This window comes from Polypterus senegalus, chromosome 14 (genome assembly GCF_016835505.1).
Source record: "Polypterus senegalus isolate Bchr_013 chromosome 14, ASM1683550v1, whole genome shotgun sequence".
NCBI lineage: Eukaryota > Metazoa > Chordata > Cladistia > Polypteriformes > Polypteridae > Polypterus > Polypterus senegalus.
The window spans coordinates 58,961,162-59,105,340 of NC_053167.1; the positions used below are offsets into that span (position 1 = coordinate 58,961,162).

At 38.9% G+C, this 144,179-nt stretch overlaps 1 long non-coding RNA gene across 1 annotated transcript; it reads left to right on the plus strand.

Annotated features, from left to right (window-relative positions):
- The first annotated feature begins 7,724 nt into the window (after positions 1-7,724).
- Positions 7,725-109,333, plus strand: LOC120515205. The gene is made up of 3 exons (XR_005630616.1): positions 7,725-7,830; positions 42,312-42,408; positions 109,217-109,333. It is a non-coding gene; the product is annotated as an uncharacterized LOC120515205 (long non-coding RNA).
- Positions 109,334-144,179: the final 34,846 nt, after the last annotated feature.

The following is a 144,179-nucleotide window of genomic DNA, read 5'->3' on the forward strand; positions in this document are numbered from 1 at the left end:
CCTTTTCAGTAATTGTTGCTTGTGTTTTATTACTGGATGGCGTCATAGATGATAAACTCTCAGAAAAACATTTTTGTTTATTTCACTTTGCACTTTATTTTGTCTTTATGTAATATTCACTTCTTACTGTTTATATATTTTCTCATTGTTTTAGCTACTTTACCACCTCTGTTCTACTTATTTGTGTATATATGAGATTAATTACTCCATTTTGGAAGTATTGGGCACATTATGTTGCTAGGCTCATGATGTGCTCATTGTGTGATATGTGACAAGTGCAATAAACAAGGCTGAAATTTTAAACTTAATGACTCAACAGAAAAATTCAATATGAATAAAAAAAATCAGGTTTTTATCTTGAATTTGTTTTCATTTTACATTTTCTAAGCTCTTATAAAATGATCACATCTTAAATACCAACAATTAGCTTTTTTTCAATGCTCTTTAAGAATATCCTGAATGTATTAATAAGAAAATCAATCTCTATCATTATGTTTTCTGTTTGAAAAGATTTTGGTCCTGACAACATAAAACATGCAATGCAGCTGATGCTTAGGTGGAATCTGAAAGATATGGGTACAAACAGGGAGAAGTAGACAGCTGTGACCAGTAGTAGTAGCAGCACCCCAAACCACTGAACACAGCTACACAACACAGTTCAAACAGAAGATACTTTTTTATTTTACAGTACCTCCTGGTCCTTTCCACAATAGCACAATAGAAAATCATCATATCTCCTTCCACTAATACAAAGCTTTTAGTCTCCTTCCATACATCCCACATTGTCTTATCCATTTTCCTCCTGACTACCCATACAGGAAACTGTGCTTCTTTAATGCCAGACCTGAGAGTACTTCCAGGAAGCACTTCTGGGTCAGGGGAAAGTTCTTTAAAGTGGGGACAATCTGTTCCTACAGTTGCACTTGGTGGCACCAATGGACCACTACTGGGCTGTTTCACGGGGCTGCAATTCCCAGCCTGCCCTGCATGAAGGCACCATAGTCCAGGATGGCTGCCACTTATTGTATTGGAAGATCAAATATTCTATGTGATTAGTCTCCCCCTATCATTCCGTTAAACTGATCTCCTGGCCGGGAAAGAAACTTGAGCCATCCTGGCTGGAATGTCAACCCATGCCTGGTGTCCATGACATTACATGTTATCTAAATTAACGTAGTTCAAGGCCTGGCACACTTTGCAGACAAGTCTGAGAAAGTGTCGTTATTGGTGTGTTGTGTTAAGTAGCTGCTTACGCTGAAGGAGATGAAATAAAAGGTTATGTATTCAAACTTAAGCAGATATCCATTGCTATATGAGCAGCCTAAACAAAAATGGCCATCCTCTGTCTGGAAACATAGCTCAAAAATAATGAACTCTTAGTGTTCACAGATATGTACTTCACCAAAGAGATAGAAAAGTCATTAATCACCCTCAGTAAACAAACAAAGTTCACAAAAACCACTGAGAAAAGCATGTCTAAATTAGTGGAATTGGGAAAACGTTTCAAGACTGCCAGCTGAAAATGAAACAAAAAATAAACAAAAGAGAACAAAATTTTGCCACACTTAAATTTTTTTTTTCTACTTTCTCGTGCCCAGTTCAGAGTAAACACCTGTATTCCCATACCAGTGTCAATGGGAGCTGACTTAAACCTTTGATGCAAGGTATATAATGTTAATGCTATGGGGGGCATGGGCATTGGTGGTCAAGGACTCAAATAACTGCAATACTATAGTTACATAAATACAATAGAGGTGACTTAAATCATCACTTCAAGATACACAGTAAAAGTGTATGTTGGTTGAAATAGCTTAAAAGAATTTTCCACAAAAAAATTTTTATTATTCACAACACATTTTTGTAGGAAAAAAATATCATGTCTTCATGGAAAAATGGAGAAAAAATGGCAACCAGATTTTAATGACAGCAAGCAATATCAAAATATCAAACATAATGTAAATGTAATTTTTTGCTAAAATATTGTTAAATTATCAATTTCCACAAAATTGTCTCATGCACGACAGCAAAGCATGTTGTGTTTTTGAATTGAGGCCCCACCTCCATATCATTCAATGGAGTCAAAATCTGAAACTCATTGTATCTGGAATTTTGTTACTGTATCTGTATAACATGACATTTTCTTGGTCAACATTTCAAAAAATTTGAGATGATCAACAGATTTAAAAATTATAAATTTTTGGGTGTAATAGTTCTTTAACCTCCTTGGCCTTAACCACAAGCATCTCTCAGGCTTCAGTTTCTATGTAAAAAGCAGTTGACTATGAGTTATTATATGATGTACGTTGTTAAGACTGAATGATGCTCAGGACCGTATTTTGCTGTTGTCCATTGGGTAACATAACACCATGCTGCAAAAAAATCATGAATATTTCTATGTGTTTTTCCACTCTATGGTAACTCATTGATATTCATGAGTGGGGTGAAGCTATCAACCAAAACAATACTATGGCATGTAAACAAAAAGTTGTTTATCCAGTTTTAGAACAAACTGAAACTGGACCATTAGTGATATGATAATTATGATAATATGAATTGTCATCAGATATTAACACAGATAGTGAAACTGATGCATATGGCACTGAATTTGTGAACTGTTGTGATTTGCCTGGTGAATTAAGTCGTTTGAAGCTTCAGTGTAGAAAGAAGGCAAAATGATTACAATCAAGTGGAAAAACAAGTAGGATGTTGGCCTCCTAATTACTGCTCACAATGCAGCAACTGTCAACGCTCGTGGCATGGGAAATTTGGAAGCCAAAAATTCTTGCACTGCAACAGCCTACCTTAACCCAATGCAGCATCAATCATGCATATCAGGCACATTCTACCCTTTCATGTTCAAGAAACTGAAAAAATATTATAAGAAAACTGTGCTAATAGACTGCTGCACCGCAACGCAACTCTTCTTGGCACCATAAGTAAAATGGGATTGCCACCTGCAGCTAAAGTTACTTCAGTACGTGAGCAATTCGCCATGCTAGAGTTTAGGTCTGAATGTGCCATGCTGACGGTGTATGTGCCCAAAAAGAAGAAGCCTTTGATTTCAGTCTGTAACAGCTGGTGTAAAGTTTTACTGCCTGTAAAAGATATCGTTGAAGGGGTATAAGTAGGCACACAAACGCTGGTGAATCATGTCTGCTTGGTATCTTGTTGTCACTTTTTTGTTACTCAGTTTTACTCTTGAATAAAAGAACAATTGTTCCATTACATCTTTGTGAAAGTGCTTATTTTATATTCTGGTAACCACTTGAATTTAAATCAAATCTGTCTCTGCCTCTCTCGTGCATGCACACACAAATTCATACATGAAAACGTCACAATTTGAAAATGCTATGCCATTTGAACATGAGTTGTCATTTGAACATGCCTGGCACTGTCAGATCTAAACACTAGAGTGTCGAATTGCTCGATTACTAAAGTGACTTTAGCTGCAGGTGGAAGTCCCAGTTTACATATGGTGCCAAGCAGAGTTGTGTTGCAGTGCAGCAGTCTATTAGCCAGCGAAAACACTGTGAAAAAGCTGTCCGTTGTTACCGTTCTGCCTCTGTCCAGTCTGATAGCAGTCACGGAACATCATATCTTTGATTGCCGGTAAAACAAATAATTCTGGGCAGGTATCAAAAACAGTACCAACTGTGGTCATCGCTGCTCTTGTGTTAAAAGAATGGAGATAAACAACATCAAATCAGAAAGGGAGAGGCGAGTTCGTTGTAACATGAGAACGTCACTGAGAGAATAAAACTGAATAATAAAAAAAAAGCTGTAACTTTTACAAGTAGCCAAAATTTACACCGGGTGTTACAGACTCAAATCAAATCTATGTTTTTATTATTTTATAGTAATAATAATAATAGGAACTCACTACTCAAAACACGAAGTGCTGGGTCTCAAACCGGCAACCTTTTGGTTATAAGGCAGCAGTTCTTATCTCTGCACCATCCAAAAATACGTATTGGTTTTCTGTCGATTGACATTTGAGCTTGGGTTTGTAATTTATTGACAACAACATGTAAATTGAATGATTTTTTTTTTTTTTAAATTTGACTAATAAAAGCTCACGGGTTTATTTGATATTTAGATTAAAGTCTTCGCACATTATATACTTCATATCATTATTAGTATAACATGGAAAAAGTTTCTGCTTTAGGTATGTGTTCAGCATTTCTTGCCTCACATTTTCACCTTTCATTCTACACTTACCCAGATCTCTGTAGACATGGAACACACATGAAATGCATGTATTCCAAATAACTATATACTGTATTATTTACCCTATACAACTGCAGGCACCTCACAAGCAGATAAGGAGCCTTGGCTTAAGCTGGGAGAACTTTTTGCCCAGGTTGAGCTCCATCAAGGTGGGGATGAGATAGCAGGCTGCTTGTTGCTTGTGCTGACTGACACATTTACAAAACAAAATACGCTGATGGAGAGGTGCGAAGGAAGGTGGGCTGGGATTACGAGATTTTTCTTAGGATTAAGGGATTCTAGTGTTAAGTGAATTTTTAAATTAAAAAGATTTGCTGCTGTCATTGCAGATAGAGGCCCGAGTGGTCAGACTATATCAACTACTTTTTGGACAAGCTGGGAACTTAAAAGTTATCACAGCATGAATGAAAACGTTTGGAATTATCTGATGGTTATGTATGTCTGCAATATCAGAGAATGTAGGAAACTCAGTGCCCCTGCTCAGCTGGTAGCTCTGTGATTACCGCTGCCTGTTGCACCCCTCACAGAAGTAGCTCATCCAAACATGGAAAGAATACAGAGCAAGTATAAAGGTAGGTGGAAAGGACTCAATAAATATGGAATGTTTGATGGATTTTCAATTAGTTGGATATACTTTTACGTGTTATGGCAAGTCAAGAGATGCTCCTGGTACTGTTGCATTTGTTAATTGCGGAGAACTCAAATTAAAAGTGTTTTGAATGCTATTTAATGCAGGACAGCTTTCATCTGATATGATCAGGCAGAGAGGTAAAAGCAAGAGAGGGTCCTGAGGCTTATGAAGGAAATGCGAGCACATTACATTTAAAACAGATAAGGTGTCCAGGTTTCCCTGTTACTGCTAGGAAGGGTTGAGTATCCTAATGATTTTTATTTTTAAACTTAGCTACTGTACAATGAGTAATTCTAAACCAACGTCTAAAGAAATGTCTCTTTTTTGGACAGAACAAGCTGGACCTGCTTTATTCAAATGTTAACATCTTCAAATGAACATCTGTACAGGTCCGACCATCTTACTGCCAGCTATATCTCTGTTATTAATTTCAGAAGTCCTCCAGTATCCAAGCCAGAAGCTCTTTGTGTGTTTAGGGGGTTGTTGTTTGTTTTATTATTTATTATTATTTATGTATTTCTCTTTCTCTCTCTCAAGCCTCTGTAAAGTTCTAATTTCTCCTTGGGGACAAATAAAGTACAGCTAATCAAATCTGTTTGGGGCAAGACATCTTAAAATGCTTTTGTGGACAATAGCCATAGGTATTAAGGAGGCAAACTAAACTGACATATGCAACTAACACAAAAGGTGACTTTACAATTGAATGCAAAACCAAAAAAACTGGCTGTATTTGGAGTCAAACATCTCCCTTACAATATTCTCATTCTAAAGTTCTTACTAATCACATCACTATGATATACATATTTCAAATCAACTATCTAATCTGATCAAGAAGTATGCCTTATAACAACAAATATTTAACACATTTCCTCCGATTAAAAAAATTCTTTAATGGGCACCGCATTTGTGTTTTGAAGTTTCCACTTTTGTTCAGCTTGCCAACAATACCCAAGGTGCCTGTAATAATTTTGTTTCTTGTGGTCTCACTGAATGTACAATGTCTATTTTGTTAATATGCGATTAGGGAAAGGTAGAACGAAACGAGAGAAATAAAAAGGATTGCTTAGTGATTTTTGTTTACCTTTGTTGTTTAACTTTACAACATCAAGCCAATTTTTTAAAACATTGACTTGTTCTCGTATAAAGAGTGATTCATCTTCACAGTAAAGTGAAATCTTTAGATGTTTCAGTGGTAAAGCTTTCCCTTTTGTAAAAAATCAATAAGTCAAATCATATCCTACATTGTTTTTTTCTCCCTCGTGGGTTATTCCTCAATCTTCAGAAGTAGCTCATTGGTTTAGTTTAGTATGATGGACAGCCTGATGTCAAGCAGTGCTTGGTAACCTTTTAAAGCTTAACTGGTGAGTATTTTTTGACTTTACTCACTTTGAATTGTCAGCTGAATTTTCTTACAGGCCATCTCTTTCCCATGCTGTGCGTCAGGGCAATAAGGGATTTTATTGTTGTGCTTATTTAATTATTCATAGAAATGCACCAGGAGGAAAAAAAAAACATCCCTCCCAAAAAATTGTTTGTAGCCCCCTGTTAATGATTAAAAAGTACATACAATTATAATATCTGTTTTTTGGGAAATTCACATTTAAATCTTTATGTTTCAGTGTTTGAATATGTTAAATAAAAAATATTTTTTTGCTTTTAAATTGAAAAACAGCAAAATGTGAAGTTAACCATCAAAACAGAGTCAGATAGATTCTTTAGAGCGTAAGCACATGAGCTAATGGATGGGGTGTCTCTTAGTTTCAGAAGCTACAGTACATAGGGAGGGTGAAACAGAGGTTATGGAATCTCTTCAATATTTTACTTTGAACCTCCTCCTAGGCCTTAATTAGACAGATTACCTGTTATGCATGGTCCGGTGTGCAGAACAGTCTTAAACTGGTCTGTCCTCAAGGCAAATGGAAGGGAAAGTCAAAAAGAATTACACGCTACACTAGTAACAGTGAATGTTCTATTAATGGACTTGGTAAAAGTGAAACCTTCCCCGGCTGTGCTCCATTTAATTTTTAACTTGATTGAGTACAAAAGGGTTGGTTAAATATTTAGTGGCCTTATGACTGTCAGTAGTATTTACATGTTTGGTGCCCTCTTCAAAAAAGTACAGTTAGTGAAAATGTATGAATATGCCATATCAACAAAACAGTGAAGATTACTGCTATGCTTAACAATAACAACATTTTGTGAGTTTTTTTTTACTGTCAAACATGGTACTATATTTTATGATTTTTTTTTTAATTTATTAAAAGTTTGCTGATTTACTATACTTGATTGAAAGAAACATTCATTAACCTCTCAAATGTTCACATACTAATATTGTAGCCAAAATCTAGCCAGATACTGGTTAGTCCCTGAATACCTTCTCCTTTTTGTTATAGACAGCCTGACAGTACCACTGTATGCAGTTCACAATTTATTCTCTCACCCTTTATAACGCTGTTTTCACAGTCATATGACCATGGAAAATTCTCATCACCATCCATTTGGATGGCAAAGCTGGTTTAAATCTTTCCACAAACTCATTGATCAGTATGTACTGTATGTATTTATAATATTTTTTTGTAAAAAGCCAAATTTCTCCCTGAGGACAAATAAAGTTATATCTAATCTAATATGAAGCAATACCCAACACCAAAACTGACATATCCCTGCATACACCTTAGATCAAAAGTCCCCTCCTAAACTGTGCATTTCCTCTGCAACCACCGGCATTCACTGAAGTTTCTGATTTGGTAGGGTCTATCCCTCTAGCAGTTTAATAAATGAATCTACTGCAACTATGATAATCAAATTCTATATTTCCATCTTCACTACAGCATCCCACTGCAAGATGGTGAAGACCTCCAAAGAGTTTACAAGAGTATCCTGTGTTGAATGGCTCCCAGCAGCTTTTCAGTGAAACATGGTACCAATCGTTGGATTTTCACTTCATTTTACTGATGAGCAGCCCCTACAAGGTAACACCCTTAATTTGACCTTGCTGGGTGAATAAAAATAAAAAATAAAACAGTTAATCATTTATGTCAGTTGCATTGCTGATGTTATTCTTGGAGCAGTGGGTAGCACTGCTGCCTCGCAGTTAGGAGACCCGGGTTTACTTCCCAGGTCCTCTCTGCGTGGAGTTTGCATGTTCTCCCTGTGTCTGCATGGGGTTTCCTCCTGTTTCCTCCCACAGTCCAAAGACATGCAGGTTAGGTGCATTGGTGATTCTAAATTGTCTCTAGTGTGTGCTTGGTGTGTGGGTGTGTGTGTGTGTGCGCCCTGCGTTGGGTTGGCACCCTGCCTGGGGTTTGTTTCCTGCCTTACACCCTGTGTTGGCTCTGATTGGCTCCAGCAGACCCCCATGACCCTGTAGTTAGAATATAGCGGGTTGGATAATGGATGAATGGATGTTATTCTTGAGTGATAAATGGAGGCCGGAAATTGGATTAAGTAAATCTTTTTTTGTACAGGAGGGTCAGATGCAGGAAGTCAAAAAACAGCACAAAATTAAAAATCTACCACAGTCATTCATTGATGAAACAAGAGAGGCTCCATCATTTAGCCAGATATCAGACATGACAGAAAGAGGACCTCCTGTATACAGGTTGGATTGACTGGCTGTGTTAGTGGTATAAGACAGGTTTGTTCATTCTCTGCCTGCACAATCAGAAAGAAATAAGACACTTGGCACCTGCGAATGAACTGGTCAAATAAGCACATACAATTGAAACAAGTTAACTAACATGTAGTACACTCAGTCATTAAATGAATGACAAGCTAGTTGCCATCAAGTTCACGTATTGACTGCCTGAACAGAAAAAAGGCAGAAACAGAAACACTACAGTCTAAGAAGTTAATAGGCTAGCCAAGCAATAGCCCATGATTCCATCAGTAGATGAGCAACTGGTCAGAAAAAAACAGGTTTTAGGGGGTTCTCAAATGGATATTACAGGTAGAAAATAATGAGTTCCTCCCAGTGCCTTAAAAGATAGCTGGCTGGCTTAAAGAGGATAAAAAACAACTATAGTTTTGAGACACAGAAAGATTTGCTGTGTGTAGACATCTGACACATACTAAGATGCCACCATTATTTTTTTGGTATTTTACATTTACTTTGAAACTTTGGTTACTTCTGCTCTATGATTTATTTGTACATATGCAGCATTCCACATCATGGGGGCAATATATGGAGCGGTGCAGTGATAGCATTTCTGCCTTCCAGTAAGGAGATCAGAGCTCAAGTGCTGGGTCCTTCCTGCATTGAGTTTGGATATTCTTCTTGTTATTGTCTGTGTTTCCTTTTGGGTGATTTGGATTCCTCTACCAGTCCAAAAACATGCAGGATAGGTTCACCCTAGTGTGTGTATGTGGTGTGCCTTTTCACCTCGCAATGGACTGACAACCTGTCCAGGAATTTTTCCTGATTTGTGCCATATACTTGCTGGGATAGGCTCCAGCTTCCCTGTGATCCTGCTCAGGATAAAGTGGGTTTAGAAAATGGATGGAAGGATGATGTTATAATCCCATGTTATTAAAAACAGCTGGTAAGCCCAGTACTTAAGCTAGTACTTTGTTTTATGAAAAACAAAGGCCTTTGCTTTAGAGTGGTTTTTCTTAAATTATGGATTGTGTGATGTCGTGCTAAGTCATGAATCACAATAGTACTGAATGGGAAAGGTTTCCAAATAGCTTATAGTATACCTTGCAATGGGCCACCGTAGTCAAGGGGAAACCTAATGGGATGATGATCTGCAGTGATTCTGCAATGGGGATCCCCTGGATGCAACTCCACAGCAAAAAGACAAAATTGGATTTCAAGAAAAGAAGTTTAAGAACCACTGCTTTAGGGGAAGAAGAAACAAATAACCTCTGTTGTGGATTGTTTTTAGCTTAGGATCTTGAACACTAGACTGAGTAGAACACCCATAATTTTTTTTTGAAAATGATCTATTTACCTGAGTAATGGCCATTTGCCTAGTGGCTGTTTTATCTTGTTTGGTGGCTGCAACCTTTTTATCCATAGTGGTGGTCATCAGCTCACTAGGCTGCCTGTGTTTACTGAATGGTGTTTGTATTTGTTACTTTGTTTCAGTTCACTTCCTGTTCTGACAGTCCTCTTGTGTTTTAGTTGACACACAAAAATTCTAGATGACAGTACCTCTGTCTTTATGAGCAAAAATTTAAATTACGTTCATTCTGTAGCATCATTTTGTCTGTCTTGTTGGCACAGCAACCCAATCCTCAACTTCAGCAACATTCCTTTTGCCTGTTTTAATGCGGAACTGTCAGGCAAATACTGTAAGCCTCCTCTTTGTAGTGTCTTTTGTTTCTGAGCAGACTGCTAATTTAGTCTAGTGGCAGCTTTATTTTCCTTCTGAAAGTTGTCAAATGCCCCATCCATCGTGAGAGGTGGTCATTGCTATTTTCACACATGTCTTCTGCTTAAGATTTGTCAACCTTTTTTGCCTCAGATTTATTACTTTTTTGGTTTATATCCCTGCTTGACTGTGACATAAAGTTCTGGTTCTCATATAATGAATATATATATATATCTATATATATATCTATATATATATATATATATATATATATATATATATATATATATATATATATCTATACTAATAAAAGGCAAAGCCCTCACTCACTCACTCTCACTGACTCACTCACTCTCACTGACTCACTCACTCACTCACTCACTCACTCACTGACTCATCACTAATTCTCCAACTTCCCGTGTGGGTGGAAGGCTGAAATTTGGCAGGTTGATTCCTTACAGCTTCCTTACAAAAGTTGGACAGGTTTTATATCGAAATTCTACGCGTAATGGTCATAACTGGAAGCAGTTTTTCTCCATTTACTGTAATGGAGATGAGCTTCAACGCCGTGGGGCGGAGTTTCGTGTGACATCATCACGCCTCCCACTTAATCACGCAGTACATAGAAAACCAGGAAGACCTCAAAAAGCGCTGAAGAAAACATGCATTATATAATTGAGAAGGCAGCGAAACAATAAGAAGCGAGTTCTGCTACTTCGGAAACAAAGCACGATGTAAACCTACACTTTAAATTAAGTTCATAGACAGGCTGCCACTGGCGTTTGTAATTTAGTGCCTGCCCATATAAGGCCATCCGTCAGCGGCAATCCAATAGCAAACTGCCACGGGTAAATATTCACGGGTGAAGGACTGTGCTTATGGAGAGGAAGATGAGATGGTCAGGGTGGTGTTTGACACAAACTCAGCGAAACTGCCAGAGAAAGTTTTAAGTGCCAGGACTAAGGTAACATTAAATACAGCTATGGACATAGCACGAGATGGCACCAGCACAGCTGGGAACCTTCGATGCAAGTACACCGAGTGGCTCACGTGAACTGATGCAGTGCACAGATAAAAGCAACAGTTCCAAAGAGCGCTGAACAAAAACCGAATTACACAATTGAAAAGGCAGCAAAAAATATGAAGCGTCTGATAAGCATATTCATAAATGCAGCTACTGTGGAAACAAAGCACACGGTGGAAAAAGTCAATGTCCCGCTAAAGGAAGACAGTGTAAAAAAAACCTGTGCATGCAGTTTGTCACATCACAGATAAAAAGGAAGACGAGCTGTTTATTGATGCAGTAAGGAACTAATCGATGAATGAAACCTCTTATCTTTACAACGATTGACAAACACGGAATGTAACTTGAACACATCGTACAAATACGAGCCTGATTGAAAGAAATAATGATAATCAAATCCTTGATGACAGCAACATTCAATAACACTCACAAAACAATTACTGTATATTGACAATCATGTTACGTTATTTTTAAAATGTTCCCTTTTCTTTTTCATAACTTCTACTTCTCCACTGCGATACACGGGTATATATATAAATGTATATCTATAGCCCGATCTACAATACATACTTTAGCATAGACAAGCGGTGGCGCAATTGTAGAGTCTTCGCCTCTAACGCCGACATTCGAGGTTCGATTCCTGAGAGGGGATGTACTGACTATGTACGCGCTACCGATTCATTTTACCTTCCTATCTCCTTGGTTTGGGACGTATGAAAAAATATTAGGTTAACGCAGAATCATGTTACGTTATTTTTAAAATTTTCCCTTTCTTAGCACAAGCACAGTTGAGAAGCTTCGATGCATGTACTCACGCATTTAATCACACTTTCAATTCCAAGCAAACGGGAACTTTTGTCAATGCATGATTTCCTGGTACATCCATTACACTGATGCACACATCACAGCTACAAAAATGTTAGAGTCGGAATAAAGCGCTTCCTACGACTGATCATTTCGACTACCCGAGCGAAGCCTTGATAAAAGCATGGTTTTGTGCACACTGAAAAGCAAGCAAAATTAGATGCATTACAGAAAGCGGACTTTGTGGCTCTTACTGGGGATCATTGGACTTCCGTGACCGTTAGTAATTCTAAATACATCTAATTACAAAATGTTCAATGATCACACTGTTTTAGCCTAATGTACAAAATAATTTTGGCTAATGTTACTCAGAGTTTAAAGAGTAAGCTGGTCAAATTACCTTTTATGTTTCTGACTTATTTTTTTAAGAAGAAAACTGCACTTTATGTTGAAATTTTGGTTATTATTATTTAAAGACAATACTATTCTGAAAATGTACTTAAAGTACTTAAACTACCACTTTATTTTTAAGTCTGCCCAATTTTAACCAGGGATGATATTTTTGTTTCTGTTTTGAATTCAAATGCAGTTTAAAAGCTTTTTTCAGAAATTAAAACAGCTTCAGTTTACAATATTCATGTCCATGTCTATTATTTGATTCTGTCGCCCACTAAAACCGTTTTAAATAAAAAAAAAACATTTGCGATTTGGGGCAAATTTACGTCGATTACATACGATTAATCAAGATTAATTCTTACACAGCCTCTAATTAATTGGATTAATTTTTTAATCGAGTCCCCCCTAATATATATATGTAGATATATATATGTAGATTTGTATATATATGTGTATATACAGTATATATGTAGATATGTATATGTTGTATATACAGTATGTATATATGTGTGTGTGTGTATATATATATATATATATATATATATATATATATATGCCAGCAACACTCATGACAATTACAAAACAATTACATTGTCAATCATGTTACGTTATTATTAAAATGTTTCCTTTTCTTTTTACTTCTCGCTGCCAATCGCTATTTTGCTATTTATATATATATATATATATATATATATATATATATATATATATATAAATATATAGATATGACAACAACACTCATATCAATGACAAAACAATTACATTAACAATCATCTTACGTTATTTTTAAAATGTTTGCTTTTCTTTTCATAACTTCTTTAACACACTACTTCTCCGCTGCGAAGCGCGGGTATTCTGCTAGTATATATATATATATATATATATATGGTTTGTTTTCTGATTTTGTCCGGCACTTAGGTACATGACTTCTGCCACTCATATACAGTTGTGCTTGAAAGTTTGTGACTCTTTAGAATTTCTGTATTTCTGCATAAATATGACCTAAAACATCATCAGATTTTTCACTCAAGTCCTAAAAGTAGGTAAAGAGAAACCAGTTAAACAAATGAGACAAAAATATTATACTTGGTCATTTATTTATTGAGAAAAATTATCGAATATTACATATTTGTGAGTGGCAAAAGTACGTGAACCTCTAGGATTAGCAGTTAGTTTGAAGGTGAAATTAGAGTCAGGTGTTTTCAATCAATGGGATGACAATCAGGTGTGAGTGGGCACCCTGTGTTATTTAAAGAACAGGGATCTATCAAAGTCTGCTCTTCACAACACATGTTTGTGGAAGTGTATCATGGCATGAACAAAGGAGATTTCTGAGGACCTCAGAAAAAGAGTTGTTGATGCTCATCAGGCTGGAAAAGGTTACAAAACCATCTCTAAAGAGTTTGGACTCCATCAATCCACAGTCAGACAGACTGTGTACAAATTGAGGAAATTCAAGACCATTGTTACCCTCCCCAGGAGTGGTCGACCACAAAGATCACTCCATGAGCAGGGCGTGTAATAGTCGGTGAGGTCACAAAGGACCCCAGGGTAACTTCTAAGCGACTGAAAACCTCTGTCACATTGGCTAATGTTCATGTTCATGAGTCCACCATCAGGAGAACACTGAACAACAAAGGTGTGCATGGCAGGGTTGCAAGGAGAAAGTCACTGCTCTCCAAAAAAAACATTGCTGCTCGTCTGCAGTTTGCTAAAGATCACGTGGACAAACCAGAAGACTATTGGAAGAATATTTTGTGGACGCATGAGACCAAAATAGAACTTTCTGGCTTAAATGAAAAGCATTATGTTTGGAGAAAGGAAAACACTGCATTCCAGAAGTGTAATATATGTAATATTCGATCATTTTCCTCAATAAATAAATGACCAAGCATAATATTTTTGTCTCATTTGTTTAACTGGTTTCTCTTTATCTACTTTTCGGACTTGAGTGAAAATCTGATGATGTTTTAGGTCATATTTATGCAGAAATATAGAAAATTTTAAAGGGTTCACAAACTTTCAAGCACAACTGTATAATGTCAATTATTCAATAGGCATAAAAGAAAATGAGCTATATTTTTTGTTATTTTTGTTCACCTAGCCAGACTGTGACATGGCTTTTTCTTTAAATGCTGAATTACACACCTACAGAAGTAAAAATATATTTTTGCTGCATTAAAGTGAGCATGTCTTGCAGAACTATCCTCAGTCTTAATTATGGTTTAACTTGTTTAATTTTTCAGTTACTACCCTTAGCTCTTCAGCATTTCACTCATTTCTGATTTTTTTTTTCTCAATTCATTTTCTTACCAGAGCCTTTTCAGGTTATTTTATTTTATTTTCATTCCACCATATAGATGAAATATAAACTGACCTATAAGTGACCCAGTATTATTGCAGATCTATTTTAAAACTCTACTAGAGCCTAAATTGCAAGCAGCACTGTCAACAGTGCATTGCGTGATAGTTCAGTCTTGCCTCTGTATTCTGTGGGGTCATAACGTTTCCCATTGATTTTCATCTGTGCATAACAGAGATGGCATTTCAGCTTACTAAAAGGGAGTTTGGATTGCAAAACTCCAAAGTGCTAACCACTATTGTCTGTTGTCTACTAGAAAAACTCACATGCAAGTACCAATATATTTCGCTATTACAAAAAAAAATCCATACAGAAAAAATGTAAGATGTTTATATCACAATGAAAAATAACAACAAAAAAAAAACTCACAAAAAACAAATGGCTTTTTCCTGAGTAAATGGAGCTTGGCCAAGGCAGCATCTGGCAGACTGTAGGAACTAACTCTGGATGGGATGCCGGTCAACAGCATTGTTCTTGCTTACACCTCTTTGAGTTATCAGTTGACTCGAGCAAAGAATGAATGAAACGAAAATGTTAGCTTAGCTTAAGCTGACATGATTTGTAAAGCTAAATCCTTTAATGCCTCTGTTTGAGGGTTTCATTTTAGGAGTATGGTTCACTGAGTCACTGTATGTTTACAACTACATGTCTCAATATAGTATTAGTTTATAGGAATAAATGTAATAATGAACCTTAATTACTTGTCAGCACTCTAACTTAAATTCTAGTGATAGTGTGGAATTCATAGCAAGCAAGCAACCTTATCTGACATGCTGTCTTTTTATAGCAAATGCCATCCCAAGGCGCTGTATAAGTAAAGATACATAGTACAACTGTCACGTGTATTGTTAACAGATGGAGCACAGGCCATTTACATGACTGTCACACAAGAGGTTGAAGATGGAAACAAAACTCGCAGGCTTGAAGGTTAGACACCCTTTTCCCTTAGCCACTATGCCACACTGCCTGCAAAAGTGGCACAGTTTAAGATGAACAATGCCTGAAAGGCACTGCTGAGTTTCAAACTCCAGATATCCTGTTTACAAGACACACACTCTTCCCTAATAATAAGCTTTTTCATATAATGGGAAAAAAAATGATTCTTAAATTATCAAGGAAACAGAACCTACATGTTTGTGCTTTTGGTATGAGTGCAACTCATTTAACTATTAGTCACTTTATTCTAAAATGTGGATGTACATCTTTATTGAAATTACACTTTCTTTTTAACTGAAAAGCATTTCTCTGTCTCCTACAATATGGATGCCATATCCATTTAAAGATCTAAATAGACAAGAGTGGCTCCTATGCTATTATACAAGAAAGAATCCTTTTTTAGTATACAAGTGTTGAGTTCAGAGAATTTCCAAGATACACACACGCATCTTTGTTCTCATGTGTGTCTCTTTACACTACAAAGGAAAAAATTGATTGGATAGATAGGATTCAGAATTATATTAAAGCAGCCTAAGTTGCTGGATAGTTAGCTGTTTGTGTGTATACATTGCCTATATTATCACATATGATATAAAGAATAAAATTTTGACAAGATATCATGCTTTCAATAAAACAAGGTCACCCAGCTGGCTAAAATGCTTTGCAGTCATTAGATGAATTTCATGGTGGCAGTCTGCAATTGCAGGGAGATTTTTATTCCAGGGTTTATGCCAACTCAATTCACTTAAAACACAATTCTCCTCTGAACCATTTTTTCAGCTAGAATAGCTTTGACTGTAACAAGTGATGCACGAAACTATGTGATTTCTCATTGAGCCTCACTGGTTCATGGTCATGTCAAGACAAGAACTCCTGTTTGTACTGGGAGTATCATCTATTAAAGGAGTAAAACTTTCCTATAAGTGGCATAATAGACTGCAAAAAAAACTATAGCATGTTAGCTATATGCTCAACAGGTTTTTCTATGTTTATTCTATCACAAAAATGTTACGGCTTGATGAAACAATACATGACAGCATGAACAATACCAGTGTCTAGCCACCTTAAAATATGTAGTTAAACTATACTACAGTTAGTTTTATGTACATTTTACTTTTAGCGTTTATGATAACAGATACAGGCTGTATGCTACTTGTTACTCTACATGTATTTATTCTTCTGCCATATGCTTCAAAAGAATGACTGGAGATCTTTGCACTAAGGAATGCATGCAAGTGCTGTCATCTCAACTTTACTGATAGACAAGTCCTGCTTTATAATGTCAAGGCCTACCTCACTGTCTAGCCATCTGCTAGCATAGCCCCAGTGAACAGAGTTTTGCATTTTATTGTTCTGTTCTTTGGTTAATGCAACACCTACTGTATGAAAGGTATTCACTTCCTTGGTAGTTTTCACATTTGAGTATTATAAAACACTGAATCACAGTGGATTTAATTTATCTTTTTTGACGGTAATCATCAGGAATAGATTCTTTAACATGAAATCAGTTACTTTGTGCTTCATATTTGTAATTAATTGCATTAGTACTCACACCCTTTAATATTACACACCTAAATCATCACTGGTGTAACCAGTTGGTTTTAGAAACCATAATTAGTTTAATGGAGATTACCTGGCTGTATGCATTACTATGCTTCACATGAATTAAATGCGGCACTTCTTCATGGTGATCTGTCCATCATATGTGGGTATGCAAATCTCCGTGAGAGAAGCTGCACTTATACTGGTTTCTTTGCTCTCTTCCTTCATTGAACTAAAACTGCAAATGATTTTCCTGGTCCAGATCTCAGCTTTGAAACTTTAATTCCACTGATGCTTGCACAGTTATACTATATCTGGAATTAGAGGCAACTCAATCTGACACATTTTTACTCAGCACCATGAGCTCCATGTTTCACCAGCAATGCCATTGGAGCTTAGCAGATACAAAAGTGGTAGTGGAGCTGCAAAAGTAGCAGTGTTGCATATGGTTTACTTCTTGTACTGATGATTCAAATAGCATTACAGAGACTGTGGTGGACAGCTGGTTCCCTTACCTGGGATTGACACCGCTATAGTGGAAGGACTGGGGAAGGGAGCATATTCGGGGCATTACCTCCCCGGAGTGATAGATGGCAGCCCCCCTGGGTTGCAGTGGTGCCTCAGACTCCCATGGGGAGCAGCCCTGCTGGGTTCTGTGGGTGCCATCAGATGGCGCTGCAGGAACAGCTGAGCCCTTTGGTGCAGCACTTCCAACACCCCCAGAAATGCTGCCAGAAGAAGATCACGAGACACCTGGAGCACTTACGGGTGCCCTATGAAAGGAGCCAGCTGCCACTACTCAAAAGCAAGAGTTGGGAGGTGGAGGACAAAACTTGACAGGAGGAGTGTTGGCAAACTGAGAGAGAGAGAGGAAAGAAAAAGAAAGAAGTGTGTTTTTGCTGTGTTTATGCTTTAACTGTGATGTGCAGGTGGGAAACAAGGGAAGGCATTTCCCACAGGAAAAAAAAAGAAAGTTTGTGCTGAACTTGTGTTCTGTGTCTGTCTGTGTTGGGTTTGGGTGGCAGGAGTGCCCTCTGCAGGGCACAAGGCAAATAAAATGTTAGGTTTTATCATAAAAACTGTTATATATCAATCAAGGAATATTTTGCTCAGACTATATAGTGCACTAATAAGACCACAACTGGAGTACTCTGTGCAGTTCTGGTAACAACGCTACAAAAACAAAAAACATAGCAGCACTTGAAGCTGTGCGGGGGAGACAAACCAGCTGCCCCCAGGACTTAAGGATATGTTGTACTCCTATAGACTCAGAGAATGAAATCTGTTTAGTCTTGTGCAGAGGAGATGGCGTGGAGACCTAATCTAGCTGTTTAGAGTTCTCAAAAGCATGGATAAAGCAGATGCAGTCGAATTTTTTAAACTTAACAGTGAATCAAATACTTGAGGACACTAGTCGAAATTATACAGGAGTTTACGACTGCTTATAGGACTGAAGACAGAAAGCTCTTCAATTGTGGGAATCTGGAATACATTATAGAAACATGTAGTTGAATGTAAAACCTTGAAAACTGTGCTGTGCTGTATCTGGATGAGATATTGAGATAGCTTAGCTATTAGCTGAATGGTCTCCTCTTGCTTGTCAAATGTCTTTTGTTTTTGTCATCCCACTGCTGACACCAGTGCAGCACTAGCACTGAGTACCAATGGATTCTCACTCATTATATTGTTTTTTTAGGTAGCTCACAGTCTTTAGAAAGACTGCTCACTGTTGTCACACTAGCTGGAAATCATATTGTGGCTTTGGCAGTCTTGTCATTTTTAAAGGCTCTGAAGCTGTTCATTTGCATGATAGATTGCCAGTTCATACTGTTGGTAACTCAGGCCGGCCAAGGCTGATGCATCTTGACAGTGGTTTTAGAATATTTTTAACTTGTTGTATCTGAACAGATTGCATTTATTGTTTGGTATTTGTTACAGTACACTTAGCATGCAATTGCAAGCAAATTATCAAGTTTTCTGTGCTGCAGTAGTAAAATGACTGAATATCAACAATATATGTAATTGCTGCAATGTAAAATATATTACTAATTACCTTCATCACATCCATTCATGCAATACATTTTTTACCTAGGTGAATTTGAATTCAGATTACCTTTGATGTCCAGATTTAATAGGCAGCATTACAGATGGCCATTTAATACTCTTTTATCATTATCATTTAAACATGTTTTTGCATCTTAAGTAAAATATTGGATGAAGATGACAGAATGTTTTATTAAGGCACAAAGGCTGTAAATGCAGATGTAGCCCTTGGTTAACGGCCAAAATGATCAGGCAATCTTCCCTGTGTGAGCAGTGAGTTAGTCGTTGGATAAATACACAGACATGATCATACTGTGCCAATTTAGTTATACTTTCAAATGTGACACATTTTTTGGACTTATCTGTGATACATGTGTGAATGTTGAGAAATCAGGCAAAGTGAATGTTGAGCTGGGATTGCTCAAGTGATACAAATTGTCAGTGTTAATTATTGTGCCACCATTCTATATACTATAGCACTTGCAGCAGGGTCAAAATGGGTCATTACTGACATCTCTTACAGGATTATTAACACAGAGTTTTTCTACATAAACTATACATTACTTTATTTACATATGCAAGATCAATATAGCTATCTATATTTATATACATAAACATGAACTAGTGAACTCTTGTGCTCTACTCTATAGTGTAATAGCAAGATAGTACCCTCAACCGTGCTACAAACAGTAGTGGGCAGTTTGGTACTTAATGATGAAGTTGTCTTTAAGCAGGTTGAAAACTCAGCAATCCTGGCAATACCTTATTAACACTCCTGGCAAGACCAGGAGTCTCCTTTATGAAGCACAGAAGACATCAGGCCTTCTATGTTTCCTTATATCTGTGCGTCATGGGAAAAACAGCCCGTAAAGTACCAAATTTTCTGGAAGGTTGTGCCTGGACACACATTTTCTGATATTGGGTCTCCAGCAGAACCTGTGCAATGTGAAGACATACATATATGTTTCTTTATGTGTGATGCACTATGGGCAATGTCTGTATCCTCACAAATATGCATTGTGCGTGAAGGTTCAAAGGAGCAAACTCCCTAAATGGTAGTCCAAAACAGGTCCCCATGTCTACTGAAAAATGTCTTGGATTCTTCAGTTTACCAAACAATCTTTGTTTGGATGATGGGGAGTGCATCCACAGATTCCATAGTAGCTTAGGGTCTGGTAAATGTGTGGATAGTTTTTGGTTTCCATCTGTCTGGTATGAAAAATTTCAGTTGGAGTTCCTAAACAACTTGTAAATGTCCTGGTGACACCGCACAGTGCTCTAGTTGTAAGGATAGGTGCTAACCCATTTGTCCCTGGTGAATGCCTTCCAGAAGAGGTTGAAAGAAGGAGGGCGTGGAGTTTCCTGCAGTCCTCTTGGCAAAGGCTTTTACAGCCCTGTGGATGCAGTTTCAGCCAAGAAAGGCACACAGCATGCTGAGGATGTCTCACCTTTGTTGCATTCTTGGTATATGGCTGCTCAGTTTCCTAATTCTATCCTGCAGACCCAGGAAAGGCAAGACTGTGCTTTCCACTGCAGACTGCAGTGAATTGGGGCACCAAAGCCATGTAGTGCAGAATGGGAAGAATCTCATTGAGCAATATTGCCATCAACAGTGAAGTCTCTCGTTAATCTTTTATTCTATGATTTTACGGCTGTGTATCAAATGCATATGACCTTGATGGTCTGCCCAGTCACGGGAATGGTGATGACAGATGCCACTGCCTGGAAACCATTGCTTCTGGCTTTCTGCAATTGACTTTCCCCCATAAATATCATCCTTTTAAAGTAAGCATTTGGCCTCACATCTGTTTGGTCCCAGTGTTGTGATCCCTTTAATCTTTGTACTCTGCTTGATGTCCCTAACACAACGAGGAAAAAGAAAAGATAAGAAGCAGCCTTGTCTGTCCCTAAAAAGAACAGGGAAATGATCAGCTTTTCAACCATGATGACATAACAGTACTTTTAAGGCATTAACAAATGGAGTGTCTCTCCCACTCTAGCTTCTGCAGATTCCTTTTCTTGAGCTTGTGAGGCACAAAATTAAATCCTTTCACCTTGTTCACCTTGAAAAGAGCTACAAGAATGTGGCAGTCTTTGATGTATTGGACCGAGTTCCAAAAGAGAGCAAGACTGTCTGTGACCCTGCATCTTATCAGTGTGATTAACAGTTTTGGTGATATTTTTTAGGAACCTGTCATCTGAATCTTTTTTTGATGGCCTTCTGGAAATATAGGTAGCTGTAGTAGTCTTGAGCAATGTTTATCACCTCCTCCTTAACTATCCTGATAATGCCAGTGTATTCTCAGAGCTCCATCAGGAATGTATGGCTAGAGTAGAGCTTCTTTAAAAAGTAGTTGCACTTTGTACTTCTCACTACAGGTTTATCTTTTGGGACAGACAACTGCAGTTAGGATTCCACCTCAAAATGCCCTTTTAAGCGCTCTTTGGCCTCCTTCTGGTCATGTATTATGAGGCAGCCACATCGGTGAAAGTCCTACAGAGACTACAGATCTCTTGCAGACTCCCTCGGCTGCTTGTTGTCTGACTGTCATCTGTGGAGGCTGACTATTCTTTGTGTAATTATTATATTTCATTCTACATTGGTATATACATATATAAATCTGTTAGTTACTGATGAGGTCCTTCTCTGCAATGTGGCATAATTAATCTCCTAAATGGGATGTCATGTCCAAGGATTTCTGAAAAGTGGATGGTTGTGTGTTTGAGAAGATGCAGGGGACTACTGAATGCTTCCTCTGTTTTATTGCTCAAGTAGTTGAAAATGAATTCACTCCGTAAATGTGCAGTTCCATTAGGGGCTCCAAATGATCTTGTAAGGAGTGCTTACATTTTCATTTTCTTCAGCAGTCCGGATGTGTCATCCATATCTGCAAATGCTCGTCAGCTAAGCCTATCCTCTTCTGTGGGGAAGAAAATGATTCCCTGGCATACTAACCAACAGATACAATGACTGAGCATTAATATTCATTCCATAGGGACGTGACCCTCAGTAGCCTATGGAGGCACAGAAATTGCCTATAGTGCATCACACAGGAAGAAAAACCTTGTGACGATGCGGGTTTGCTGCATGCTCCCATCTTCCGTCCAGGAGCCCTTGAACCCGTCACCGTTGGTAATGTCACCGATGAGCACGGCAGTAAGGCACAACATAGCAAGGGGATGGTGTAAAAGTGCAAAGTGCTTTTATTAAAATCAAATCAAAACAACAGTGTCCAAATAAATAGTGCAGTGTTTCTCAAAGTCATTAAATAAATAATCCATAAAAACAGGAGTGAAGTGGAGGTTAAAATCCAATAAATAGAAAAAAACAATCATTTAAAATGAGGTTAAAACAATGCAGGAAGCAGACTCTTAAAAACAAGCCTGTGTCTTCTTTAATCTGCCAGCTCCCCTGCTTCTCAACAGGGGAGTCGCCCTTCCTGCAACTAACCTTACTACAGTCCGGTTCCACTGGTCTGGAGACCTCCCGATTCCTGGCTTTGGTTGCACACTCCCCAGACCGAGACTTGGCTTCCCTGGCGACCAGGACAACCACGTCAGGGAATTCACCGCCTAAGCCTCCCGACTCCCACTGCCTTCTCGGCCTTACGCGGCCAGCCGTCCTTCATCACCGGTCACTCCAGCTCCTTGTTCGCTCAGCTGGAGTGACCACTTCCTTCTGCCCCACCAAGTGTCAGCCAAACACCCTACTTTGGGGCTCACCTTCCAGCTGCCTACCTGTGAGCCTTCGCTTGCTCACTCACCCCGGCTCTCTCTACACTGCTTCCTGCCTCACTCTGCAACCTCCGTCTTTCTTTTCTTTTTCTCCCCCTCTAGCCACCTCGTGCGTCTATTTATGAAGAGGATGTGGCAGCCATAGCATTCAGCAGCTCCTGGGAACAATTACGGATGTGGACCGTTTCTCACATCTGCACTTAGGTGAGAAACGCCCACATCACGAACTCCTCAGGAACCACTTCAGCCACACAACCACCACGCCCCCTCGTTAAGCCGCGAGTGCGGTGATTATTTATTTAAAATTGGCCTCTTGATGTGAGCTGTGAACCTGTATCGTCACACACCTCTGCACATGCAATATTGGATGTTTTGGAACAAGAACTGAGAGACTGCATGCCCAGGAACAGCCTTTCATATCATGTAATATTTTATTTACTGTTTCATGGAAACTACACATACAAGGCAACCCTAGAGGCTTTACACCTCATGTGCTAAGTAAAAAGCACCCTGTCATGCCTTGTGCAAAGAAAGACCATGTTCATCCAGGACTGCTTCAGGTTCATCCAGAGTCTTGTTAGAGATCACTCCATCTTGGACAACCTTGTGGATGAGGAGTACTAAAACACCTCTCTTTCCCTTAAGGTATCAATAACATTTTGGGTCCTCACTCAACCCATCCCACCATTACTCACTCAACTGCAGCTTTCTTGTATGCATATTCAAAATATCTAGTGCACAGTGCTGCGTTGCATGTGTTGTATGTGTACTGTGATAAATTGTGCTACAATGCTGTGCACAAGATTTGATTGTTTAATGTATACTTTTATATTGTGTGTATTTAAATAAAACATTTTTAAGACTAATATTTTGGAAAGAACATGACACCCTAGGGTTAGCAAAATCACAAAAGGAGTGTTAACATTAGGACAATGCACACGCATTGTGCTACTCTCAATCTAAGGGGCAACTGCTGTCCTGTCCCCTTAAGATGGTTCATTTTCCTGGTTATTGCTCTGGCATCTTGGGAAACAGTTCTTTCTGCTTTCAGCTTCTGAAAAGTTCTAGATGCCATTACTAGAGTATACTCTATGTGAAAACAGGGAAAGAATCTTAAAATATAATTTTAAATCAGGCAACCAGGACCGATGCTCGTTGACATTTCAAACAAAAATAGAAATCATATGTGAGAGGAAGCTGGAGCCACTTGAAGAAATCCTTGTGAATGAGAGAGATTCTGTGTAGCAGTAAACAGGGCTTCACAACCAGGCTTTCTGTTTCAGTAAAGGTAACACCAAATAGTACCTAAAGTATTCTTGCTGCTTTTCTATTTACATTATAGTTTCTCAAGGCCTTGAAGTCAATTTCACTTGATAAGGTTATTTCTGAAGATTATCCTGACATCCACAAAATGAAACTGTATCATTTTTCCATAGCTGTTGCTGTGACATGGGCACAAGGAAAAGTCTTTGTAAGCTAAATTGAAACTGCAAATGATTTTTGTATGAAAACCTGTTTGCTAATTCTATACTGTAAATTAATGTTATGCATCTCTCAATAATAAGGAATAAGTACTGTACTAATGTTTTTTACTTCTTAATTCATGAAGATTTTTGCATCATTAACACTTTCTGTCATGTTTCTCATTATTTTCACTTTAATTTGTCAATTATCACCTTTTGTTTCTAACTAATGTTGGACTTTCTTAAATCCAAATCTAATGACCTTTATTTTATGGGGAGGAAAACCAAGTAATTTGGAGGCCTTAAAATCAGAATCACTGGTTTGGCTAAATATAATCAAAAGACAGCTGTTAATGGCTGTTTTGTACAGTTAAATTATAGATTAAATAAAAACATATATCAGTCAAGTGTTTATGCAGCTCTGTGTGTTTGAAAAGTGTTTCTAGTGCTGTCAGGTTTAGTAGCAAAACTCTTATACTTTACAGCACAGTTCAAATTTCCATCTCTGACATTTCACTATAGTCTGTACACATGACAATACTACTACTACTACTTCTATTATCATTACAAGTGATGAGAGAACCACACCGAGTTTGCTTTGCTGTGAGTTTGGTAAAATTCCAAACTGTTCAGGAACTTCACCGAAACGCACTGAAGTCACAGAGAAAGGAGGAAATTAAACTAGTTTTAAGTGGATTATAATGGTGCAATGTTTTTTTAAGTATCCTATGCTGGAGAAATTATCATGGCCAAAAATGTGATCTGTGATGTGAAACAGCAGTGCTCAACCCTGCTCAAACAGCAAAAAACACATAAGGAATGAATACCACAAACTAAATACAACAAATGGCCACATACTAGCATGTAAATAAAATATAAATCATTGCACACATAGAGTTCCAACCTTGGGGCACACATTGACCATGCCACGAAGTAGCAGCTTGGATCTGGTTTGTTCTACAGTTTGAAGTTTGGCCCCCAGCTAGGCTTTTCTTTGTTTTGCTTCACATGTATCTGTGTGTGGTAAAGTGAGGTCCGCAGCTGGTTGGTGTCTTTTAAATAAGTAATTCTAATTGCCGTACTCACACTGGGTGGGGGCGTGGTGGTGTGACGAGAGTTGTTCCTGTGTCGATCCGGGAATGGATGACCCGGCACATAGTGCACAGGTGTAGGACCTCCTGTGACCAATATTGGCTGCTGGAGCTGCTGATTGCCACAGCTGTATCAGAAAAGGGAGGTTAAAGGAAGAAGAGACTGGACGGAGAGCCAGAGTGTGAGTGATTAGGTGATTTGAGAGAGAGGGAACAGGCAGCCGTGAAGTTGGGGAGGGGAGTGGAGTGTGAGGTTGACTCCCACGAGCTGAAGGAGTAATCACTGTGGCTAAGCAACTCAGGGAGCCACAGTGATGCATGTTGAATGGGATGACTCACTTTGTAAGTCTGGGAAGGCAGTGGGGGTCGACAAGCCTCTGACTGGGAACCCTTATGTGAGCGTCATGTCTTTGGGGTCCCAAGCCTAGGTCCGGAGTGGGAGCCTTGTTGTAGCCATGGGATGGCAGGGACTTGGACCTGTGTTAGGTCAGCTGTTTCTTTCGGTAGGACAAATCCTGTGCTGTGAGGCTCTGTATGGAATGAGCAGAAGAGACAACAATATTGAAGGGACACATCAGGAATTGTTTTTTTAAAGACAGTTTTCTGCCTGTGTTTTATCTTTATTGTAACAGATATTCTAATTTTTGGGTTTTAACCTCCACATCACTGTCAGTTTTGTGGATTATTTATTTATTGAACATTGCACTTTACTGAACACTGTTCTGATTTCAGGATTGTTTTACTAAAAGCACTTTTGTACTTTGGCACCTACCCCTTTCAATGCGTGAGTGTCCCCCTCGGAATCATTATTAGCAGTGGTGGGTTCATGAGACTCCCAGAGTTAGCCAGTAATGTGGAGCCGAGCAGCACCGTCACACTGTGCAGATGTTTTCTTCTATCACAAAGAAAAAAATGGCATGTAAATAGTACCAAATCTTTTGTTGTTATTCTTTCACAGAGTCTTTTGTGTTTTCCGAGAAGTGGAGTGGAGGGGGAGGGCTCTTTTAAGGTTTGTTACAGCTGTGACATATCAATCAATCAATCAACATTTATTTATATAGCACATATTCATACAAAAAAAATGTAGCTCAAAGTGCTTTACAAAATGAATAGAAAAATAGAAGACACAATAAAAAATAAACATAAGTCAACATTAATTAACATAGAATAAGAGTAAGGTCCAATGACCAGGGTGGACAGAAAATATGGCTAATTATGCATACTAGCATACAGGGATCAGTGTTATATATCTGGTGGAAGTACTCTTAATATTGTCATTATGGTCAGCTAATGTTCCCCTCTAATTAAATTTTTCTTAAATGCACGCATGGTGGAAATGTAGCTAGAGTAACCTTCAGGCACTGTTCAAGCAGAGTAGCAGCAATCTTACCATACGTATGTGTGAAAGTTCTGCACATGGCTAATACAGGTCTGAGGTGTCACACTGGCCTAACAAAGCATCATGGGGAAAAATAATGTTAGGCTAAGCATGACTGTACAGTAAATGTATAGGAAAATATTCAGCAAACAAGGTCACCAGTGAACACAGTACGTACAGTATATTCACTGTGAAAAATGTTTTGGCGATTTTCACTGATGAACACTAATTTTTACTACTGCTATTATTGTTATTGCTATTACTACTACTTCTACTACTTCTTACTGGATGATTTTGGGCACATAACAAAACCTCCCTGTGGTCCAACTGTAAGAAATACATAAAAATATATTACAGGTATGTAATTGTAAATCACCTTGGCATGGCCTTTATCTATAGAAGAGAAAAAATAATGCTTGAATGTTAAGCAAATAAAATAAATCATGCAGCTTTTATAGATGTGTGTAAAGCAGACAAGCAAAATAGCTGATTTTAGGGTAGGCAATGAATATGCTCATTCAAAGAAATCAGGCATTTCAGCTTCATGCTTTATAAAAAGCATTCATTCAGGCATGACATTTGTAAGGTACAACTGCATCTTTTATTTAGTGATCAACTGATGTTTATTTTATGTATTGCCTTCCATGATGAAAAGTATTGCAAAGCAAAGGCAAAACAGTAACCAACCAACTTACCCTTTATGTCATTAGGATGTTGGGGAGAAGCCAAAAGATGCCAGAAGGTCTCTTCCAGCTGAAGATGTCTTTGAAACAATGGACTTAGACAAAACAAAACTGCCCCTTCCTTTTTTTTTCGGTTTTAACATTTCATTGGAGTTATGTGAGCAGAAGGTACAGTTCATATACCTGCTTCTGACCTTTCTGGACTAATGTGACAGTTGGGAACATCAAGTTTCCTTTGTTGTGGGTGTTTGGCACAAAACACTATTGGTATCTTTCTGAAAAGAGATCCGGACAAACACAGTGAAATTTGAACTTCTCATTTTCTGTTTTTCTTACATGTTTTAAACATGTAGACAAAGTGAGCTGTGTGACTATGGCCGCATGATGTTTATACAGTACTGTAAGTATATTTCCATACCTCCCTATCACTTTGCTCAAAGGATGTCCCAAGGAACACACATTACCATCGGAATGTTGGTGCCACTTTTTTCAAGCAGAACTTTAAAAGCAATTAACAAATTAAAGAAACAAAGTTATTCCAAAGTTTGTAATTATTTGTGATTTATTTCCTTTTTCTGTTACAAAAATGGCACATCTCTTTTTGCTCACTGACAAAGCTAATAATTAGTTATTTTTTAGCTAGTTTTTCTACAGTATGAAGGTATTACTGGAAAGTGCTCCTCTTGATTGCTTGCAAAAGGTGAAAATGCATAGACCTCCAGATTGCACTGACGCAATCCTGTCTCTAAGGTTGTCAAGCAATTCCTTTGACCTCGTGGCTTGGGTTTGCTCTGATACACATTGCCAGCTGTGTGACCTTCTATAGACAGATGTGTGCCTTTCCTAATCATATGCAATCAATTGAATTGAGCACAGGTGGTCTCCAAACAAGCTGCAGAAAAATCTCAGTGAAGATGAATAGAATGGGATGCACCTGAGCCAGATTTCAAGTGTCCTGGCTAAGGAACTCAATACTTGTGTAAATGCGATATTTCCATTTTTAATTTTTAATACATTTGTTAAAAAAAAAAAAAAAAATCAAAACCCTTTTTTCAGTTTTTCATTCTGAGGTATTCAGTGTATGTGGTGGGCTGGCGCCCTGCCCGGGGTTTGTTTCCTGCCTTGCGCCCTGTGTTGGCTGGGATTGGCTCCAGCAGACCCCCGTGACCCTGTAGTTAGAATATAGTGGGTTGGTTAATGGATGGATGGATGGTATTCAGTGTTCCTTGTTGAGAGGAAAATTATGATTTTAATGATTTTAGTATAAGGCTGCAACACAGAAAAATGAATAAAAAATGAAGGGGTCTGAATAGTTTCTGAAAGCACTTTGTTTGCAAGTAATTGCTTATACACTGTTTGTTATCTTACAATATCATTTCTTCTGACTGACTGTTCAGTAAACCTGCAATCTGTGGCTACTATACCTTCACTGCCTCATAGGACATGACCAGAAGGAGGCCAAGCAGGGCTTTAAAAGGCATTTTGTTCCTTTACAATTTGCCAGATGGAAGAAGTGAGAAAAGTAGCCGTGTAGGATGGACAATGTTTTTAATAATATTGTTTGCCTTTCTACTTTAGCGAGTGACGTATACTTAATAATAATAATACATTTTATTTATATAGCGACTTTCCCATGCTCAAGGCATAATTGATGGTCTAGCACACCCACACACAGGTTACATGAGCATCTTGACATAGAGGTAAACTGAAAGAAGGGTAATAAAGTCAGGTAGAGCTAAAAGCCTTCCTGAACAGATGAGTTTTGAGTTGTTTTTTAAAAGAATACATGGAGTCAGCTTATCTAATTCATTTCGGTAGGTCATTCCCGAGTCTGGGCGCTATACAGCTGAAGGCCCTGTCACCCATGGAGTGTAGATTAGTGTGGGGCACAACAAGTTTGCCAGAATCAGAGGATCTTAGTGGGCGAACAGGCACATAATGATGGAGAAGGTCACTGATGTAATTTGGCACAAGGTCGTTTAAGGTTTTGTAGGTTATTAGTAGGATTTTCTGTAAGACACAGGGAGTCAGTGAAGGCGAAGCAGGATGGGTATTATTTCCTGAACAGACGGCAGCTGGATGATGGTAATATTCCGTGGCACCTTCACCAGCCTCTGCAGTACTTCACATTCTTGAACTAATCACTTTCTGTACTAAATGTTATGCTGCCAGTGAAATAGTAATATATCATACATACAATTTGGAGTCTACTGTACATAAAAACACACTTCACTTTAGTGTGGCAAAAAAACTTTATTCTTCTTTGAACTGTAATATAAAGTGTGACAAATTTTGCAAAATAAATTCTAGTGTTGGGCTTATCTTAGTTTAAGAACTTTTGCTTTGTATTAATAATTACCAACGTAACGTGAAGTACCATTTTTCTCTTTTGCACTATAGTGTGCTGTGTTAGCTGAATTCTTTTACTTCCTCTAATATAACTTGACGATGCATTGTCAAGCTTCATCCCCAGGAGATAAATTAATACAGTACTGGAAACCATGTTTCAAGCCAGTTTCAGGGACCTGGTTTGCCTTAAAGTATGCCACATGGGATAAAATTGTGACAAGACAAATGAGAATGTACATTCGAGCCACATGCTAAATTATATAGCTTCTAACAGTCTAATCCTAAAAACAGGTTAAAAATGTATCACTGTATATCCTTAAGTAGAATAAAGAATTTGGTCAGCTTAAGCTTTGTAGTAACAGTAGAAAAGAACAGACTAAAGAATGAAGTAAATATTACTTAAAATGAATTACTTGGGTTTATGAAAAAGACTATTGCATAAATTAATAAGGACTTGATCTACATTATTTAATCATTATTTGTGGTGGCACAGTGACAAGTGGTTAGCACTGGTGCATAACAGCTTCAAGAAAACCAGAAGCACCATCTGTGTGAAGTCTACACAATCTCAACATGTCAGTATGCTCCAGTTTTCCTCTCACATGCCAAAGTCCCACATGCTGGTTTAATTGGTGACACTGCATTGCCTGGTTCAACAGTGGGTGTGTGAACCCTTTCCAGTAGCAATGCTTATGTTTAGCTTGATGCTGCCAAAATACACTCTGGTTTTCTTCTGCCCCTGAATTAGAATCATTAGTTAAAAACAAGTATTTTGGATTTATCTTTTAAATTGAACCAGAAAGATTGTGGGTAAAAATCCCAGTCTGAATACACTACTTTTATAGTTTTCCTCCCTTTGTCTATGTGGATTTTCACAAGGGTTTGAGTTCCGCTTAGTTGACTGGTAACTCTGAACTGGTGATATGTAAGTGACTGTGGATGTACAGATGGGCACTGCAATGGACTGGACCCCATATTTGTTACTGTTTTCTTCCCAAATTTGAGATTAAATATAAGGTAGTATTTTGATAGAACTGACATAATGAAGTAAAGGTGTAAAAGCATATGTATGTATCATGCAATTTTTACTCATATAGAAGAAATAAAAAATTATTTAATGTTAGATTAAATTATAATTCATTTATAATTCCACTGAATACAGTGGAAGAGCATGTAAACAGAAGAAAAGAAATTTTGTGGATACCACATTTTATATATCAATACTCATAAAAGGCAAAGCCCTCACTGACTGACTCACTGACACACTCATCACTAATTCTCCAACTTCCCGTGTAGGTAGAAGGCTGAAATTTGGCAGGCTCATTCCTTACAGCTTACTTACAAAAGTTAGGCATTTCGAAATTCTACGCGTAACGGTCATAACTGGAACCTACTTACGTACATATATATGGCCATAGCCTGCAGCTCGGTCACCGTGTGAGGCGGAGTTGCGTCCCTCATCATCACGCCTCCCCCGTAATCAAGTGCCTGCCCATATAAGGCCGTCCGTCAGCAGCTATCCAATAGACACGCTTCTGCTAAATATTCACGGGAGAAGGACTGTGCTTATGCAAACGAAGATGAGATGGTCAGGGATAGAGTAGTGTTTGGCACAAACTCAGTGAAAGTGCGAGAGAAACTTTTAAGTGCTGGGTCTGAGCTAACATTAAATAAAGTCGTGGGCATCGCGAGATCGCACGAGATAGCACAAGCACAGCTGAGAAGCTTCGATGCATGTACTCCGAGCGGCTCACGTGAACTGCCTTTGCAGGACTGGGAAAGGTAAACCCGTGCATGCAGTGTGTGATGACTCAGATAAAGAGGAGGACAAGGTGTTTATTGATGCAGTAAGAAAGGAACAGCCCTCTGAAGCTGAACAAGCCTTTGTAGACATATCAATAGGAAAGCAAGGTGTAAAGCTTAAGTTTAAATTAAGTTCACAGACATGCTACCACTAAATATTCGCAGGCAAATCCACAACTTAATACCGGGAATGCCAGTTAAACATCTTAGATTCACAAGTGCCGATTTGGGTAGTGAACACTTCGATGAATGAAACCTGTTATCTTTACAGCAGTTGACAAACATGAAATATAACTTGAACACAACACATCCTCCAAATACGAACCTGATTGAAAGAAATAATGATAATCATATCCTTGATGACAGCAACACTAATAACAGTGACAAAACAATTACATTGACAATCATGTTACGTTATTTTTAAAATGTTTCCTTTTCTTTTTCATAACTTTTTCAACACACTACTTCTCCACTGCAAAGCACGGGTATTTTGCTATTTGTATATAAAACACACATGCATACAGTACACTCACACAAGGAGCTGAATGAGAAAAACCGTTTACCTTTGCTATTTAAAGTCATTAATTTCTGTCCATTTTAACAGTTGCCCACCAAAGAAAGCTGTGCTATAAATGGGTTTGGCAGAACGCCCAGGAGGCAGAATCCCAGTGGTAAAAAGCAACTTTATGATTATGCTGATGATGAGAATACAGAGAAGGAATAAAGCTCACACACATATACTGGTCTGTCACTCATTTTCAGGATATGAATAGCAATACTTTAACTGTAAAAAGCACTTTGCTTTGGAATTTATGTATTGAATGAAAAAAAATTGTGACAAGTATCAAATAAAGTATTTAAAACTTTTTTAAAGTTTTATTAGATAATAGAAGCAGGCAGCTTATACACCTTTCTATATTATAAGAATGACTGAAGGCCAAATAGGGCCAAGGTGTCCTCACCCTCCACTCTCTTTGTGTGGGTTATGGTACTATGAAGATTCTTCCAGGTCACAATAAAAACTGTGCATTCTGTGATTGTCTTTTGTGTCTATTCCTGGATTATTATCAGAAGTACCATTAGTATTTATCTTGAATTGTATAGTAAAAATGCTCAAACTGTACCCAGGTTATAACCGATAGCTACTTCTGCAACAGTCAGGGTTTGCTCCTGCTTTGTGCATTCTGCTGGAGTGGGTTGTGGCTGATAGTAACTGTACATAGAATCAAACACATCTGATAATTAAAGGGCATCTTTCTTCTGCAAGAATCAAATGGAATTGTAAAGTCAATTTACAGTAGAAAATTTTAAATATAATTTTAATAATATGCAACTAATACTAACCACACTAACGTTAAAGTAGTTTGGAGCTGTAAAACAAGAACATGGAGTCCTGCTTTTGAATCCTAGCCCACAATTTCTCCTTATGTGGATATTCCATTTTGTCTCCATCATCATAAGCTTTAGCTGTTCTCCTTCAGTCTGTCCTTCCAAGCTTAGCTTTGGCTACCCGCAATCTTAAAATGAATTTGGCCAGCTATTTCCAAAAAATAAATCCTTCATCTTTTAGGCAGATTATTTGAGACGTTATGTGTGTACAACTGGATGGCTTGACATATAGATTATGCAACACAAGTAATGTGTTTTTTAGTGGATGTTTACATATTGTTTGCTGTTCTTCAATGCTGTACGCTATAAGCTTGTATTCTATCAGAAAAATTGTTTATCTCCATCTTCATTGGAGTCTGGAGACAGACAGGTGGACCCGCCTCTTGGGGAACCACACACAGAACATAAGGGAAGAAGCATGCGCACACAGAAAACAATTAACAAAATTGGTAAAAACATACATTATACCATAATAAAGGCAAACTGCAATATTAACATATAAATGGTTGTATTAAATTAATTGAAAACAAATAAGACAGAAACAGATCTTTAAACATAAACTGGGGAAAACCCTAGCTTACAAGTAACAGGCCTATTATAGGAAAGTGGATTAGTTGGTCAATTTTTGAATTTCTTGCTCTTATGCTTACTAGTGTTTCTGTTGATTTTAGTAGCGCTTTGCAGCTTTCTAATTTCAAAGTGTTTATAATATATAATATTGTTATAATAATATTATTGTTTATTATATTGCTAATCATGAGGTCTTTGTTTATTAACACATCTGTATAAAGTCTTCTGATAATATCTTTGTGAAATCAAGTTTAATACCATTGAATAGCATGTTCAAACTATTGTGAAAACTTCACAAAAAACAAGATGGTTACAGAATGGAAGTGAATTTTTAAAAAATGTCAGGAAACCGAATAGAAAGGTTACATAAATTTACCTAACAATCTGTATCAAAATAAGCTGAGAAATGCCCACAGTAAAGTTTTTTTTTTTTAATATCAAACATAGGATGCCAGAAGCTGCAAGCCATCATCTTAAATAGACAGAGAATAAAGAGAATGTAATAAGTCACATGACTTGTAAATCACATGACGCACAACAGGAATACTAATTATAAACAATATGGCCATGTTTAAGCAAGGAATATCACAAAGTGTCAGTGTCCTTACTGTCTTAAGGCCTGAAAATATTTGTAAATAATGTTAATTGTAATGTCTGATGGATGTGTGTGTTTATTTTTATGCTGAGATTGCCTGATTAGCGACAGCAACAACGTAGTGTAACTATCATAGCTGCACACATTTCACCCACAATACACAGTATCTCCAATAGATAATTGGACCCTGGTTGGATCACATTTGTGCCTCACGTGTACCACTCCAGGATTCACATTGAGACCAACAATTCTAAAAAAAAAAAAGATCTCATTCCAGTTGTTTTGATTTGCACCAGAGTATGACTGTTACGTTCATATCTACCCAAAAACTTTACTATGGGAGAAATCACTTCAGAATTCGAAACAACTGCTCCAAATGAACTGGGTGTGAAAACACCTTTTGGCACTTTTCTTCAAGAAAAAAAAAATTAAACAATCTGAATTATACTGAACACCATTTTTAAATGAAAACAGCTTCATTTTTAGTCTATGAACTTCCTATGGAAATGGAGAAATGCAGGAAATAATTGCCAGACATATTTACTTTCAGACAACAACAGATGTGACTGTTCAGTAATATTGCACTGGATACATACAGATTAAGTTAACCTTCTTGCACATTCTTATCAAATAAACACTTACTGGATTTAAACGCATTTAGATAAAACCAGCTGCTACAACCCTGCCATCAAAAAGGAATTAACTGTGGCTTTTGCTCAGGGCAGCACAAACTTTGGATACGAATGCCATTGTAAATGTCACAGAATATTTGGAAAGGGTACTCTATAAAGGTCATCCATTCCAAAAAAAAAGCAGACTCACATTCAAGTAGCAACATGTGCAAGAATCTAATTTTAAAAACAGAGGGATGTTATGGTCTAGTACATAGGAGTAAATGACTGTTCATGTAAATTTTAATTTGAACACTTAGTGTCTATGTTTTTATTTTGGAATTCCATATTTTATGTGTACAAGCAGATAGTGCGGCCACCATAGACCAATTACATATATACATCTACATTGCAACATTCATTTTATGCATTGCTCTGATTAAGTAATACATTATTAAAAAGAACAGCCATAACATTCCCACCATCTTTTTTAATTAGGTTGCCATCATACTCCAACCATGAAAGTTAATTATACTTGAAAGGAAAGGACTGTAAAGCTGTACACTCTTTCTGCATTTTAATAACAAAAATCAAGCACACCGTTGTTCTAAATCCTTCCTAATCCATTATATTTTTAGGGCATCTTCACTTTGGTAATCTCATCTATAGAAGGAAGAATTTCAACAGGAACTTCCCAGTAGTAAGCTTGATTTCAAATTAACAACTGCACTCGATAACAATTAGGGTAACACTTAAGCAGTTTTTGTAGTTTGGCAGCATGTACAGTACATCATGATACTAGCAGGCTAAAGTTCCTTGAGGGTGAAAAAATTGATCGTTACGCATTAGTGCCTTGGCATAAATTATGGCTCACTGGTGTGTGAAACTTTATGTAAAGATATGACTTGATTACACTTGAGCGGAGGGGGTTGGTAGATCCCAGAGAACAAAGGTAGAGATGGATATTTGAGGGATGCTTCCTTGCTTCCGCCATTGAGAGCAGGACAAATTTTACTCTCTTTTAAAAATGTTTTTGCCAGTCTTAATTTTCCTTAATTTTTTTTTTAGAAGTTACCTGTGTAAATGCAGAAACATAAGTAAGTATGAAGGAAACTAATTCTTTTTTTTTTTGTTTGTCGGTACTGTGGAATGTGATTTACAATGTCTTTTAAGCAATTCAAAATCTTGTTCGTTTTTTTTGATTGCTGGTGCTTTAATTGTGGCAATGAACTTTCTTTTTTGTAATCTGACTATTATACTCATTTTTGTACCTTTTGTATACATGTTTTACACTTTTTAAAATTATTATATTGCTATTCTGACAAAGCTATATTGTGATTTGTTTTTTGGATGGTTTCCAACATTTTGGATAAATCTTTTGATGGCTATGGCTATTGTCACTTCTGGTCATATGATATCATGTCCTGGCTAAACAAAGATGGTGGTGCACAGCTTCTGTCATTCGTGTATTAGATCTCTTTCCCTTCGCTGCAATCTCTTGGTGTGTTGATTCTTGTTTTGAGTATTAGGCCTTTGATGATCATTATTTTAAACCTTTGGTACATTACCCAGTCTGCTACTTTTGTGTTTCAAACTCCTGGTTGCCACTTTTCAGTTCTGTCTAAGGGCTACACTTCATAATTCCTAGTATTAGCTGTTTATTAGCTCACAACTTGATTTTCTGTGTATCTCTGTTATTGTCTAATGAATCTGACCCTGCTTGTCGGACTTCTTCTTTGGATCTTAATAATTAATAACAAGGCAGGCTCTTTCTCTCCCTCACTCTCCTTCCAAAAAGGTCTTCTTTGAGCATTACAAATCACAATCCCATGAAAAATATCATCCCATGATGAGTTAGTTTTGTTTATTTTGTTCCTGGACTACTTAGTAGTCATCAGGAGCTATTTTGGTCTTGATAAGCCAGCCATGAATTTTTAAGTGTGGTTATCCTCTCCATATTTGCAACAGGTATAGTTCAACAAAATAGCAGACCTTGGAGTTAGTATAAAATGTTTTCTCTATACTTACATTTAAATACCCTTTACTCAGGATCAGAGATATACAGAGTCTATACTTGCAGCATCAGTTGCAAGTCAAAACCAGCCCGTGCTAAATCTCGGGGTATGTTAATTCCCAAATCCACATCGCTACAAATTTGAGTTGGCAGTAGAATGTCTAAGGAAACCAAAGCACCCAGAGAAGCTGTGCAAATATGGAAAAAATCCACACAAATCTGACAGAGCCTGGAACTACATTCTGGTTCCTAGTGTTTTAAGTCACCTGATGTTACTAGAAACCATGTATTACTTAAATTATCATATGGTATGTTATATTTAACTGATAGATTCATATTTTGTTAACTGACTCCTTATTTAACAGCATGGTCATCGCCCCAGTTCCTTGAAGAGGAACACAGAAATATTATAGTAGTAATACACATAACCACACATGCCATACATACACAAATACTATAGCTTGAAATTTGCCTTGTCTGGTTCTTTTTATGGGCACTTTGGGTGACTATTCTTAACTGTAAGTCCTTGAAGTACAACCCTGCTACATTCTAAAGAGTGCATGTAGTATCTGGGCCAATTTGAATTGAGACTACAGGTTAGAGGGATACTTATTAATGCTGCAAAGAGTTGTGGGGGCATGATCCCCCAGACCTTTAGAGGACACTCCTTTCCCCATGGAGGGACTAAAGGGCCTGGCTCAGAAATCCCTGCAGATTGTATTAAAGGCTTGCTTCTGGCAGCAGCTTGTCAGAGTGTGAAGAAGGTACAGTAGTGCAGTTAGAATGTGGAGAGTCCGTTGGGAAATGAGTGAGGAAAACAGTGTAGTGCTTGAACCACTGCAGTTTAGGATGTTGGGAAAGTAGCCGAGGGCCCCCATAATTGTTAAGCACAAAGTCTTGTTTAATCATGCACTGTGAGACTGTTCCCTTTTCTACTATTTTTCTTTCTTATTTTCCTTTCTGTCTGTAATAATTTCCTCTTTGTGTTTTACATAAAAACAGCACTTTTATATTTAATTCAAATTGTATTGTCCCACACAGAGGTATTCGTCTATCACATTGCATTGTGTCAATCTTAAAAAAAAGACTTGTCTGTAAGTGGAATTAAACTATTAGCCCATGCGGCATCTGTTTTCTATAAGTCACATCTTTGTAGAATGAACAGGATTTTCTGTTGCTATTTGAAGAGAAAACATCAGCCTGATTGTTGGAGAGGTGGCCGACAGTACTCAAACAAAAGGTCATTCGTTGAAGCAAGGGCCTTCACTTCTCCTTAGAGTTTAAAGGGCTAATCCAAGCAGCACATTCTGGTGGGGCTGCAAAAAAGCTGACTCACACAATGAAGCTAACACCAGTCTTTCTCCAACCTTTTCAACTATTGACCTGTGTTTTTTAATTTATAATGTGGTGTGGTTCTATTCCCCATTCTATAAACATAACACAGTTATTATATTACTTCATCTTTTTCCTTTGCTGGACTTGATCTAAATTTTAATTGTGCCTTTGTGTTAATGTATTTTACCTTTTTTTGTGTACTATTTAGGTGGCTTTTCTTCGCTCCGCTTCCTTCCCTATTTAATTCACCCCACTGCCTACAGTCACAGGAGATCTGGAATGACATTTCCAAAATTAGAAGCATTAGATTGTTCTCCAAAACTTTTGTATTGACTTCTTACGTAAAGGTCCAACAAGCATTTCTCCATAGTTGGCCTAGGGGTAGCTTGGGAAAAATTAACTTCATTCATTTGTGAAGAAGGTTTTAATGGAATAGAGAGCGCTAACTGTTGAAAAAAGAAGTACTATAATCTTAAAAAGTCTAGAGCTTTGGGAAGACAGTTGCATATGTAAATTTTCCAGGAGGCCTTAGTTTGGCTTCTTTGGCTTTGTAATAGAACATATTACATTTTGCATCATTAAAGGTATTGTCACATTAGTCGACTTTTCCAGCAATTTTCAGTTATAGCCTTCATTTACATAATCTTAGCGAGTTGGAGACAGTCAACGGCATGCTCTCATTTAGGCCAGTTGCAAAGTCCGACACACCCAGTGACCTACTTCAACCAGTCTGCAACTCACTCTGACAAAATCAAACACTGGGTGAGCTCTTTGTGCATGAGCGCTGACAACTAATGAAAGTTCATTCCGAAGTACAATGCAAAGAATGTAGCGACAAGGAATAAGAAAGTTGGGTTTTGGGCTTTACAAACAGAAGAAAGGCTTGTTTTTCTAATGTCTCATGTTTTATGTACCATGACAGAATGGAAAAAGTATAAAAAAAAGGGCAGAGATTGTGGCTGAACTCGCCATATTTGTTAACCCTTCTTAGAATACTAAATTCATCAAGTAGTACACTATTGTCTATAGGAAAATGAGGCTGTGCTGGAAAATGATCATGCAGTTGCTAATCTTGACATGCCTAGTAATTATCAGTCATGTAAATTGACATAGTCCATCGATGAGATTAGCAACTACAGTTTGTAAGTCTGACATACCCTACGACTAGAGGTCACGTGACATCTGCTTACTTCATTCATCTGGGAACTCAACAATGTGTTGAAGGCTCCAGCAAAGACTATAAAAGAAAAATCTGATGCCCTGAAGCAAAGTAGAGCAGACTTCTAGTTGTTGAAACCAATAAGAATGGCATCCATGGAACCTTCATATTTCTTGACAACTTAGACTTAGCCTACAGGTTAGATGGTGCTTGGGGTGAACTGCTCAGGACGTAGTTTGTATAATACCTCTTACAGTAAGGCACTGCACAAATGTTACACGTTCATATAAGCATCTTTGTATAAAATAAGTATAGCATTAGTAAAAAAAATGGAGGGGTGCTGAGCTTACAGGTACATTTCTTTACTTAAATGTATAAGAAAACTGATCTGTGTTGTGTTGTATTTGTCCTGTTTATTGTAACCAGATACAATCACTAGTTATGCACTGTTAATTAGTTCATGGTTTGCAGCCAGTTAAACATTCTTATTTCAAATATGAACAGAAAGATTGTTGTCTTGAATTTGGCACAATTTTAGGCTTTATGTAAAATTTAGATATAGCCCAAAATGTTACAGAACTAAACAAATGTTACAGCGATGAACTGAGGTGCTAGGGGTTAGTCAGAGCACTCTAAATCCTCCACACTAGTAACTTCTGTGTAGGAAGTCCTTACAAAGATTCAGCAACATTATAACGACAAGGCTCTGAAAATGTCATTTGAGAACTCAATGAAAACAGAATCCATACTAATAGATATAATTTATAAAGTGTGGCATGGTTGGGGTATAGTGATAGCATTGCTGCCTTGCAAAAAGGAAACCAGGAATCATGTAACTGGTGCTCTTTGTGTGGACTTTGCATATTCTGCCAGTGTCTACATAGGATTCCTTAAGGTGCTTTGGTATATTCCCACAATCCAAAGGAATGCAAGTTAGATGAACCTGAGTCTGAGTTTGCCTTGTAGTGCTCTGCTACCCTGTACGAGCGTTGTTCATGCCTTAATTTCTAGGATAGGTTCCTGCTGCCCCGTGACCCTGCCCAGGATAAGAAGATTAGGAAAATTATTATACAGATATACATTTTATTTTAAAAAATGAGAAAACAACCCAGAGAAGAAAGAACTTGTCCTTACATTTGACAGTAAAAAACACAAGACAGCTGAAACAAATGCTCGGATTGTTGAGCCTGATATGTTATCTGTGTTCCTACTCCTGCAAACACTGCACTGTGTTTTAAACAGCTTAAAAATAATATGCTCATGTCAGGCATATACTGTATATCTAACATGGAAATTATTTTAATTTACAGTCGATGAAGGATTATATAATAAGAGACATCCTTTATTATCTACTGAGATTGATGCATTGCAAATTCAGCTGTTCTACAAAGATTCAAAAATATTCATAAATTGGGTGCATCTGTTTCACTCTAAGGATTTTCTTCCACCATACATTTGCACAACACATTTACACTCTCTTCCATAATGTATAGATCTAATGCAACTTTGATGTCATATGAATGTTGGTTTTCTAGACTCTGAGAACTGAAGCACAGGTATACTATGACAGCTTTGTTCAACAATGGCTGATAATCCTGACATACACTGGATGTTCAGATTTATAGTGTCATTTATTGATTTTAATTACTTCATTATTGTTTTAGGGGAAGGGGCATTTCATTCTGTTTTTTGTGACGATGACTTAAGTGTTACATTGTAAACAAAAATAATCCATCCATCCATTATCCAACCCGCTATATCCTAACTACAGGGTCACGGGGGTCTGCTGGAGCCAATCCCAGCCAACACAGGGCGCAAGGCAGGAAACAAACCCTGCCAGCCCACCGCAGCAAAAATAATCCATATATAATATTTTTAAAATATACAGTCAAGCACAGCCCTAGCGCATAGGTGTGGTATGAAACACGGTTGCTTGTTAAATACTCTCCTTCACACGTGGCAATTGACATCATGGACAGCATTTCAGATGGAGATGTATGATCTAAAGTAAAACTTGTGCTACATTATGTAGAAGCTAGCTTAGTGACTGGATAAGAAATGAATAGCACAATATAGTCATTTAATTATGGCTTGCCAGAGAGGAGGATTCGCCCTTCAACATTTAAACTGGATGATGGGAACAGAGATTTAAACTTACATTTAACCAAGCCTTGGTATTTTCTCTCCAGCATGTCATTTGCGGATTTCATTTTTAAAGATAAAAAGTGCTGGCAGTTACTAATACTGTCATTACAGATACTGTGTTTTCCTCCACACTAAATAAGGGTATTAGTATCTAAACTGTTCAATTATTTGTTCCCTGATAGAGATCTCTGCCCCAAACATCATTTAATGATATATTATTATCAGTGTATAAGGAGTATAGTGACAATTTTTCAAATGTGGTCTGTGTGCCGTGAGGCCAAACAATTTCTTCAGGAAACAAATGAAAATTTTGAAAATAATCACCAACACATTTGCCGTAAAGCATCAGAATTACATGACATATAATTGGGAAGTATTTGGCCAGTACAGATAAGCCAAAGGCCCTGTAAAGATGTTTAGTGACATTGAAGAAGGTCATAGGATGCCAACCACATCGAGTCACTATCTAACACTTTGACAGGAATGGATGAAACATAAGAGCAGTGAGAATCACCCTGGCTTGACAATATGCTGAAATCAATAATTGTTTGCTAGTGTTTTATCAAATCAAAACTACTGTTGATAATGGTGAGCATGCATTTTTGGATGGATTAGTTCTTGAAAGACATTGTTCAGATGACTATTTCTATTCTTTTTTAGACGTTTTGAAAAGATATGTTATTCACTGTGTCATATTTTAACTTGATTTAGGTCTGTGGTGAACATTTTTGCTCTGCACTGGCTGAATAATTTGGAGGATATGCGGTTAAAAATGCCAAGAAATCAGAACATCTCTTAATCACCTATGGTAAAATTTTAACCTTGTTAAGTTTTTAGTAAGATATTTTTTTTCTATGATTCTTTACTTCAACATTTGAAACATACTGTATATGCTGAATTTATGACTTGATATGTGATCTGTGGAAGCAAAAACAGCACTGAACCATGTAAACATTCAAGCTAACAGGGAAACATCACTAATGGTGTTAAATAACGCAGAGCGTTAGATTAAAATGACACTTCTGGACGTTGTTAATCATAAGTTTTAAATTTAAACAACACTGTTGAGCCTTATTTATGCATAGTTTTAACTTCTAACTACACTAATGAGTGTAATAACTAACACTATTTACAATGATTCTAGCACTACTCAGTGTTTAATTAGAACTCTACTCTCAGATCTGTGATCAGAGTGCCTTCATTCTCTGTGAAATGGGACACCATACTATATGTCTCCATATAGATTTGAATACATTTTTTTCAAGCATTGCTAAATTTACTATGCCTACCTACTGCATTGCCTGACTGTTTTCAATCATTTTCTGCAATAGTTCATTCAATTGATTTGTAAGCATGCTATCAAGAACTGCATGTAGTTTTTAAATACACTACATCAAGTTCATAAATCTTTCCAGATTTCATGAATATTTACAGTACAAGTCTAAAACAGAAATTACTAGGATAATACATGGCATAGGATTTTAGTACCTGCTGCTGCCTCACAGCCCTAGAGTCTCTGATTTGAATCCTGATGCAGGTGATATCTATGTGCATCTACAAATTCTTATTCTTCTCAGACCTGCCTTGTTTTTTTCTTCAGGTGCTCTGGTATTCTTACATGCCAAAGATATGCATGTCAAACTTAATGGTAACTCTAACCTAACCTAATGTACATGAATGTGCCTAGCAAGGGACTCCCTTGTTCATTCTTCATCCATGGTTGGTGTATAGCGGATTCTTTAACCTTTTCAACTGATAGATTTTGGATAAAATGCGTAAGCCAGAAATTATTGTCATGCTGAGAAGTACAGAATATTTTGGGAAAGCTGAAAGGCAAAGCAGGATTTGGAGTATTTGGGTTCATTAGGAAGTGCAGCTTTTGATTCTTGTGTGAATCAACCTTAACTTGGTGAAAATCAATTAGTAGCACTTTCCACAGTTTGAGAAAATGTCTGATCTGGTAACAAAAAGAAAGTCGGGTGTGTACGCTTAATCTAGGAAAGAAAGGGAGGAGGACAGAGAGTGCCTGTCTTTTATTATACTTTTTTCAAAAAGAGTTCTCTCAGTTTAGTTTAGCGCATTTGTCACCTGTTGCAAAAATTGAGCTTCCAGTTGATTTTCTGGCACATTTGTAAATAACTCAGCTCAGTTGTAAAAATGGACATTCACAAGGAGCCTATCAACTGAATATGGACACTTAAATGGAACTTGCTAACTGCTATTGTCTGGTTGTTGGATACTTAGAAAAGGAGCTCCCTCTCTGGCAAGAAATCTTGCATTTTGGTGTAGTGGTTAAGGCTTTGGATCTAGGCCTTCAAACTCTGTGGTTGTGAGTTCAAATCCCACTACTGACACTGCGTGATCATAAACAAATCTGATCACCTGCATGTGTTCCAATTGGAAAAATAAAAAATAAATGTAACTAAGTGTATCTCAAATATTGTTAGCCTCCTTGAAAAAAGACATCAGCCAAATAAATAAATAATAATAATGGATATAACTTATAATCTATAACCAAAGAACTGTCACCATCTGGAAAATATTATTTTGGACTGAATGAAAACTGCATGAACCCATCCTGTCTCTATAATTCTTTGTCTAGTTTATATTTGTTGTAATTGGTTATTAAGATAGTAATATAATTTTTAAGTAAAAGCTTGAAGCCAGTATCTCTCAATACTTATTACTAGCAAACCAAGAAGCTAAGATTGATCATTTCATATCTAGCTGTGGTCCCTTAAGTGCTCAAAAAGCACTTTTGGGAAGTCCTCAGTTGATGGAAAATTGGGTTGAAGTAAAACAAATAAAGTAAAGGCAGTCATAATCGACAATGCACCTTGCCATTAGAACTACCTGAGGTTAAATATGTGGGGTACAGTATGAATAGTGAAGCCTAAGAAAAAACTCGTAAAACTGGGCCACCTTAAATTCCTTTGCACCTCTCCTCATCAGCGTCTTTTATTCTGCCGGTACAACAAATAATTCTGTACAAGCATCAACCACAGTACCAACTGTGGTCATTGCTGCTCTTGTGAAAAGCATGGAGATAAATGTCATCAACTCAGAGAGGCAGAGGCAAGTTTGTTGTACCACATGAATGTCACCAAGAGAATAAAACTGAATAATAAAAAAAAATGTGTTACAGACTGAAATCAAGGGCAGCTGTTCTTACCATCCAAGAATGCATATTACATTTCTGTTGATTGACATTTGAGCTTGGGTTTGTAACTCATTGACAGCCACATGTAAATTGAATGTTTTTTTTTTTTTACTTTGGTTATATTCTTGAATAAAAGTGCACGTTAATTTATTTGGACTAAAGTCTTCACACATTATGCAGTTCACGTCATTATTAGTATAACATGGAAAAACTTTATGTTTTAGATATGTGTTCAGCATTTCTTGCTTTGTATTTTCTTTCATCCTACACTTACCCAGATCTTTGTAGACATGGAACGCACATGGAATGCATGTGTTCCAAATAACAATATACTGCATTATTTACCCTGCACAACTCCAAGCTTGTCACACGCAAATAAGGAGCCTTGATCTGGGAGAACTTTTTGCCCAAGTTGAGCTCCGTCAAGATGGTGGGGTGGTGATTGTAGGGGGGAGGGGGATAGCAGTCTACATACTGATTGTGCTAATAGACACATTTACAAAACAAAAAATGCTGATGGAGAGGTGTGAAGGAATTTAAGGCGGCCCGGGATTACAAGTTTTTTCATAGGCTTCAGGGATTCTAGTGTTAATAGTAGTATAGCTGGTTTTGACATTTTGCTCCCCACCAAGCAAAGAACATAAGAGGTTAGTTGGTACAGTTCTTGTTAGGTGCATGTCACAGATGATGCAAAAACATGATAAAATACCTGGTTCTTACTTTATGCCTAGTTGGGCTAGGATTAACCCTGACCCCTTGTGACTCTGAACTAGAAAATGGTTTTGAAATGGCAAGATGAATGGACTACCAGAATGTAATATATCTATATCTTTAAACTGTATACTGTACTGCTAGAAGCTTTTCTGCAACATTATTTTCCCAGTTTCCAAAGTGAAAGTACATGACTAAGACTCTGGTATTTTTCCTGAAACATCTATTAATATCTATGAACCAGTCAGTACATTCATTATGAATCAAAATAGTCACCAATGCTGAACAACAGGATGGTCTTCTGCAAACTGCGCCGGCACTCACACAGAGTCAATTTCGAGATGTCAAACAGCCTAGCTGGAATTCCTTTGAGATGCAGAAGAAAATGAACATGGAGAAATTTCACATGGACACAGGGAAGACCTTCAGACTCGGAAGAAGGGATCAATGTGCTATTCTTGGCTAAAACACTTTCATAAATATGGCAAGTTACATTTATTTGCATTAATATGCCATTATAAAATGACAGTAACAAAGCAGAACTTTACAATGCATGAACAAACAGTTCAAATACTGTATATATGACTACTAGTCTTAGCACAAGGTAAAAAAAATAATATGGCACAAAGGTGTTGTACATAAAGAATTTCTAGAGCCTAATAATGATCATTTAAACTGAAGGTGTTAAATAACTCTTGGTGCTGCGTTTGCATTACTTTGTACTGCATACAGTATCTAAGAAATTATTTTTAAGGCAACAACTTAAATTCTTTTTACGACTTGCCTGTTAGTGAATATATTTATAGATGTCTGACCTGTAAGCAGATGCTAAGTGAACTTTTATACAAAGCCAGGCGGTTTCAAATAAGCTTTTCTTTAATACATTCCATTGTTTAATTTAGGATATCTGTACATTAAGCCACGGAAGACTTAATTGGAGCATGAACTCAACAGAGGTAATTATTGTTAAAATGCATGTGCAAGGTGAGAGGAGATTGCAGCTCTCTTGAGGTATGGTAATTTAAGTGTATTCTTGAATAAGTTTTCTACGTGGAGATCCTACTAATTTGTTTTCACTATTTTCCTAGAACAAGCATGCTACAGTTATTCTCTGAATTTTAACTCTAACCATTCAGGAATGCACAATAATCACTGGATAGTTTAACTCTTTCAGGGCTGATGTAGACTTTTGTCAAAAGGAGGTGTTGACAATGATAATCAACTGTAAATTGTGACAAACCCAACCGTTACATTTTAGTTGGACTCTCTTTGCTAAAAGGAAAGTTAGATTCATTGGTTTGACCGAGATTTCCTGTGCTCGTGTGAGTAGCAAGGCGCAAACAACGGCAAAAATGGCACTGACATCTGGTGAGTGATGAAAGTGAATGCTTAAAGCAAAATACTCCATGGACAGCGTTTTGCCTGTTATCTCTGAACAGGACTATGACTAGTCAGACTCAGTTGTTGATACAAGTGATCGAAAACGAATGTGAGGTTTCAGCTTCAGCTGATCGGGCCCCAGCTAGTCATGGTACTGACAATGTTTGCCAGGGAGCACTGACACTTAACAATGATAAGAGGTAGAAACCAGATTGTAATGCACTGCAACCATGACAACCACTGCTGCTGTCCCAGCCACACGAAGACAGCCTGGCAGCAAACCTGCCGCACATTCTTGGCAAACTGGCAGCCACAGCATGCAGCAACAGATGTTTTATGTTGACTTCTGACTGAAACCAATGTTTTTTGGAAAAAATATTCAGCCCTCAAAGAGTTAAAGTTCTTTTTAACTGTATTCTTTAAAAAGAATAGGGATATGCATATTTTATTACCACTGTGATGGGTAGCGCCACTGCCTCGCAGTTAGGAGACCTGGGTTCACTTCCCGGGTCCTCCCTGTGTGGAGTTTGCATGTTCTCCCCGTGTCTGCGTGGGTTTCCTCCGGGTGCTCCAGTGTTCTCCCACAGTCCAAAGACATGCAGGTTAGGTGCATTGGCAATCCTAAATTATCCCTAGTGTGTGCTTGGTGTGTGGGCGTGTGTGTGTGCGCCCTGCGGTGGACTGGTGCCCTGACCAGGGTTTGTTCCCTGCCTTGTGCCCTGCGTTAGCTGGGATTGGCTCCAGCAGACCCCCGTGACCCTGTAGTTAGGATATGGTGGGTTGGATAATGGATGGCTGGATTTCTCTCACATCTTATAACTTTACTGTGTTTTAAAGCTGGTGTATGTTAGACTAGCACACTGGTGAAGAGGTTAGCACTTCTGCCACATGGGTACAGGGACCTTAATGTGATTTGGTTTAATCAGTACACCTCTCAAACTGATTGCTCCAAAAAAAGCTGTATTCAAGACTGTATTTTAAGGGTGTTTTCTGGAATATTGATTTTCTGTAATGTTTTGACTCAATTCACATCAATCTGAAAGTGGAAGGCTTCTGTTTACTGAATTCATGGCCAGGATATGTTGGATTTGAGCATAATTGCCTGAAATTTGCCCTCTCATGATCATCTGTATTGGTGCTATTTTTGCTATTATGCTCCAGCAACCCTGAGTGCATAGCAGGATGTAAGATTGATATGGGTTTTTTTTACTGATTAGCTTTTTTATGATTTGTTTTCTTTTTTGGTTAGGGGCATTGCCACTTGGGAATTGCATAGCATCACTGAGCTGTTTTCATGTTATCTTTGAGGATACTAAAAAAAGTAACCAGAATCATGGTCAGATTGTCATCTTGTCTGAGTTTTAGGAGAATCCAAACTCTTCCCATTTGATTGCTTGAATGTGTGTATTTCTTATCTGTGCAAGTGTTATTATTTTTTTTGAGGCCATTTTATTTGGGTGCTTCTGTTTGTTTTTAGATAAGTCTGAGATTGTTGGCTATTTCTAAGTGTCCATTCAGTGCAGTGTCAGAATGAGCTAAACCTTTGCGGGTTTGTCATAAGATGTCATTTCATCTTCAAGTTTTTCAGGCTACAGTTAAAGTTTCATATGGCTTACAACAGTACAATAATTTTTATTTATCTCCTTGTTGATGCCAGCATCCATATAACACAGTAACAATTTTAAGTCTACTAAATATATACAGTATATTTTTTTTACCAGCGTAGTCATGAAAAAGTTATTCTTTGATGTGGCACTAATCTATCACAGAGCATACTCATTCAGAGACAATTTAGACTCACCAATCAGTCTAACTTGTTCTTTTTTTGATTCTAGGTAAACTCAAAACTACCACTAACAATCTACAAACTCTTCATAGGACTAACATCTACTATCCTGGGCATGGTATGTTCAATACTAATGGCTGCTCCACCCAGTATCAAAAGCCATTAATTACTTAATAATGAATTAAAAAAAAAACATCAACACAGCTCTGTATGCCTGTGAACTGACTTATTAATCAAAAACATGTCACATTTATATAGAGCTCTTTGGATGTATGGTTTACTTGATAAAACTTACACTTTCACAAACTGAATTGAAAAAAAAAATCACATAAAGAACAAATCTTTCTGCTCCAAACCAACTTCTGCCAGAGTATTATACTGACATTAAAAAGGAGATGATAGGCAAAATTAAAATGATATTAGACAAAGTTAATATCTTTTTCCAGTAAGGAGTCTCTCTGCTATTATAATTTAAACAATGTTATTATTCTATGATGAAAACTTTGCAGCAGTAAACACAAAAGGAACACAGCATTTCACAATCAGGGATGTCAATCTTTGACAGGAATTTTAAATGAAACTTGAAAAGAGTGATGGAACATAGACAGCTTGCTTTTATTTACAGTACAGACGATATTAAGATCATTGATTTTTTTTTATTATGACTAAAAACATCTTAACATTTATGTGTTCTTTGATAATGTCATTGTGGATAAAAGCAAAACATGTTTATATTCTTTTTATCAGCATTGGTTTTAGACGACTTCCATGCTAGCTATTAAGCACATAACAGAAAGCTGCCAAAACTTTAGATTTTGGCACATTAAACCACTGCATTCTTTGACAACAACTTCAGTATGATTGATACTTTTAATACCTAGATAAATATATAAAATAATAAATTAATCATTTGCAATGTTAATATATTGATGTAGGTTTTTCTCCAAAACCACTAAGCACATGATACTTATCTTTTTTTAGGTTTTTGACTTTGGTCAAAAGGACAACGAGTATATTATATACTAGCATATTTTGTAAAAATCAGGAGCACACAAGAGGCAAAGTAACATAGGGAAACTGAAGCCGTCCCAAAGTATCCTTATTTTGTGTTAGTGTATTCATGTTATTTGAATTCCCAGATGCCTTGTCATGAAAACGGTTTTAAAAAGTCTAGACTGAAAAAAAAACAAATAGGACTAGCAGGAAATACTGAAACCACATTTTGTGATATATTTTCAAAATGGGCAAATTGCTGGTTTAAACCCATGACCTTTCTGCAATTTCCTCTATGTCAACATGTCTTCAATTTATGTCAAAAAATGTACATCCTTATTTTTGATAACTAGATACCAGATGGTATGGAGCCCAGAGAAAATGTCAAACATTTGTCCAGAGAAAATGTCAAACATTTACCAAGGAAGTTTTAAAACATTAATAAAATATGAATCATATATACAGTATTTTAGACTAGATACATTATGGCCACCAGAGGGCGCTAAACCCACCCAAACCCTGACACAGACAGATGCAGACACAGGTCTTGCCACACAACACAGCTTTATTATTTTGGGGAAGCGCTTTTACTTTCATTCCCCGCTGCACAGCACAGTAGGAGCACCAATAAGACAACACACAGTCATTCTTTCTTCCTTTTTCTTTCTTGTTCTGCCTCCACTTCTCCTCTGGCACGCTTCGTCCTTCTTCCTCCTGATTTTGGTTTCCCAAGTGAAGTGAGGCAGCGCCAAGAAGTCCTACATTATCCTGCATGAATCCATGGAGCCACAGCAACCCAGTGGGGCTGCTCTCTAGCACTCTCCTGTGCACATCTGCTCCCCTGTTTCTTCCGGTATATCAGCCTCCTGGTCAGGCAGGAGCCATAGCCGCCCATCATGACATATAACAGAATAATTAAAAGATATTTGCTATCTCATGACCTACATATAACTTCAGTGCCTTTCCTATGTATTTCCGTGTGTAAACATCTCTTGACCAGACCTTCCTCTCTCTCGTGTGTTTCCGTAAAGCTTGCTTCTCAGACTCTGTCATTATTTTCAAGGAACCTTTCCTGTCTGGTTTTATGCTTATGGTGTCTTTGAATGTGAATCATTTAGTGTGCCTCTTATACCTTTACTCCTTCTTGTGTATCTCACACTTGTCTTTCCTCTTTTGTCAAGTAACCAAAACTTGCTCAGAGGAACTGGACACACGGACCTAAGTATCTCATTGTACAGAAAATAATGCAAAGTTGACTGCCTGACTGACTCACTAAGTCATCAAAAAAAAACACTGTTTCCCACTAGCTAAAAAGCTATTAATCCTTTCTAAATAGATTTGTATATCCAATAGTGCTTCCATGATTCTTTGGGTTTAAGCACTTGTCTTTTTCTCTTTAAGTACAAAATGTTATTTACCAATAACGATCAGTGCCTGAGACAGACCACTTATCTTTGTGCAACTTATAAGAATATACATGCATTCATCTCTGTAAGTTATCTATTTACTGTGTAAATGTGTGTAAATAATAAATATAAATGGTGCTATAAAGAGATACATGTATTGAAGTGCTAAATGCTTCCATTATCTACAACTAAATGGTAATTCATAAAGCATTTGTATATATCCTTTATAGGTGAATGTCACAATGGCCAATGTATTAATGGTGCTGCCTCACATATCCAGAAATGCATGTTCGTTAACAGACTGGTACTTAGTTATGTTCTTTCAAATTTATACATGCTAGGTTGCCTGTCAATTTTAAATCCAAAATTTGTGATTTGTAATGGTCCAAGGCCTTTGGTATAGCCTGGGGAATGAAACTGAACTGGAAGGACAAAATCATAAACGAAAAAACATTTTTCTCCCTTATGTCTAAAGGACTATCTATTTTGTTTCTAGTTTGCTTTTCTGAGTTACAGCTGTCAAGAACCTAAGTAACTAGAAAATTGTAAATTGCAAATAAAATACTGCAGGTGTCATAGCCAGTAAAAAAACAATAAACATCATGAGTCTAATCTAAAGGAATCTGTCAAGGAAACCGAGAATCAAAAAATGGAGTGCAGCCTACAAAAAGATATGTTGTATACCTGTAACAGTAAGCAATGCAATAGTAAACTTAAAATAAACAGTGGAGGTTTAGGTGGATGTACATTTCAACAGACAAACTAAATACATGAGAAGGTGCTCATTGGTTATATGTCAGACAGCTGCATAGAAAAAAAAAACAATAATTAAAAGCAACACAGTGGTGGGAAAACTAGAAAAAAATCATTTGACAGGAAACTTGGTTGTGGCTCTTCATTCTCGGACTCAGTGCTCTCTAGCAGCTAGTTGCCAGCAATGTCATAAAACAGCAAAACCTGGCAAGGTGAGTTCCCCCATGAGAACAACAAAATGAGGTGACATAAATTCATATGATGGAACATTTCTTAAAGGTTAGATCAGTAATGAGACTGTGTCATTTCAAAAATGTAAGGCACTTTGCAATTTTGTTTACAACCATAACTTTCAATAGAGTTAAGCTTTCTCACAGTATGCTACACTTCTCAGTTTTCCTGGGCAAACCAGTGAATGAAAATGTTAGATAAGAAGAATGGATTGACTGATGTTAACCAATCAATAAATTAATCATTATTATTTTTACTTTAGCAATGCTGAAATTCCCTTCTGAAAGTAATGGTGCTTCTCAGTTTTCCCTGACTGGGCCCAGTTACTGGAAAAGAGCTTAAGTTAAGAGGAATGGACCTTACAGATAATTTAGAGTGTTCAGCTCCACAGCTTTATGGAGAGTACCTTCAAGGCCCAAGGAAAGTGGAGATTGAGGAGTTGGAGTTTGGTACAGGGGTTTGAATTTTGGGTTTTAATCCTTCCCGAAATGTATGTGATTGTCAATTCCAAATGATTGTTCATAAATGGAACTTTCATACACATACTTTCTCATCACCATATTCAATTAATTCTTGGCAACATCTCTGTAGTTCATATCTTTAATTACTGAATTTTATACAATTATTTATATACTGTATAAAAAACATAAGAACTAGTAAACAGTATTGGGCAAAGGAAGAGATGAAACATGACTCAATAAGACATTTGAACAGACTAAAAAATAAGACTTACCGGTAATATCTTTTGACATACTCGGATTAGAACCAAGATTTTTTTTTTTTTCATTTTTAACATTGTTAAATATGACAAATGTATTTATAAATTAATAAGTAAATGGATTTCACTCATTCAAATTAAAAGTTCTTGAACTTATAAAGGAAAAGCATGACCGTCATGTAGTAAAATGATAAAGGTTTCATTTTTGGGACAGTCCATGTGTTATCTAAATAAAACACTTGCCATTAATATATATATGAACTGGTTTGCAAAAATTAATCACATATACAAGATTTTATTTGTGTATGTTGATCTACAAAACATGAGACTAAACGTAGAAAGTATGTGTTGTGTGGATAACTAGAGATAACTTAACACGTATATGTGAAACTTCTCTCATTATTAACTAACTCTTCAAACTGAACATTGTAATTAGGTTTTAACTCGCATATCAAATGGATTGTCAAATCTCTGTTTTTGTGTATTATTATGAATATATTTAGAGCAAAGCTGTTTTTCTAATGTTAATCGTTTTATAATATGTATTGTGGCTATAATCATATAAAATGTGCTATAGAAAATAAATGTGAACATTTAATTTCTCCACAACTACTCTGATTTAAAAAATTACTAAAGGATATATTTGTTCTCTCCAGGATTGTATGGATTTCTCTCACTATGAAACAACAGATTTCTTTAGGTAAACTATTTTAAAGTTAACAAACACACAGACTAGGTGATTTTCATTGGATACTTTAGGTCTTGTACAGCTCAGGTTTCTCCCTGTGACCCTGAACTCTGGCAGCTTCTGAGACAGCAAACATTAACACTCAGAGCATTGGGTATTTACTGTTTTAATTTTAAGTTTCTACAGTACCTCATAAATTAAATATTTATTTGGATTATAAACACATTTATACCTTTAAAAATACCCTCTTAGCACAGCATTTAAAGGTCAGTACTGCACAAAAATATTAATGATGTAAATACTGCATGTTTCACATACTTATGTGCCATTGCATTGAAACAGACACAAAGAAATCTGATGATTTAGAGTCCACTGTAGGAAAAAACAATGATTTGTAATTTTGTTAGCAGCATTTCCAAAAAAGTGCATTCACATTTCTACATTGTTATCAACAATGACCTTCAAATTTCCAAAACGTTATGTGCACATGTGATTTTAAGATATTTTAAATAGACAGAAATTGCTCCATTTACAAGCACTTATGAACTAGATTTTCTGAGCTGTAATTTGTATGCTTATGCATTTCAAAGATAACCCTAACTTTTTCAGTCTTTAAATTTTTGGAGCACACTAATAAATACTTATCAAAATGTGTTCAAGGTCTAAGTTGAACTTGGAAGAGATTGCTTTAGCTCTATGCTAATGCATATAAAAACTACAGTACTAAAAATATAAAACAGGAGAAATAATATATAAATACACATGCTTATAAAATATGTGTGCTTACGGTATCTCAGTGTAGTGTAACTTTCCATAGATACAATGTAGTACCCCTCATCTTTAGACACTTGAGGTTTTCTGTGTTTCTTTTTTTCCAATTTTTCTATCTGCAAATAGTTTAAATCTCAAAGGCATCTTTGTGATTTGAGTTCACTGTGCAAAATGATAATAATTAAATAAATAAGTAAATAAAAAGAACAAATGCGGTACTCAAGCGTTGCTTCTCATCAATAAGTTTTTTCCCTCTAAAAGAAAATTGCAGTGGATGGTTATAGATCTTCTGGCCTTAAGATTGCCTTCCTTTCCTGGGATAAAACATTAATGGGTAAAAATTACCAACCTGGGAAATTGCTGGGTCACTCTGGTATGTTTGAATCACTGTATATTCCTGCCATGATTAACCCACAAATTCTAAGGCTCACATGTAAGGAATGGCCAATTGCATATTCCATACTTAGTTTCAACAAAGACCCTGGAAACGTACATTATTATAAGCTGATGACACAAGAAATGCAGAAAGTCCATATACCACCATAACTGAGTGTTTCACTGTCATCAGTTGTAGCAAAGAGCTCTAATTTTTGTATGGAATAACAAGCAAGGAGATCCTATTTTTTAAAAGCTAAAATAATAATGTCACAAGTCAGCCGAGAAAATGATGGAAAATATACAATGCACTTTCATTTTGCTTAGTGTATAGGGTGTTTCTGTTTGGTGGCAAGAAATAAGTGCTCAAGTACTATAAAGAACCACAGGTAAGGTCAGGTTGGGAAGCATGCACTGGTACGGCACGTTGCCGTCCCCACCCACAATCCTTGCAATTTCCCATATTTGTTACGTCCTCATATTGCTACTTATTCAGGTATCTTGACAAATACCTTAATGTAATTATTTTGTGTAGAAAGTGGTTAGTGCTACATGCAAAATATACATACAGTATTTCTATTAAAAATTGTTTATTGCTTATTTTGCTAATTGTACATCATGATATGTGTCAACACTTGTGATATACATAGAAAAAATAGTATCATTTTTAATATATTCAACAGCCAATGGCAATCTATATAGTGATATCTTTACTTTTTTTTCACCATGTATGTTTAATGTTTTTAACATGTATAAATATACAGGGTGAGCATGAATTAGAGGCAGCCGAGGAGGTTGGGGTGGGGGTCCTTTGATAGGCGATCCCTTGTAGTTTTCTGTCTGCAACATTCTTTGGTCTGGTACACACTGTGCTTTCGCTGCTGAAGTGTTCTTTAAAATAATGAATCCACCATCACTACACAACGCACCTTCCGATCACACTTCAGCATTTCTGCTAACGGTGATGTCCCAAAATGGAAAACAATTCTTCAGTGGGTTGCTAAATTTAGACAGACGGGTACAACATTGAACAGAAAATCTCCAGGCCGTCATCAGACTGTACGAATGCCCGAAAAAATCCAAGCAGAAAGGGCATCAAGTTTGCAGTTTTTGCATTTCCACCATGTCTTTTACGAGGATTTTGCCTGAAGACCTTAATTTCTATCCATACAAAATGATGGTAGTGCAGGAACTCACTGAGAGAGACTGGGAAAGCCATAGAGAGTTGTACACAAATTCTGCAAACTGTTCATCATGATGCCATCATCACGTGCAGCAATGAGGTACTGTACATTTCCATTTCAAGGGTTACGTAAATAAGCAAAACTTGCTATAGGGCTGAAACCAACACTTGTGAACTTCATCAGAGACCCCTGCACAGTAAGCGTGTTAATGTTTTGTACGCCATTGCAGAATTTGTCATTGTAGGCCTTTACTTTTTTGAGGAGGGGGAAGCAACGGTCACCATCACTTTAGAACATTACATTGAAATGCTAGAGAACTTTTTCCAGCCCCAGCTGTGGATGTGGTGGATGCCTGGTTTCAACAAGATGAAAACTAATTCAGAAAAAAATTAGAAAACTAATAAGATGCAGAGATCCATTCAAGTTTTGCGGAAGATGTTTCCAGGGATGTTCCCTGTGCAGTGATATCGGATGATCTTCACTTTCTCCTGATCCTCGTTCCATGCAATTTCTTTTTGTTGGGCTATCTCAAGTTGAAGGTATACTCACACCCATCTCAAAACCTTGAAGCCCTCAAGGACGGTATTCGCCACAAAATCGCCGCTATTCCCCTTGAAAGGGCTGAACGAGTCATGCGCAGAGTGTATCGCTGATGATGGCCACCACTTTGAAGACATCATTTTAAAACACAGTGAAAAAAATCTATTTTGTATACCCTTTCTTGTGTCGTAATAAAATGTATTTATCTTGTAGTGTTTTTGTAGAGTAAATGTTTGAAATGTGGTACTTCTTTTTGGCTCACCTTGAATTTATCACATTTTAAAGAAAAGCATGCACCTCACTGCATTTTGAAAGCAGCATAATATAGTAATCCTTAGTGTTACATTTTTACTCAATTTTATTTTTCTATTTGGCTAGAAAAATTACATTTTTATTAAATCTCATCTTTCTACTGTCAAATGTGTAAAACACAAAAAAGTACAAAGTCAGAAGGGTAGAAAGCATAATAATAATGCAAATAATAATAAAGACAAATAATAATAATAATAAATAGGGGGCTTTGCCCCTGCTTGTTTCGCTGGCCACTATAATTTTTTTGAGACTTTCGAATTTTCCTACCATTATCTGTAACCTGCTCTGCATGTGTATTGCGCCAACATTTTTGAATTCTTTATGACATTCTACTTTTGTCTTTTTCCAGCCCTGGGCATGGTAAAATCTCTTGGCACAAAGTCTAGTCTCGCGGGACATGAAAGGGTCTTTCTGAGAAGGTCACGTCTCGTCTCTCTGACCGTTTCAATTTCACTGCCTGAAGACAAAATCATTTCATAAAACTTCATGTTTTATGCGAGACGCGTCTATACCGTTGCCAGAGTGAGACTCGAGGCTAATGTTTTTAGCACTGTTTTTACAGCCTGAGCAATGTATGGGTCTAATGCTAAGGAGGTTAAAATTGAATTAGTTTTAAAATGTAAGCAAAAACATTGCAGTTTATTAAGTGAATTTTAACAAACATTTATCAAATTTCAGGTATGGGGAATATGAACATATGAGATCAACAGGTAGTTGAAAAGAATGAGTTACTGTTGCCATGTTTATATTTAATATGTTAACAACTATATTATCAACACTGAATTCTTTTTATATGTTAATAAAGCATTTGGAATCCATAATTCTTGCTTCAGAAACAGATCCTTATGTCCCAATTTAGCAGTTTGTTAGCTTGTTCCAAGCAGTCTTGATCAGAGTGGCACATTCTATGCATTTGAATGAAACCTTTACACCTAAATACCTGTCCCGCAAAGTCTTGAGTATTCCAGTCATGTCAATGTAATCACCTCAAGTGCTGTCCATGACAGAGAGAGTGGGGACTGAAAAAGACCAAGCTGTCCCATGGGATCTAAATTAATATGAATATTGTACTCTATTTATCAACAGATATATAATTATATGTACAGCTTTCAATAATACAAAAAAGCTAAATATTTTACAAATACAGTGGTACCTTGACATACAAGTTTAATTCATTCCGTGACTGAGCTCGTAAGTCAAAATGCTTGTATCTCAAATCAGTTTTCCCCATTGAAATTAATTGAAATGAGATTAATTTGTGCCAGCCCCCAAAAAACCATCCCAATTTTTTGTTAAATGTTTTCAACAAAATAAACATGTATTTAAAATGAACAAGTATCGTATACAAACAAAATAAAACCTAATACATGAAAGAGAATCTAAAGAAATAAACAGATGTTGGTGAAGCCTTTTAGCGTATTGTAATGTTTTTTTCTTTCACTTCACTTTTGCTTAACTTAATTTTCTTCTTCACTAGTTTTTTCTTTTTTGCCACGCTTTCAACACTATCATTCGCAGGGTGTTTCAATAGAAACCTGTCCAAGGAGCTTTGTTTCTTCCTCCCCTTTAGAATGTTTCTGAAATGAGTTAGGCAAATATCATTAAATAGCGCTGCTGCACGACCAGTTGCAACCTTGTCAGGGTGTTTCTTTTCAATAAAGTCCAAAACTTTTTCCCAAATTGCCAATACTTCCTTTATCTCATTTGAAGAGATAACGTCCTCCGCCTCTGGCTCCTCTGCGATACCGATCTCCTGCAGAACCTCCATATATTGCTGCGTCTGTAGTTCCGTCAACTCCTCCGTCGTCAGTTCCTTGGAATGTGTGGCGACAAGCTCTTTGATGGCTCGTATTTCGAATTTTGGCTTGCAACTCAAGGCAAAAAATTGACCTAGTGACGGCTCATATCTCAAAAAACTTGTATATTGGGGCACTTGTATCACAGGTACCACTGTACTATATTAAAGTAAACTTCCTTAAACAAATATAAAGCTTTTATGTTTTAATTTCTTTTTGTTTATATACAACAAATCTACCAGTGTGTAATATGTTTGTAATCTTTACTTTTTTTTTAAATCACTTTTGATAAATTCTTAGCGAAAAAAAAAACCTGACAAATTCTTTTTATCTAAATTTTACCTTAATGATTTGCAAACACTTTTATATTTTTATGATTTGTATTAGAAGACCTAATCTCTTATGATATTTTTGTTCTGATCATTATAAAAACTGAATTCCTTCTAGGTTGTGATGAGTCAATTCTGTGGCGTTGCTGCGGTTTGAGATTTGCGAAATCATGAAGATGTCTGGGAAATTCGCTGAACTAGGCAAAATGTGCTAAAGTCAAAGGGGAAGGATAAACAGCAGCAGTTTTGAGTGGATTATAATAGTGCAATGATCTTTTACTTTGTAATTGTCCATGAGGGTTAGGGAAGCATCTACCAACTATATTAAACAAATTATCATGGCCAAAAATGAGATCTGTGCATTAAGACAGCAGTGCTAACCACTACACCAGCAGCCATATCACCCTGTAGCCCTAGTCTGGTTGCCCACGGAAGCTAAGCAGGGTTGAGCCTGGTCAGTACCTGAATGGGAGACCTTCTGGGAAAAACTAGGTTGCTGCTGGAAGAGGTGTTAGTGAGGCCAGCAGGGGTGCTCACCCTGTGGTCTGTGTGGGTCCTAATGCCCCAGTATAGTGATGGGGACGCTATACTGTAAAAAAAGCACCGTCTTTCGGATGAGACGTTAAACCGAGGTCCTGACTCTCTGTGGTCATTAAAAATCCCAGGATGTCTTTCGGAAAGAGTAGGGTGTTACCCGGCATCCTGGCCAGATTTGCCCATTGGCCTCTGACCGTCATGGCCTCCTAATCATCCCCATACACTGATTGGCTTCATCACTCTGTCTCCTCTCCACCAGTAAGCTGGTGTGTGGTGGCGTTCTGGCGCACTATGGCTGCCGTCGCATCATCCAGGTGGATGCTGCACACTGGTGGTGGTTGAGGAGATCCCCCCCCTTGTATGTAAAGCGCTTTGAGTGTCTTGAAAAGCGCTATATAAATGTAATAATAAACTATATAAATGTAATAATAAATTACACCATCATGCCTCAAACAATAAAAGATACAGACAGAATGGATACCACAAACAACAACAACAACAACATTTATTTATATAACACATTTTCATACAAAGAGTAGCTGAAAGTGCCTTATATAATAAAGAATAGAAAAATAAAAGACACAATAAGTAAACAAAATAAGTCAACATTAATTAACATAGAATAAGAGTAAGGCCCAATGGCCAGGGGGGACAGAAAAAACAAAAAAAAAACTCCAGACGGCTGGAGAAAAAAAAAATCTGTAGGGATTCCAGACCATTAGACTGCCCGGTCCCCTCTGGGCATTCAACCTAACATAAATGAAACAGTCCTCTTTGGATTTAGGGTTCTCACGGAAGGACTTGATGATGATGGTCACGTAGACTTCTGCCTTTTAATCCATTCATCATTGTTCATCATCCAAACAAAATACAACAAATGATAACAAACTAGCAATAAGCAAAAAAATATAGATCATTTTGCCCAAAGAGTTTCAATTTGGTCACGTCACAAAACAGCGGCATGGTACTGTCTCATTCTATTGTTTAAAATCGAGGCTTTGGGAGTGATTGACACATCTTTTTTGTTTCCCATGTCTCTGTGCAGATGCTTCACACTTTTTTCTTCCATTAAGACAGAAATGCCTTGTAAATAGTAATACATTTTTATTACTATTATTATTTCATAAGGTCTCCTTTGTTTTCTGACAAGTGGAGGGGGAGGGGGCTTTTTAAGTTTGTTTTGACTCATACTTGCGGTACATAGTTAATTATGCATGCAAATTAGTCATGTGGTGCTGCACTGTGAGCACACAGAGATCAGTGTTATATATCTGGTAGCAGTACTGGTAATATTCTCATTTTGATCATCTAATGCATCCCCCAAATGAAAATACTGCAAGTTTTTTTTTAAATGCATGCAGGGTGGAAACATGACGAATGCATGAAGCAGATCGTCAAAGATCTTACATTACGCATGTGTGAAAGTTGTGCTGTTGTGTGTAGTTTCCGACAGTAAAGAAGTTTTCCTTTCCCAAAACCACTCCAATGAATTCAGAGACTTAGACTTAAACATTGATTTCTTTATCTATGCAGCACAACCTTGGGCTTCTTTAGGACTTAAAATCTGACACCTTTACCTTTCAAATAAGTAAAGAAGAAAAATCTTTCACTCTCAGTGGTGTGCTATCTACTATACACAGCTTATATAATCCATTAGGTTTTGCAGCTCCTGTTGCTATGTGAGGTAGAGCTTTACTCAGGTATGACCTCTTTTTACCCCTTAAGAAAAAGTATCTATGGATAGAGTGTAGAAATTCTTTGACAGTTTTATCCAACAGTCATGTTGGACCCTCTACAGAAGTACAAAACAAAAAGCCTTATGTATTTTCTGGTGCCTCTGTCGAACCAATAGTTGCTGTTACCCTACCTTAAAATGTCATCTTCTTCAAATTAGGTTTTTCATGGACAAAACAAAACTAGCACGACATCGTAAGCACAGTCTAACTAGACTGAAACTTTTTGCTGCAGTCTTGGCTGTGTAGTTGGCTGAGTGTATCTGTAACAGGTGTCTGGTCACACTTACAGGAAATCTAACTTACAGGTAATCTAACTTAGACAATTATCCGACTACGCCACCCAGTTTTATTAAGAGACTGGGAACTCCTGAAATTTACCAATAATAGCACACAGAGTTCTTTAAACTGGGTGGTGAGTAAACACACAATGAAAGACACAACAGTAATTTCAGGAAAAAGCAAAAGTAACTTCTATTACACCAGACAATAATAAGTACATGAAAAAGATAAATGAACATAAACAAAATCTAACAATGTCAAGAATGAATTTCCTTTTTTAAAAGGAAAACACACAGTCCACACTCTAAAAGTCCGTCTAAAACAGAATTGGGGGATACAACCTTTAGTGGTGCAGAGTCCAGTTTGTGCACTGTTACCCCAACAATCAATCGTCCAACTGTCCACCGATGCACTCTGTTCACTCGATACTTGTTTCCCAACAGGGAAGATGTGCTAACCACTACATTACACCTTGGTACTGATTTCTTGGAATAGATCACACATTACTAATTTTTGTCAATCCCAGACTAGACTCCACCTTTCCCCCACACAGACAGAAAATCATTTTAAGAACTCAAAAGATCTCTTGATCTTTGCTCAAATACTACAGCATGATGTATTTTATCAACTGAGACAGCGACCAGGCCAGTTCTAATGAGAGTGTAGTGATTATCCCACATGTCTATTAATCAGTAAGCCTGGGTTCAATTCCAATGCATGACCTTCAACCTTTTCATTAATAAAAAATGTCATTCAATATGTTTAGCTTTACTCCCTGCCACTTCTTGTGGGTTTTTCCATGATGAACATTTACCTGTATATATTTCTCCTTAATAAACCTTATTTGTACCAAAAAATACATGAAAAAAATATCAAGCATTCATTTTTTATATTGGATTCTGTTTTAGGCACCATACATTATATAATTCATTTAAATGTTTCTAAATTTGGTCAGATTTGTTTGGGGGGTCTTTGACAGTACTGTGTCAAATTGTAGATTTCCAAACATGAATTTTGCAAAAAATAATATCTTTGAGATTTTTCATTTTTTTCCCATTAAAACTAAGAAACATTTTAAGTAATGGACCACTTTTTAGGCACACAGACATAAAAATTAAATGTGAAATGTGTGGATGAGGTGGTGTGTGAAAATGCCTACAGTACTCTGACATGTCTACAGGGGTGTGGAGTAAAAGAATCACAAGCTTAGAACCTCTTAAGTCATCAAGTTCAAAATCTTATTAAAATCACTCCTTAACAGCTCTGTATGTTTATTTTATAATTAAAAGTAATTTATTTTTCCACTAATTTTTCAAAAACCTTAACCACAAGGTTTTAACAATGGTTTTTTATGATGTAAAAGTTTTTCTAAGTGGGGACCAAGACTTTGTCCCTGTTTTGCTACAAGGTCCAAGGTTGGTGAATGTAAACCATACCAGAGTCTGCATATAGATAGGTATACGAGAACAAACACAGACACGCATACCAGGGGCCAGTTTAGCAATGCTAATTCACCTAACCTGCATGTCTTTGGACTGTGGGTAGAAACTGAAGCCCCTGGAGTAAACCCACATGGACATGAATGGAGGGAGAAGCTGGGAATAATACCCCTGTCTCCTTGTTGCAAAGTTGTAGTGCTACCACCATTTCTCTCAAGCATTTATTTTTTAGAGATCATAAAATCTGATCTGCACAAATCTATCATAGACAATGAACTTCCTTATAGACTTAGAGAATTAATATTTCATGTCTTTATAGCTTAATTAACTTGATAAATAAACAGTATGACAAAATTATTAGAGTGTCTTAGTTTGAATAATTTGTTCTTTATTTGGATGAATCGTGTATTCTATACTTTTATTTTTTAACTTACAACAAAATTGATACACAGAACATCTGTATATTTAGAAGCTTTATCAAATCAGTTCTGCAGAATGAATGGTGATTCGCTTTAAAGTCAACTGTAATAATAAATGTAATGTGACTTTTGACACATGAAGCACCTTTTTCATGTTTAAGTCTTTCATTTTAAATAATGTAGAAAAAGTCAACAGTCACATTTTTTAATAAAGCTGTAATAGTTTCAAATCAAACTGACATCAAAATGCATCCCAGTATATTTGCTGTATTTGTTAAAGACAACAATGGAACCATAAGGGGCGCGCTAAACAACAATTTATTTCAGTTGCTCTATTAAACCCTGTCATTGAGAGAATGAAATGTGTTTACACTGCTCAGTGGGGACACCAAACTCATAACATGTTTTTGTCACCTTCATATTTTTATATTGATGCTATAACTGAATTGATTATAGTGAAAGCAAAGAATTTTAGCAAAAAAATATAAATCTTTGTATACACTGTTACACTTAAATATTCTATGCATATTTACTGATATGTACACATAGTAGTCATACTTTACTTAATAATTATACTGGGTTTTTGAAACTTGAGGAAAGTGCATATCTTTAGCTTTTATTATATTTGGTTTCAGTTATTAAAATACAATATACACTACTGTTAAACATGTTTTATTTGTATACCCATCATCCTGACACATGGGAAATATGACTCATAATATAATTTTTATAGTGAAATTGATACTGTCAGGCAATAACAATATTAATTTACTTTAAATACAAGTATCAGCCTCAGTGATATGTGCTAGAATCATGTGTCTCCATTTTTAAGGGCTGGGAAAAGAATATATGAACTATGAGAGTTGAACAGAGGCAAGTCCCACAGTATTTTCTTTTGAGGGGAAAAGGTAATTTGTTAAGAAACCTACTTGACAGGATGATGGAGCACACTTCTTTTGTTTTTTTTCCCATTGTGTATTGCTGTAAGAGTCGAAAGAAAGCTAGGCTTACTGTAACATGTTGACTGACAATTAGATTTAAAAACCCTAGGAAATAAGATCTCGTAATGGCACCTAATGGGATTCTGAAATACAGTCTACTGGTATCATGTTCTAGTTGGTGATAAAATTAAAAGAACAGAAACATGAAATTGAATTATTTTTTCAAATGTTCCTGGCTTTTGCAGTTTTTGTTTTCTGGGGTTATACACACATATACACTTGCAGACTTTATATGAAGTGTACCTGAAGCACTTAATTACCTCTCTCCTTCTATTTGGTTCAAAATAGAAAATACTTACTGTACCACATTAAGCAATTAATTATAAGCAAATGTTACTGTGTGTAGCATTTTAATTTGTAAATTAATTTTATATAATTACATTTGTTTGTGTAAATATAAACACATAGATAAAAGTCGGCAGTTTTGCATATCATTTAACTAGAATTTTCAGCAGAAGTCAAATTATTTATTAAATATGATAAACTACATTTTTACAATTTTATTGTAGCATTAGAAGATCCAATTTGAAAGGAACAATGATGGCAAGAGAAAATATCACTGGAAGTGCCTGAACTGTGGGATCCTATCACTTTAAATCCATCAATCTAGCATGCTTCATTACCTTAGTGCCTTTAAAGGGATGTTAAATTAATATTAATTTAATATTTTATGATAATTGTCTACATATAATGGCTAGGAGAAGAAATTTATTTATATTTTTGCCCTTGGTTTAGTAAAAAAAGAGGCATTTTAAAATAATAGACTGTTTTAAACTAGACTCTTTTGAAATAATAATAAGCACTATTCTGAAACATTTTGCAGATTTTTCCTTTACTATCCTGTTTGGATATCCTATATTCTTTAACATTACTAGTGTAGCTAATACGGTATAAGTGTAAAATATATTACTTTTCTTATATTAAACCCACATTAAAAGTTATGATGCTGCATTTGTTCTACCCTTGATCATGACCGCATTTAAGAGAACAATTAATAATTTATCTACATCAGCTAAAAAATGAGGGTGGCAGGGCAGGAAAAGACATTGAACTAATTTTGCTAAGGTGTTTTTTATAGCTTCTTGTAAAATATTTATAGAAAATATTCAAAATTATCCAGCCTGAATATAACTTATGAGTAAGCACTGCATACAGTAGTGGATACATTTTTCTAATACTATTTATCATTATGCATATACTTTACACACACACACACACATAATAAACACTCACTGAGCAAATTGGAGAAAATCCCACTTTTGTACTGTAGCTACTAAGATCTTTGGAACAACTGGCTCTGGGGAAAAAAATATTGTAAATCACCTTCAGAATGAGATTGACGTTATGTGTGGATTATACTCTGAGGGTGCACATAGGTGTTTGTTCCTCAGGCTCAAGATTTTTTTTGGACAGAAGCTATTATCATCAAGGTTGATGATGTGTCGGCAGTCTGTGGGGAGTAAGAGAGTTGGTGTAAGGCAAGGACAAAACAGCATGCTGTATGCCAGTGAGTAATTTATGTTCCTTGCTAGGACTAAACTGTTCTGATGGCAGAAATTTGTAAAACTTTCCTAAGGTTCTGAATAAGCCTTTTACTTATTTTAAATTTGCCGTAACAAGCAAAGCAGTCTAAAGTACAAAATACAAATGGAACAATGCCTGTACAGATGTATACTTCTTATTACTGGCAATACTTAATAATTTGTATTTTTTTTGGTACTGTATATGGAAAAAAATTACAAAATGGTTATGTGACTGCCCTTTGTAACAACTGCTAAAATCAGTTGTGCGATTATATTTTGAAAAGCACACATATGACCCAACTTTAAAATTATCAGTTTGGATATTCATGATTGAAGACTGTAGAGAATACCAAGATATGTTTCAGTTTTTCCATCCATCCATCCATCCATCTTCTTCCGCTTATCCGAGATCAGGTTGTAGGGGCAGCAGCTTGAGCAGAGAGGCCCAGACTTCCCTCTCCCTGGCCACTTCTTCTAGCTCTTCCGGGAGAATCCCAAGGTGTTCCCAGGCCAGCCAGGAGACATAGTCCCTCCAGCGTGTCCTGGGTCTTCCCCAGGGCCTCCTCCCGGTGAAATGTGCCCGGAACACCTCACCAGGGAGGCGTCCAGGAGGCATCCTGATCAGATGCCTGAGCCACCTCATCTGACTCCTCTCGACGCAGAGGAGGACAACATCATCTGCAAAAAAGCAGTGACCCAATCCTGAGTCCACCAAACTGGAACCCCTCAATACCCTGGCTGCGCCTCGAAATTCTGTCCATGAAAGTTATGAACAGAATTAGTGACAAAAGGCAGCCCTGGCAGAGTCCAGCTCTCACTGGAAACGGGTTAGAGAAAAAACACACTGTTCCTCCTGAATCCGAGGTTCGACTATCCGTCGGCCCTCCTCTCCAGAACCCCCGAATAGACTTTTTCAGGGAGGCTGAGGAGTGTGATCCCTCTGTAGTTGTGACACACCCTCCGGTCCCCCTTTTTAAAGAGGGGGACCACCACCCCGGTCTGCCAATCCAGAGGCACTGTCCCCGATGTCCATGTGATGTTGCAGAGACGTGTCAACCAAGACAGTCCTACAACATCCAGAGCGTTGAGGAACTCGAAGTATCTCATCCACCCCTGAGTTTTTTGACCACCTCAGTGACCTCAGTCCCAGAGATGGGGGAGCCCACCTCTGAGTCCCCAGGCTCTGCTTCCTCATTGGAAGGCATGTTGGTGGGATTGAGGAGGTCTTCAAAGTACTCCCCCCACCAACCCACAATGTCCCGAGTTGAGGTCAGCAGCGTACTATCCCCACCATATACGGTGTTGACACTGCACTGCTTCCCCCTCCTGAGACGGCGGACGGTGGACCAGAATCTCCTCAAAGCTGTCCGAAAGTTGTTCTCAATGGCCTCCCCAAACTCCTCCCATGCCCAAGTTTTTGCCTCAACAACCACCGAAGCCGCATTCTGCTTGGCCTGTCGGTACCTATTAGCTGCCTCCAGAGTCCCACAGGACAAGGGCCCGGTAGGACTCCTTCTTCAGCGGGTTCGGGGATTGCCGCCACAACAGGCACCAACCACTTTACGGCCACAGTTCCGTTCAGCCGCCTCAACAATAGAGGCACAGAACATGGCCCATTCCAACTCAATGTCCCCCACCCCACTTGGGACGTGGTTGAAGTTCTGCCTGAGGTGGGAGTTGAAGCTTCTTCTGACAGGGGACTCTGCCAGACGTTCCCAGTAGACCCTCACAACACGTTTGGGCCTACCGGGCCTGACCGGCATCCTCCTCCACCATTGAAGCCAACTCACCACCAGGTGGTGATTAGTTTACAGCTCCGCCCCTCCCATCACCCGAGTGTCCAAGACATGTGGCCGCAAGTCCGACGACACGACCACAAAGTCAATCATTGAACTGAGGCCTAATGTGTCCTGGTGCCAAGTGCACATATGAAAACCAATATGCTTGAACATGGTGTTCGTTATGGACAATCCGTGATGAGCACAGTCCAATAAAAAACACTCCTTGGGTTCAGATCGGGGGGGCCATTCCTCCCAATCACACCCTTCCAGGTCTCGCTGTCATTGCCCATGTGGGCATTGAAGTCTCCCAGCAGTATGAGGGAGTCCCTAGAAGGTATGCCCTCTAGCACCCCCTCCAGGGACTCCAAAAAGGGTGGGTACTCCAGACTGCTGTTCAGCGCATACACACAAACAACAGTTAGGACCCGTCTCCCCACCCGAAGGCAGAGGGAGGTTCCCTTCTCATCCACCGGGGTAAACCCCAATGTACAGGCTCCAAATTAGGGGGAAATAAGTATGCCCACACCCGCTTGGCGCCTCTTACCGGGGGCAACTCTAGAGTGGTAGAGAGTCCGGCCCCTCTCAAGGAGATTTGTTCCAGAGTCCAAGGTGTGCATCGAGGTGAGCCCGACTATATCTAGCCGGAACATCTCAACCTCGCGCACTAGCTCAGGCTCCTTCCCCTTCAGAGAGGTGACATTTCAAGTCCCAAGAGCCAGCTTCTGTAGCCGAGGATCGGACAGCCAAGGTCCCCGCCTTCGGCCACCACCCAACTCACACTGCACCAAGGATTCTGGGGATACAGGGATTCTTGGCTACACTAAAAAACTGTGAAATGAGAGTGGATCTTGGCAGACAACTAAAATTCCCAAAAGAGATCACCAGGACAAGCTGCTGGTGTGATCTAATCCTTTGATTATGAGCAATGAAGCAGGTGGCTCTGATGGAGTTAACAGTACCCTGGGAGGAAAGGACAGATGAGGCCCACAAGCGTAAGGTTGGGAAATAACAGTCCCTCATCCAGGAGAGCCAGCAGAGGAGATGGATATACTGGAACCTCCCAGTAGAGGTTATCTGTAGGGGTTTTCCAGCACAGCTCTGGAGAGCATTGTGGATCCTTGGGATCAGAGGTCCATGTTGAAATATGTTGATTGCATACACCTCATGGTGTGCAGAAACAGTATACAGGCAGGTGTAGCTTAAGAGGAGTGAGAGTTGGTGCAGTGACACTGGTGGAGGAGAGGAATAGCAAAGCTGAGCACCTGAAGGATAGAACGGATGGCACTGTTGTCGAACCCCGCTGAAATGTTGCAGGCTAGTTGACAAAACACTGATGGGGAGGTGATGTCCCCTTGAAAACCCTATGAAATTCCAAAGGCTTATAGGCTGCAAGGCTCTGTCCAAGAGAGAATGGCAATGGAAGGGAGGGAACAAGATATGCCAATTATGTCACACAAGGCTCAGGAGGTAGCTCCCACTAGGTGAGGTGGCAGCAATGTTTTGTTGTGTTTAAGAGGCAAGAAAGTCCAATTAGCAAATTATGCAGTATAGTGATTCTGAAGTGTACATAGTGCTGTTAAGAGTGAAAATTGTTTCAGTAAAATATATATCAAATTATTTAAATCATGCTTACAGAGAGTGTACAATGTAAGGTAAAAAAAGTTGCAAGAAATCCTGAAATCTGCCTTTTCTGTTGCATGCAGTTAGACAAGAATAAACAGCACGGAGATCATACTATAGGTTAAAAATTCCACAAAAAATCAAAAACATTTAAAACAGTTAAAAACAACTGCAATTTTTTATCAGTCTAACAATTTTTACATAGACATATTGATCACACTTATGAAGGCCATTACCCCTCTGATGGTCAGTCAGTCAACTGGCTATATCCTAACACAGGGTAAAGGGCGTCTACTGGAGCCAATCCCAGCCAACACAGGGTGCAAGGCAGGAACAAACCCTGGCAGGCACCAGCCCACCGCAGAGCACACACCAAGCACACACTAGGGACGATTTAGAATCACCAATGCACCTAACCTGCATGTCTTTGGACTGTGAGAGGAAACCAAAGCACCCGGAGGAGACCCACGCAAACACGGTAAGAACATGCAAACTCCACGCAGGGAAGACCTGGGAAGTGAACCCAGGTCTACTAACAGTGAGGCAGCAGTGCTACCAATGCGCCACCGTGCTGTCCCCCTCTGATGGTGTTTGTTAAAAAGTCATAGAGCACTAGGGACAAAACAATTTCTGAAGCAGTTTGTTTGGGTCTTTAAAGCACTATTCTCACTTGTGGAAGGTAAACACTGCATGTAATAGTTGTCTGTCCTTACCTTAGATTGTTTTTTGGCAGTGTTGCCCTTCTTATCAGCTAATCCACATCAGTTCCAATAATTCTAAAGAATGCCCAAACCACTAAACTAGGCAATGATGATATGATTTGTATGTTATTTCTCAGAATTATGAGGAAGAAAATAAACTCAACTATTATTGCTTTAGCCTTTATGAAATTCAGAGAAAGATGATTATTATTACTGCAAATTATCAAACTGTCCATGTGTTCTATCACCATGGTGCCTTCTCATAATGGAACAAAGATAACTGTTATATTTCATGTTGCTATTATCTAGTATAAATAGTAAAGGAGACAGAAAACCACCATGTTGCTGTGTTTTGATTTGTAATTTTATTTTATACTAGCAAAATATCTGCACTTCGCCGTGGAGAAGTAGTGTGTTAAAGAAGTTATGAAAAAGTAAAGGAAACATTTTAAAAATAAGATAACAGGATTGTCAATTTAATTGTTGTAGGCTTATTTTAGTATTGAGAGTGAATTTGATTATTGTAAAGAGTTTAATTTATGATTATAAATGTTGTGTATGAGAAATGCTCATTTTTAGGACGTAAGGATCTCTTTGTAAATGACATTTGCAGTAAGAGGCAGGCGCAATGTCAGGGCATGGAAATCACTGGGTATGGGTCAGTGAAATTGTGATCGATGGTGATCACCGGAATAGACATGTTATTTGGGGTAAACTTGCACCCGTTGAGAAAGAAAGTATGAAGAAAGGCGAGAAGCGGTGGAGCAGGGAATGAAAAGCAGAAGTCAGCACCAGGAAGACGTACGTGAGCAAGCGAGGATGCCCAACAATGACAGCCTTGAAATGATGGTGTAAAAGAAAAGGCATCAGTCACGAGGAGGGAGACATTAGGAAGTAAGGAAACCCAACAATGTCAGCCTTGAAGCAATGGAGTAAACGAAAAAGCAGGAGTCACCAGCAGGAAGACGTGAAGAAAGGCGAACAATAACAGGCTTGAAGCGTTGTAGTAAAGAAGAAAGGAGCAGTGAGCACAATGAACAGCTGAGGAAAGTAAGAAAGCGAGTGAGGAGGCACATCATACGTGCGTGATGTCGTTAATGCACACAGGCAGGGAGCCAACCACATGGTAGGTATGCAGACAGCGGCCGTGTGGAAAAATAAATAGTCAGTTAACGGAAATAAGGAATGAAACCGTCAAAAGGAGAGGTCAGTTCCGAAGTTCCTTACACCATAATGGTGAGAACTGCCAAAAAGAAGACATTATTTTTGAAAGTTAGCTACGGGGCACTCCGCAAAATAAAAAATAAAACATACTTAACGTTTATAAGTACAGTGTAAAGGATGAGCATGGGAAATTTGGGTTTCCTACATATATTGGAAGTTGCAGAAATAGTGAGGAGGGGTTTCCCCTATTTATATATACAGTTTAGGGGTATAGCCGTTTCCCCCTTGGGTGTTGCAATAGGACATGAAACATACCTAACTTTTGTAAGTACACTGCCAGGAATGAACACGTGAAATTTCAGCTTCCCACCTATATGGAAAGTGGGAGAATTAGTGATGAGTCAGTGAGAGCTTTGACTTTTATTAGTATAGATAATTAGGGGATCTTATGTAAATATACAAATACTAGCTATGCTACTAATCTAAGATGAGTTGAAATCTAAGTAATCATCATAGACATTAGTGTTAACTTTTGCAGTGCACCATGCAATACAAATATCTCTGTTATATGCTATGTGGTATGGAATTAATAAAAGCAGTGTTAATGTTTGTGATGCACTATTAAAATGACAAATGAAATGCATTTTATTACAACAAATATGTGTGATGCACCATCTTTTGGAATGACAAAGACATAGCAACTAAATGGACACACAGTCAGACACACAGATACTTATCCTCTTATTAAGTTGGAAAACGGTAGTTTTGCCTTTCCTTCTGTCATTGGTATAGAGAAGCAGTTCCGAAGCTGGGGTACGTGTACCAATGGGGGTACACCTTAGGATGTTCAGGAGTACGTGAAAAAAACATGTAGTGGTGGGAGTCAAAAGTAATGAAACAAATTCAACAATATGGTGAGGAGCAATGCTGGTTTCTTCATTATTTCACTTTAGAGAAAAACGCATGTTTACCTCCCTCAAAATTGTGTGGTGACCAGGCCACTGGAATGTTCCTGCTCAGGCTACAGGCTCATCTCTCACTTTCCTCTACTTTAAAAACTCTAAAGTTGCCACTGCACCGGTACTGGGGCTGACCTCTCTACAATGATGCTTGTAGAACTTTGTTAAGAGTATATTCAAGCAGACACCTCAACTAGCACCTCAGTCAGTCAGTAAGCAGCGAACAATGAATGTGGGGTAGCTGTAGACTATCCCAGCAAGAATTCAGAACAAGTAAATGGCCTTGATGCAATCTAGTGAGCAGTGAAAAATGAATGAGTGAGTAGTTTCAGATGTTTCTATATACAGTAGTGTTTGCCATCTGATTAATTATTAAATTTGTGTATTATCCAATATGGATCAGTGGTTGAAAACTGGCATAGTAAGCTGAAAGTGATTAACTGCCAAGTACTTCTTCACACTTTGGTGCAGAACAGCAAAAAAACAGAACCTTCAGTTCCACATACTGGTAAAAAGAGAAAATATTATGACGAATACATGAAGTTTGAGTTTTTGTTTATGGAAATTGAGGACTGTCCTAAACCTCAGTGTGTAATATCCAGTGGTAGAATGAAAATGTTTTTTACTATTGCAGCATTTACATATATTCTGTGTATGCTCAGAGGAAAACAAGTTTGGAAAATGAACGCTATTCCTCTTTCAAACAATACAATTACTCGAAGAATTCAGTATATGTCTGATGTTGTTGAGGCAACAGCAATAGGTAGAATTAAAAATGGTGAATATTGTAGCGACCCGTGGTCGAGTCTTGAAGATTTTTCAAGCCGATTTCACCGTGCACCTCTTCCAAGCTGTCGGCTAGCGGATTGCCAGCATTAGGCATGCAGCTGTACCCGGCTCTTTAAGTACGAGCGCTCGTGTCCCATACACCGCACGACTACGAGCGTCTCGGCAGCACGCAGCTGTACCCAGCTTCTTGAGTAGCGAGCACTCGTGTCCCATACACCGCACGACTCCGAGTGTCTCGGCATTAACTGCTTAGATGAAATCTTAGCAATGAATAACAGCTCTGTCCTGTTGTATCTCTTTATTCACAGATAGCCAGAAGCAAAGCTCAAATTCATCCGCTTAACCACTGTCAAGGTCAACAACAAAACGACATTTCTTAACGGCGGTATCTATTTACATTTTTACAACCCCAGACGGCGATATCCCAACCCACCCCACCGGGCTGCGCACAAACACATATAACATTTACAACAGGAAAGACAATTACGAACTTAGTTAATCTTTACACAACATTAACTTTCACATAAATTTCCCATAAATACCCCACAACTATTTACATAATTTACCCACAAGGCGTCACTCTGCCAGCGCGGACTGCCGGGTTGCTACACAGCCCCAAGAGGGTTAGTGTCCCCACAACCCTAATTTTCACAAACAAAGTCTGATAAATGTCCTGGCCGGCGGCGGACACGTTTGGGCCTGCCTGACTCTTCATCACCCGTGCCAGGCTCAGTCCTGAGACTGTCAAGTTCTGTCTCGGCACCGAGGGTGGATGTTGGAGAGTTGCTTTGGTTTCCAATTCCTTCTGGTGCTGGGGCCAATGGGTGGTATGGTGCTAAGCGATCTTTATGTAGCACCACCCGTCTGCCCCCTCCAGGCATTCGGACTCGAAAACAACTTCTGAAATTATGTCCAGAATTTCTCCCGGTCCCTGCCAATGGTGTGTCAGTTTTGGGGACAACCCCGCTTCCTTTGTGGGCAAAAGACCCACACTTTGTCCCCTTGTTTGAAAGTTGGGCCATGAGCCCGATTGTCATATGCCCGTTTCTGACGGGCTCCAGCTCCCGCTAGTGCCTCCCTGGCCAGTTGATGCACGGTGTTCAGCCGCTCTTTTAGTCGTCGAAAATAATCCGTCTCGTGACCGCCAGCAAGCTCAGGCTCAGGGGGCGAGCCAAACACCAAGTCCACCGGCGTGCGCATCTCCCTTCCGAACATCAGCCCGCCCGGTGTGCACTGATTTGATTCCTGAACAGCCGTCCTATACGCCCACAAGACCAGAGGCAAATGTTGATCCCAGTCTCTCTGGTGTTGACTAGTGAGGATCGCAAGTTGGGCGGCCAGGGTGCGGTTAAACCGTTCAACCAGTCCATCGCTTTGAGGGTGAAGGGGAGTAGTCCGGGTCTTCTTCACCCCCAGCCGCTGACACACCTCTTTAAACAACCGGCTCTCAAAGTTCCGCCCCTGGTCGCTGTGCAGTTCATTCGGCACCCCGAATCGAGTGAACATTTCGTCCAGCAACTTTTGAGCGGCGGTGGAGGCACTTTGATCTGGAATGGCGTATGCCTCCGGCCATTTGGTAAAGTAGTCCATCGCCACTAAAACAAAACGATTTCCGGCCTCTGTGGTAGGGAAAGGACCCAGCACATCTACCCCAATCCTCTCCATGGGAGCCCGACGAGATATTGTTGGAGTGGCGCGTGAGAGCGCGTGGCCTGGTCCTTTCTGCGCCGTACAAGCGTCACAGCAGTGGACGTGCATTTCCGCATCTTGTGACATCCCGGCCAATAGAATCGCTGCCGCAGCCGACGCACTGTCTTTGCGTTTCCAAAGTGCCCAGATCCAGCGGCTCCATGGACCCAATGGAGGACCGTTGTACGTAAAGCCTGGGGAACCAGAAGTTGCAGACGGTCAGTCCCTCCCCTTGGTGCCTGCCATCTTCTGTAAATTACACCATCGTGTAGCTCCAGGCTGCCCCACTGCGAATGTAACAACTTAAGTTCCGGCCCTGGGAAGATACGGTTTGCCAATCGGGCATTCCTGTGTCTCCAGCCAACCCCTGACCTTCTCCAGCACTTGGTCGTCTGCTTGTAGTTGCCGTATCTGGTCGATGGTGAATGGTTCCCTGCCCCATCAGTGTCCTCTAGCCCGGCTGCTGCTGACGAGGGTCCCATACCCCTTTCTTCTTGCCGGCTGCAATATCGACAGTCATTGAGGACGCATGGTCGCCTGGAGAGGGCATCAGCATTTGCATGCTGCCGTCCTGGTCGGTGTTGCACCTCAAAATCAAACTCCTGCAGTATTTCTATCCACCTTGCTACCTGGCCCTCAGGTTGCCGGAAGTTTAACAGCCATGTAAGGCTAGCATGGTCAGTTCGAATCGTAAACTTAGTGCCCAAAAGGTAAGGCTTGAAGTGTCGCACTGCCAAGATCACTGCCAGTAGTTCCCGCCGGGTAACGCAGTAGTTTCTCTCCGGCCGACTGAGGCTGCAGCTATAGTAGGCCACCACTCTTTCTCCGGTCTCCCCCTTCTGGGAGAGTACTGCGCCAACCCCCACATTACTGGCGTCCGTGTCCAAAATAAAGGGTTGGTTGGGGTCGGGGTAAGCCAGGATCGGTGCACTGGTAAGAGCAGTTTTTAATTGTTGAAAGGCAGCGGCGCAGTCCTCTGTCCACCCGAACTGTTGGCCCTTACTCGTCAGCTGGTGCAAGGGGCTAGCAATAGTGGCAAAGTTTCTCACGAATCTCGGTAGTATGAGGCTAAGCCCAGAAAGCTCCGCAGCTCGGTAATGTTGGCTGGTGGGAGCCAGTTGCTCACGGCAGTCACCTTTGTTGGGTCGGTAGCCACTCCACTCTCGCTAACCACATGTCCCAGAAACTGAGTCTGTCTGGAGAGGAGGTTACATTTCGCGGGGTTCAACCGCAACCCGGCGCTACGAATAGCTGTCAAGACTTCCCGTAAGTTGTGGATAGCCTGATCAAAGTCTCTGGCATGGATTAACAAATCGTCCAGATAGACCACACACCGGGTTCGGGGAATGTCTTTCAGGACCCGCTCCATCAGTCTTTCAAAAGTGGCTGGTGCATTACACAGCCCAAACGGCATCACCTTGAATTGCCACAACCCTTGCCCTATGGTGAATGCGGTTTTATGTCGGTCCTCTGGTGACAGTTCCACTTGCCAATACCCACTGCGCAAGTCCAAGCTGCTGAACCAGCAGGATCCAGCCACATAATCCAAGGCATCATCGATGCGTGGCAGTGGGTATGAGTCTTTTCTAGTGACTTCGTTTAACCTCCGAAAGTCCACACAGGGGCGCCAACCCCCCGTTTTCTTCCGTACCATGACCATTGGTGCAGCCCAGGGGCTGTCCGAGGGCTCAATAACGTCGTTGGCTGCCATCTCACAAATCATTTCCTCGGCAGCTTGACGCTTCGCAAGAGGCAATCGGTGGGGGCGCAAACGAATGGGAGCGGCATGGCCCGTGTCTATGTGGTGTTTTACTAAATTTGTCCTGGTACAGTCCTCCTCGAGCCGCAAAAATGTCCACATAGTCACTCAAAAGTTGTTGAAGTTGCTCCTGCTGTGTCGCTGCTCAGATGTTCCCCACTTGACGCCCAATTCCTCCACAGCGCAACTGTCTCAGCTGATGGGTGGTCGCTGAGGAAGTCCGTTGGGAAGCACTGGTCTGAGCTGCAGCATTCTCCTGAGGATCCCCTTGAGTCTCTGCATCTCCTGAGCAATGGTCGGGAGCCGGTGAACCGTGGTATTCAGGCACATCCAAGCCAGCAGCCCTTCTAGGACGGTTCCAGCCCGATTGCAGCGGCACAGTCTCATTACCTAGGCAGAGGACGGCCCTAGAGACATCAACACATGCCCCCCAGTGGGCCAACAAGTCCAACCCGATGATGCACGGATCTTTAATGTCTGCAAGCCAGAATTGGGTTGGTCTGGCTCGTCCCTACCATCACAGACAACAGTTTCCTGCCGGGCATCACTGTCCGTTCACCCGTAACCGTGCGTAGCTCGCTATTTGTGGGGGTCCAGCCCTCGGGAAGAAGACTAGCTGTTTCTGGCAACACTCCTTTTCTCAGCAAACAAATAGTGGACCCGTGTCCACTAAGGCACTGCATGGCCATCCATCAATAGTGCAGTCCAGGTATAGTCCGTGGAAAATCCACAGCCCAACTTTGAAGCAGTCTTTGTTGAGGGGTGCTGAAAACGGAGCGAGGGCCCCTCACGGCCTCCCCCGATGTCGTTTCCCTGCGGTGATGCTGTATGAGGTAACGGACTTGGGGCAGGGCAATCCCTGGCAAAGTGCCCTGGCTCTCCGCATCGAAAACAGCAGTCCACTCGTTGTCTCTGTCGGGGGGTGGATGTTGATTGGGCTCGGCTGACCTCCACTACCTCAGACAGGTCCCCTTCCGCCCTTCGTTCAACGGCTCTTGTTAGTCGACTCGGTCGTGGTGTTCGTTTTGTCGGTGACTCCGCCTGTAGTATGTCTTCGACCCGCTCAGCCTCTTTTATTGCCTCGCTCAAATCTCGGGGTGACGATAGACAGACATGCTGGTGAAGACGTTCTGGTGTGAGGCCTCGCAGGAAAGCATGAAGTCCGAGTTCTTCCCTTACTGCTGTCGAGAAAGTAGGGTAACCTTTTCGTGTCAATACCCTGACGTCAGCGGCAAAGGTTCCTATACTCTCCTCTTCATGCCGACGTCGGCTAATCAGCTTGTCTCTGTTGCATTCTGCTGAAGTTCTTTGTCCAAAGCGACTGGTGAGAGCAGCTGTGAGAGCCTGAAGATCACGACACTCTTCTGATGTCAGATCAATGAGTACCTGTAGTGCGGGACCCTCCAAGGCAAGGGCCAAGTGTGTCGCAGCTTCTTCGCGGTTCCACTCATTGTGTGTCGCGGCCAGGTCCACTTGTGCAAGGTAGGGCTCTAAGGGCGTCAATCCGTTGTATCGCGGCAGCTTAGCAGGTGACCGAGAGAAGAGGACCGGCCGACTGGTAACCTGGGGTATCGCGGTGGCTGCCGACGACCCACTCTGGCCGTGCTTGGACGATCGCAACACTGTCCGGGGAACACTGGCACCATCAGGTCGGTCTGCCTCTTTTCTCCGCACAGCTCCGCTGATCAGGCGCTTTAACGTAACGCTGTTCTCTAAGATGGCACGCTCTACTTCTTCAAGACTCTGTTCCATGACGGCGTCTTCTAAACAGCCTGGTCTCCCACTTCTGACACCAATGTAGCGACCCGTGGTCGAGTCTTGAAGATTTTCAAGCCGATTTCACCGTGCACCTCTTCCAAGCTGTCGGCTAGCGGATTGCCAGCATTAGGCACGCAGCTGTACCCGGCTCTTTAAGTCACGGCTGTGTCCCATACACCGCACGACTACGAGCGTCTCGGCAGCACGCAGCTGTACCCAGCTTCTTGAGTAGCGAGCACTCGTGTCCCATACACCGCACGACTCCGAGTGTCTCGGCATTAATTGCTTAGATGAAATCTTAGCAATGAATAACAGCTCTGTCCTGTTGTATCTCTTTATTCACAGATAGCCAGAAGCAAAGCTCAAATTCATCCGCTTAACCACTGTCAAGGTCAACAACAAAACGACATTTCTTAACGGCGGTATCTATTTACATTTTTACAACCCCAGACAGCGATATCCCAACCCACCCCACCGGGCTGCGCACAAACACATATAACATTTACAACAGGAAAGACAATTACGAACTTAGTTAATCTTTACACAACATTAACTTTCACATAAATTTCCCATAAATACCCCACAACTATTTACATAATTTACCCACAAGGCGTCACTCCGCCAGCGCGGACTGCCGGGTTGCTACAATATTTTGCTATTCAAGTTGACAAAAGCATAGATGATGCTAATTTTGTTGTTTTGCTTGTTTTTGTGAGGTATTCAAAAGGCACTGAAGATGAAGAAAATCCTTTGCTTTGTTCTCCTCTGTCAGAACACACAATAGTGAGGATATATTTAATGCTATTGACTGCTACTTTAAAGAAATGGGCATTAATTGGTCTAATTGTTGAGGGACTATGCACTGATGGAGACAAGTCGATGTCAGATTGTTACTGCAGTCTTCCTGTTCATGTCAAAAAGGTAGTCCACAATTTAACCTGGAACCACTCCTGTATCCACAGTAAAGCCTTGCATTTAAGCACCTTCCTGGTGAATTAAAAGTCATTCTTGATGAAGCTGTTAAAGTGGTTAATTTTATAAAGTCAAAGTCCATAAACTTGAGGCTAAGCAAAGCAATGTGTTAAGAAATGGTGACTCTTCATTCAACCCTACTTCTTTATACAGAAATAAGGTGCCTCTCTCGGGGGGGAAAAGTCTTTACCCAGCTGTTTAAACGTAGACAAAAGGTGCAGCTTTATTTTGAAGATCATCATTCAAATCTATGATTATAAAACTACATTTTTGGAGGCCATGTAGTGAAAAAGGCCAGCCTGAGGTATTTGAAACTCTGCACAATTTTTCATCTGAGAATAAACTGCACCTATTTCAGGAAATGAGCAAGAAAATAATTGAACCCTTGATTTGGATGGCTAAAATCACCTTACAAGAAGTACTTTCTAAAACCTGGAGAAGAGAACAACTGGATTGCAAACCTTTAAAGAAAAAACATTTACATGCAGCCCAACTATCAATTAATGAAAAAGAGAAGCTGATTGAACTTTCAACTGATGCTGCTTTAAGAGCTGAATTCAAAGAAAAATTCCAAATTAGCTTTTGGGTAGACATCAGCAGACAGTATGAATAGCTGACCAACAAAATGCTTAAGCTTCTGTTGCCATTTAGAAATATGTGGTACAGTGCTGGAGGAGAGGGCTTTCTCTTCTTATATCTTTATAAAAAATAAATACAGTAGTAAGCTGAATACGGATTTAGATTTGAGATTGTATCACTCGATCCTGATTTCAAAAAACTATGTGCCTCAAAACAAGCACAAGGAACACACTGAACATTTATTGTGTTTTTAGTTTTTATAATACATTTATTCATAAATTAAACTTTTTCATTTTTATTGCAACTTTTAATTTCTGAATGTAAAAATGTATTCACTGTTTGTCCTCTTTATTATTACATTGTTTAGTACAGTCATCGCCAAAAGTTTTGAGAATGACACAAGTATTGGTTTTTACAAAGTTTGCTGCTTCAGTGTTTTTACATCTTTTTGCCAGATGTTTCAATGGTATACATAAGTATAATTACAAGCATTTCATAAGTTTCAAAGGCTTTTATTGACAATTACATTAGGTTTATGCAATGAGTTAATATTTGCATGGTGGCTCTTCTTTTTCAAGACCTCTGCAATTTGCCCTGGCATGCTGTTCAGTCAACTTCTGGGTCAAATCCTGACTGTGTCTAAATGTGTCCCCGTGTTCTTGATGAAAAAATTTCAAAATAATTTTCTCAAACCACTATAATAATTTTTTTTCATAATTTTAAATACTTCAATCCTGTCACCTCTTAATCTTTTGCTTAAACTGAAAAGGCTCAGGTCTTTTAATCTTTCCTCATAATGTAGCCCTGGAATCAACCTAGTCGCTCTTCTCTGGACTTTTTCTAGTGCTGCTATGTCCTTTTTGTAGCTTGGAGACCAAAACTTTACATAGTACATGAGACTTCACTTGTGCATTATAAAGCTTGGGCACAACTTCTTTGGCCTTGTACTCCACACATCAAGGCACTATATAACCTAACATTCTGTTATCCTCCTTAATGGCTTTTGAACATTGTCTGGCAATTGATAGTGTTGACTCCACCACGACTGCTAAATCCTTTTTATAAGGTGTACTTTTCTTTTTTAGACCTCCCATTGTGTACTCAAACCTAACATTTTTACTTCCTGCATGTAATACTTTACATTTACTTACATTAAATTTCATCTGCCTCAAATTTGCCAAAGCCTCTATGCCATCTAAGTCCCTCTGTAATAATTCAATGGATTCTAGGCTTTCTGCCATAACACGTATCTTGGTATCATATGCAAACTTAACCAGCTTGTTACTTATATTTCTATCCAAATCATTTATATATATATATATATATATATATATATATATATATATATATATATATATATATATATATATATATATATATATATATATATATATATATATATATATATATATATATATATATAAAAATAGCAGCAGCCCTAGCACTGACCCCTGTGGAACACCATTCTTAACATCACCAATTATGATAGGGTTCCTTACACCATAACCCCCTGCTTCCTGTGTCTGAGCCAATTTTGTACCCATTTACAAAGAACACCCTTATCAAATGCTTTCTGAAAGTCAAGATAAATAATATTATATGCTCCATGTTAATCATATCCTTTTGTTGCTTCCTCATAGAATTCTAACTTGTTGGTTAAACATGACCTCCCTCTTCGGAAGCCATACTGATTGTTCAGTAAATCTCCTGTTTTTGCCATGTTTTGCTCAGTCTTATCTTTACTAATTCTTTCCATTAGTTTACCTGTGATGCATGTTAAACTTGCTGGCTTGTAGTTGATTGGATCTGCCCAGTCACCCTTTTTATAAAGGGGTAATATTTGCCATTTTCCAGTCTTTCAGAATTTCTCCCTGGCCCCATATAAACAATCTTCAACTAACCTACTCATACGCCACCCCAACACACTGTTACCCCTCAGATGTAACCCATAGCAGTTGAAGAGGTCCCAGCCTTTCTAATAGGAGTTCCAATGTCCCATAAACCTATACCCTTTTATCCTACACTAAGATTTGAGCCACATGCTAAGCCTTCTAATCTCCTCAGTCTTACCTGGATTGCTGTGTGGCACAGGCAGAACCTTGTCAATTCTGCTTCTCAGCCTGGCACCTAACTCTTTAAATATGGATCACAAAACTGACAGACTATCTTTGTGTACAATATGTAATTTTTTCAACATGGACAATAACAAGTGGTTCCACCCACACTCTGACCAAGAGCCTATCAACCCAACCTCAGCTTGAGGTGCTGAATCAGCTGGCATCTCCTGTAGATGTAGTCCTCATAGAAAACTGGCTACAACAAGCCATTCTATAAAGAGTCCAACATCCAACCAGACTTGTTTTGGATTACTAAAACCGCTCAACTGTTTCTTTTAATTAAAATTAAATGTTTTAACTTAACTGGCAAAGCCAAAAAAATTAAAAAACAGAAAAGAACTGCTACAGTTATTTTTCACCTTCTGCCCCTTAAACTCCTGTAATATTCTCCCCCTTGTCTGCCTGCTGTTTGTCCTTTTATGAGATGATTTTTACTTTTCTTTGTTCTCCTAACTTTGTGCTCCTTTTATTCCTTACTTAGAAGCTCTTCACTTGCACCATTTATATTCCTTCGTATTAATGAACTATTACACTGTTGCTCTCTTAACAGCTCTCTTTTCCCGACCACTAGAACTGTTTAATCTAGAAAAACCTGGTTACTGAGTATCCGTTGCTAGTTAATTTCTTACTGTCTTGACTGCTCCTACAGTCGCTCGTGGGTAATTTGCGCCTTAATGCTAGCCGCTTGCCTATGTGCTGTGGAGCCCTTCTCTTTACCGCTTTGAAGTCAGCTGCTATCCATTTTTTTCCGGCTAAGAAATTGTTTCTTATAACCATTTGCTGCTACAATGTCAATTATTTACTTAAAGAGATGCCAGTGTCTGCTACTGCTGCTTACTGCCCTGCCTCGCTGATGCTAGTTTCAATACAAATAACAAGTACAAGTAATTTTTCAAAATGCTCCCCAAAACACTCAGCTGCTTTTGCCCCTGTGCTGGAGAAGGAAAATCCACAATCTCTTCTAAAGGGATAAAAAAAGCTTTAAACATCCCAGCATGGCTCCTTACCAGCAACCAAACACAAAGATTTTAGGAGCAAAATGTATTTCTTATTTAATTTTCGCACCACAAAAAACACAATAATTCTAAGCTTCTTCCATTTTGTTTGCAAGAATTACATCAGCACATCAATACATCTCAGTCTCCAATCCCTCAGTACTTCTCAGTCTCTAATCCCACAGGGTACAGGGTAAGAACATAAAACCTTTTTTAAATCAATAAAAGCGTTATCATAAGCATTAGTACAAACAATACTGCAATTTTTTCAACCTTTTGTCAAATCAGTTAAAGTGTCAGGATTGACAGTAATATTAGAAGTAGATCATCTCTGGCAACCAGCCAGTATTAAAAAAGCACAAACATGGTTCTGTGTTTTTGAGTGAGGATATGCTTTAAGTACCTCACTGATCTATTTTTAGTTGTGCTTTTATTAAACGCTTACCTATGGAGTAACTGAGGTAATGACTCTCTGACATACCTAGTTTACACTTCTTAGGATTAGCGGTCCTTCCAACATCTCTCAGACTAAAGCTGGGGATATACTTAACGCTATGCAACGTGTGCATTTGACGCTGCTGCTACGCAAGAAGTGTACTGACTGTACTTGCGTGCATACTTTAAGTAAATCTGGAGGATTCCACCAGATGGCATTGTGAGACATCACCACGGTAAGAAAACAACGTTTGGTTGTTTCGCTGTATTGTGAGTTGAGGGACAATAAATGTTAAAAATTTTAATTCTTTGCATTCTGATGCTGTTGTGAAGGTGCAAAAAAAAAGCATGTCAGCATTTAAGTTTGATGTTTTGCTTCACTGCAACGAAGTATTCATCAAACATTAAAGCATACAGATTGATCCTATTAGAGCTGTAGTGCGGTTTGCCATCACATGTTGATAGTAAACAACGATGCTGATGTCACATAGGAAAACTAGAAACACAAGAGGCACCCATATTTTTGCTGGTGCACGCATCGCGTTAATTTCTTATGACATGGTCAGAGAATGCTTCAAAACAGTGCTGGGAACATGTGGCAGCCATGATGCATGTGCGTAAGTGTTCTGAGTGTAAGTATAAACCGACCCTTATACTGCATGAGGACAAGTCAGATGGAATTTCAGTCATTGTTAAAAATTACAACATTGTCAAGATGCAAATTGGAATATTCAGGATATGAACACAATTGCTGACCCATCATATGCTGAAATATTAGTTGACTTCTTGCGAGTCTAATCATTTGCTCCAAAATTTTATTTAAATAATATTAGTTTGTAGATGATAAATAAGTGGTTAAATCTTTTTTATCAAGAGTCATATATATTTTTGCCATGAGATCCAATATAAAAGGTGTACTCTGATCTGTGAACATTTAAAAAGGAATTCCCATACACGTGAAAACTTTGTTGAACAATTTTTCAGAAACTAAACAAATTATTCTTCTGCAATGCTGCCAACTCTGGATAACTTCTGGCATAATGCACTATCACCAAAGTGATTCTTACTCCAGAGTAATGGACCAATGATATCCATCTCAAGCCTCTCAAAAGGAATCATTGTTACTGGCATAATAAGTATCAACGGTGCAGGTAGGAGGTCAATGTGTGGCAGCAGCAGTGGGGCTACACTGCTCTCTGCAAGGATCTAAAAGACAGAGAACAAGGAAAGACTTATTGTATTAGTGAAACAAGCACTTAGAAAAGCTTTAATTAACATGAGAGATGAGTCTTAGAGGAGTAGCCACTTTGTGCAGAGTCATTTGAGTTTTAATGCAAAAGTGTATTTTCTTACGAGGAGTGTCCTTTGAAAGAAGAACAAATATTTCTAGAAACAATACAATGGTAAAAAGAATAACAAACAATCAAAAAACCTGCAAAGGCGTAATGAACTGTGTTATTAAATACTAGGCTTCATGTAAACACAGTCATTGTCTCATTACCTTGTTGGCTAGTATACAGTAGTTTCTACACATTTGCATGGTATATGCATGCAAAATGCCAGATTTTACTAGCTAATCCAAAGAACCTGACGTTGCCCGGTAATTATAGAATGGGATAAGGAAAAAATGCAAAGGTTTGTGTGTTTTTTTTTAAATGGTGACCCAATTGTTATTGCTAGCTGTCCCATTCATCATCCACGTTGACTTTATATCAGTGTCTCTGATCTTGTGAGTCAAGAATTTATTCTTTCTGGGTCTGATTGGATTCCGGAATTGTGACAACTCCTTGCTGGGTTGTAAATGTGAATGCTGTCACATCTGACTTGTACTTTTAGTTCCAGGGGAACAGTTCGTAGTGCTTAAATTATGAAAAAAAGCAAACAAAGTAAGAGTGGGATCATATATGGAACAGACAGACATTCTATTTTATATATATGTTACCGAGCATGTATAAAAAGCAGGCATTGTATAGAATGCCTAGGAAATATATAGAATTCCTGGCATTTTTGGGCAAAGTATGAAATATTTGAATTATTTTAATATTATATATACTTTCCCTAGGCATTGTATATAATACCTATGCATTATATAGAATTGAATATGTTACTTAGGCAAGGTATTAAAAGAGAGTCATGAAAAGGCTTTTATTGAAAAGACGTATATGAAAAAGAAAGGAATACAAAATCAAGTATAGGACTTTCTTATTGAGAAAAGCAAGAGCAAATAAAATATGAACCTACTTACTGCAACAAGGAAGGAAAAAAAATCATTTTAAATTGTACTTGTCTTTTGCACAAAAAAGTAAAACTTGAAAAGAGAGTAATGAAAAGACCTTCATTAAAAATACATAAATGAAAAAAGAAAATATCAAATAAAATACAGAACTTTCTTATTGAAAAAAATGAACCTACTTATTGCAACAAGGAAGGCTTGAATGGCATTTTGAATTGCACTTCATTGCTTTTTTCACACAAAAAAACTTCATGTTTTGTCACTTGGTCTTACACATACCGCTTCCTGTGGACTGAGCAATAGCAGCTGACCAGAGAGGTATTTTGCTGTCAGGAATGTCTTCAATTCTGAGTAATTCTTTGGGCATAAATTGATTTGTGATATTGCATGCAGTTGCTTTAAAATTTGTTCAGAAGTTCCAAGTCGGTAAAAACCATCTTCTGTCACGTTCATAACAACTGCCAACAGATTGCGTGAATCACCTCATCCCTTGTCGATGTCAGGAATAGGAACTTAAACAATAGCACACAAAAAAGCAGGAAGAAATTTCTTGTTAGAATTCATTTTCATTTTTTTGGCCTGTATTTCCAGATTGAATTTAGAATCAATTTTACCTTCAACAGCATTCTCAGTTTTGAAGCAAAGAGTGCACAAAATATCCATTTCGTCATTTCCATCATCTTTACTGGCATGGCCACAAAATCTAGGGATTTTTCGATGACACTTTCTGCATGCATGTGTGTCACTGGTTTCCTTTCAACACACAAAACTGATAGCAGAAATGGAAGCCTCTTTGGTAAACGTCTTCATCACCATATCGGTTTCTTCCATCATCGATTACAATTTCATCCATGTTTTGTGCAATAGGCTCTTTTTCTTGCATAGGGTGATCGGGTTCGTCTTCTTGTATTGTTTGAACACTTTTTATTATTTTTTCCAGCTGCTCCTCAGTCTGTATGCCTTGTAAAACATCTTGGGGTAGAGAGGACATTGGGAGCATTGTGAGACCCTTGCTTTGCAACCAAAGAGAGCTTCATATGGTGTTCTTTTGATCCCAAAATGATAAGCCCTATTCTTCATAATTTGTATGAAATGTAGTCTCTCACTCCAGCGGTCAGTTTTTTCATCCTGTATCCAAGTACACAGCATATTTTCAATATCTTGATTTGACGCTACCCTGGCTTTGTGAGTGGCAAGGCTTGCCATGGACGATCTTCAGTGTTGGCCAATACTCCTTCAAGCTGCTCAGCATGTTACTCACAAATTCCCTACTGTTGGCAGACTATAGAATGGATGGTGCTCCAAGCAACAAGAATATGTCCACTAGGTTGTAGGCTACTTCTTCCGCTCTCTTTGAAGTCAGAGCCTTAAGAACCATGAACTTAGTGAGATGATCGTGGTACACCATTATAAATTTGTATTCCCTGTCAAGTACGGACTGAAAATCAATGAGATCGACCTGACAATGGGAATTAAATTCATAAAAAACCATAGACTTCACAACAACACCTTTTTTAATACCTTTTGGTTTTTTATGGCACGGCTCACAAAGGTGAATGTACAGTTCAATATCATGATGAGTAACATTCTTGTATTTGGATAAGAGTTCTTTCAACATTCTGTCACGTTCTCCGTGGCCAATGGCCAAATGAGCGTCATGAAGTATGTTAACTAAGTCAGAGTCTGTGATGTAGAACTGGATAGCACTAACACCTTCTTTAACAGGATAAATCAGTGTACTTTTGTTTTCCACTAACATCACATCATAGCGATTCAACAGCCAATAGTCCCATACATCGCTCACTAACTTCTGGTAAGTGGTTTCGGTTTGGAAAACACTGTTTTTTGCAGCACTGGCTTGCACTTTAGACAGTTCATTCTAGAATCGTCGTTGCATGTCAACACGACAGGATTCCTTCTCGGACACTACACCTTGCTCTACCATTTTCAGACAGCATAGTATGGGCTAGAGTCTTTGCTGAACAAATTCAAAGTAGCGTATTTCGTCACTTCTGAACAAAGACTGAAATGCAAATGGGGAATTCTCCATCTGAGGTGAGCATCGAAAGTCACGTGACATTAGAAACGTCATTAGCAGGAATATTTTATACTTTGCCGGTTTGTCTTTTGGCATTGCATAGAATGCCTAGGAAACGTGTGAAATATGAATCATTTCATACTTTGATGTCCAATTTTCAGCATTCTATATATTGCCTAGACATTCTATACAATGGACACAGACAGACGGACACGTTCATGTCACCCAACACACGTTTATTGTACACTAGCAAAATATGCGCGCTTCGCAGTGGAGAAGTAGTGTGTTAAAGAAGTAATGAAAAAGAAAAGGAAACATTTTAAAAATAACGTAACATGATTGTCAATGTAATTGTTTTGTGACTGTTATGAGTGTTGCTGTCATCAAGGATTTGATTATCATTATTTCTTTCAATCAGGTTCGTATTTGGAGGATGTGTTGTGTTCAAGTTACATTCCGTGTTTGTCAACCGTTGTAAAGATATCAGGTTTCATTCATAGATTCCTTTCTTACTGCATCAATAAAGAGCTCGTCTTCCTCTTTATTTGAGACATCACACACTGCATGCACAGGTTTTTTTTTACACTGTCTTCCTTTAGCTGGACATTGACTTTTTCCACTGTGTGCTTTGTTTCTGCAGTAGCTGCACTTATGAATATGGTTGTATGTGTCACTCGCTTCATATTCTTTTGCCAGCTTCACAATTGTGTAATGCTTTTTTATTCAGCGCTCTTTAGAGCTCTTGCTTTTTGTCTGCGTGCTGCGTTCACAGTCAGTTCACGTGAGCTGCTCGGACTACATGCATCGAAGGTTCTGAGCTGTGCTTGTGCTATCTCGTGCGATGACCACAGCGTTATTTAATGTTAGCTAAGACCTGGCACTTAAAAGTTTCTCTCGCAGTTTCGCTAAATTTGTGCCAAACACCACCCTGACCATCTCATCTTCGTTTCCATAAGCACAGCCCTAAACCAGCAAATATTTAGTGGTAGAGTGTTCCTATTGGATTGCTGCTGACGGACGGCCTTATATGGGCAGGCACTCAATTATGTGGGAGGCGTGACGATGAGAGATGCAACTCTGCCTCACACGGCGACGGAGCTGCAGGCTATGGCCGGTATATATGTACATAAGTAGGTTCCAGTTATGACTGTTACGTGTAGAATTTCGAAATGAAACCTGCCTAACTTTTGTAAGTAAGCTGTAAGGAATGGGCCTGCCAAATTTCAGCCTTCTACCTACACAGGAAGTTGGAGAATTAGTGATGAGTGAGTGAGTGAGTGAGTGAGTGAGTCAGTCAGTGAGGGCTTTGCCTTTTATTAGTATAGAATATTTACAGTGCCACACAACCCAAATGTACCCAAAGTCCTGGCCAACACAAAATGCCTCACTTTTTCTTCAGGCCGCCTCCTTGCCTCCTCTAGAGATCTCATCCTCTTCCACCTGACTCTAGCCATTGTCTGAAGGGAGGCGGCCCCAGTGTGGCGGAAGTGCCGGCTGCGTACCCGGAAGCACTCCGGGTGTCCCCAGTCTTCTTCCCCCCAGCACTTCTGGGTGTGGTGGAAGTGCTGAGGTCCAAGGCTCCAAAGGCATAGGGGCGCCCCCTGGCGGTGACCACGGGCCCCTACAAGGTGGAGCTTCAAAGCTCTGTACCCGTGGCCCCCAAAGGTGCCAGGGTAGTTGCCCCCACATGGTCTGGGGAAGGCGCAAGCCCTCCTCCCAGCCGGGACGCCACCCCAGCCATCTCTGACAATATGTATTTCATGTATGTACCACATACTATTGTTTCTGGAGTAACCCTTACATTAAAGTGGGACCTGACTAATTCTGCACAGTCTGCCAAGAAGTAATGAGTAGTCCCCATTTTTTTGCACACTGTCTCTCAAAAGCTCTTCAAGATGTTATGTGTAAGTGAAAGCATTTAAAGTTTTAAAGTACACTCACACAACAAAAACGCTGTACATCTTGCTAAACCAACTTATGATGGCTTATCTTCAACTAGGGTTCGCTGTATCGTATTTAGCTGCCACCCAAAAAAACAGCAAGTCAAACAAACTGATTGCATTTTTTTGCTTTCCAAACTTATAGAAGGAGCAATGTCAATTTGCCAGTAGTACCTGTAATTCCTACCTTCTAGATTTAGATTGTCAATTGTGCTTTAACACTAGAATTACCAAAGCCTACAAAAAAACTCATAGTCCTGGCCTACCTTAAATCCCTTCGCACCTCTCCGTCAGCGTCTTTTGTCCTGTAAATGTGTTGATCAACACAAGCTGCCTGCTGTCCCAACCCCTTACCCATTGCCGCAGCTCAATTTGCAAAGAATGTTCTCAGTGCTCAGTGTTCATCTTGGACTGAAGTGCTGGAGCTGCAGAGGGTAATTAATATATTGTCATTTGGAATACATACATTGCATGTGTGTTCCGTGTCTACAACAATCTATGTAAACACATGGTTAAAATCAACGTTTTTCATGTTTTAGTAATAAACGAAAAAATTTAGACATGAAATGTATAATGTGTGAAGCCTGAAGTCCAAATATCAAAAGGCACAAGTGGAATATGACAGCTTCCGTGGTGCAGTGGTAAGAACTTCTGACTTGTAATCAAGAGGTCACCGGAACGATCCTGACTACCTCCCAAATTTACCATTTTGAGATGTGAGCTGCTCTTATTGTTAATTTTATACAATAAAAACATACATTTGATTTGCGTCTGTAACAGCAGGTGTAAATTTATAGTACTTGTAAAAGTTAGCTTTTTTTTCACTTTTATTCTGTCAGTCACGAACACGATACAACCCCCCACCACCACCCCAGATTTGACACTGTTAGTTTTTATTTGAAACTGGGAATAACTGTAGATGTGAATGGTGTTTTGAGTCAATGGAACTGGATATTCTTAGATCTGGAGGGATAAAAGCTGACACACAAGCCCTGGTGAATCTGCCTTCTTGGTATCTCACTGTCGTCTGAATTTTTTTATTGAGTGTTCCTGCCCACGCTGAATTAGTACACACCTTATGGTCCATGATGTCAAAGCCGAACTGACAAAAAAACAGAGATATAGGTATATATGATATTTAGAATAATTCATTTTATGACCTGTATAGTACATTTCAGAAAACATGGTGGCACTGATGCAGCATCATTCCTATTATTCATATTCATTCGCATACTTTCTTGTAGTTGTAATCAGTGACTGTTTTTGTTTTCCCCCCAATCTTGCCCAATCACCACATTTTGGTGCATGGTGGTGTTTCTTTTGTACTCCAAGACATGCAGAGGAAAGAATACAACAGAAAGATCAGTTCTGCGCTATATACAATCATCTAATTCAAATGTTAACAGTTCCCACACACCCAAGAACCGTTCTTCCTACATTTTACGGCATGTGTACCTGTTGCAATGTACACACCTCTCTCTATGCTGTGGTTTCTATTACACTGGAGTGGCACCTGAAACTGAATGAGTTTGCTTTCCTGGGGGAAGCAGCGATCTTGGAACAGAAGCTTGTCGATGTTGCATCCACTTTTTCTTTTTCCATCGCTTTTTCTTGAAAGAAGCGACAACGAAGTTCCTCTGCAAGGTGAGCCAAGAACACTCTTATTTTCTCAGTGAACCCTGTGCATGCCTGTTGTAGCACACAGCAAATGGCCACCTGCATGCTCCTGTTCGCACTGAATAAGCTCACGCCTTCTGGTCCATGATGTTAACGCCAATTAGTTAGTACCAATCAGAAAACATAATCGCACTAATGCAATATTATTGAAAAACGAACAGCATTAGATCAGGTGTAAATTTATGGTACTTGTAAAAGTTAACTTTTTTCAGTCACGTTCACGCTTCCCCCTTCCTCCCCCCACTAGATCTGACCCTAACTAACAGCGTCAGCATAAATTTACACCCAATCTGACGATATTTGTTTTCAAAAAATATTGCATTTGTGCAATGATGTTTTCTGATTGCACAGATTTCAATCACTAAGTACAAAGTATGATGAACTCTCATATCACCTTTTCCTAATGCTATGTCAGATAACACCTACATCTGGAAATCAGTGACATAGCACAGAACTCCACAGAATACACACTGCAGAGCTTTTCTACACACTTCTCTACCAGTGCCATTCAATGTGATAATGACATCATATTTACAGTAAGAAGCATTAGACTAAATAAAAAAAAACAAGTACATAAAGGTGGCAACAAACCACCAGGCCCACAAGGTACATCTATATTAATAAAAGGCAAAGCCCTCACTGATTCACTCACTCACTGACTCACTCATCACTAATTCTCCAACTTCCCGTGTAGGTAGAAGGCTGAAATTTGGCAGGCTTATTCCTTACAGCTTACTTACAAAAGTTAAGCAGGTTTCATTTCGAAATTCTACACGTAACGGTCATAACAGTCGATAACGATCGACAACGTCCGCCATGTTGAACTTTCTTATTTATGGCCCCATCTTCACGAAATTTGGTAGGCGGCTTCCCTGCGCTAACCAAAACCGATGTACGTACTTATTTCAATGGTATGACGCCACTTTCGGCCGCCATATTGAACTTTCCAACCTCACTAATTTTCCAACTTCCCATGTAGGTAGAAAGCTGACCCCATCTTCACGAAATTTGGTAGGTGGCTTCCCTGCGCGAAGCAAAACCAATGTACGTACTTATTTTGGTGGTATAACGCCACTGTCGGCCGCCATATTGAGCTTTCCAACGTCACTAATTCTCCAACTTCCCGTGTAGGTAGAAGGTTGAAATTTAGTAGGCTCATTCTTTACAGCTTACTTACAAAAGTTAAGCAGGTTTCATTTCGATAATTCTATGTGTAATGGTCATAACGGTTGACAACGTTCGCCATGTTGAGCTTTCTTATTTATGGCCCCATCTTCACGAAATTTAGTAGGTGGCTTCCCTGCACTAACCAAAACCGATGTACGTACTTATTTCAGTGGTATGATACCACTGTCGGCCGCCATATTGAAGTTTCCAATGTCACTAATTCTCCAACTTCCCGTGTAGGTAGAAGGCTGAAATTTGGCAGACTCATTCCTTACAGCTTACTTACAAAAGTTAACCAGGTTTCATTTCAAAATTCTACACGTAACGGTTATAACGGTCAACAACGTCCACCATGTTGAACTTTCTTATTCATGGCCCCATCTTCACGAAATTTGGTTGGCGGCTTCCCTGCACTATCCAAAACCAATGTACGTACTTATTTTGGTGATATGACGCCACTGTCAGCCGCCATATTGAACTTTCCAACGTCACTAATTCTCCAACTTCCCGTGTAGGTAGAAGGCTGAAATTTGGTACTTATTTCGGTGGTATGATGCCACTGTCGGCCACCATATTGACCTTTTCAACGGTCTTTGTTACTTATGGGCCCATTTTCAAGAAATTTGGTATGCGGGTTCCCAACGCTAACTAACTCCTGCTTACGTACATATATACGTCCATAGCCTGCAGCTCGGTCACCGTGTGAGGTGGCGTTGGGTCCCCCATCCCAATGCCTCCCACGTTGTTGGCTGCCTGCCTATATAAGGCCATCCGTCGCTAAAGTCTCTACATTCCCATCCTTGCTTCGCCACAGGATTCACGTCTCCCTGCTGATAACTACAGTCTTTTTATTTAATCCACGGCTTCTCCGCTGTTTTATTGTTCATTTATTACGATTATAGTTATTGTGTTTTTTTTATTTTAGACTTACTTTACATTGTTCAGGTACCCATTTCCTTTGTCATTCCAAACGTACCCCCATTAACATGTCTATTGAGGTGATCACCATCGATCAAAGAACTGTCACTTACCGAGTGGTTTCCATGCCCGGAGATGGCACCTACCTTTTCCATTCTCTTTGTTACATATTGCACGGCCATATCAGGCTCACTCTTGACATCCAGAGGAACATTGTGTTTATGTATTGAATGACTGGGACAGGTTCAAGGTGTGGACTGATGACGGTACAGGAGATAATTATATTACACAGGAGCAATATAAGAGTGAAATGCTTAAGCCCTTCACCTATGGATCTGCATGTGAGTTGATGGCTGCCGCTGAATTGTTCGGTTGTAGCTTTCAAGTGTACCGAAATGGCCAAATGCCTCTTAAACATCTTAGATTCACAGGTGACGATTTCAGTAGTGGACACTTTAATGTTTATTAATGTTTAAACTCTCAAAAGCTGGATGTGAAGTTATCAATGAAACCGGTTGTATACTTACAATGCTTGACAGATGCCGAATGTCTCTTCAACACACGTCCTACAAATACTGTCGTAATTGAAACAAACCATGAAACTCAAACCGTTTATGACAGCAGCAATCCAAGCTGTGGGATTTGAAACAAGATTACTGTTCACATGGCCAACTGTACATTGCATGCTCAAGAGTAAGCTCAGCGCACAGCTTGGTCATATTACAGCCGGAGGGCTGAACTCACAATGTGGTATACAAAGAGATCCTTAACAAATAATTATTGGTATATTTTCCCTCAGTTTAAAAAGGTTTAATTTTCTTCTTAATATAAATTTTAAGGCAGTACTTCGCCGCTGCGAAGCACGGATATTTTCCTAGTGACCAAACATGTACAATAATGTGAACACAAAGCTACCACTGCTGCACTATACATACCAGATAGTTCCTTCAGAGTGTGTAAATGCACTACTGCCAATGTAATATTGTCCAAGCAGTACTTCAGAAGGTGTGATAATGTAGTCTGTTCCAACTCTGCTTTAAGACAGACAAAAGTGTCTGAAGTAATAAACAGAAGTTGAAACATGTGTGCAAATTGTTTGCTTCAATTTGAAAGGCTTGATTTATTTTATTTGCTGTAGAACATCTTTAGGTGGTAACCTATTAGTTGATCCCTGAAAAAGGCCAATTTGTAATAATCAGATATTTTCATTTTCAGTGTTTGCGAACCTAAATGTAAAATGTAAACCTCTGGCAGTTAACTGCTTCTCTTTTCAGCATTTTAGGTCATTGATTGAATTTCAGCTGATTAAATTTGAAGAAAAACTGTGGTGTTGTAAAACATTTGAGGAGTAGTGTATATATATGCACATGCATATTTCAACCTAAAATTGGGTTTGGCTGGTGTGAGACTTCTGACACCACCAGTTGGAAACCACATCTTTATAAAACACACACGTTTATTAATCATTAATAAACACTGGTTCACAGTCCCGAACACCACACACAATGCACACAGCAATAACCACCACAATATGGGCTTCTTTCTCTCAGTCCTCCTGGGGGCTTTGTCCTGCTCCCACTCCTGACTCAAGCTCCCAGACTGTAGGAAGGTGGCCCCTTTTATTCCTGACCAGATGTGCTCCAGGTGTCCCCTGACATCCTTCCGGCAGCACTTCCTAATGTGCCGGAAGTGGTGCCCTTTACACCAGAAGCACTCCAGCTGGCCCTGGCAGCTTCCTCCGCCATCTTCCCGGGTGTGGCGGAAGTAATTCTTCCCCAGGTTCCCTGAGGTTTAAGGCGCCACCTGGCGGTGGCCACGGGTCCCAATGGGTTAGAATGCCCTTGCTCCTCTCCCGTGGTCCTCTCCTAGTCCTGGGCGTTTGTCCCCTCGTGGCCCGGAAGCTATTAATGCCACCTTCCGGTCCTTCCAGGCATCCCGACCGGGTAATGACCCTAACACTCTGTGACACTGGTAATGTATTAGTCTAAATTACTTTGTCCTAAAATTGGGTTTGGCCTGTAACATACACTCACCTAAAGGATTATTAGGAATACCATACTAATACGGTGTTTGACCCCCTTTCGCCTTCAGAACTGCCTTGATTCTACGTGGCATTGATTCAACAAGGTGCTGAAAGCATTCTTTAGAAATGTTGGCCCATATTGATAGGATAGCATCTTTCAGTTGATGGAGATTTGTGGGATGCACATCCAGGGCACAAAGCTCCCATTCCACCACATCCCAAAGATGCTCTATTGGGCTGAGATCTGGTGACTGTGGGGGTAGTACAGTGAACTCATTGTCATGTTCAAGAAACCAATTTGAAATGATTCGAGCTTTGTGACATGGTGCATTATCCTGTTGGAAGTAGCCATCAGAGGATGGATACATGGTGGTCATGAAGGGATGGACATGGTCAGAAACAATGCTCAGGTAGCCCGTAGCATTTAAACGATGCCCAATTGGGACTAAGGGGCCTAAAGTGTGCCAAGAAAACATCCCCCACCCCATTACACCACCACCACCAGCCTGCACAGTGGTAACGAGGCATGTTGGATCCATGTTCTCATTCTGTGTACGCCAAATTCTGACTCTAACATTTGAATGTCTCAACAGAAATCGAGACTCATCAGACCAGGCAACATTTTTCCAGTCTTCAACTGTCCAATTTTGGTGAGCTCGTGCAAATTGTAGCCTCTTTTTCCTATTTGTAGTGGAGATGAGTGGTATCCGGTGGGGTCTTCTGCTGTTGTAGCCCATCCGCCTCAAGGTTGTGCGTGTTGTGGCTTCACAAATGCTTTGCTGCATACCTCGGTTGTAATGAGTGGTTATTTCAGTCAAAGTTGCTCTTCTATCAGCTTGAATCAGTTGGCCCATTCTCCTCTGACCTCTAGCATCAACAAGGCATTTTCACCCACAGGACTGCCGCATACTGGATATTTTTCCCTTTTCATACCATTCTTTGTAAACCCTAGAAATGGTTGTGCGTGAAAATCCCAGTAACGGAGCAGATTGTTAAATACTCAGACCGGCCCGTCTGGCACCAACAACCATGCCACGCTCAAAATTGCTTAAATCACCTTTCTTTCCCATTCTGACATTCAGTTTGGAGTTCAGGAGATTGTCTTGACCAGGACCAGACCCCTAAATGCATTTAAGCAACTGCCATGTGATTGGTTGATTAGATAATTGCATTAATGAGAAATTGAACAGGTGTTCCTAATAATCCTTTAGGTGAGTGTATATATAGGGCAAAGCCACAAAAAGGAGGAATTTGACATACCTGTCAGGCAGGGTTCAACCAATGAGTTTCCACATTGTTATTCAGCCTGAGCAGTGAACTGAATACAAAGGCAAATGATGACGCTTCTGTGTCTCCTGCTACCCAACAGAGCACCATGAAGGCAACTGAGGGAGTAGAGGAGAATGCAGATACACAGAGCAAGAGGAAGGTCTCGTTGAAGGAGACAAAGGGTCTCAAATGAGATGCAGGCAACACTAGTTGACCATGTGATCAACTATGGTTTGAACATGAGAGAAGCAGGTCAACAGGTGTGGGCCAATGTGAGGCATTTTACAGTGGTTGGCATAATGCAATAAGTTGGAAATGAAGATGGGTACTGTACCTGTAGCCTCTGCAGTGCAATACTTATAGTAACTGTAGATTTATATATGGTACATTTCACAAAAAATACACAAAGATGAGTAAATGTGTATTTTTTCTGAAGTGCAAAAAGACTCTGAAAGAAGAAGAGGTAGCTTGTATTTACAGTAATCCTTAAGCAGCAGAGCGCAGAGTTAAACGTGGATACCAATAATTTCATTGCACACTGAAAAGCAAAATGGATTGCATTGTTTTGCATTTTCCTATTAGTGTGTAGTTGGTGTTTAGAATTAGCTATTCATGTGATGTTTTGATGTAGAGTTCTGATTGAAAAATACCATTTTTAGAAGAGTTAGTATGGTTTGAATGAAGTGTGTGATTTACATGAGATGTCTGACATGTTGTCGATTTTGTGTGTATGGGTGTTGTGTATAGAGTTTGGATAAAATGAGCTGTAGTTTCAGAAATCAAGTGTAAGCAGTCAGAAAGAGCTGTAAAAAGAATGTGAATTGAGCAGCACTGCAGAGTAATGCTCAGAGACACTGTACTTTAGGAGTTATCATACACATGCATTTCATTCTGGAAATGATATAATTTCAATTATAAATCTTAGCTTTTCAAATCTTGAGAAAATATAATAACATAAGTTTAATATGCTTAGTCTGGTGATCACTGTTTACTGTTCTGTGGGCACAAGAGGAGCTCTTAGTGACTGCTGATTGGGTTGAATAGTGTGGAGATAATGAAAGAGCATGCCACTTTTGTAACAATGGGATTTTGGAATCGGTTCAGTGTTGAGAGTCAAGTAACTGGTGCACCCTTTGTACAGTGTCCATGTTTTCCCTGTGTGGGTTTTCTCCAGGTTGTCTGGTTCCCTCTCACAGTCCACGGATGAGCATGTTACTTAGATTGTTGATGCTAAACTGTCCCTTGATATGTGTGCAGCTGGTGCCCTTTTCAGGGATTGTTTCTTGTGCCCAAGACTTTCTGGGATAGACTTCAGTTTCTCTACATTTCTATTCTGGATAAGTAGGGTTAATTATTGATTTCAGGAAACAATTGTAAATTAATGACTTACCTAAAGGTAACGTTCATGAGGTATGGATGTTGGTGGAGCTTAGGGGTCATCCAACAGGAGAAAGACTGTACAGTTGTAGAAGTGAACACAGAGACGAATGCATGAGAGGAAAGGGCAGAGAAGAGCAACATGTTGTGAAATTGCATTCTCTTTTTAGAGGAAAATCTTACTTTATTACAATCTTAATAAGAAAAATGAAAAGCTACTGTGTTTGTCAAATGTGCATGTATCATGCAAAAATTGAACTCTGGCCCCCAAATTAAAAACTGTGCTCCTTTTCCCTATGCTACTTCAACTGGTTTGTTAGTGAACATGGATTTGTGAAAGTAATCATTGAAGAAGTCAAAAGCAAGAAGAGGAGGATGGAAAAAGGTTATAAGAATACAATTTCTTGACCAACGTCTGAAATATTGTCTTCTAATATATGACAATTAAATAAAGCTGTAATGTTTTCCAAGTTTTACTGTAATACAACATGGATTCCATCAGCTTGACACTTAATGTCACAAGTGTTTAATCTGAACATATCGCACTTTGCTGTGCTTTTTGAACTATGAGAGATGTTGGTGATGATTTGTTCTTGTGGCTTCTAAAAAGTGAATATCAGAAGTGTACACATAAATGTGGATTAGTGAAGCCTTTAATGAGGTAATGAAGAACATATTTTGTGTGTGGAATTGACTAAGCCTTGACTGGAAAACAAAGCAAAATCAAATGAGACACAGAAAACCTAAAAGTAGTCTCATGGAGGAATGACAAATATGGATGAGATTTTTTAAAATTTTGTTTAATTTAATACAATACAATACAATAGTTTATTTTTGTATAGCCTAAAATCACACAGGAAGTGCCGCAATGGGCTTTAACAGGCCCTGCCTCTTAACAGCCCCCCAGCCTTGACTCTCTGAGAAGACAAGGAAAAACTCCCAAAAAACCTTGTAAGGAAAATGGAAGAAACCTTGGGAAAGGCAGATTAAAGAGAGACCCCTTTCCAGGCAGGTTGGGCGTGCAGTGGATGTCAAAAGAAGGGGGTCAATACAACACAATACACAGAACAGAACAAATCCTTAATACAGCATAATAATAAAGATTTTAGAAGTACAGAGCAGAATTTAACAGTAGATGATATCACATAATAAGATTTGGATATTTTTAGAGTCCTGGAGACCTCATCCATCTAGCTGCCTCCCCATTTGGCCATTCCACGGCTGAAACATTGCTCCGATGAAAGGACCCCTCTTTCCCATGATTCCTGTGATCCTCCATCAGGGATGACTTTACCATAGGCAGGCAAACAACTTGGCAGGTGGGCCGTGGCACCAATTGCCAAATTTGGGTACCGAGAACAGAAACAGAATAGGTGAGGGTTAGTATTCAATTCTAACTATCATGTTACTTATGTTTTAGTGCTAATAACTAACAACAGAGATGCAGTATGTACAGTTAATCAGCAGCTCTAGTCAGGATATGCTAAACTGAAGTAGTGAGTCTTCAGCCGGGATTTAAAGGCTGAGACTGAAGGGGCATCTCTTATAGAAGCAGGAAGACCATTCCATAGTTTAGGGGCCCTGTAACTAAAAGCTCGACATCCCACTGTTATTTTATTAATCCTTGGAATCCTAAGCAGACCGGCATCTTGAGATCTTAATGTGTGCTCAGGTTTGTAAGTCATGATAAGTTCAGACAAGTAAGCCGGACCTTGGCCATTTAATGCTTTATATGTTAAAAGGAGGATTTTGAAATCAGCCCTAAACTTAACCGGGAGCCAGTGTAAGGATTCAAGAACAGGAATTATGTGTTCATATTTTCTTGTTCTTGTAATAATTCTTGCAGCCGCATTTTGGATTAACTGGAGGCTGTATAAAGAACAGTTTGAACAGCCAGTGAACACCGCATTGCAGTAGTCAATCCTACTATAGATAAATGCATGAATTAATTTCTCCGAATCCTATTTATTTAGAAAGCGCCTTAATTTCCTAACATTTTTAAGATGGAAGAAACATGTTTTGGACAACTTTGTAATATGTGCTTTAAATGACATGCTGGAATCAAAGATAACTCAGGATTCCAACTGAGATAAATGACAACTAAATATTGCTGTGATCAGCATCATTCCCTCCAAAAATTAACATCTCTGTTTTATCTGTATTTAAAGACAAGTAGTTCTCATTCATCCATTCCTTTAATTCACTAACACAACTAATTAAAGACAACATCGGAGAAACTTCATTTGATTTAAATGAAAGGTATAACTGGGTGTCATCTGCATACGAGTGAAAATTAACATTATGTTTCCTAATGAGAGATCCCAGTGGAAGCATGTAAAGTGAATTTAAGACAAGAAAACATTGTTGGTCATCTGTGTGAATTGAACTCAGAGATGTTGGCTCATAAACATGTATCTTATCCACTATTCTATCGTAAAAACCAGTCAGCACCTCTTTCTCAGGTGATACTGTACATTATACTGTATAATTAGAACAAAGAGCATTATACTGAGATGGAAGATAATAATGTAATGTTACCTTATATATATGTAATAAGTTGTAAAAGTCAATTTTCATTATTTTTTGGGAGCAGGTGGAGGGCACCATGTGATTTTCAAGAAATAGTAAAGTTTCATCTGTACCAAAAATTCACCACCATTTTGTGGTGTAGTGGTTAGCATATCTGCCCTTAAATGAAAAACTATGTGGTCAAATCCAGCTGGCGAAGGATTTTTATTTCTAAATCTGTCATTGGTTGTTTTGTATGTGGGTGGGGTCATAGTTTCTCAGGCATACCTAAAGTTACTTGGGAAGCAGGTACAAGGTGGCAGTATGAAAAAATGTCTTTTTGCACTCATGAACTATGAGAGATGTACGCTGACAAACAATGGCAAACCACAATGACAGGTATATGGAAATAGATGTTGATCATTAAAGCAAAAAGTATAGGTCATATTGGTTGGGGGGCATGCATACTAACAGCTACACCACCAGTAAGCCTGGTCTACAGTTCTTTCTCAGTTGAGACTGTATATCAGACTGTATTATCTGAACAAAGAGCAAGAGATAGAGGTGAAAGGAAATAATGGAACTATGCCTCATATGTGGATTGAGTTCTAAAACTCACTTTTACTCTGTTTTGGGGGCAGAATGAGGACATTGGAATAATAAGAAAGGTGTGTAATGTTTACAACAAAGCTAAGGTGTAGTGGTTAGCATATCTGCCTTCAAAATAAATGTTTTGGTTTCAAATCCTGGCCATGATGTATTAATTTTTATCAGTATGAAATATTTCTCATTCCCTGTATTAAATGTGCAGAATTATATTTTCTCAGGTATTGCCTATATGTAGTTTGGGAAGCAGCTACAAGGTGTCAGCATAAAAACATTTCAATATCCTGGTAAACACAGAGTAAATTTCAACAAAATTAGTTGTGATATTGGGCTTTAACAAATGGAAATGTTGCAAATGGAATGTGTCCATTGCTCTATAGTGTGTTTTAGTGAAAATAACAATGAACTGTATATGTGGGAGAAAAAACGAAAATTTAGATGGGTCTGCAAAGGTGTAGAGGTAAGTGCAAGCTGACTGTAAACAGTTTATGTGATGTCACCCTACATGTTCAAATCCAGGAGGAGGTGAGGAGAACAGATGAGTATTTACTATCAGGAAAGAAAAAACTGGAAAGGAAACCTTGAAGTTAATAGGGAACTACAGTAGAATCTCGGTTCACGACCATAATTTGTTCCAAAACTCTGGTTGTAAACCGATTTGGTTGTGAACCAAAGCAATTTCCCCCACAGGATTGTATGTAAATACAATTAATCCGTTCCAGACCATACGAATTGTATGTAAATATATATATTTTTTAAGTTTTTAAGCACAAATATAGTTAATTAAACCATAGAATGCACAGCGTAATAGTAAACTAAATGTAAAAACATTGAATAACATTGAGAAAACCTTGAACAACAGAGAAAACTAACACTGCAACAGTTCGCGCTATAGCGCTACCAAACGCTGGCTAAAAGCACTTTTTTAATGAGTTTTAAGCACAGGGAAAAAAATGAACATTTGAAAAAATCCGTAAATTAATAAACCACGAAGAAAAATAACATTGCAACAATGCACGCTACGAACAGATCACTGGAAACAGAAGTGAAAACAAAATCAAGCCCAGTGCATTCTTTAATTGCCTTCCTACCTTAATGCGTCCAGCTCTCTCTCGTACTGCTTGTGTGTCTGCATCTAGTGCTGCCTGTGTGTGTGTGTGTGTGTGTCGCGCTCTCTCGCACTGCCTGTGTGTATGCGTCTCTTTCGTGCTGCCTGTGTGTGTGCGTCTCTTTCGCGCTGCCTGTGTGTGTGCGCGCGCACTCTGCCTGTGTGTGTGCGTCTGTCTCTCTCGCGCTGCCTGTGTGTGTGTGTGTGTCGCGCTCTCTCTCTCTTGCTCGATGCACAGGAAATGCACAGGGAGAGACTGAACATGTACAAACCCAAAGGTAACTGGCTTGTTCGTATACTGAGTGTGTGGTCGTGAACCGAGGCAAAAGTTTGGCGAACTTTTTGGCCGTAAACCGAGTTGTACGTGTGCCGAGACGTTCGTGAACCAAGGTTCCACTGTACCTTGATAGGAAAGTTCATTTAGTGATCTATTAAGTTAACACATTGCAGAACCAAAGGAGTACACATAAATATTATATTTCTACTCAATATGTATTCCAATAAATAATATTCCTACACAGTATGTATCCTTTTTGACTTTACCTGATTTTTTTTTTATTATCAATGTGTTTCAATCAAAAATGAGTTCAGTACTTGTGTACTGTTAAAGTCAGTCTCCTTGGATGCAGTTTCTAAAAACTGATTAAAATATTTAACCATTTACTATATCATCTGAAATGTTTCAAAATATGAGGTCAGGTATGTAAAGAATTTAGGATTATTAAAGAGGTATGGAGAAGAGATGTTTGCGTATGGCAGAAAAAAGTTGAGAGAGTTTCAATTCTAAATTGGAGCATGCTTGAAAAATGATTTCTGTAGCATTTGGGGGAAGGAGGAGGAGGAGGAGGATTTCGGAGGCCAAAGTCTTGGAAGGACATTAATCTGCAAAGCCTGTTAGCCACCTTTGTTGGCGGAAAGGCTGATTTCTTTTTCCTTCCAATACTGCAATTAAGATTGTGCACAAGCAGGCCAGCAATCCTCTCTTCCACCTTTCCTACTCCCACATTACAGTAATATTCATCATATGTAATCCCTTGGATATAAAGGCAGCAATACTGTTTATTTTGCAGAGGCTGCCAACATGACTGAATTGTTCTCTGTGTGTAAATAAATCAATGTTTTTATACTCAAAATGCTGGTGGCAACTTTCATTATGAACCCTGTGTTACACTACATAGAGTTTAATTAGAGTCACACCTTCATGAATAGGGCAGTTAGTTACAATGTGAGTATGACTTGGTAATGCATTTTTCCAAAGAAAAAAATCTAAATATATTTAAATAATTTGTAAATTATTCCTCTTTCAATAGTATTTTCCCAAAGTGTATTAAGGTTTCACAGGTGCCAGAAAATATGCAGTATACAGGTACTTAACACAATATTAATTTTTTGAAGACTTTAGAACTTACTCTGTAAGTTGTACTTCTCAGCTGTGGAAGGAGCCTTCTATGCCAAAATTTACTGACATACAGGACACACAGCTTTATAATGCATCTTAAGACTCCTTGGAGTTGTTTTCTTTCTTTTTTTTTGCTGTTTTTCTGGTTATATGCAAATACTCTAGTTACCTTGATTATTTTTTGTATTCTAGCTTTTCCTCTAGCATCAGGGCTAACCATAGTAATACTTCTTGTGCACACTTCTGAACTGTGATCTCTATTACGAAGTACACCATTCATAAGTAATCAATAAAGTTGTTTGTGTTATGGTTTTGTTTTTTTAATTTGCCTAAGATAATGGCATCTGATATTCCCTGACCGGAAGTGTTCTAATCCCCAGTCCATGTGATCTCCTATCACTTCCGGGTCAGATAAAAAAGTCCTTTTCTTCACCCTGGAAGCATGTCATTCCCCTTGTCCATGTGACTAGGACGTACTCCCGGGGCATAGGGAAAATAAACACTATTCTTCCCTGCAGCGTCTTCTAGCGGCCCCCACGGTATCCAGCAGGGCTGTGAATAAAGACTCCAACGTCCATAATGCCCTGCTGGTCTTCGGGACACCTCCATACTGCAGGGAGGGCTCCACCTGGCGGCGTGGGGGTATTGGCTGGGATGAACAGCCGGCTATACATCACAGTACTCCCCCCCCAGCGAAGAACACTGGTTCGAAGCGGCCAGCCCCGCAAAGGATGTCTTCCTCCAAGTAGGACTTTTGGGCGGACCTTGGTTGTGCCTTCCGAAGTGGTCCCTGGAGAACCTAGGGGGGATTTCATAATGGTAATTCAGTTTATCCCCTGTCCTCCAGGGACAGTTGTGCCAAATATGGCCCAGCCGTCGGCATCCGTAACACTGTCTCTGTCCTCCCGGAATTCTCCCTCTGCGACGCTGAAAACACTCAGGGAAATCAGTCTCCGTCCCTTTTCTCGCTGAGGAGGGTTCCCCCGCTGCCTTTGTGCTATTTATGCCCTTCTCCTTCTTGTCAGGAGACCCCAATTTTATTTTTGGGATCTCCTGCTTACTCTGGGATTTGTCGACAGTCTGGGTCTCTCTATGAGAGAAAGAAAGCCCCTTCCCTGTCTGCACTCTGTTGTGATGTGGGATTTTGCATATAACTTGATAAATGTTTTGTATGTCTTTATTTATAATTTAGGCAAACCAATGTAATTTAGTGGTACTCGTGTTTGCCCCCCCCCCTTTTACGACTGTCTCTTTGTAATTTTACGACAGGATTTGGGGGATGTGTCTTAAACCAGTTTGATGAGTATTTCTTTGCTAAAGTCTTTGTCTCATCCCTCACACAAAGCCAGGTTAGCTTAACATATGGTCTTGGGGGGTTGCAGGTGTTAAAATGTTCTATTTCCCCCATTGGTCTGAGATATGGCTGTCTGGATTGGCTGGAGGTGTTGGACAGAAAACCTATAAATTTGCTTGCTCAACCACATTCTCTCTCTCTAACCAACATATGATGAAGAAGCATCTCTCTTGCTAACCTGTGATGATGAAGACAACACAATGAAGAGCACAGCTCAGCAGCCATATTGAACAGACATGTGGCTGAAAGCTGAGCACCAATGATGCTTTAACTAGAGACATTTTAAGTAACTACAAGTCTGTGTGCCACCTGAATTACACATCACCATTTTATCAGGTTGTATGGTTGCCAATATTCAAATGTACTTTGCATTTTGTTATTATTTATGAATATTATCAGTAATACATTATTTTATGTGTAACTTAACTCCTGCTTGTCTTTTTACTACATCTAATTGCCTGAGGTTATAGATATAGAATGGAAGGTGGGGAGAAGTTATATAAAATAAAATCTTATAAACAGTGGTAAATCTGTGAGATTAGGCATTCTAAGGCTGCATATTAATAATACAATAGGGGAAAGTAGAGAAATACATATATTACTCTACCAAGATAAAACACACCCCTTTAGATTTATTAATAACACGGGTCGGGGTCTTTAGGACCAAATCGCTCCGAGAGACAGCACCATCCAGCTGCTCCGGCTCGATCGGCCCTCCCCCCAGCCACTCTGTAAACGTTTGGCCTCTCTTGTAGGGCACGCATCCACTTGGCACCTGCTATGGATTAAACGCGGGCCCGTGTCACTCTGCGTCCCTATTTCATTATATACGGTACCGGCTTTACCTACCTGTACCGCCAAATCAATTAAGACAGGAGGCTCCCGAGACAATCGCCGCAGGTACTCATTTAATTTGTTCATAGGCTTTTCAGTCGCTCCTCTCAAGTCTGTAATGATCGTCTGGATTGTTTGCACCACCTGTAAAAAACTGCACGGGCTGAAGCAACTTCTCCAGCTTGCGCAAATTCAAAAAGTTACTTAATTCAGCTGGAGGCAGGCTCGAGCCATCACTAGCCTTACCCTCCGGCTGGGAGCCAATAAGCACGTCCGCTCCTGGCATGTGCTCTGACGGGTTCCGCAAGGGAGCCTGGGATTTGGAGTTTTTTTCAGAGGTCCGCGGTGCAGCTTTTGGCTGACTGCTATTCGTCTGTCTCAATTTATCGACGGACCGATCAATCATTTCCTGGACCTCCTTACCTTTTTGTAGAGAGAGCGGTGCTTCGCTCGCCTCCCCTTTCCCCTTCGGAAAAACCAAATCCGTCTTTTCTTTGGCGAAGCCACAAAAAACTGGACATGGAACATCACCTTACTGGAATCCCTCGTGGTAGGTCACGTGTCCCTTGCCGGCACCCGTAATGTGGAAGTCTTTCTGGCGCTTCTGTTCAAGTGAGAGCGTACTATCGACATCGGAAGTACCTTCTGCCTCCCGCAGGGTCTCCGAATGCTTCTCTACGAGGTATGAGCACGGGACAAGATGCGTTACTTTAAAAATGTTTTCATTTTCGCTCCCGTACATACCTCGTAGCAGCCGTTGTCTTCCGGAAACATCTCCCGGTATGCGTAGCTGCTCCGTGGCTCATTTGGAGCGCCGACAATATTAGGCGCTGGACTTGCGTTGGTACTGTAGCTCTGCTTGGCCTTCTTCTTGCCCATGACTGACTTGGTAAATTTGGGTTTGGCGAATTTTCCCGCGTGTTGTGACACTGCCTTCTTAGGGTTCTTTCCACAGTAAATTTATAAATACAGGTCTTCTGCCAAACCGACGGCCAGAGAATCCTGCCGACTATGCCAACTGTGCCAGATTAGGGTTTTCTCGCTCCCTTGTACCCTTAGACACCACATCAGACACCAGGTAAAAGTCCAGTAATAATATTTATTATAAATAAGTGCTCAAAGCACCCTCCACTCCCAAATACTCAATAAACAATACAATACAATAATCCAATCCTCCAAACTCCCAGACACTTAGCCAGCCTGCCTCCCAACTCAGATTGCCCTTCTGGGAGCTCCCATAATCCTTTTATATTCCCTGACCCGGAATTGTTCTAATCCCCAGTCCATGTGATCTCCTATCACTCCTGGGTCAGATAAAAAAGTCCTTTTCTTCACCCCAGAAGCACATCATTCCCCTTGTCCATGTGACTCAGATGTACGTCCGGGGCATAGGGAATATAAACACTGTTCCTCCCTGCAGCGTCTCCTAGCGGCCCCCACGGTATCCAGCAGGGCTGTGAATAAAGACTCCAACGTCCATAAAACCCTGCTGGTCTTCGGGGCACCTCCATACTGCAGAGAGGGCTCCACCTGGCGGCGTGGGGGTATTGGCCAGGATGAATAGCCAGCCATACATCACAACATTTAGGTTTATAATTTATGATTGTAATATATTTATCTTAGCATGTAATATATTATTTTCCCATGTTTCCCAAACAAATATGTTTTTTTATTTTGCTTGGTAGATTCAAAAATATTTTGAGCAGCAGAAAAGAAAATGAAATACCCACTTGTTAAATATCATAATGTGGTGACAGATTAGAATTAAAAACCTGAAAATAAGGGTGTCGTTACAGGACAAAAATCTCATAAATTGAACCATTCCATTGTCAAATGCCAGAACAACCAAAATGCCAGAAGCACAAAGGCAAAAATTCAAATGGATGATTAATAAAATGCAATTAAGAAGCCAACCAAAAAAACTCATCTATTTGTTTCCTGGAGTTTCCACTCAGTCTAGAGTTCAACCTCTCTGACCCAAGAAAAACTAAAAGAGATTTTTTTTTAAAATCAAAAAGAAGAATATTATGTTCTCATTTGATGTTTTGAGTTCTTCGAAAGTATTTCTTTATCTTTATATAAATGTAGTTTTCTATGCACCTGTGGAAGTTTTGTCAGAGTAAAGGAATGACTTAGTTTGAAACGAAATTAACATTTTAAAGGAAGGTACATGTTAACACATTTGCAACACACACAGTATCATAACATGTTACTGTAATAAGTATAAAACATATGATGCCATTCTAAAAAGGTGAAAGAAACAAAAAACAAAATGTAAGCAATTAGTAAAAGAGAGAGAGAGAGAGATGTCTCACCCCAGTTTAATGAGCTTTGGAGTTAAACATTTTTGAAGAGAAAGAGGTAATGGACCTGAATAAGAAGATGTCTAAAAGAGGTAATATAAAATTGAGGCATAAAGGCAGAATTTAGCAGTATAATGGAATATTAAATATATGGGGGCACCCAAAAATTCACAAAATTGTAAAAAAAAGTTTATTATATAACTGTCACAGAAAATTAGATCTGGTGACTATGGGAAGTGAAAAGCAAGAACCACATTGCTTTTGGTCACAAACCCTTTGACTGAGAAAGTGCTGTGTTCAGGTGTCTTGTAATAGTGCAGTGGTGAGTAAAGGTGTGTTGTCATGGTGCAAAATGCAGTTTGGCCTGTGTCAGTGCTCTGGATGTTTTTTCCTCATGCATTCCCAGAAATGCCTTAGTAGTGTAGTGTAATGTTTCTGATTATAATCTGTTTATTGTGAAACTTGTTATTAACAAGTCTGTTAATGTCAAAAAACACCGTTATCTTTATCTTGATGTTTGATATGACCTGACATGCTTTATTTGACTTATAAAAGAAAAGATGATCTAAGTCATGTGTACAATTGTAAAATAAATGCCACAAATACACAACTTGGTCGACTAATTAACAAGACTGTAGGCAGACGATACCTGGTGGCATTATTGATAACTACACCCTACTTCTATGCTATTGGCCGATTATGGGAATTTATGTTGTCCCCCCTCATAAACACTTGAACATCAGGACAGCCATTAGACGAGACAGAATTAACAGTCTTTGCCTAGATTGGAGGGGCATGATTCAGAGTTTAAGTGGGTGATTCTTTACTGGGAAAGCCACCTGCACAGACACAAGTTAGAAATGAGGCAGCTGCATAGAGAAACACTGGAAAATGGCTAGCAAGACAAACAAAGAGACAGGCCACAATAAAGCTTGGAGCCCAGTTATCTTAACAGGAACAAAAAACCAAGCCTTATCAAACAGCTACTCTATATGGCCAGGTTAGGAGTAGTAGATACATACTGTTCAGTAAGAATTGGATGTCTTCATAGGAACAAAAGAAAACTAAACAAAAAGCTTTGAACTAAATCTTTTAATCAAAATCTACTCAGTGCAAAGCCACAAGTCCTTGACACTAATGGGGCAACAAAAAGAAAATAAAGCCCCAAATATAAAGTATTTTTTAACAATAAACAAAATGCTTACTTTTTTATTGTTAAGCAATCAAGTAGAAGAAAAAAACAACCTTCACCCTGCTGCAAAACTACCTCATCAGAACACCTTATTCGTTTTAGTCAAAAAATTATGCTTTTATAACTTCTAGAAATCTGTGTTTCATATTACAGATTTGAAGGTGACTCTCTTAAACTGTACATGCTGTAGAATTAGAATATCTACAGACTTGAAAATAAATCTTTCTCAGCCGAGCCAAAATGTGGCGCTGTCCAGTAATACTCTCGCCTCTTTTCCTTCTGCAGACCTTCAACAGAATCCGCCTGCTAATGACGACACTTCCACCTACCAAGATCACTTCTCCTGATGACATCATTTCCCACCACTTCCGGTCTCCAACATATATATCCACTATCTTTACTATCTATGTCAGTTCCATTTTGATCTTCTTGTCTGTAAAGACCTCATTATTATTTTTATTTATTTATTAATTTTTTATTTCAAAAAATATTTTCAAGTATACGGGTTAACAATTCCTCAAACCTTTTTCATGGACCCTGTCTGTTATTAGATAGATAGATAGATAGATAGATAGATAGATAGATAGATACTTTATTAATCCCAAGGGGAAATTCACATAATCCAGCAGCAGTATACTGATACAAAGAAACAATATTAAATTAAATAGTAATAAAATGAAAAGAATTAAAATAAAATTAATGTTCGCATTTACTCCCCGGGTGGAATTGAAGAGTCGCATAGTGTGGGGAGGAACGATCTCCTCAGTCTGTCAGTGGAGCAGGACAGTGACAAAAGTCTGTCACTGAAGCTACTCCTCTGTCTGGAGATGACACTGTTAAGTGGATGCAGTGGATTCTTCATGATTGACAGGAGTTTGCTTAGTGCCCGTCGCTCTGCCACAGATGTTAAACTGTCCAACTTTAATCCTACAATGGAGCCTGCCTTCTTAACAAGTTTGTCCAGGCGTGAGGCTTCTTTCATCTTTATGCTGCCACCCCAGCACACCACCGCGTAGAAGAGGGCACTCGCCACAACCGTCTGGTAGAACATCTGCAGCATCTTACTGCAGATGTTGAAGGATGCCAACCTTCTCAGAAAGTATAGTCTGCTCTGAGCTTTCTTACATAGAGCATCAGTATTGGCAGTCCAGTCCAATTTGTCATCCAGCTGCACTCCCAGATATTTATAGGTCTGCACCCTCTGCACACAGTCACCTCTGATGATCACAGGGTCCATGAGGGGCCTGGGCCTCCTAAAATCCACCACCAGCTCCTTGGTCTTGCTGGTGTTAAGGTGTAAGTGGTTTGAGTCGCACCATTTAACAAAGTCTTTGATTAACTTTCTGTACTCCTCCTCCTGCCCACTCCTGATGCAGCCCACAATAGCAGTGTCATCAGCGAACTTTTGCACATGGCAGGACTCGAGTCATATTGGAAGTCTGATGTATATAGATTGAACAGGACCGAGAAAGTACAGTCCCCTGCGCGCCCTGTATTGCTGAACACAATGTCAGACCTGCAGTTCCCAAGACGCACATATTGAGGTCTGTCTGTAAGATAGTCCACAATCCATGCCACAAGGTGTGAATCTACTCCCATCTCAGTCAGCTTATCCCTAAGGAGCAGAGGTTGGATGGTGTTGAAGGCGCTAGAGAAGTCCAAAAACATAATTCTTACAGCACCACTGCCTCTGTCCAGGTGGGATATGTCCAAGCATATAGATGATGGCATCCTCCGCTCCCACCTTCTCCTGGTATGCGAACTGCAGAGGGTCGAGGGCGTGACGGACCTGTGGCCTCAGGTGGTGAAGCAGCAGCCGCTCCATGGTCTTCATCAGATGTGACGTCAGAGCAACAGGCCGGAAGTCATTCAGCTCACTAGGACGTGATACCTTTGGGACAGGAGTGATACAAGATGTTTTCCAAAGCCTGGGACTCTCCCTGTTCCAGGCTCAGGTTGAAGATGCGCTGTAGAGGACTCCCCAGTTCCAACGCACAGGCCTTCAGCAATCGTGGCGATACACCATCTGGACCCGCTGCTTTGCTGGCACAAAGTCTTTTCAGCTCTCTGCTCACCTGGGCTGCTGTAATTGTGGGTGGGGATGTCTCACCTATGCTGGTATCAGCAGAAGGATGGTTGGAGGATGCATTACTCCGAGGTGAGAGTGGGTTACTGTGATCAAACCTATTAAAGAAGTTGTTCATTTGGTTTGCTCTCTCCACGCCTGTCTCGATGGTGGCACCCGCTCGAGCTCCAGCCAGTGATAATCTTCATCCCATCCCACACTTCCTTCATACTGTTGTTCTGCAACTTCTGCTCCAGCTTTCTCCTGTACTGCTCTTTCGCCCTGAGCTGGACTCGGAGTTCCTTCTGCACGCACTTCAGCTCATGCTTATCACCACCTTTAAAAGTCCTTTTCTTCTGGTTCAAAAGGCCCTTGATGTCACTTGTAATCCATGGCTTGTTGTTAGCATAGCAGCATACTGTTCTTACTGGAACTACAATGTCCATACAGAAGTTGATGTAATCAGTTGTGCATTCAACAGCCTCTTCAATGTTCTCACTATGTGACCCAGCAATATATCCCAGTCTGTAGTTCCAAAGCAGTCTCTCAGAGCCTGCTCTGCCTCAGGGGACCACTTCCTGAATGAGCGTGTGGTTGTAGGTAGCGCCCTCACTCTTGGTTTGTATTGAGGCTGAAGCAGAACCAGGTTATGATCTGCTTTCCCAAGCGCAGGCAGTGGGTGGCGCTGTATGCGTCTTTAACGTTTGCATATAGTAGGTCAATAGTCCTGTTTCCCCGAGTGTTACAATCCACATACTGGGAGAAGGCAGGTAATGTTTTGTCCAGCGTTACATGGTTAAAGTCTCCAGCGATTAGCACAAGTGCCTCAGGGTGCTGCGTTTGTAACTTAGCAACTGCGGAATGGATGATGTCACTCGCCATCTCCGCGTTCGCTTATTGCACCCCTTAAGAAGATTCAGGCAGCACAAATCTATAGTTTACTGTCAAGACAACACTTTTTTTCTTCTTCTTCTTGAGTTCTGTAATTTTAAATTATGGCACCACTTACAGAATCAGCTTTGTTGTTATTATTTGTGAAGAAATAGAGCGTAAAAACTGAAAGGAGCTCACCAGTGATTTTTATATATAGTCTATATGCATATTGACAATGCCTGGAAAGCCTCTGTACTTTTTATACTTTAAATAAGAATTAATTTTTTTCTTTTATATCTACTGGAGTTTTGAAGGTATAGTATATGCGAGTGGCAGAGCATGAGATTCTTATATTTACATGTAAGTGTCATTAAAAGATATATTCAGTATTTTTAAATTCATCTTTTTTTCTCAATAATGCAACACATTAATTTGCTATTGCATTCTTAAGTAACGTATTTTTTGCAAATTTTTTAAAATGCCATATTCTTGCAGTTTCTTATAGAATCAATAGGGACTTGGATCCAGATGTGAAAAAAAAAGCCTTAGCGATAGAGGAAAATTAACACTTTATTTAGATGTACTCCATGGTTAGGTTCTTTTAGCAACACAAAACCTAAAGTATACAATAAAATAAACATTATCTTAAAATGAGGGAATGCTAGATTTTTAAATGAAAGATAGTTTACTTAACAAGGATTATTTTAGAGTAATGGCTAGCATCCTCATTAAAAGCTAGATAAATAAATATAGGTGAAAAATTGAAGGATCAAATTTTGAAAGACTGAGGGGAAAAATGTGCCGACTGGCATAAAAAGTTTAGAAAGTGAAAGTAAGAACAAACAATAATAATTTAACTGGACAAAACGTGGCATTGCACTTGTTACACTGACAACATGACTTTTTGTCTATGTAAGGGAACTGCTCATGAGGTACTAGACATACTAACAATGCCTAACCCATAACTAAGAATGAAAAGAAACAACTAAAAATCAAATAAAGAAAACTTAAACCTCAAAATGACAGACTAATTTCCAAAAATAGTCAAAACAGCCTGCTTCTGTATGGTAAATGTTACACCATTTTAAAAAAGTGCCTTGCTTTATGCTCATACCCACTTGACAAAGGGCATTTATTTGACATCATTTGTCGTGATGACATCACAGTACTCTAGACACCTTACATTTTTACTACATAATGAGAAAAATAAAAAGAAACATAATAAGATGATAAAAATATAGAAAACATGTTTGAAAGTATGTGTATGGGAGAAGCTTTATCCATTTCAACTTAAAGATTTCAGGTGTGACAGATTAAGGGTATGCTCGCACCCTTGCACCCTCAGACACCACGTCAGACACCAGGTAAAAGACCAATAATGATATTTATTATAATAATAATGTGCACAAAGCACGCTCCTCTCCACAATACTCAATAAACAATCACAAATAAACCAATAACAATCCTCCTAACTCCCAGACGCTTAGCCACCCTGCCTCCCAACTCAGCTCGTCTGCCTGGGATCTCCCAGAGTCCTTTATACTCCTTGACCCGGAAGTGTTTGTGACTTTCTATCACTTCCGGGTCAGGTAAAAAACTTCTCTTTTCTTCATCCCGGAAGCATGTCATTTCTTCTGTCCATGTGAGTGGGACGTACTTCCGGAGTGTAGGGAAAATAGTCCCTGGGCCTCCCTGCAGTGACTCCTGGCAGCCCCCATGGTATCCAGCAGGGCTGTGCATTTAAAGACCACTGTCCATAATTCCCTGCTGGCATTTGGGGCACCTCTACGCTGCAAGGAGGGCTCCATCTGGCGGCCTGGAGGTATTGGCCGGGGCACATTGCCGGCAATATCTTACACCGGAAAAAGGCTTAAGCTTGAAAGTGTTGTCATGCTCAAAAGAAGTGCAGCGTTTTCTGAGAAACTCGAAGGCCAATGCAGGATTCAGAGTATTTTCAGAGCAGCTTTTAATTCCCAATAAAAAGTACCCTTTTTTACTTGATAATGTATTAGTAAACTATCTGCTCTTCAAGAGGAAAAAAGCTATATGTGTGTGCTTAACTTTGGCAAGAAGGGGAGGAGAAAGAGTGTGGCTGTTGTTGAATTAAACTTTTTTAAAAATAATCTCTGTTTTAGTTGAGTACCAGTTTGTATTTTATTTCTAAAATTGAGCTGTCAGTTGCTCTGTAAAGAGCTCAGCTCAACTGCAGAAATGAACAACTTTAAGATGGGCCATGGACACTTTCATGGACAAATAGAAAAATAGCTCTTTCTCTGGAAAGAATTTATTTTTTCATTTTTGTTTCAGGATGTATAATCTGTAACTAAGGAAATGCACCATGGGAAAATGCCATCTGAGAATGAGTAAAGTCTGCATGAACTAACCCAAGCTGTATAGCTTAGTGGATCAAAAATATCTGAGGGAAAAAAATCTAAAATGTTCCAAAAAGCAAAACTTGAATTTTCTTCACATCGAGTACTACGCCGAATCCGAGCATTTTAAGTGATCTGTTGGCATACCCTGCTGTAGCCTACGACTTACATAAAGCACCATTGCTCTATACTGTATATCAGGGGTCCTCAATCACGGTCCTGGAGGGCCGCAATGGCTGCAGGTTTTTGCTCCAACCCAATTGCTTAATAAGAAGCACCTATTGCTGAAGTAACACTTCTGCTTCACTTTAGTTGTCTCACTCGTTAAAATTTTGAACCTTATTGCTTAATTTTATCTTAAACAGCTGTATTCTTGGTTTTTATTTGCTCCTAATTAGCAATAACGGGCAAATGACAAAAGAAACCAGCATTTCTCCATTTAGCTTGTTACTATTTACACCGGTATGTATTTATCATGCACTATTCGGTTTAATTAAATACTTGGAAGGAAAGTGAAGAAAAAAAAGTGAAGGACTGAGAATTACTCATCCATTTTATCCTCCAAATCAATTGGATGTTATCAATAGAAAGGGTAAAAATATCTAGGATATGAGAATTACCTGACATGGCAGAGTTAAAGCAATAACAAGCCATGAAATCAAATTATTGGCAAGAATTGCTTTCTAATTAAGCAACTCGGTTAGAACAAAAACCTGCAGCCACTGCGGCCCTCGAGGACTGTGATTGAGGACCCTTGCTGTAAATCAATCGATGCTATTCTCTAGCAATCACCACCTTTATAAAAGGAAAGCTCTTTCTCGTTCAATTATCCTACCTTGGCTTTTGAGCACTACCAATAGCAAAGGTGCAAAACAGTTTCTTTCTTTACACTTCCCCCAGTGATGCAGCTACATAAACAAAACAAAGAAAACATACACATATTCCAGAAAATAAAGACTCTCAAATATGCCGTCACTAACCAAAAATTTAAACTGAAATCAGACTTCCTTAAAATACAGCTTCCCTCCCAAAGCCAATCAAAGTGAATCTATCCATTTGCCCGTAGACACCAGCTTTCACCTTAGGTAAGATTATCTATATGCACACATTTGTGAAGAAATTTTGTGCAGGCTAGAAACGGTTTGGACACATGCAGACTGCCTGTAGGTAATCAGTACACTGTAAATTAAATACTAAAGTTTAAAGCAACAAAACCATTATTGTTGACAGAGAAAAACGTGCACACAGCAGCAAGCATTGCCTCATAATCGTGACTGTAAGGCACTGTGAGACCCTTGGCGTCACACTGTGTGTGCCCTTTGTTTCTGTGATAAAAATGGTTCCTACAAGGCAATTATGGGGGTCAACGCAATCTCTCAAAGGCTAAGAGGGAGTGTAAAGTGCTATCACTTGATGAAAAAATCTTAGATCTTTTGAAAAGTGACATGTCACTCGCTGAAGTCATTATTCCCTATACATTACGGTCTAACAACTATCTACATACCATTTACATTGCATTAGGTACTATAAAGTATATGGAAGTATGTGTGTTGGTTATATGAGAAAACTACGCCATTTTATGTGAGACACTTGAACATTCATGTATTTTTTATTTGTTGGGGGTCCTGGAACAAATCCACTGCAGATATGGTCGGCTGACTGTATTTGCTGGTATTGCTTATTATACAAATAAATGTATTTTTTAAATAAAAGGTTGAAGCCAATCCTTCTTTGATTTATTATTAGCATTATAAAGTACTACATTATGATTCCTTGTCTAGCTGCAGTGCAGTCTATTAAGGGTATAAAGGATGCTTTGTGAAACCCTATTTCAGTGGTAAACTGAGTTGAAGTAAAGGGGTGAAAAGAAAAGACAGCCCCAGTCAGCGGACAGCCTGCTGATAGACATTAAGAAAAGAACATACGAGGTTAGTTGGTACGTTTTGTGTTAGGTGCATGACACAAGGGACTTGATAACACAATAAAACTGTGTGTTTAAATCATTTGTCACAACAGATACCAGAGAGCTGCCAAGGTGTCTCAAAAAAGGTAAATTTGTCATTCATTGTGACACATGGATGATATCACAGGAAATGTTTGATTACTACTTACTAAGACACAATTAACTTATAAGAACCAAACAAAACAGACAGAACTCACTCGCACCCTGTCAAGAGATATCTTCTTACAGAAATAATACAACTACCACTTGCCAAAACAGGCAAGGTAAAAACAAAAAGTTTTGATCGAATTTTCTTGGTTTCCTTTCTAAGTCCAGAGTCCCAGTGTGTATGCTAAGGAACAAAAATGAAGCATCAGCAGGACATTTATTACAATGGTGTGCATGACAATAGATGTGAGTGAGCATGTTTGGCAATGTCTACAGCAGCACACTGCAGAAAGAATGCCAAAACACAAATTATGAGTCCTTTAAAGACATATAACTACATAGTGTTATACAGATCAACATCTTAATTAAAGAAAGAAATGTATCCTCTAACAGGACAAATCATTAATCAGGCAGGAGAAACGCTTGTCCATCTGCGTCATTTAGTACTCTTCAGCCAGTACTTGAACAGGGAGCATTCTTCTACAGCATGATCATAATGGTCAAATATTAAAGTTATAGGTATATTTTTTTACATAACAGTGTCAACCAATGCACACATTTACTCTGGATTGTTTGTTGTTTTAAAACGAAATGATCTACATAAAATAAATGTCTATTTTGATACATTCTGATTATTGTTATACTCTTTGGGTTGTGCCACCACCATTGAAATATCTGTGTATATAACAACTGTCCAATCTTGTTGAATACAGGTCATCTGATCTTAGTCATCCTTCAGTACATTTTGTGTATTACGTTTCTGTCTCTGTTGTTCACTTGACATTTATCTGGTTTCCTGATATGCCTGAACTGGTTTCTGACATGTATTAACCCTTTATGCTAATTCTTTAAGATGAATGCTATGTTACCTTAAAATTATTTTTCCACAATAGCATACCTGAGGTGTTGCTGGGACATGAAACAATTTGTATTAAAATTTGAACATATCAGAAAAATAAAATTTTCTTGTGTTGTATTCAGTAAGCAAAATTTTATACTGAGATTTAAGAAGAGTCTTATGTGTCACACCACCATATGACACAGCCTAATGTGTATTTTGATGAATTACAGCTGCAAATCTCTAAAGATAAGTTATCACCTTTTATTCTAATTTCTGGCATGCAAGGTGGTTAAATGTTATTGACAATCTGTGTCAGAATGTGTCTGCAAAAGGAAAAAGTGAAAAGGTTATTTCCATGATGAAAAAATAAAGAGAAGGTTGAAAACACAATGTTTCAGCTGTTTAGCCTTCATCAGATGTGTGCCTGATAAAGGAAAGCGTTTAAGATAAGGATGCCTGCCCAATTGTTTCTGAAAGCAATTGTTCCAAAACTTGTATCAGTTTTACTTAACCCCTTGTTTAGACTACTCATGGAAGGTCTTCCTCTATATATTAAGAACACTAGTTATTTTCTCCAGATATTTGGCATGTATAAATTTCAGGGTTCAGATTACTTTGTCTTCACCATGAATGCCACTTCTCCATACATGCAATTCTTTAATTGGTAAATATAAAACAATAATTGTGGTGATTGTAGAATGTTCTGTACTACATTTTATAATATTAATAAATACGAAGCAGCAAAATATTTGTTCCAGCCTTGCGCCCAATGCTTTCTGAGATAAGCGCCAGCTTCCCTGTGACTCTGCTCTGGATAAGAGGGTTTGATAAATCAATGGACGGATGAATGAAGCAATAAAAAGTACTACCATGTCATCTATATCATTTGTCTAAACTTACAAATATACAGTATTTATGTCTTCTAGGCAGTTAGAAGGATGTTTTACAAGGAAACTCTACTCTAAAACAAGGGATGAGAATGAAGTTGAGTAAAAGCCCTAACTATTTTGATGGCCTAATCTCTCACCAACATAGAAATATATTAAAAATCTTCAAAGTGGATTAGTCAGAATATATTTAAATAGGTATATAGTGACCAAGCATTCATGAATTATTCATTATGCCCTTGTACAAAGCTATAAAATGTTTTTGAGAAAGATATGAGAGGGTTTCATCAGTTGCCAAAAAATATTTACTTTAGATCTTTTCTTTTTTATCAACAATTATTCCACAATGCAACATGCTCATTCAAAAGCCCACATAAATTGTGTATTCTCAAGAGACACAGCTTAGTTGTTTTCAAATTTAGATTGCATATATAGAACACAAACCTTAACAATCCAGCAGATGTCAGCAAAGGTGCCCAATAGAAAAGTGTTTAAAACAGTACAGCATGTTTTCAACAGTTACAATATGTAAACATGAAAATGATGTGGCACATTGCATTAGTGCTTTATTTTGGCATACTTTTTCACAAAGAGCAGCCCTTCTAGCCTTTGTTTTCATACCTCTCATAAACATAAGATTTAAAAGTTCTTTGTGTTCACAGTCATCAATGTGAGATATTAACAACTCTAAATTCTAATTCTAAATAAACATGAAAGTAATATGATGGTCATAATATTACTACCCATTGTAGTAGCTGACACCTAAAAATCAAATTAGTGAATGCAATTAATTGTAATTACTTTTATAAATATAAGAATTGTTAAATTCAGTCTACTACAGTACCAGCATTAAAACACAGTAGTTAACAAAAGCTGTTTATGATGAGTGCAAGATAAACTGAAACCATATTCCTATATCTTTATGGTTTAGATTATATAGTAATTGAAAAATTGATTTCCAAAAAACTTAAAAACAGTACACTTTATCATTTGTATTTTACTTAGATATTTAAATTGTAAGTGAAACCTTTTTATTTGTTTATATTTAGTTTAAAATATATGGTTAAAAATTCAAGGATGTCAGTAAATAAATAAAGAAATATTATATTTGTTTAATTAAAATGTTCAGCATTAAACAGTAATAATGAGCTAAACAAACATTATGGTTAACACTAAGTTAAATGTAGGCATGTTTTATGATAGGATAGAAATGCTATAAAGTAGAATATATTTCATTAAATGTATTACACATGAAAAATGTATTTAATATGAGTGCTTCATATAGAAATATAAGAATGATCCAAACAATGAAATATAAATTTGTGTTCTTTAGAGTGATGTTACAAAGTTTGCTAAAATATTATTCAATTAAGAATGTAGAACATTTCAAAACAATATGGCTGTGGCATGCTATTCATATTGAGGAACACAAAAGATGGAAAACCATCACCTGATAACAGGACCTAACAGACTGGCAAAACAGAAGAGTTCCTTGAGTATTCATATTAATAAAGACGACCTGTATAAAGAAGAGTTTGTTAGAAACGGAGCAAAAGCCCAGATCAAAAAAGCTGATGCACAGCACATTTAAAGAATGTGCAAGTAGTATTTGCCTATAGCCAGAGAAAATGGATTTACTACCAAGTGAACCTTAGAGCAGTTTGTGTGTGGTATAAATATGATCTGACATGGGACCAATCTAAATACAGCAAATACTGTGCATTATTGGAAACATTTCTGCAGGTAATTAAGCAATCTCAGTATAAAAATAAATACACATATTCATATGTCTGCATAAAAGAACCTCAATAAGATCAGTCATATTCTGAGCCTCGGTTTTTCTCATAATTGCATAGAAGTTGACCACATTAAAAGAGAAAGAAAGAAAGAAAGAAAGAAAGAAAGAAAGAAAGAAAGAAAGGAAAAGGTTTACATTTATTTGTAACCATGTAGATCAAACGACATATAAACTTGTTGAGAAACGAATGTCCTGTGCAAATTGAACATTAAACTCCCCTAGTCTGCACCAGACAAATGATCTGGGAAGTTGGGCATCCTCTAAATGTGATCACTCTTCAAGTATGATGCTGACACTGGTAGCGCGTTAACTTTGACACTATGCAGTAAATGTTAATCAAACATTCCAAATTGAACACTACTAACATGTACTTTACAGCCCTAAAGACAGTAGATATATGATTTGAGATGAACTAAATAGATGTGACATTCATATATCAGACTACTGGATATACAACATCGTACAGTGAAGCACAGTGCAATTAAATTCACCTGATACATTCAGTGCCTAAATGAAGCATATCACTGTATCCCCTCAGTTGGGCTTGCCATCATCTCTAGAATTACCTAGGTTAAGTGTGCCCTTTCTGTAGCATGTGAGCTGGGGCATCTTTTTCATGTATTGTTTTAGTTATCAGATAATAGCAGTGTTAGTTAAACAAATCACATAGTTATTGTAAATGCTGTGGTAGCTCTAGTCTACCCCAAAAAATATATTATGTCCCAATGAAAGAAGTCCACAATATGCCCATGGGGTGTTTATTACTACTTATGGTTTGCATGAAAATTTGCTTTGTGAAACACAACTGAATTATTGGGAGATAGAAACAAAGTAAGTAACCTTCTCCTGATTTAGCACAAAGCAAACAAACTATGAGTGTGAAAACGCCTTTGGAGAAAGTTAGAATCACCATGTAAGTTACAACTTTGGACCTTTGTAAAGGTTGCTTTGGACTCACCCTTGGAGGTTATCCCAACTTGTAGTAATGCCATTTGGGTCACATGGAGCTCCAGCTATACAGACAGATCTAGGGTTATAGTGGTCTTGACTTACGGCAATTTTCAGCAGATGTGAATGAGACATAAAACCGCCAAATTTTTCTTTTCAAACTGAAATTAAATTAATCTTCATCTTGGGACTTCCATTTTTTACTTAAGAGAAAGCAAAAGTCACGCACGTGCATTTAGGAGACTGTCAACAAGTCCAGAAGGGAGTGAAATCCCATGAGACAAGGGGTTTGTGTTGGATACTAACGCCTCTCTCTTTCTATCTTCAGATCCAAGGAAGACAAATAATAAAACAGCTCATTTACCTTCTCCATATTTAGGCTCCCAAAATGGCTACTTCACCCACAAAGATAACACATATAGTACCACAACGAAGACGCTTGACTCCACTCCCATATGAAGACTTCACTTCTGGTCTCAACCTTTTGACGTCACTTCTGTCCTTCTGCTGTGATGCCGTTTCCGCTTCAATCAATGCAGCCATCATTGTTCCCTATAAATACTGTGTTGTAAACTCTTTTATCAAATATTTTGATCCCTTAGACAAACGTCTAATTATTTTTTGTTGTGTCTGGACGACATTATATGGGGCTACCACCCTAAACCTTTCTGAGCAGTCTGTCTACTTATTGCAACTTTATTACCATTTTCAGTCATTTTGAGCTTTCATGTGCAAGTTTCACCAAATGTAATTGATGGCATATGCAGCCATGCCATAACCTTCTTCACAGGTAAGCAAATCAATTGGTAGTTGTCTATTTAACTGAGTGGTAGAACTGGCTGCTTTTAATTCCAAATATTCTAACTATGCCTAGTAGCTGTATTGTCTCAGGGAGTAGAGCTGCTGGAATTGGGAGGTGACACTCTGAGCAATCCCTCAATAAAGACAGCACATCTCTGCTGAGTGATAGATATGTGTGTTTTTGTGTCATCTTTATATCATTTCCTTGTTCTATGAGGAACTGTGTTACACTGTAGGATTTTTAAGCATTAAGTCATACTTTGTATATTTATATATAAAGTCATACACATGCACATCTGTGATTCAGTTTAGATTAGATTAGTTTAAATGATTTGGGTTGTGTGATTTGAGGAACAATAACATCACTTCATGGTATTTTTGCCAATGTTTCCATTAATGGATATTTTTAGTGCAAGTTCTGATTTATATTTTAGAATCAGAAAACTTTATTAATCTCATGGGAAATTATTTATGTTACAGGTCTACACATAGACATATATTTGGGTTACAAATTAGTTCCTTTCTGGCAAATATTCCTAATCCGAGGACCACCTGTATTCAAAATATTACATTTGAAATACGTTGCACATACTTTATGTGTAGTCTAGTGTGTAGCATATTTACATGGTGCGGTAATTTTTATCAGAACACTGAAAGATCATTTTGCACATTTTTAGTGCATCCTACATAAGATACAGAAGGTTTAAATATTCAAAGATGTGTTGGAGCCAAAGGAGAACCCTGTAAACATGATATGTCTGTAGTAAATAAAAAAATGACTTAATGCCACAAGCCAAGAAATAAGTATGGTCCTTTATATGTGGTTGGGAAGATGATATTGAAGGTTGGTGTATCATTTTCCAACCCTGACCACCAAAACAAAGAATGTGTAATGTGATAAAGACTGTTTAAAATGTGTCCATGATTCCTAAACAGCACTAATGTTGTAATATAGTACAGTGTAGTCCAGATTTTGAAAAGATATTTTTTTTTCTTTTGTTACTTGTGGGTACTTTATCAATGGGCACAGAAGCACGGCTAGCACAAGAGAATTCCTGAATCAACCTATGTTGCATTTAACATTATCCTGTATATTATATTCAAGCCAGAAACTTCAACCACATGAAACTAGTTTTCTGCAGTTAAAAATGAGTATCTAGCTATTAAGTGAACCTTCAATAGTCTGTGATATTATCTTATTGGAAGATAACGTGCTACCAAAAAAGATTACTAAGTGCATTCCTGGATGAAGACAATGAAGGATAAGAATACTTAAATAACTCATTGGTATCTAGCCTTACAACTTTTCAAGTTTTTCTTTCATCATAATACTGGAATGAAAAATCTCACGGCAGACTATCTCTCAGCACACTATACAATATTGAAATGAAATACCTAATAAGTGCAAATCTTAATCTTAACACATAAACAGTAAAACATAATGTAGACATATGCATGTATGTACAGGATGGTTTTAATTCCGAATTCTAGAAGTCAGCCACATTCCGAAGGAATTCTGTAGGAAAATGACAAAAGTTTAATTTAGACAGAAGCCATCTGAAAATAGGAACATCATGGAACACAGCTCATTGAGTCTAAGGCAGACCAAATGCCACCAAGGATACTGAGAAAAGAAGAAAAATGGGAAATACTTAGTGATGGCAAATCAAAAACAATTAGTAGAATTAATTAAAAAGCAATATTTGAAAGTAATATGAAAAACCTCAACAGCAGAACTAACACAAATATGTTACAATAAAAAATGAGCCTTGATTCAAATGCTGAGACATAGAGTTTCTTTGTTATTGGTAGAAAGATTGTTCCAGAGAATGGATGCCCTATAGCTAAAGGCTCATTCTCCTAGGTTTATTTATCCTCAGAATATTAAGAAGGGCCTGCATCTTGAGATAGCAGTGTACACGCTGGATTATAGGTACTAATAAAGCAGCTAAACCATTTATGACCTTATATATTAGAAGGAAGATTTCAGAATTAGCTCTAAGCCTAACTGGAAGTAAGTGAAGTGATTTAAGGACTGGAGTTATATAATACTTCTTAGTTCTAGGTATAATCCTTGCTGCTGTCATGTTTCAAATTAGCTGTAGTTTAGTGAGGCTGATTATATGAATGAAAAATGAATTTAATTCTACAGGTTGAGAAACTGCCCTAATTATGTAATATTGAAAAAGCAGATTTTAGAAAGTGCAGAATTGTGACTACAGAAGGTTAAACCATTTTCAGAGATAACATACACATTTTGGATGGATTCAGCTATTTCATTTTTTTAAAATTTACAGATGATAAATAAAAATAAAAACAGGTGAGGTTTACCTGAACTCTGTAGAATAATTCTTAAACCTATTATCTGAACTCTGTAGAATAATTCTTAAACCTAAAACCTTCCACTTGTATCCTTAACCCAATCCCTACTGGGTTTTTCAAAGATGTCTCCGATGTGCTTATCAATATTGTACTGACTATGATTTACCTGCTGAATCTCTGTAAATATTAAGAATGCAAAAAACTCATCTTCCATCTCTCTCTCTCACTTCCCTTGAAGAGCTCCATATTAGTGTATTAAATTTATTATAGTTGTTTGTAAAAACTAATTTAAAAGAAAAACTTCATAGAATGAGTATTGCCATAAAACAAAAGCAAAAAAGCTTTGCTGTATACTAATCATATTTTTCATACCATTGAGCTTTTTTAGTTATCAGCTGCATAATTTCATTACCATTGTAAATATTTTGTAAGAAATAAAACAGAAATTATGTATAGTAGTTTGAAGAGCTGCAATGTGAAGACATGTTATGGCAGTAGCACAACACTGCAAATGTTCTTCTTTTAATGCCTTTATTGTTCTATTTGTTACTTTCTTATAACATATATTAGTTCCCTCATTAGTCCTTGAATTTTCTGTGGTTGCTCATAAATGGTAAAAATCTTGTCTTTAGTGTCAGACAACAGACTAGAATGTGAGAAGACCCCACCAAACACCAATCAAAGAAGTTTGCCAACTTTCTGTCAACATCCAGTACTTCAGGCTATTCCCCATCTTTGCACTCTTTTCTTGACCTGCTTGTGCAGTCTGCTGGACATTTCTGGTTATTTCATGATTCATGATTAATGATGCCTCATTTACTTTTCACAATGATTATGGTTACTACCCTAGGTACTTTATGTCTGAAAGCAGTCCTGGAGCTGAAAACATTTTTTTTTCCAAGGCTGGATCTTAGATAGTTAACTAGATAGAACTTTACTTGTCCCCAGGCGATAATTTGGCTTTTTGCAGAAGCTCATTAAATAAACAAGAGGTAGATAAACAGATATGCATACACATACTATAATCTGAACACACACCAGAATGACTAAAAAGGAACAAAATTTAAAAAAAAGAAAAAAATTTAGATTTGGCAGTCACAGTGAGGCATTGTGCAGAAGTATTGCTGTTGGTATAAAGGAGCCTCAGTAAAGTGTCTTGACACACTTCTGCTAAATAATGTGTTGGCCGAAAGTCCTCAGTGTTAGTGTGTCAGAGAGAGGATGTACAGTATTGTTTATAATGGCACTCAGCTTTGTTTTAATACTTTGCTTCACTACTACCTCCAGGGGGTCTAGCATGCATGCCGTAAGTAAGCCTGCCCTTTTAATTAGCCTTTTGATTCAGTGGGCCTCTCTTAAAGTGATGTTACCAGCCCAGCACACTACAGGATAGAAAAATCACACCGGCCATCACAGAGTTGTAGAAGATCTGAAGGATGTCACTATTCACATTAAAGGAACATTGACTACTAAGAAAAAGAGCCTGCTCTTCTCTGTCTTGTATAGCACCTCTGTGTTATGAGACCAAGTTGTCATTAATGTGGACCCCTAAGTACCTGTAGAAGTGGACTACCTCTACATCCACTCCCTGAATAGTGACCGGACATAAAGACTGTTTGGTGTGGTGAAAGTCAGTAACCAGTACCTTGGTTGTGCTAATGTTAAGATGCAGACAATTCTTTCTGCACCAAAAAACAGAGGTCTTCATGTGACTTCTATACTCTATCTCACCCCCCTTATCAAAATAAGTGCAGGGTCATCAGAGAATTTCTGTAAGTGCCAAGACCTGGTGTTATACTTTTAGTCGGAGGTATACAGAGTAAAGAGAAAAGAAGACAAGACAAGTTCCTTGTGGTGCTCCAGTGTTTCCTTACATCTGTATCAGATTTATTGTTTATTTTCCTTGAGTTTTATAGACTGTGGCCTGCCCATCAGATAGTCCATCATCCCAGACACCATGGGCTCATCCACCTTCATATATCTGAGCTTATCCCTTAAATGAGATGTCTGATTGGTATTGAAGGCACTGGAGAAATCAAAAAAACATAATCCTCACAGTTTTGTCCAGGTGACAATAGGCCTTTTGGAGAACATTTATATTTCCATCCTCTACTCCAATCTTTGTCCAACAGGCAAACTGCAGTGGTTGGTTTACTACAAGAGGGCTCATATAGTCTGGGACTCATTTTTCAAAGGTCTTCATGATGTGAGACGTAAGTGCCACTGGTCTGTAGTCATTAGTTGAAGACGCATCTGCCGTCTTTGGAACAGGAACAATCCAGGTTGTTTTCTACCGCAGCAAGACTTTCTGGAGCATTAGGGACAAACTGAACAGTTGACAGAGGATACCACAAAGTTGGTCAGCACAAGCCATTAAGAACATGAGAACTGACTACATCTAGGGTCTCATCCATAACGCTGTGCGTAGAATTCCCACTATAACATGACGTAAGCACAAAAGCCGAAATGTGCTTACGTACAGAAATATCCAGATGCAGGAATCTGTGCGTACTCCAACTTCCGCATCTTCCGCTACATAAATCCCGGTCATCGGGAAAAGTAACACTCGTGCACGCTGTCCCGCCCCAGTTCCTCCCAGAATTTCTCCTCTTTGAATATGCAAATCAATATAAATAGCCCTTAAGCTCAGCATTCTATGAAAAGACAATGGGAAAAGCACGGGGGAAAATATAAGAATTTCAGCGAATACCAAGTGGAGGCAAAGGAAAAATATACTATTTGTTGATTTAAACAGTGGTATAATCAACAAAAGGAAGATGATCGAGTGACATAGCGTGTTGGAGAAACTCGAAAGCTCAAGTTCACAAAGGCACACAGTGCCAAAATAAAAAATAAGTCACATATCAAAGTCACCGTGAAAAGGAGAGTTGTAGCCCACCGTCTGAGCTTATTAGGGTATAGAGAAAAAAAAAATAGGTACACAGTGGGAAATTTCCACTATAATCACATAGTTTATTTTGTCATTAAAGTAGAATATCATAAACTTAATTTTAAATTCATTTAATTTACTAGTTTCTCAAATCCCATCGTAACTAAAGTAGCATTTTAAATGCTTTGTTTTGTATTTGATCTTCAATGTGCTCTATGTGTGTGAATAACAATGTGCTTCCGTTCTTTCTCTTTCTCCGACAGGACACAGAATCCATTACATTTGTGATATTACAGCTCTCTCAATAATTAAAATACTGAGAAGTATATGTGATATCATTTTCATGATAATTAGAATGAAAGCATGTTATTAAACATGGGAACACAATGGCACAGTGATTGTTCATGTCTCACACAAGATGCTGCTGTGCCATGCGCGACCTTCGATGAAATAATTTATTGTAGCAGTACTGTCTCTTTCAAACGTACTAACCTGCAATTCCTGTCCTTACTTTTCTTTCCCCAAATACCCAATCGCCACACAATCAGCTCTGTAATAGACGTTAAGCCATCTGTAAGCTTATAACGATGATTCTTCAAAACTTTTAAGGAACATTGAAATATCTTCATAGTACGTGTTTAATTATTCTATCCATCTATCCTTCCAGTGTTGCACCAGCCTCAGCAAATATACAGCGCGCAAGGCAGGAACAATACGTGAACTTGCTAGTGCTGCGGCACCGTGTCCTCACATGTTTAATTATTAACAATACAGATTATTTAAATGAAGTTAAAGTTTTACCTGTATAATATAATCAACATATTTTGCTGCATTTCATCTTAAAAATTATATCGTCATCATATGTAAATACGCGCTTTATAAAGTGGACAGGTTGTGCAATATTATAACTGTAGTGCAAGTTTACAGTGGGGTAATTGTACTTATAAGTACAAACAGTTCTACAAGGAGCAATTGATTGAGTGCATTTATAGTTCTTGGGATGAAACTGTTTCTGAACCGCGAAGTCCGTACAGGAAAGGCTTTGAAACATTTTGCCGTGGCTTTGGCAGTGTGTGCTTGATGCTGTATACCAATAATTCTCTTTCCAGTCAGCTGCTGTACAGCTGTGATTCCCCACTCAGATATAGTGATATAAATACTCCAAATGGTGCAGTGAGAGTAAAATGGAAAAAATGAGCCGCTGTGGCAACCCTTAAAGGGAGCAGCTGAAAGAAGAAGAGGAAGAAGAAGATGGTGCAGTGAGAGTAACAACGTTAAATATATGGAATACTATGGCTATTCCCTGGGCCATTATATTGTTACAGGTAATCTACAATCAGATGCATTACACTAATGAACAATATGCGGTTAGTTTCAGTGTATTTATAAAGCCGCATCAGAAATGTGGTTCTAAGAAATAAAGCGTAACCACACAGGAACAGCAGCACTGCTTTGACGCTGGGTGTCGCCAGTCTGCAAAACCGAGCAGAGAACTTGCGTATGACAGGGTATGAAGGAACCGTGGAAAAGTGTGTGGCTTAACGCCAAGTGTAGGTTTCATACATCGTGATTTGAAAATGGAAACGTTCTTATGCAACATTTCTGTGTGTACGCACCATTTATGCATTGACGCATAACAAAAGAGATGCACACCTGTAAGAACTGGAAAGTAGTTAGTTGTGCCAATATTGATTTTTACATAGCAGTTGGAGTTTCAGTACAGATCTTTGAAGACATTTACATAGTGGTGTGGAATGTCATGTAGTCTGGCAATATGCCATAGTAACTCTCTGCACACCATCGAAAGCTTTCTTAAAGTCAATGAAGTTCATTGACAGCGGCCGCTGGAACTCGAGGCATTGCTCAATGATGTTGAACAATGTAAATATTTGCTCACAGTATGACCGACCAGATCAAAATCCCGCTTATTCTGTTTGTAATGTTGTGTCCACTGCATCACGCTGCCATCTAAGTAGCACTGTACAAAAGCCCTTGCTGGGGACAGACAGAAGGGTAATTCCTCACCAACTGTTCTATTATGTAATGCTACCTTTCTTTGGTAGTTTAACTATCATGCCTCTTTGCTATTCTTTGGGTACAAATTCTTCCTGCCAGCAGCTGTTAAACAAATGTACTTAGTGATTTAAGGACACAAGAACCGCCATTGCTTTAACAATTTGGCAGCTATCTGGCTGTGGCCTGCATCTTTACCATTTTTCATACACTGAATGGCTTGGTGCACTTCTTGGGTGATCCTGTCAACTTTAACACTTAAGTCACAAGGCTTAGGGAAATAAACAAAGTTAAATGTTTAATTTGGCATTGTTTGGTTCAATATTTCCTTAAAGTGTTCCACACAATGGGCATCTTGTTCTTCTATTGTAATTTGCATTTTACCTGGTCTGTCCATGATTGGTGAGTTAGAATTACTTTTTGACACCGGTTACTTCTTGAAAATGCAAATGGAGTGTTATGGAGTTATTTTGGGAAGCAGCACTTCTCTGCCTTTTAAATTTAAACACGTTTTCTTGTCGGCACGACAGTTACTCTTTACTCGGCAGTTCAGCAGCTGATATTTCATTGTAGCCTGTTCTCTTGCCAGTTGTGTTTTTACACTGTCTATCTGCCTCTTGGCCTCTTTTCACCCATCTATCATGGCCCAAGTTGTTTCTTGTATCCAGTGTTCTCTTTGGGTTCCTCATCTGTGCCTCGGTGTCTGATGTGAGGTCTCTATAACAATTTGTTGGAATAATGCCCATTGTTATTCAATGTCAGTGACGTGTTATAAAAGCAGGAAACAGCTGAATGATGTTAGCCAGTATTGATTTGAGACAGAGCTAATCTGACATTGCTAACCCGACATCCAACCCTCCTCCTTTCTCACCTGGGTTTGCTGTTGTGCTCTACAACATCCTTGACCTGGCAGCTAGGAACGCACACGTATTGTACAAGGCATTCACAGGGTCCACTGAGAAAAGAAGAGTGTTCATGTCTCACCTTGCAGAGGAATTTCATTGTCACTTCATACAAGAAAAGGCGATGGAAAAAGAAAAGAGGATGCAACATCAACAAGCTTTTGTTTCAGGACCTCCGCTTCAAGAAAGTTGTGTGTCAGGCGCTGTTTCAGTTTAATATGAACCACAGCACAGTGAGGTGTGTACATTGCAACAGGTACACATGTCGTAAATGTAGGAAGGACGGCCCTTGGGAGTGTGGGAACTGTTAACATTTGAATGTGATGATTGTATATAGCACAGAACCGACCTCTCTGTACTGTTCTGTCCTCTGCATCTCGTGGAGTTTGTTTGTTATACCATGTCTTTATGTGAAAATAGCCTCAGATAGGGGGTTGGGGGGGGAGTTGTTTTGTTGTGGGAGCGTGAATGTGAGTAAGAGAATAAAACTGAAAAAAATAAACACTAACTTTGACAAGTACTATAAATTTACACCGGTTGTTACAGACACAAATCAAATGTATGTTTTTATTGTATAATATTAACAATAAGAGCAGCTCACTACTCAAAATGGTAAATTTTGGGAAGCAGCTGATATCGAAACCATAAGCTCTTGATTGGGAATCAGCAGTTCTTAGCATTGAATAAAAGTGCACTTGTTTTGTTATACTTGTACCTTTTGTGAAAGTGTTTATTTGATATTTGGATTTCAGGCTTCACACATTATACTCATGTCGTAATGTAGGAAGGACGGTCCTTGGTTGTGTGGGAACTGTTAACATTTGAATGTGATGATTGTATATAGCGGTGATCTGACCTCACTGTACAATTCTGTCATCTGCATCTCCTGGAGTACAAAAGAAACACCACCATGCAGCAACATGTGGAGACTAGGCAAGATCGGGAAAAAAAAATGCGGCCACTGACTGCAACTGCATGAAGGTATGCAAATGAATACAATGTTGCATTAGTGCAAGAATGTTTTCCGAGATGTACTGTATAATACAGGACATAAAATTAAATATTCCAAAGTTATATGTACGTAAGCCTCTCTTTTTTGTCAATGTGGCTTGATATCATGGACCAGAAGGTGCATACTAATTGAGCGTGAGCAGGAACACTCAAGAATAAAACTGAATAAAAAAAATTCACATCCACAATCATTCTCAGTCACGTCCACCACTCACATCCACATCTACAGTTTTCCGAGTCCCAGTCTCATTTGCGGACAAGATCTGACACGGGTTTCAAATAAAGAAGCAGAATAACAAAACAACCTTATTTGTTACTAGCAAAATACCCGTGCTTCGCAGCGGAGAAGTAGTGTGTTAAAGAAGTAATGAAAAAGAAAAGGAAACATTTTGAAAATAACGTAACATGATTGTCAATGTAATTGTTTTGTCGCTGTTATGAGTGTTGCTGTGATATATATATATATATACACACACACACACACATATACATATACATACATATCTACATATATACACACTGTCACAGGCGGCTGGGGTTCTTACCCGGCCGGGACGCCTAGAAGGTCCGGAAGGTGGCAGTAAAAGCTTCCGGGTCAGGAGGACACAACCATCCTGGAGCAGGAGAGGACCACAGGAGAGGAGGAGAGACTTTCTAACTCGTTGGGACCCGTGGCCACCGCCAGGGGGCATCTTAAGCCTCCTAGAACCTGAGAGAACATTACTTCTTGTCAAGATCGTCATCAGCCACTTGGAGCACATCTGGGCAGGAATAAAAGGTGCCGTCTCCCAGCAATCTGGAAGCTAGAGTCGGGAGAGGGAGCAGGACGAAGCTCCCAGGAGGAGATTGGCGGCCAAGGACTGAGAGAAAGAAAGTTCATTTTGGGTGATTATTGCTTTGTGCATTGTGTGGTGTTTGGGACTGTGTTTATTTAATGAATAATAAATGTGTGACTTTTATAAAGATGTGGTCTCCGACTGGTGGTATCCGGGCAAGTCTCACAATAGCGCCCGAACAGGGACCTTCTGCCTGTTCCAAGGCAGGGGACCCCAAAAATAAATTTTTTGTGAGCTGCCCGGTACCTCAGTCGACCACACACACGTCCTGCAGGGAGGAGTTCCATACACGCACCGCGAATGTTCCGCAAATCGCCCGGTGGCCGTTGGAGAATCTCCAGAGTGCCATCTTCCAACTGAGGGGGCTGAGGAATGCCAGCCAAGGCCAAGGAGAAAGGGATTCCCCAGCGTTTGTTGTCGCCGGAGGGACTGCAGTAGGCACAACCACTGATGCGTCCGGAGGAGATTGCCTGGAATCACGTCACTGACTGGGGTGTGCATATCTGGTCCGCGAAGCCGGGACGGCATCGCTAGAGGAAGGGGAGGATCCGCCACGTCTCCAGCAGCCGAGGCAGAGGGACGGCAGTGAGAGTTGCAGTTCCCTTGGGAGAGGCAAGATGGCCGGAGACCGGAAGTCCCGCCCCGTGACAGGCAAGGGATTGGACGGTGTGTGCCGTGTTCCCGTAAGTGATTGGTTAAAGACGGGACCGGCGAACGTCCATCCTGAGCAAGGGGAGGGTCCGGTGGAACCCGGAAGAAAGCTCCAGTGTGCACAGCCGGTGAGTAGGACCGATTTAAAGGTAAGTCCTCCACTGGCTGATGCTACATTTATGCCTGCAGACCAAGACCAGTCGGGGAGGATGCTTCGATTGATGCAGATGGTCAAGCAGGTAGAACACGACCTTCGAGTCTATATAGACAAGCTGGAGGGGAAGGTGGTCGCGCCATGTCAGACCTTACGTCATGAGGAAGAGAGGAGCGATACTGGAATCTTTGGCCAGAGGATCGTGGGGGTGCAGGTGAGTGAAACCGGTACCGTAAAGAAAAAGGGAGGCGCGAGCGAACCCGTCCCAGGATCGCGTGGTTCCGGGGACTTAGTAGCTGCATCTCCGACAGCAGAAACGGAGCGAGATGCTGATCACTTGGAAGAGGTGGAGCCAAGACGCCGGCTGATAAGTGCCGTGGGTCCTAGTACTCTACCATCGGAGCCAGTATCAGTCTCACGTCATTCTGCAGGGACGCAGACGGCAAGGGGTCTTTTGCTTTCCCGTAGGAAGACCCAAGCTGTCAGAATGCCCCAGAGAAATAGGAAGAATCGAAGGGGGAAAGCCGGTTCTTCCTACAAAGGGAGACGTGAGCCCGCGAGCTCGCGGAGTGTGATACGTCATCCTCTGCGTGTGCAGAGGGAAGCTCCAAAGTCAGCAAGGGAGAACCCAGTATGTACCCCGATGAAGGGGAGTGGATCACACTGGAGCGGGTGCCAAGGTTTCGGCGACCAGGGTGCTGGTCAAAGGGGGGAGTGTTGGCCCTTTGTCAGAGATAAAAACGCCAGACAGTGGCGTAAGGGCAACGACTTCGCCCCTGTGTTTATTCTTATTTTTATAGGACCAGGACCAAGACCTGGGAGACGACAACTTATGCCCGCTTCGGCTACAGTGTACACTCGCGGGAATGGCCGCTATGAAGGACTGTTCTTCGCTGGCGATGGGGCAGTGTCACAGACGGCTGGGGTTCTTACCCAGCCGGGACGCCTAGAAGGTCCGGAAGGTGGCAGTAAAAGCTTCCGGGTCAGGAGGACACAACCATCCTGGAGCAGGAGAGGACCACGGGAGAGGAGGAGAGACTTTCCAACTCGTTGGGACCCGTGGCCACCGCCAGGGGGCATCTTAAGCCTCCTAGAACCTGAGAGAACATTACTTCCGCCACACTTGTCAAGATGGCGGAGGAACCTGCCAGGGACGCCCGGAGTGCTTCCGGGGCAAAGGGCAGCACTTCCGCCACACCAGGAAGTGCGGCCGGAAGATCGTCATCAGCCACCTGGAGCACATCTGGGCAGGAATAAAAGGCGCCGCCTCCCAGCAATCTGGAAGCTAGAGTCGGGAGAGGGAGCAGGACGAAGCTCCCAGGAGGAGATTGGCGGCCAAGGACTGAGAGAAAGAAAGTTCATTTGGGGTGATTATTGCTTTGTGCATTGTGTGGTGTTTGGGACTGTGTTTATTTAATGAATAATAAATGTGTGACTTTTATAAAGATGTGGTCTCCGACTGGTGGTGTCTGGGCAAGTCTCACAACACACACACACACACACACACACACACACATATATATATATATATATATATATATAACCTTTGGGGTGCGAGCAGCTGTTGCTGGGGGTGCCAGAATCCATCGAGGAAGAAAAATGAAAAACATTTGTACAAAATCTTAATTTACCTATCCATTCCTAAATAATTAAATGGGCAGGTTATTTCATATCAGTGCAATACGCTGCTTGTTAAAACAGATGACTCCTGCTCTTACATGCACTTAGTGCTGTGTGGGTATTATGAACTATCGTATCTATTCAAGTTCTATTTAAATTTTTAAATATAAGTAATATTCATTTAATCGACAGAAATATGTTTGGTAGGAATATAAATTAAATTTAGTCATCATTGCATAAATTTTTCTTCACCATAGAAATTTAAAGACTAAATTCAATTTACATTACTACCAAAGATATTTCTGTCAACTAAATAGAACCTACTTATATCCAAATAGAACTTGAAAAGATATATTTTTTCGAATCTGATCGTGTATTTTATATCGACTTGATGCGCACTACATCGAGCCTGCAAGCTATTTGAGCTGTCGCCTGCCTGCCTCAATAAGTGACCCTCGCCTCGCACTTACTGTTTTACCGTTCATTTAATCATGGCTAGTCACGAAAAAATTTGAAAATGGAAGGAGGATTACACTGAGTATGGCTTTGCCAAAACAATTATTGATGGCGAATAAAGTATCCATTATTCATAAAGCTTCAATTGGTGATGTTTTTCTGCGTAAACCTCATATTTTTTCATACTTCTTCTCAAACCAAGGGGGTGCGAGGGTAAAATGAATCGGGAAACGCTGATATATATATATTGAATATACTGAAATAGTTTTACTGTCAAATAATGCAAACAGTACACAGCATGTGTTTCACCCTAATTCTGGGCTCATCAGGCGTACACACTCACTGCACCCCGTCTCGGGAATCGAACCTCAGACGTCAGCGCTAGAGGCAAAGCCTCTCGTGTTGCACCACGGCGTGTAGTTTGTTTATTTGATGTAGATCGGGGTATATATATATATACAGTAATCCCTCCTCGATCACGGGGGTTGCGTTCCAGAACCCCCCGCGATAGACGAAAATCCGCGAAGTAGAAACCATATGTTTGTGTAGTTATTTTTATATATTTTAAGCCCTTATAAACTCTCCCACACTGTTAACATTATTAGAGCCCTCTAGACATGAAATAACACCCTTTAGTCAATAGTTTAAACTGTCCTCCATGACAAGACAGAGATGACAGTTCTTTCTCACAATTAAAAGAATGCAAATAGATCTTCTTCTCTTCAGGAGCAGAGAATTTCAGAGGGAGAGAGAGAGAGAGCTCGCAAAGAAAAGCAAACAATCAAAAAATCAATATGTGCTTTTAAGTTTGCCGCGTTAGTATCTTCTAAGCAAACAGCCTCTGTGCAAACAGCCCCTCTGATCACATCTCCTCCGTCAGGCGCAGAGAAAGTCAGAGAGAGAGAGGGAGATTAAAGCAACAATCAAAAAATCAATAAGTGGGCTTTTGTGCTTTTAAATATGCCGAGCACCGCAATAAAGTGGCATTTTTTTAGAGGAGCGTCAGTATCTTTTAAGCAAACAGCACCTCTGCTCACAGCCCCTCCGTCAGGCGCAAAGAATGTCAGAGAGGGTGAGAGAGAGGCAGAGACAAGCAAACAATCAAGCTCCGCGCGGGATGCATATCTTATAGCATTGAGGAGTTTTAGTTAATATGTAATACATGCTCTGATTGGGTAGCTTCTAAGCCATCCGCCAATAGCGTCCCTTGTATGAAATCAACAGGGCAAACAAACTGAGGAAGCGTGTAGCATAAATTAAAAGACCCACTGTCTGCAGAAATCCACGAACCAGCGAAAAATCCGTGATATATATTTAAATGTGCTTACATTTAAAATCCGCGACAGAGTGAAACCGCGAAAGTCAAAGCGCGATATAGCGAGGATTACTATATATATATATATATATATATACTAGATAACTCCTGCAGCCACAGCCGTGACACACATAAAAAACATCAATAATAACTCATAAACAAAAAACAACAATAACTCATAAACTTGCAATATTATTTAGGAAAATCGCACCATTTTACTCACCAAAAATTTTTATTATTTGTAAACAAAATCTATCCTCCTCTCTTTCCTCAAAAACAGTTCAATTACTCTGTTGTATGGATTATCCGTGCGCTTCAGTTCCATCAAAATGTCCCTTTCTATTGCCATTGAAGCTAATGCTGAAAGGCGATCCTGCCCTATGGTATTTCTGGCATAAGTTTGAATTCGATTTAGGGCTGAAAATGTCCGCTCGACAGAAGCAGTGTACACGGGAATGCTCACCGCCAAATATACCAATGAGAACAGCTGCCCCATGCTTTCATTCAGATTTTTCTGATGAAGGAAGTCAAGGAGATCAGTGGGAGATTTTCCTGCAAAATCATCCATGGCATACATTACAGTCAGTTCTGTTTTTAGCCGAGACAGATCAAAAAGCGCTCCGTGACTCTTGTGTTAAACTGAAGAAGGCTGCATGCGTGAAATTTTTCTTTTATTCCCAAAACTTCTGGGGCTCGAGGAGCGTGACAAACATAAAGTTTTCGTGGTCTTAAAATCTGGTCTGTATCTGGCAAATAATATTGTCCAGAATCCTGCCATGGAGTTGGCCGTAGTGCGTGCGACGATCTTTCGCTCGGAGCGTTTGCGGTGCGTTCAGTGGCCTCGTAGAGTTCCTCATATTGGCTTCTATCCAATCAATGGGTCTGAATACGGTGACGTTGCCGTACGCCTGCTAGAGGGCCATACTGACACCAACTCAAAATATGATTGGTTGAAGCAACAGGTTAATCGACATTTATTCTGTGTTAGAGTGCCTTCACAACGGACTGTCAAAGCCTCTCTGCCTGGCAACAAATGATGGCTAAAATGTGATTGGTTAAATGCTTTAATACGAAACTCCGCCTCCCACGACTATCGAGCTACAGTCTATTACAGTATATGGAAGAAAATACGTTCCAGTTATGACCATTACGCGTAGAATTTCAAAATGAAACATGCCGAACTTTTGTAAGTAAGCTGTAAGGAATGAGCCTGCCAAATATCAGCCTTCTACCTACACGGGAAGTTGGAGAATTAGTGATGAGTGAGTGAGTGAGTGAGTGAGTCAGTCAGTGAGGGCTTTGCCTTTTATTAGTATAGATACCATGTTTTTATCTGAAAACGGCAATGAGTGTGTGGGGGTTTGTGGGAGCGTGAACGTGAGTGAGAGAATAAAACTGGAAAAAAAAACCCTAACTTTGACAAGTACTATAAATTTACACCAGCTGTTACAGGCGCAAATCAAATGTATGTTTTTATTGTATAATATTAACAATAAGAGCAGCTCACTACTACTTGGAAAGCAGCTGATATCGAAACTGTAACCTCTTGATTGGGAGTCAGCAGTTCTTAGCATTGCACCACGCAACCTGTCATATCAGCAGCCTACCATAACCTGCTTTCTTTTTTGTTCTTTTATATTCTTGAATGAAAGTGCACGTGTTTTGTTTTACTTGTACCTTTTGTGAAAGTGTCTATTTGATATTTGGTTTTCAGGCTTCACACATTATTCACTTCATGTCTACATTTTGTCAATTATTACTAAAACATGAAAAACGTTTCTGTTTTAACAAATTGTTTAAATAGATTGTTATAGACACGAAACACACATGAAATGTATGTATTCCAAATGACGATATATTGTTTACCCTATAAAGCTCCAGGTACTTCACTTCAAGATAAACTGAGAAACTTCTTTGCAAATTGAACTGCGGTGGTGGCCAGGGGGATGGTATACCAGGCTGCTTGCAATTATCGACACATTTACAAGAGAAAAGATACTGACGGAGAGGTGTGAACGGATTTAAGGTGGGCCAGGTTTACAAGTTTTTTCATAAGCTTTGGGAATTCTAGTGTTAAGTATCAGTAAAGTTAAACACTACTTTGTATGAGTTTTTTCATGTGTCTATGGTTCTTTGTGATAAAAAAAAATTATGTTTATGTAAAATATGCCTTTAGCAATTTTTCATCCATGACTCACTGTTATTGTTGAAGAACTTAATTTATAGTGGAAACAAGGATCAACAGTATTAATTCCTTTAATAATTTTGAAAACTTCAATCATGTCAACTTAAATCTTGTTTGTTTAAACTGGAAAGGTTCAGCTCCTTCAGTCTTTGCCCATAGCTCAAACCTTGCAGTCTTGAAATCAGCCTAGTTGCAATTCTCTGGATTTTTTCTAGCACTACTATGTCTTTTTTATAATATGGAGGCCAAAAGTGCACATAATTTAATCATTAGCCTTCTTAATAGCATCTCTACACTGACTGCATGTAGATAATGACAAGTCCAGTATGACTCCTAGGTACCTCTAATAAGTTGCATTTTTAAGTTTGAACCTCCCATACTTTATTCAGATCTTACATTTTTACCACCTGTGTGGAATCCCTTAAGGTTTGTTTACATTAAATTTAATTTGACTCAAATCTGCCCATGTCAGTCCTTGATTATCTGCCATTTCACCTAGTATGGTATTATCGGCAAAAGTGATCAACGTTTTGTTTGCAGTATATTTTTATCAAAATTGTTTTTGTGTATTAAAAAGAGTAGTTGCTCCATTGTACTGACCCTGAGGAAGACAACTTTTAACATCTAATTCTGAAAAGTTTCTCTTACAATAACCCTTTGTTTCCAGTATTTGAATCAATTTTGCACCGAACTACACAGTGAGCCTTGAATCCTAATTTCTTTTGGTTTAATGATTAACTTTGCATGTTGTACCTTATTAAAAGCTTTATGAATATTTAGGCAAATAATACCAAATGCACCTTTCTGGTAATATGCTTTTGTTACTTCCTCATAAAATTCTATCATTCCCCCATCTAAACCCATGCTGACATTGTACAAAAACATCTGTTCTTGAAAAGTGATGTTCGATCTTTTCCCTAATTATTTCTTCAATCAATTTACCCATGCTGCATATTACTTATTTGCCAGTTTCTCTGGGGCAATCTGATTGACTTAGCAAGTGACAGGATGGTGGTAAATCATCCTCAAACTTGATCAGAAAATGTTTAAGAAAGTATTTCATTTTTTATAAATTGAAGAAAATGAAGTTTTATCTATGGTCTTGAGTGATTTGCTTCAACAGGCTTTCTGGTTATTAGGTAATATAAAAGTAAAAAGAATTGTTTGTTTGAAGCATGTTCTTACATTGCAGGGAATTATATTCTTTTTGTATACAGCAAGTCTCTTTTAAGAGTAAGTATCTCCTGGATTGTCCTGTAAATTTCTTTTAGGGGTGGTAGGAGATATTTGTCTTTTTAACCAATGCAAGCTAAAAACATTCCCAGTCAGTATAGGCAGAAGTAGTAAACATAGTAATTTTAATCAAAAACCAGCAGCCACAGAGTCAGAAGTGGAGCTGGTGCATCCTCCAACCATCCTTCTGCTGATACCAGCATAGAAGAGACATTCCCACCCACAATTACAGCAGCGCAGGTGAACAGAGAGCTGAGGAGACTTCATGCCAGCAAAGCAGCGGGTCCAGATGGAGTATCGCCACGACTGCTGAAGGCCTGTGCGCTGGAACTGGGGTGTCCGCTACAGCGCATCTTCAACCTGAGCTTGGAACAGGGGAGAGTCCCAAGGCTTTGGAAAACATCTTGTATCACCAAAGTCCAAAAGGTATCACGTCCTAGTGAGCTGAATGACATCCGGCCTGTTGCTCTGACGTCACATGTGATGAAGACCATGGAGCAGCTGCTACTTCACCACCTGAGGCCACAGGTCCATCGCGCCCTTGACCCTCTGCAGTTCACATACCAGGAGAAGGTGGGGGTGGAGGATGCCATCATCTATATGCTACACCAATCCCTCTCCCACTTAGACAGAGGCAGTGGTACTGTAAGAATTATGTTTTTGGACTTCTTTAGCGCCTTCAACACCATCCAACCTCTGCTCCTTAGGGACAAGCTGACAGAGATGGGAGTAGATTCATACCTGGTAGCATGGATCGTGGACTATCTTACAGACAGACCTCAGTATGTGCATCTCAGGAACTGCAGGTCAGACATTGTGGTCAGCAACACAGTAGCGCCACAGGGGACTGTACTTTCTCCGGTCCTGTTCAGCCTACAGTATATACAGTACATTGGACTTCCAATACAACTTGGAGTCCTGCCATGTGCAAAAGTTCAATGACGACACTGCTATTGTGGGCTGCATCAGGAGTGGGCTGGAGGAGGAGTATAGGAAGCTAATTAAGGGCTTTGTTAAATGGCGTGACTCAAACCACTTATACATGAACACCAGCAAGGAACAGGTGGTGGATTTTAGGAGGCCCAGGCCCCTCATGGACCCCGTGATCATGAGAGGAGAGTGTGTGCAGAGGGTACATAACTATAAATACCTTGGAGTGCAGCTGGATGATAAATTGGACTGGACTGCAAATACTGATGCTCTGTGTAAGAAAGCTCAGAGCCGACTATACTTCCTTAGAAGGTTGGCGTTCTTCAACATCTGCAATAAGATGCTGCAGATGTTCTACCAGACGGTTGTGGCGAGTGCCCTCTTCTACGCGGTGGTGTGCTGGGGAGGCAGCAAAAAGAAGAAGGATGTCTCACGCCTGGACAAACTGGTAAGGAAGGCAGGCTCTATTGTAGGCACGGAGCTGGACAGTTTGACATCCATGGCAGAGTGACGGGTGCGGAGCAGGATCCTGTCAATCATGGAGAATCCACTGCCTCCACTAAACAGTGTCATCTCCACGCAGAGGAGCAGCTTCAGTGACAGACTGCTGTCACTGTCCTGCTCCACTGGCAGACTCAGGAGATCGTCCCTCCCCTACACTATGCGACTCTTCAATTCCACCTGGGGGGGTTTGGGGGGAGTAAACGTTAACATTATTCAAAGTTATTGTCTGTTTTTACCTGCATTTTTATTACTCTTTAATTTAATATTGTTTTTTGTATCAGTATGCTGCTCTTGGATTATGTGAATTTCCCCTTGGGAATAAAGTATCTATCTATCTATCTATCTATCTATCTATCTAGGCTGCTGATGAGAAATAAGATATATTATATAATATATAATAATGACATAATATAATTATAGGCAATTAAGATAATCCAAAAGAGACATGTAATATAAACATTAAACACCAACAAATGTAAGACAAACAGCCTGTTTGAATAATCAGTTAACACTAGGAGCATGACAGTTGATGTCAGTTGGTGTTGTGTTATTAAATTGCTGCACTGCAAATGTCCATGTTAGTGTAACTCTGAAATTCTATTAAGAAAACATGATTAATAATATTTTTTTACACAGAAGACCCCTTATTATCTCCTGAAGCAATGCCATTGAATCATGGTACCCAAGAGTGAACCACTGTTTATCTCCTCTGGTTCGTAACTGACAGCATTTGCATATCCTTTTTCCCTGCAACAAATCCTTTCTTGCTGCTGTTATCAACATTACTGAACACTGTTTTCTATATTTGAATTACTGTCTCTCTTCAGCATAAGACTAGAAAATAATCACTAAAAAAGTCGCACTTACAATTATTACACATTGTTCACATTCATATTCACATTGTTTCACTACACGTAATGAGGAAAATAAAAGACAAAGCTAAAAACTGCTGGTGCTCCAGTTATTTCAGTTAGGTACAAAACAACTGTAAACTCACTTGAAGTGGCATTGCAATGTTTTTCACACAACTTGTCCACAGCCAGTAATCGACTTGAGGTGGGGAGATGGCACAGTCACAGGTTTTCTTTCTTCACATCAAATCAATTCTTGCTGTGTATTTTGCATACTGACAGCATATCTGATGCTTGGCGCACTTTTTGCAGAACTGCATCATACATTACAAGTAAGAACACAACATAACAACTGATGAGCAATTATTCTCGATAACATGGTGATGCCCTTTCAACTAATGCAAGTCAAGCAAACTTGATCAAGTTTTGGATAACTGCTGATTTAAATAACAAATGTAAACTAGACATTATTCTCTTCTAGGAAAAGATCTGCAACTACACTATAGTAATGAGACCTGTTGAGCCTTTCACATTCAATGACGGAACTGTCACTGATGACAACAGTTTCACATCACCTTCCATAACAAATAAGCTACTAACCTAAAACCAACCATTCTCCATACTGAACCGCAATGGGAGCTGCCAGCCCACTGTGAAATGTAACACAAGTAGTGGTCAAGGAGACAGAAACCGTTAAAAGTGCAGAGGGAGTGAAAAGTGTGAATGAATGAAATATCACTATTTTTGGTGCAGAAGCAATGTCCAGATTTCAAGAATGAATGCAGATGTGGATGGTTTCATGATCATGGCGCTTGCTGTTTACATGGAGTATATAAGTATGGCTGTAATGTTTATAAACTGTTAATATGGAAAATTGTACTCCCTACTTAATTTATTATTTTACATTTCCACCTGATTGAAAACTTGTGTAACATTTTACGATTAAATACTGAAATGGTTTTATGCCAAGCTGTGCAACATCTGAAAGTCTCTTGTGTCACAGCATTCCTTTGGGTTTCATTTCTTCCCAGCTAAACAACCAGGTGGAAAGGTGATTTATTTCTCAAACAGTAACGTGGTAAAACAAAAGAAAATTGTATAAAGTGCTGCCATAAAGATTTCAAGAATCTGTGTTGACTGCTGATGTGCATTGCTTTGTAATGAGCATATGTGATACCTCTCATTTTCAAATGTTTGTTTATCCACAGAAAAATATTTATGTGTGTGATTTTTAAAATTATAAACTATTTGTACAAAAAATATTTTCTGTATAATTTGTTATTTCATGTGCTCAGCTAAATAAAAGGTGTTGTTTTTCTTTTCACTAATAAATACAGTGGAACCTCGGGTCACAACCATAATTCGTTCCAAAACTCTGGTCACAACCCGATTTGGTCGTGACCCAAAGTAATTTCTCCCATAGGATTGTATGTAAATACAATTAATCCGTTCCAGACCGTACAAGCTGTATGTAAATATATTTTTAAAAAGATTTTTAAGCATAAAAATAGTTAATTATACCATAGAATGGTGTTTCTGTTACACATAATAACATTTTTCTTGCTGGAAAAATTTCAGCCTTTTTGGCTCATTTTTCCGGGGGTAAATATAATGCTAAGGGGGTTACACAAATTTGAAAATTTAAATACCTCTAAAAATCACACCAAAACACCATACCACATCAAAAAAACATACTGCTATAGGGTTTTGATGTCCACTGGTAGAGTATCTGTGCTGCAGAAAATAGAGGAAGACTATAATGGTATACATAGCAAATGGAAAAAAGTCGCTGAAACATTTGCTTTTTAGCTGCCAATTGGATTCTGTTTGACAGTGGTAAAAAGTAACAATACTAGCTGTAATAATAATATCTTGGTAAAGAAAAGTAGCTGTAATATTTATAATGATAATGGATTCAATATAATTAAGGCTAACAGTATGTGTCTGCTTATCTGCCTATAGTCAAGAAGCTCAGAAGTAACTGTACACTCTTCTCATTGTAATGTTAATTATTGCATTCATTACTATAATTATGGTCATAGTTCCCTATAAGATTTATTACTTTGTATTATTATTTGCTATAGAATTTATATTCATTTATATCACTACAACATGTTATTTTATCATATTTCATGCACTTCTCACAGGATGCCTGGAAAGATGCAAAAGCCTGCTGAGATACAGGTAAGGAGACATTTTATATTTCTCACGATTTTTGGGAATGTGTTGCACGGCTAATTCATTGTATTGCATTTCTTGCATAAGAGATAATTGTATTTCAGTAATATTTATATTTCCGATTAGCACATTGGAAAAGTGATTTATAAATTAGAATTAATGTCTTTCAGTAGTTGAATCCTTGTTTATTACCAACTGGAATGACTTTCATGAGAAACATGCTCTTTGCATATTGATACTTTTTTTTTTAGAGTCCAAAGACATGCTGGCATTACTGACTCTATCCAAATGAACATGAGGATGAGAATGCTTTAACGTGAATTAGCATTCTGTCTGGTTATAGATCTTACCTTACATCCACTGACAATCTTTTCGGGAAGCTATCTTCACAATATGTCAGAAAGCAGAGTTTAAAAGACACCTTTCGAGCATAATACTCTTGAACATAGAGACTGAAAGAGTGCTAAACAACAGTTAACCTGGAAGGAGGAAGAAAGGTTAA